Genomic DNA, 144,179 nt, shown 5'->3' with positions numbered 1-144,179 from the left:
AACAACAACAAAAGACAACTATTTTTGTCTTAACTTGGACTTCAAAATATGCAGGAAGACTTTTTAGATTTTAAAATAGACAGATTTACTCTAAACTACTGAGTCCAGAAGCTGGGAATGCTGCTCAGTTGGTGGAGGACTTGCCTCGAATGCGTGAAGCTCTGCATTCAATCTTCAGCTCTGAATGCTGTGGTGGCATAGGCATGAAACCCCTGCAGTGGGGAAGCTGAAGCAGGAGACTCTGGAATGCAGCCACCCTCAGCTACATAGCAAGCTTGAGGATATGCCTGAGCTGCATGAGACCCTGACTCAAAAAAAAAAAAAAAAAATAGAATAAAATAAAATCGAGGTTTTTGTTTTGATTTTCTTGTTGTTTTTCTGTTCTGGGTATTGAACACAAGCATTCCGCCACTGAGCTACCTGCCCAGCTTAGGTAATAACTTGTTATGGTAACAAGTTAGTTACTATTTGTTTTAAGTTCATCCTACATGAGAAAAAATACATTGTGTTGAAATAGATAAAAAGCCAAATTACTTAAAGAGAGCAGTAAAAACATACAAGGACCGAAAGTGGTGGTTTTAGGGAGAATTATCCACACATCTGCTCCTTATTCTCTCTTAACTCTTTCAAGCAGAGACCCACCCTGTTTTAAGGAGCCACTTAAAGCACAGTGCTTGTTACACATTTAGCAGGAGTCTGGGGCCATCGTGTGGTGATATCAAAGAATGCAAATGCCAGATGCTTCTACATTAGAGAAGACAGGCTGAAAGTTTGGGGCCTGTCAGGGGGTGTACTTTCCTAAAGACAGCAAAGCATGGCCAGTTGGATGGAAAGATGGGTGCTTCTCAAGTGCTACTATGCATAAGAATTGCTTGTGGAGTTGTGTTTAAAGACAGAAAGAAGAGGTTGGGGCTGGGACTTAGGTTCTACTCAGCACAAACCTAGGACTGCTGGATGCAGAATACAGAACATGATCTGGGTTGCAAAGACTTAGAAGGCATTAAAGAGAAATAAACATGAATTCAAAAGGGTGGATTTTAGTATTTTGAATTAAATCTGAACAATAATTTCATGTTACATATTGTCCATAGACACAATAAAAAACTAGTCTTGACACCTAAGAGAAGCACTGGAGACATCCAGCAGTGGAAATTTAAGGGCTCTGAAACTTCCTAGTGGTTTGCAATTCACCAGACAGATGCTACAAAAGTTAATAAAGCCCAAGTTAGTTAGGCCAGGGTTTTGTTTTCTTAATACACTGTGGAGGCCCAAATTACTCAGGTCCAAGAATCTGAGCTTGCTTTATCCAGCAAGGCTGCATAAGGGGAAGCTTTGACCATGGCCCTAGTTACCACATGTTTGGAAGGGTCTACATTTGTCTGTGCAATGTGCTTTGATCTAGCAAGGTGGAGGTCTTTTGCCCCGCCCCTTGACATTGTTATAAAAATCCCTTTTGGATAAATGGAAAAGGCTGTTGGGTATTCAGGTCCTCCCAAAGCTATTCTGTCTTTCTGTCTTTCTCCTCTTCGCTATCTTTCTATCTAATATTTTTTTATCCCTCTCTTCTCTTCATAGGAACCCTTGAAAAGGTGGGAGCTGGCCTCCCACAATACACCAAGCATGATGACACTCAGGCAAGGCACTTATTTGAAATTAGCATGCTCATGTTCTCCAAATCCCAAGTCAGCTGGCTGGGGAGTAAAGGAACGAAAACATCCCAGTAGTTTCCATAATATTCAAAAGGAAAAGGATGAGGGGATGGCTGCTGGTAAAGTGCCACACAAACACTAAGACCTGAGTTTGAGCTCCAGAACTGTCTTAACACCAAGTGCCCTGGATCCAAGCCGCAGCGTGTGGCAGTATAGGAACCAGCTTTCCCAGGTTCTGATATTGCCCACTTCCAGTTCTTGGCCAGGCATAATGGTATCCTCAGTGTCCCCTGATACAAGCATGTCTGCCTTTTGATATGAGCCAGTGCCTGAAATTGGTGTTTGATATTTTATTTGTGCTGGAAATGTGGTGATATTTGTGTGTTAATAAATAAAGCTTGCCTGGAGATCAGAGGCCATACATAGCCAGCCATAAACAGAAGTCAGGTGGTGGTAGCACACGCCCTTAATCCGATCACATGACAGGCAGAGTCTCTATGTGGTCAAGGACACAGACAAGTATGGTGACACACGCCCTTAATCCCAGTACCAACCATAGAGACCTGGAGGTCTGTATAGACAGCCAGTGACAAGGAAATGAGGTGGCTGGGCTTAAAGCCAATGAGAAGGCAGAACAACAAAGCAATAAAGGCGCAGATTAGACAGGAAGAAGCTGGTTCAGTTCCCTTGGGAAGCTACAGCAGCATGGTGAGCTAAGGTTAGTTGGTAACTCTCACTATTTCTCTGATCTCTGTGCCCCACCCCCCATATTTGGCTCTGTGTTTATTCAATAAGACTGTTTAGAAATTCATCTACAGGTGCCTATGGGACAGTATACAAGGTTCATGATCTCCACAGTGGCCAATTTGTGGCCTTCAAGAACATAAAAGTCCCTAGTGGAAGAGAAAGGGGGGCGGGGGTCTTCCCATCATCACAGTTTGTGAGGTCCCCTTACTGAGGAGACAGGAGGCTTTTGAGCATACCAACAGTTGTTGGGCTAGTGATGGATGTTTGTGCTACTTCTCAAACTGACCAAGAGATCAAGGTGACCCTATTGCCTGAGCATATAGACCAGGACCTAAAGACATATCTGGACAAGGCATTCCCCCCATGCTTTCCAGTTAAGCCCATCAGTGACATGATGCATCAGTTTCTAAGAGGCCTGGATTTGCTTCATATGAATTACATTGTTCACCAAGACCTAAAGCCAGAGAACATTCTGGTGACTAATGACAATCAGTCGGACAATCAAGCCATCTCACTTAGACCTAGCCAGAATCTATAACTTCCAGAGGGCCCACAGCATGGTACCAAGCTCCTGAAATTTTTCTGTGCAATTCTTACGGACATGTGCAGTGTTGGGCATCTCTTTGTGAAATGACCAAGGTAATACCATCCTGTCCTGACTTAATTTTGTGCCTGCATGGTCACTTCTCAGCTTTCCACCCCCAAAGTCACTTTCACATTGGTGCCACTTCTGGGACTGTCCATGACCATGACCATGGTTCAAAATCAATATGTACTATCTGGAAGATACCAAAAGAAAGCAGATATTACTAGGCAATGCTAAATCTCTCACTAATATAACCAACACATACACCTCAAGCACTAATGTAATGATGGTTTTGTCTTTAAAAAAGCTGTACTCCTGATGTTGTGCACCAAGAGACTGTCCTGAGGTGAGAGCCTGCTTTTGGTCTGTCCATTAATAAAGGAATCAACACATTTTGTTGGCTTAATCAGCACGGTTGTCAGTAACTGTGTAGCACAGATCATTTCATTTCGAGGCCCCAGCGAGATCCTCACCATGCACGGGATTCTGCCTAGCTCCTGGTATTCCTGGCCAGGGAGGCACCCCCTGGCAAATGTTCTAGGGCTCAACTCTTTTCACTGAGTCCAGAGAGGTCTGAAATGACAACCATTTTCCCAAACAAGAAAATAGAGTTCTTCTGACACTCCTAAGAACTAAGTCTAGGGCTGGAGAGATAGCTCAGAGGTTAAGAGCACTGACTATTCTTCCAGAGGTCCTGAGTTCAATTCCCAGCACCCACATGGTGGCTCACAACCATCTGTAATGAGATCTGGCGCCCTCCTCTGTGTAAATAATGAATAAAAATAAATAAATAAATAAATAAAATAAAAAACTAAGTCTATATACTGAATCCAGTTCTGATACTAGTTAAAGAGGGATAGTCTCAAGGAAGTCTCCTTGAGATTAGAGGGATTCTTTTGGCAGGGAGACCGCTTCCTGGTTTAGAAATAAAAAATTTCTCACAGAAAATACTCCACACTAAGTTGGGACACCAGTAGTGGAGGATGTGATAGCCTGATGCTGCTGCTCATGAGTGATAAGGGTCCAGCAATAGCACATGAATCAAATGCTAGACTGGAAATTGAACCCAATATCAAGCAGCTATTAAAAGCCAACATCCCTATCCCATGTCAATCATCTTGGAATCTGCCTTTCCTGCCTGTATATAAACCAGGGACCTCAGGTTATTAGTCAGTCCAGGATCTCCAGAAGGTAGATAAATGGACTCAAATCATGCATCCTACTGATCCAAATCTGTATACTTTGCTCAGTCTCCTCACACCAGACTACCAGGTCTACTCAGTCCTTGAACTGAAGGATGCTTTCTTCTCCATTCCCCTGGTGCCAGTGAGCCAGCCCATGTTTGACATTTAATGGACTGATCCAATATCCAATGAGGCTAGCCAGCTAACCTGGACATGACTATCCCAAGGTTTCAAAAATTCCCTCACACTCTCTGGAGAAGCATTACAAAAAGACTTAACAGGTCTCATTGTGTCATACCCTAATTCAACTCTGCTCCAGTATGTGGATGATCTTCTATTGGCAGCAGCCAACACTAACATCTATTTGAGAGACACAAAAGATTTACTCCAGTTGCTCCAGACATTGGGATATTGAGTCTCCATGAAAAAAATCAAAACCTCAGATCTGACAAGCAGAGGTCTCCTATCTGGGATACAAGCTTGTTCAATGTAGGAAAACTTTCAGTGCTACGGAGAGGAAGCCATCCCCTGGATCCCTGCTCCACAAACAGGCAGGAGTATTCCTAGGAGCAGCAGGATATTAGAGGTTCTGGATTCCTGGGTGCTGAAATAGCCCAGCCCTTTTCTCTGCCGTAGTGCAAGACCAGTCTTTGAAGTGGACTTTCCGAAACAAGCTTTCTGAGAACTAGAGCAGACTCTAACCCAAGCCCTAGTTTTAGCTACCAGATGTCACTAAACCATTCCACCTTTTCATCTATGGGACTGGGGACATCTATGAGACAAAGGACATTTTGACTCAGACCCTGGAAACCTAGCAGAGGCCTGTATCATGTCTGTCCAAGAGTCTGGACCTGGTGGCCATCTGTTGGCCACACTGTTTGCATGCCGTGGTCGTAAACTGCTATAGCAGTGAATAAAGCTGACAAGCTCCCCCTGGGCCAGACCCTGATTTTAACAACTCCCTGTGCTATGGGAATCCCAAGAGGGGTAGATGCCTGGTGGATGTCAAATGCCCACATCACTCAGTACCAGAGTCTGTTGCTTGATCAGGTCTGTCTCACTTTTACTGCTCTATAATGTCTCAACCCTGTGACATTGATGCCCAATGACAACCCTGAAGTCCCTCTCCATGACTGTGAGGACTCACTGAACACTTCTCAGGACAGTCACCCAACCTCTAGGACACTTCTCTTTGTGAGGCAGAGGCCAATCTGTTTACCGATGGAAATAGCCTGGTCATCAATAGAGTCAGGAGAGCCAGAGTAGCAATAGTTACCCAGTGGGCCACCATATAGACACAAGCCTTGCCACAGGGCACATTGGCCCAAAGGGCAGGGCTGATTGTTCTCACTCAAACCCTAGACTGGGGAAGGAACAAATGAGTGAACATTTACACAGAAGCAGGTATGCCTTTGCTATCCTTCATGTCCATGCCATGATTTATAAGGAGAGAGGCCTACCTATTGACTGCTGGAAAAAAAATTGTTAAAAAACAAAGAGGAAATTCTTGGTCTCCTGTAGGGGGCCTACCCATTTCTCTGTGGGAGGCCTGCTCCCACTTTTTCCCCAGGGTACTCTTGAGAAGGGAAGAGTGAGAAATATTTAGATAGAAAGATAGAGAGGAGAGAAATAGATAGAAACATAGGATAGCCTCAGGAGGACTGGATCCTTATCCACAACCCCCTCTGTCTTGTCAAAAGGGCATTTTATAGGAATGCCAAGGGGTGGAGCAAAAGACCTCCTCCGAGCACAGCCAAGTGCAGACTTCCAATCACCTGGTAACCCTGCACGTAGTCAAGCAATCCTCTAATGCAGCTCTGCTGGGCAATGCAAGCTCACATCTCACTGGGAAACCTCTGTGGGCCTCCACAGTCTCACCAAGGAGATGGCTGTTATTTGTTGCAAAGGGTATCCAACAGCCAACACACCTGAAGCCCAAGAAAATTGGAGGGCAGATCAGGCAGCCTGAGAAGCAACAACAATGCCTGTGGAGACCCTTTCTGCCTTGCCCTTTGCTTGTCCTGATCCACAGCTCCCTTCCCAACCTGCTTGCTTCCAGGAAGAAGAGGACAAGGCAAGCTCCAAGGACGCAAAACAGGATTCAGCTGGATGGTAGATCTGGCCAGACTCAAGAATTATCCTCCCTGTGGCCCTTGCATGTTTTTTTGGTACATCAGCTGCACCCAACTACCCACCTGGGTGCTACCAGGCTGACTGAGTTATCTTCCAGTCAGCTTCTCAGTGTCCCTCCTGCACACTGGTCACACCCAAGGCAAGGGGAAAGGAGTCCCCACTGGTCGTCTGAGGAGGCCTAGCTATGGTGAGAAATAGGAAGTCAACTTCACAAAAATTATGCATCCTTACACTTTGTATAAGTAGATGTTAATATTTGTGAACACTTTCTGTATTGTCTGGCTTTGTGTCAACTTTACACAAGCTAGAGTCATCAGAGAGGAAGGAGCCTCAGTTGAGGAAATGCCTCCATGAGATCCAGCTGCAAGGCATTTTCTCAAGTAGTGATCAATGGGGGAGGTTCCAGCCCATGGTGGGAGGTGCCATCCCTGGGCTGGTGGTCCTGTGTTCTATAAGAAAGCAAGCTGAATAAGCAAGCAAGCAAGCAGCACCCCTCCATGGCCTCTGTATCAGCTCCTGCCTCTAAGGTCCTACCCTGTTTGAGTTCCTGTCCTGACTTCCTTCAGTGATGAATAGCAATAAGAGTAATCCAGAAAAAAAAAAAACTCCTTTTCTCCCCAACTTGCTTTTTGGTTGTGGTGTTAGCAATAGAAATCCTAAGACACCTTCTTGGGATAGGTAGAAGCCTTTGCTACCCGAGAGAGACTGTTTTGACAGTGGTCAAGACTCTTCTACATGAAATTGTCCCTAGGTTTGGGCTGCCCTGTCAGTTGGATCAGATGTTAGATCTGCCTTTATGTTGTCCATAGCTCAAATGGTCAGTCAGGCCTTCAATGTAACCTGGAAGTTCCACTGTACCTACTAACCTCAGAGAGCTGGGCAAATCGAGCTATTAAACCCACCCTCTAAATTAATTTTGGAAACTGTTGAAAATTGGCCCAATCTTTTACTCCTGGCCCTTCTTAGGGCAAGATGGACCCCTTACAAAGCAGGATTCACCCCTATGAGATTAGGTTGAAAAGGCCAGCCCCTTTGTTGTCCCATTTGAGAGACCCTGTCATTGAGATTACTAATCATTCTCTTTTAAAGTATCTCCAGTGTGGTAGCTTGCATGTAATTGGTCCCCATAAGCTTATAGGGAGTGGCACTATTAGGAGATGTGGCTTTTTTTGGAGTAGTTACGGCCTGATTAGAAGAAGCGTGTCACTGTGGAGGCAGACTTTGAGGTCACATATATGCTCAAGCTATATCAGTGTCTCAGACCACTTTCTATTGCCTTTGACTCAAAATGTAGGGCTCTTAGATATTTTTCCAGACCCGAGGCTAAAGGTAGTGGGGATAATTTAAAGTTAAGTAAAGCTGGCTAGAAACAAGCCAGGCTAAGGTTGAGCATTTATTATTAAGAATAAGCCTCCACATGTGATTTATTTGGGAGCTGGGTGGCGGGCTCCCAAAAGAGAAAAAACAAACAACAACAAACCCTTCGACTAATAATCCTTGTTCCTCCAAGTAAACAACCCCTACATTTTGCTTGAGTTGCTGGATCTGCCTGGAGAATAAGATTATATTTAACTGGATGTGATGTGGGGATGGGGTGGTGGTGGGGGTGGGGGTGGGGGTGGGAGTGGTGTCTGTTTAGCATTCAAAGCAGACTGTATCAACCCCCTCTCCCCTATTAGTCAGATAGCCCTGTGGAATAAACAGCTGATTGCCTTCCCACCTCCTCCTCTCCCTCCAGGTAAATGGGAACCCAAAGCTCCAGAGGCTGCTGGCAGGTATCTCCCAACCCCTGGGGCTGTTTAAATTGACTCCACTCCTAAGGAGGCCCTTGCCTCACCAGACCTTTTTATTATGCTTCAGGGAAGGCACCTCCTTCTAAATGACACCTTGCCTGAGCTGGCATAAGACTGCTGGACCTGTTTAAAAGTCGGGCTTCTTTAATATGTGGGGTTAGGAGCAGAACTTCCAATAGCTGCATCCTCCTACCCGTCTGTCTATTCCCAGACAGGGAAAGTTAAGACAGGAAATGCCTCATGTCTTGTCACTGCAAATTACCCCCTTGCTGATTCCCCTTTTCTGCCTCTTGTAACACTGGTCTCATGGTTACACTCAACTCAGAAGCTTACTTCACTCCTACAGAATCTTGGTTTGCCAATACCACCAGTCTCATCTGCTATGTGACCTCAGAACATCTGTATAATAATCCAGTGTTGTGTATAGTTGTCCATATACTTCCCCAAGTGTATTTTTATTCAGAATCAAAGGGACCCAGCTCTTAGTCTCCTTCCAGCTGCTCCTCTGGTGGTACAGGAGGGCTACCCCTCTCCTCTTTCCCATGATGGTAGGAATGGGGCTGGTGGGGACTGCTGCCCTGAGTACCATAGTCCTAACCAGAGGAGGAATGGGCCTGCAACAGATAAGTCATCAGACAGATGCAGATATTAGAGACTTCAGTTCTCAAGTAGTCCTCCAAAAAACAGCGAGTCTTAGACTTAGTTTTCACATCCAAGGGAGGATGGCGTGAGATACTGGGAGAGACCTGCTGCTTTGTCTTGTTAACCCCAAAGTTGAGAGGAGAAAGATCATGGACCCAAATCATCATGGCCAAATTAATTAAAGCAAACTTTTTTAACCATGTACATGGGCTGCCTCCCCCTAAGGTGGGGTTCAAGAGGCCAGAATCAGTTGTGAGGAAGATATGAATTTTATAGAGTTCAGGGGTAAAAAGTTTCCAAATGGGGGGAAATAGGCAGAATATAATAGGTGGTCAAAACAAGGTGATCACAACAGGTACTCATAACAAGGTAGTCAGTCATAGATGGTCATATAAGATTTAGAAACAAAGGTAGGGTTATAAGATGGTTATAAACAACTTTTTGAAAGACAGACACAATTGCCATTCCTGGAACGTGCAGTACAGAACCTTTTGTAGTTAAGGTTACTGGTGGGCATAGCCAAATCCTTGAGAAACAGAGGTTTGATCATAAACAGGAATGAACTTAGTTTGTCTTTACTATAAGATGGCTTTTTTTTAAATTTTTTTTATTATCATATTTTTTATTTATTTTACAATACTATTCAGTTCTACATAATAGCCACAGATTCCCTTGTTCTCTCCCTTCCTGCCCCCCTCCCCTTCCCCCCAGCCCACTCCCCATTCCCACCTCCTCCAGATCAAGGTCCCCCCCCCACACACCCCCTACCCTCACACCCCCCACCCCCCGAGGACTGGGATCGACCTGATAGACTCAGTCCAGGCAGGTCCAGTCCCCTCCTCCCAGATTGAGCCAAGCATCCCTGCATAAGTCCCAGGTTTCAAACAGCTAACTTATGTTACGAGCCCAGGACCTGGTACCGCTGCCTAGATGCCTCCCAAACAGATCAAGCCAATCGACTGTCTCACCTATTCAGAGGGCCTGATCCAGATGGGGGCCCCTCAGCCTTTGGTTCATAGTTCATGTGTTTCCATTCATTTGGTTATTTGTCCCTGTGATGAAGAGGTGGGAAAGATGGAGGAGATTTCTTTTTTCTTTTGTGGGGGAGGCTACAAGGGTGGAGGGCAGACATGGAAGGACTGGGAAATGGGGTGCATGATGGGAAATTCCCAAACAATCAATTAAAAAATTTTTTTTAAAGATAGATTTTAAGCCTAAGATAGGGGCAGGCTGGTTCTTCAGTCTTAATCAGAATGGTTGTCGGTAACTGTATTACATGGAACATTTCATTTGCAGAGATTTTTCACTGAAAGCCTGTCTGCTGTGGAAACTCTAAAACTGACCAGTTAGGTAAAAATCTTTGATGTGATTGAACTGCCTCCGGAAGAGGACCAGCATTGAGGCACATCCCAGGAACCTCCCCAATCCCACCCCCCCAACCCCCCACCCCTCACCCGGGCAACGAGAGACTCAAGAGCACCAAAGTCAGAGGCGCCTGCAGCACAGGTGCAGCTGGAAATGCTGATGTTTAACCCAGGAAAAGGAATCTGCTTCCCAGCCGTGCAGCGTTCTGACCTACACAGGGAAGGTGAGATGGAGTGAGCAGCTGAGTCGCTACCATCCACCCTCCAGTCACTTGAGAGGAAAGAACGCCGCCGAAAAGGTGGCCTTGCTTGCTCCCAAAGCTGTGGACACTCCTCCACATTTTTACAGAGACTGTTTTACACCCTAAATAACATCTCATCCCTCCTTCTGAGACTCAACCTCTTGCCCTATTTCTCTACACTAAAGAGTGTGTAGTTGGGCGTGGTGGTGCACTCCTGTGATTCCAACACATGAGGCAGAGGCAGGCAGATCTCTGAGTTCAAGGCCAGCCTGGTCTCCAGCTCCAGGTCAGGACAGCCGGGATTACATTGAGAAACCCTGTTTCATAAAGTGGGGGGAAAATTAGAAAGTATCTTGTCTTCTTCCCTCCCCACTTTATATGAGCGTCCTTTCTTATACAGGAAGACAAAATGTGACACAGGAAAAAGGATAAAGTCGGGCACTTGTAATCTCAGTGCTGGCTCAGCAGAGAAAAGCGAATCCTCAAGGCTGATTGGCCAGGCGCCTCACTGAATTAGAAAGATGTGAGCCAGTGAGAGACACTGTCTCAAAGGGAAAGGTGCACAGCTCCAGAAGATCAAAACCGGAGGCTGGCCTCTGGCCTCTGTGTGCACAAATCTCCACACATATCTCCACATACCTGCACACACATGAACACATACACATGAATCACTAACCTGTGTGAGGCCCTGAGTTCAAACCCCAGAACTTCAATAATGATAATAATGATGTTGGTGATGATGATAATAATAAAAACATAATAATGGCAATAGAAATGAATTTGATTTGATGCACACATAAGTAAAATAAGTTTCATCTGGCAGTAGTTACTAACTGCTATATTCAGATATGTGGTGTTGTACTTCACTTTTTTACTTAAGCAAAAAGCATTGCTCATTGCTGTGAGACAGTGTGTGCACAGCCCACTAACTCGGGTGTGCTTCCAGCCAGCACTAACTCCTCCACGGCCCCATGTGGCTTCTACCTCTAGCTCATTTTTGTAAGGAAGGGAAAACAGCCTGGGCTATTTTAAGAGCCCTTCTCCCTTCCTCCCCAGCCGGTCTGCTCTTTGGAATCTGCCCAAAGCAACCCAGACAGATACTGCAGGAGGCCCAGGGTCAGGCCATCCAGCACCACCCTCGAACTCGACTTGTCTGACCATACAAGGAAGTCCAGGCCTCCCTGGGGGTGATTAAGCTACTGATCCAGGCAAAGGGAGGTCCAGCGGCAGAAACTGGCCTGTTCCTGCCAGCCATCAGACCAAGAGGGCTTTGCTGGTGTCCTGTTAAGAACCAAGGTCTCCACTAATGTCTGAACTCACTTGAAAAGACTGAAGTTAGCTGTTGAGATCGGCAGAGCAGAAATGGACATGTATGATGACAGCATCTGAAGATGGCATCTAATGGAAAAATTAGTGCAGGGGTCTGCCCTAGCCTTCCTGGGGCTGCAGCAGGCAGACTCTGATTTGACTTTACTCCTGACTTAGAGAAGCCCTGTCTCCCCAGTGCCAGAGCATTGCCATCTTTGATTTCAAACCCAAGCTTCTGTGTTGTCCCAGCAGGAAAGTCACGGGTGCTTGCTCATGGACTCTGTCAGCTTGCTGTCTGTTCTCACTCTCCCTGCTCCCTCCCCTGTTCTCTCTCCACTTGTTTCCTCCATCTGCTAAGCTAGTGCTCTCTCTCTCTCTCTCTCTCTCTCTCTCTCTCTCTCCCTCCCTCCCTCCCTCCCTCCCTCAATTCCTCCCTCTCTCCTCCGTTTTTCTCTCCTTGTTTCTCCATACCTTCCCAGTTGATTCCCGGTACAGTTGAACTGGACCTTCTTACCATACATATTCTGCTTTCTTAAAGCTTCCAAGAATAAAGCCCTCTTTTTTTGTTTTTTTGTTTGGTTTTTTGTTTTGGTTTTATGTTTTTTAAGGCAGGGTTTCTCTGTGTAGCCCTGTCTGTCCTGGAACTCACTCTGGCCTTGAACTCACAGAGATCCACTTGCCTCAGCCTCTTGAGTGTTGGGGTTAAAAGCATGCACCATCACTACCCAGCTCATTTTGAACTTTTATCCATCTTTTAGGTCACCATTTCCAAGAAATTAGTTTAGTCCCCAGGGGCTCAGTTGGATCCCCTCCAGTACACTTCCCTATACCCTCATCACCTCTGCTATCTGTCACTGCTCCTTCATGCTAGTGACATTTAGGATTGAACTGACTCTAATGACTGCTTCATATAAAGATGCTGTATCAAAGATACAAGAGGAGGAGGGCTGGAGAGATGGCTCAGAGGTTAAGAGCACTGACTGCTCTTCCAGAGGTCCTGAGTTCAATTCCCAGCAATCACTTGGTTGTTCACAACCATATCTATAATGCGATTCGGTATCCTCTTCTGACATGCAGGCGGAACATTGTATATGTACATAATAAAGTAGATAGATAGATAGATAGATAGATAGATAGATAGATAGATAGATAGATAGATAGATAGATAAAAGAGGTGATTCCAAGAGAGAAGGTCAAGACCTTGGCAACAATTTGGAATCTTAAAGTCATCTCTATTTTCTAGAAAATATGGGCTAGTGCATGGCTGGGAGACTGAAGTCACCAATGAGAAGTGCAAGCTAACAATGGCAAATAGCTCACATTCCATGTTGATGGCCCATTCTCAAAAGCAAGGGATACAAATAAGTTTGCCCAAGCTCCTAATGTGGTTTGAGCACACAAGCACACACGCACTTCCAGGTATTCATAATACCATGTGACATTTAAAGGAGGGTCCAGGGCCAGACACAGGTAATTTTAAAGAACTAAGGAGAATAGCTAGGAATAAGCAAGTGAAACCAGTAAAGGCTAATTATTTTTGATTGAGAATCTCAAAAATTCATAAACGTTCTCTGGAAGCTCCCCAGGAAGAGTTCCAGAAGCAGGTTTCATAGAAGGAGTTTTGAGGGCCTAGCACTCAGAAACTTGAAATCGTTCCCAGAATGACACCAGGATTTGGCTTCAAAGGCAGGAAAACAAGCTCTCCTGTACGTGTTACTTTTCAAACTAGAGAGTAAGGAATAGACCAGGCAGAAGAACATTTGGCTCTACAAAACGAGCAGCCTTAGCCCCGGGCGGTGGTGGTGCATGCCTTTAATCCCAGCACTCAGGGGGCAGAGGCAGGAGGATCTCTGTGAATTTGAGGCCAATCTGGTCTACAGAGCAAATTCCAGGACATCCAGGGCTACACAGCAAAACCCTGTCTCGAAAAACAAACAAAACCAGAAAACAAAACAAAACAAAAAAACCAACAACAAAAACCATGAACAGTCTGTGCTGCACAGACTTCTAAGGAATGCTTTCTGCCCTCAAGACAATCGTCCCAGGTCCTCTGACAATCCCTCCTCCATTCCCTCGGCCCTCCCCTCTCCAGTCTCCTTCTCTTCTGCCTGACCCTGTCCCTCTTTCTCTACTTTTCCCTTTCTGTCTCCATCCAACCTCCGGACACTTTGGCAGGAAAAATCTCCTATCTTCATCCAGTATCCTCTGTAGCTGAGTCCACACATCGCAGCCTGGCCCTGCCATGTGTGCACATTGGTGTTCGGTTTTCATGTTCATGTGTTAAGAGATGCTGTTTTATTCCTTCTGGAAGTTCAATCCTCAGAAGAAAAAAAAAACTATAAAATCCATTAACCAAAAAGTGAGATGCTAACAGTTTCATTATCCTATGCTTCTCTCTCCCTCCCTCCCCCTTCCCTCCCCCTCCCCTTCCTCGCTCCGTCCCTCCCTCCCTCACTTCCTTCCTTCCTTCCTTCCTTTCCTTGATGTCTGGGCTTCTGGAAGCTCAAATACACACAGGATGCCTACAGTTTTCTGTGAGCAAATGTGCATATTCCGTTTTCTCCTCTAACCTTTCCATTTGCCTCTAATTCATCCATTACATACATACATACATACATATACATCATATACATACACACACACACACACACACACACACATATATATATATATATATATATATATATATATATATATATATATATATATATATATATATATATATCCCTTACTGACTTTTTTGTGGAGGGAGGGGTGTCTGACTCCAAAAATTTTAAAAAAAGTTTAAAAGAATGTTCTCCCAATTAAGTCAAAATGTTGAAGCCACAGCAGAAGCAGCCTCAGGCAGGAAGTCAAGTCTTGGCGGCCCTAAGCCGGACACTGCAGGCTAATAGAACAAGGCCTTCTCAGAGTGGTGCTTCAGCTAGTGCACTTGAAGAATGAATGTGTCTGAGCCAGATTCAGAGGCCATGTGAGAAAATAATGCAAAAGGAGAGAGGTTCTTTCCTGGCTCAGGAACCAATGTGAGGCCCCAGGAAAGGAGTGAGGGCTTGAACCTCAGATATTCTTGTCACAGGAGATCGTGCCAGCCAGGTGACAGCCGATGGACACCATGCTAGAGCTACCCCTGTGTATCTCTCCCAAGATAAGCACCACTGTGAATGGAACCCCCTCGTTCTTGTTCTGGCTGGCTGGTGTTGGCATGTGAAAGTTATTGATTACTTTGAATATTAGCACGTACTAGATTTCATTAATTCTAATAGTGTTTCAAATTACCTTAGTGTTTCCCAGAAACTAACCAAATTGTACCTATATAAGAATTGTTATCTTATATAGGTTAATTGTTACATTTCTTCATTCTGTTTCCTGCCCATTTTATTAGGTGTAAGTGGATCTCTGTGAATGTTGAATGTGAGAAAAGATGCAAGTGGAGACGCACACACCCTCACACATTATCTCAAGCACACACATATACACAAATTCCATTATATGCACACATATGTGTGTATGCGCTCACACACATATAGATGCATACATATGTATATGCAAATACAAGCATGTACACATATGTGCATACTAGCACACATACCACAAATGAAAGCATATTTGTGCACACATGCACACACACAAATATCTATAATATACACACATGCCTATGCACACACATATGCAGATCATATACAAAGGCACACACATTTTCACAAACTCATCCAGATGAGCACATACATATACACCAACACATATATAGAGACACACACACACAAACACACACAGAGTCACAAATTCTCCCTCATGCACAGTTATACACACTGATGAACACACTCACATAAGGATGCAAACACACACAAATGTACTCATATGCACACCCAAGCTCCTTCACACTTACAAATGGGCACACATGGATTCAATCTCCTGCACAAAAACATATATACACTTGCAAGCACCCACATGTACACACGTACAAACCCATGCACATTCATGTATCCACGATCACACATATGTTCAAATACATGTGACCAAATGAGTTTGTAAACATGCACATGCAAACTTCCATATGCACACACTTGATGTACAAAACAAAGCATATGAACAGGTGCACACATGCATGTGCTCACAAGCATATTTAAATAGTCTCACACAAATACATGTACACTTAGATGCACATATGCATGTTTTAAAATTCAATTCCATGTGCAAATATACACAAAATGCACACACATGCATACACACACAATCACATAAATGCATAAATGAACTCTGAAAAGACTCACTCAGATATACATTAACACACTCAAAGGCATGTATGTGCACAGTCACATGAGAATAAATGTATACAAACACTAGTCATGCATGCAAGTCACACACAATTATGCACATGGTGTGAAAACCTATACACATAAGCACACACAATTATATGGAAACTCACATGCAACCAGTCATATATACTTGACTATTTGTACATACTCTATCTCACAAGCAAACACACATAGGCAAACATGCACACATATATACACATTCATGTGCATGCACACATTTACATAATGCACATTCACAAAGTTGAAAACATGCATGCATACCATTCTGTCCCACTTTGTCACAATCACAAACACACATGTGTACACATGTGCACACACATACACAATATACATGTACATACATGAGCACATGCACAAACATGCATCCATGAGCACACTCACATTTGCACATACTCTCACACAGTACATGAGTTCACATGCACACACACACACACACACACACACACACACACCTGTCAAATCAACAATTAACACTAACTGTCACGGCACCAAAAATAAACTACAGCATGGGGCACTGTTTGCCTTAGGCTGCAGTGAACTCAGTTTTCTCCACGTTCCCCTTTCAGCTGGAACTTTGCTGAAATCTGCCCGGGCTTTCTGGTGACTCCAGGCTCCAGTAGCCTGCTAGTACATGGAGTTTCATGTTGTCTGTGTCTCCCAGTACCTGTCCCTCCTCATCCACGGATCTACTGGAAACACTGTGAGTCATAGAGCACACACATTGAATCACTCCTGTGTAGTCAGTTGTGTGTCCCCCACCCCTAAAGTTCACGTTACAGCCCAAAACCTAGTGTGATTGTTTAGGGGCTAAGACTGTAAGGAGGGAATTAAGCTTAGACAGGTCCCAGGTGTAGTATCTTGGTCTGACTGGTGTCTTCATAAGAAGATTCTCCCTTTCTCTCTCTCTCTCTCTCTCTCTCTCTCTCTCTCTCTCTCTCTCTCTCTCTCACACACACACACACACACACACACACACACACACACACACACACTGAGGAGACAGCCACATGCAAGCTAGGAAGAGGGTGAGATCCTGAGTTCACAGGCCAGCCCTGAGGCCTGTGAGCAATCACTATCTGCTATTTAAACGCCTGTATGCAATGCAGAACTCAACAGACCTTGGGGAGCCTGACCTCTATGGATACATCTCCACCACAGCTCCCGTATCTACAGCTCAGGGGACATCAAGAAAGGGGGGAGTGCATTTTAAGAGCCAGAACACCAGGAAGTCTGTTGTGGAAAAAAATCTCTTCTACAAATAGCTGCACAAACAAGACTGGAACAATAGCAACATCAACGGACTTGTATCCTAGTGAGGGTTACTGTTGCTGTGCTGAAACACCATGACCAAAAGCAAGTTGGGGAGAAAAGGGTTTATTTGGCTTACACTTCCACATCACTGTTCATCATCAAAGGAAGTCAGGCCAGGAACTGAAACAGGGCAGGAATCTGGAGGCAGGAACTAATGCAGAGGTCAAAGAGGGGTGCCGCTTACTGGCTTGCTCCTCATGGCTTGTTCAGCCTGCTTTCTTATGGAACCCAAGACCTCCAGCCTGAAGTGACACCACCCACAGTCACTAATTAAGAAAATGCCCAACTGGCTTGCCTACAGCCCAATCTCATGGAGACACTTTCTCAATGGAGATTTCCTCCTCTCAGATAGCTACAGCTTGTGTCGTGTTGACAAAACTAGCCAGCACAACAAATATGTCAATGTGGAAGGGGGATATTTCACAGTCCCACCCCTAGACAAAGAACTAAGGCAACTAATGACAATGGGCGGTGAATTAGCCTCTCCCAGGGATGAGCCCCCTTATTAGTTGTCAAATGCAGTTGTCCAATCGGAGTGATCAACTTTGTAACTATATATACATACCACCAACAAAAATGGGCTCAGCAGGTTGTATTCATGTATATCTGTGCGTACACAAACATACATACACATGTGTACATATGTATGTAACAATAATAATCAAAGAAAAGAAGCTGTCAACTTGAGAGTTAGGGGAAACACTGGAGGGGTTTGAGAGAAGATAGCTGGGAAGGGGCTGAAGGGAGGACTAGGAACAGGGACAGTGATATAATTCTATTTCAATTAAAACCATACTTTAAATTCTTTATAAAAAAAAAAAACAATAACTATCTGTTGTTTAAGACACTCGGCCTGTGTTTTTTGGTTATAGCAACCTGAACAGACTAACATAGTCTTGCTCTCCAGAGGTAGGAAGAACGGGCTTTGACATCCCATATAAGGAAGCGCAGGAAAAGATATAAACTGACCTCTGTATCTTGATCTAAGCATCCCACAGGCAATGAGGCTGAAACCTCATCAAAATACCAAAGCCCTAGGCCTTTCCTCCTCCCTCATATTTTTTACACCATGAAAAATTACTTCAAATTGTGTGGCAGGGGAGGGGGAATGTTTACCTGTAATCTCAGCACCTGGACAGGAGGATAGTAAACTCTAGGCAAGCCCCTGGCTACACAAAATTACCCTGACTCAACAACAACAACAACAACAACAAAAACCAGAAACAAAATAGGCAGGTACAGTCATTGCATACTTGGGATTCCAGCTCTGAGGAGGCAAAGGGAATCCCTGGGGCTTGCTGGCCATCCAGCCCAGCTGAATTGGAGAACTCTAACTTCAGCGAGAGACCCTGCCTCAAAGAAGAGGGTAGAGAGTTGTGGTGGTATTGTGTTCCCCAAAATATTGTGTACCCTGATAAATTTATCTGAGGTCAGAGAACAGACAGCCACTAGATACAGAGGCTAGAAAATGGTGGCACTCACGCCTTTAAACCTAGCATTCCAGAGGCAGAAATCCATCTGGGATCTCTGTGAGTTCAAGGCCACATTGGAAATGGCCAGGCATGGTGACACAGGTCTTTAATCCCAGAAAGGGAGCCTTTAATCCCAGGGAGTAGTGGTAGAAGGCAGAAAGGTATATAAGGCGTGAGGACCAGGAACTAGAAGCATTTTGGCTGGTTAAGCTTTTAGCTGGTTAAGCATTCAGGCTTTCAAGAAGCAGTTCAACTGAGACCCATTCTGGATGAGGACTCAGAGGCCTCCAGTCTGAGGAAACAAAACCAGCTGAGGATCCAGCGAGGTGAGGTAGCTGTGCCTTGTTCTGTCTCTCTGACCATCCAGCATTTCACCCCAATAACTGGCCTCAGGTTTGTTTTTATTAATAAGACCTTCTAAGATTCCTGCTACAGAGAGTGTTAGAAAAAGACAATGCCAACCTCTGGTCTTCACACTTGTGTGTGTACACACATGCTATCAAGTATGTATACATACATGAACACACAAAAACAATAAAGAAATAAGGAAAGAGATATACAAGAACAGTACCTGGAGGGGGGAAAGCCTTGTAAACAGGTGAAACAGAATAATGAAACAACGTCAGGATTCTGCCCACTCCACACCTAGCATCATCTTCATGCCTCCACCCACCCCCTGCAGGAAGCCAGACCAACAGGCAGCTGCAAACCCCACCTCTGCAGAGCTGGCTTCCACTTGACAGTGCATCTGCCAAGAAGATGTTCAAATTCTGAGTCATGGGGAAGAGGAGCTGGCAGTGGCACGTTGTGGCTCAGATACTGGGCACGGGAGAGTACTGCATGAGGATACCATCCAGAAAACGCCCTTGACACAGGAGAAGACAGACATGGGGTTAATGGACTCTGTGTAGACAGAGGGCATATTCCACAGCAGTGAAGAGACAATATTAGAATGAGATGGTCCTGAGACACTGGAAGAGGATTTGTCCAAAACACATTTCCAAGTGTAGTTTGAATTAAAGAGCAGGGAGAACCCACCAGTAGACTCAGGAGTATCTTCCCACTGCACAGGTCAGGGCACTACTGCTGAACACTTCAACGTGGGGCTCTCCAGGTCTGTCGCTGTGTGGTCCTTTCACTAAGATGGCCCCATCATAAAAGCAGACTGGCAGAGCTGTGAGGGAGGGAATAGAGACAGCCAGAGGTGAGACACAAGGAATAGCAGTGGGAGAGACAGTGAATTAGAACAAACCATAGTGAAATAAAGCTATAGATCCGAGGTAGAAAGTTTGCCTCACATGTATGAGGCCCTAGATTCAAGGCCCAGCAAACCCCCCAACATAACATATGTATCATTAAATATTTCATACACACACACATATATGAAAATCGCATAATGAAACCCACTACTTTATATGCCATAACTAAAAAAAAAAAAAAAAAAAAAAAAAAAAAAAAAAAAAAACAGGACTAAGGATGTAGCTCAGTTGGTAGAATGTTTATCTGGTGTGCATGAAACCCTGGATTCAATCCCCGGCACTACATAAACTAGCTGTGGCAGCACAAGGCTATAATCCCTGCACCTGGGTCGGGGGATCAGAAGGACCTGGCATTCAAGATTATTTTCCACTGCTCAAAACTCTTTGTCTCAAAAAAGCATGCCTCCTCTCCGTAGCTGCATGGCAACAGGACCCTGCCCTATCTTCTGTATTACAACAAGATGGTGGTGGTGGTGATGATGATGATTTTAGCAATGGTGAAGAACCAAAAGAAAATTAATAAAACCCAAACTTTGTGGAAGAAAAGGCTCTGGATTAGCTTTGTTGTTGTTGTTGTTGTTGTTGCTAAAAGCAACTGGGCCTATCAAGCTGAAATTACTAACAAAAACTAACACAAGATAATATTAGTAACTGGGAACTCTGGTGTTCTTGCATGCAACTTAATGTGGCGGGGGCAGTATCAGGACTCAGGAAATCTTCCAATTCTGTTGCTTGGCTGCTAAAGAAGCACCCATCAGTTAGTCCTTCATGTTGACTACGTGAAGTGCGATGGGTTTACCAGAGTCTAGGACACCTGGCCTTAAGCAGCAGCTTCACCAGGGCTGTAATGACAACTGTGTTAGGGACAAACAGGAAGCAGGTGTCAGGGATTTGCAGAAGGGAGACACTACATCTCAGAAGCCTTTGGCTGCAGTGGGGAAAGTCTCATATGAGAATAGCTCAAGGTGGTTTCTGTTCAGATTCCTTTCTCTAGACACTTTTAGTGGCACTTGTAAGTAGACAGTGGTGGCTTTCTGTTTTAGCCTTCTGTGAGTAATTACAAATGATAATGAGGATCTTGTGTGATAAATCTGTTTTTGGGGGAATCATATAGAACTGAGTGACTTATTAAGGCCTGAGGGGCGGGCATGTGCAAAACAGGAGAACAAGTGTTAAGGGTCTCACACTGCAGGATGGGGAGAAATTAAGCTACAATATTCAAGCACTCTGTGTTGTTGTGTTTTGTTTTGAGATGGGATCTCATGTAGCCCAGGCTAGCTTTGAACTTGTTATGTAGCTAAGGATGACCCTAAGCTTTTGACCTTCCTGCCTTCCTCTTCTTCACCTTTGAGTGTTGGGTTACAGGTGTGCACACTACTCCCAGTTTTTATTCAGTGCTAGAGAACAAATCCAGAACTTCCTGCATGCAAGTCAAGTTCTCTGCGCCGACTAAGCTACTCCCACAGCTCTCATTCTCTTACAGCCAACCTCTTACCCATTGTGAGGCTGACCAGCTGCAACACTTCAGTGAGCATCCACATTCTGGAAGTTTTCCCAGGACCCTTACTGAGCTTTGAGCTGGACTGGGTCTCCAGTGGGTAGGCCATGGGAAAGAGCCTGCTTAGGACGCCCACTGAGCACTGAAATACAGAAGGCTGCTGCTACTGGCCCTGTGTGTTTCTCAAATGGGTTTCCTTCCAGAAAGCTCTGAAAGGTGGGAAGTGGGAATTAGTAACCCAGAGTCATAAAAAAGTAATTCAGTTTCATTTACTAGAGAGGGAAGAGAGAGAGAGAGAGAGAGAGAGAGAGAGAGAGAGAGAGAGAGAGAGAGAGAGGGAGGGAGGGAGGGAGGGAGGGAGGGAGGGAGGGAGGGAGAGAGTTTTAAGAGGAGAGCATTAAGAAAGCATCATGCAATGCTGAAAATCTGAAAAAAGAATGGAAGCAGGTAGACTGTTTTCAAGCTTTTCCATTTTTAGTTGTTTAGAAAATCAACTGATAGCCTTTCAGTGAGACATTTCAGACAAGTTGGAGTTGAGAAGGTGGATTTTGGGAGGTTTGAGTGAGACTATATGGAAGGAAGAAGAATTAATGACTTCAAAATTTTCTATTATTAGAAACACAAAAATAGAATGGGAACTTGAGTAGGGAAGCAAATTCTAGGAATTCTGAATATTTGCTTAGTCTGTCTTCCTTCCTATATTTTCCATTTTTCCCATCTTTCTACTTCTCCTTCCCTCCCGTCCTCCCTCTTCTCTCTGGCTACACTATGCACATTTCTTCTGATTTTCGAATAAGCCCAGAAACTGTCTTTCCCAGCAGCTCTTAGTGTGATAAATACACAGTGCTCTATGCAGTGCTCATCCATGGCCAGGGCAAAGGGGATTCACCTCCTAAACTGGCCAGGGTGACCAGGCCATCTCATTGTGACCCTAATCTGTGACAGAGAAGTAGTTTCCAGAAAAGTTATGGGTTCTATGGCAGGTAGACCGATGGAGGACAAATCAGAGAGATCCCAGAATACATTAAGTGACAAAAGTCATCTGCATTTGGTCCACCGTAGCAGTAGCTTAGCATTGCAGGTGCATAGTGTTGAAGGAGTGGCTCATTGTGGTAGAAAGCTTGAGGGGGGTGAGGAAGGGAAGGGTGTGTGTGTGTGTGTGTGTGTGTGTGTGTGTGTGTGTGTGTGTGTGTAGGATCAAGATAATAATCTGTTCCCAAGGAGTGTTCAAATGACAACTGATTAAGCTGAAGTGACTGCTTGTCAACTAACGCACCTCAAGGGAAGACAGAGGGATGAATCAGAGCAAGCCTCCGGGTCTATCTAGCCCCCACACTCAGAACCAAGAACCCTGGGTTCTTATCCTGTTGGACAGGCTGCTTTGTCTTTGGGCCAAAAACTCACCACCCCTTGGTTCACTGTCCACCAGCTCTGATGTTGCAAGGGCATCCTGGCCACTGAGAGAGAACTGAGATGTCCTCCCCTGATCCCTATTCTGTCCTCACCCATGGCTGAGCTTTTGCTCTGTCCAGTTCTAACTTCTCCTTTCTCATTTGACAGCCTCTGCAATAGCAGTGGAGAAGTGAATAGGAGCTTTTGGGTGGAGGGAGAGGTCTATGGCTTCTCAAAGAATCTCTGAAAGCTTAGACTCAAACATGTTAAAAACTCCAAATGGACCCAGGTATACTGGCATGTACCATTAACAGGAACATGGATCCAGGTATATGCATTCCTGTAGATTGAAAAGGTCTTTTATGCCAGGCAGTGGTGGCGCACACCTTTAATTCCAGCAGTCGGGAGGCAGAGGCAGGCGGATCTCTGTGAGTTCGAGGCCAGCCTGGGCTACAGAGTGAGTTTCAGGAAAGGCACAAAGCTACACAGAGAAATCCTGTCTCGAAAAACAAAAACAAACAAAAAAAAAAAAAAGAAAGAAAGAAAAGAAAAGATAAGAAAAAAAGAAAAAGGAAAGGTCTTTTATTACAGCTTTGGTTTATATTTGTTTTCCATGAATAATGCTAGTTTTATTAATGAAGTTAGGAATTTTAAACCTGTTTTTGACATTGCTTTCTACAACAGAAGTTTCATTAGACATTTTGCTGGTGGATATATACACAAAATACATTTGATACTAAAAGTGAGAAATTTAATATGAGGTTTCGCAGCTTCTGTTTTGGATGCCAATTCTTATAGTGTATGGGCTCATTAACTTGTATAGACTTTGGATCTGGTTAATTTTGGTGTATGGTGTATTTACTTACTAGTAAGTTTTTAATAATAAATATTATAAATAAAACAAAATAGCTACTTTTTAAAAAGAATTTGAAAAGGGAAAGAATCAACCAAAACAAACTATGTATTAAAATGTCATAAGGAAACAAGTTATTTTGTAAGCTAATTTAAAACATAGAAAGTCTTTTTACTGACAAATCAAGATGGGTTTTGTGATGTACTGTGCAAGGTTTGCAATGTAGACATTAAAAAATAACTGAAGTGATGTGCATCTCCATCATCTCCTTGAGTACTGCTCTGTGGTGAGAACAGTTAATACCTCTGCCAAGGATTTGCAGGCCCATGATACATGAATGGATTAGTTACCTTTCTGTTGCTGTGACAAAGTATCTGTCAGTTACAACTGAAATGAGGCAAGGTTTGTTTTGGTTTGGAGTTTCAGAGAGTTCAGACCATCATGGCAAGGAGGGTCTATCTGTCTGTCTGTCTGTCTGTCAGAGCAGCTTCATGGTGGCAGGTGTGCAGAGTGCAACAGAATGCAGAGAACTAGACCAGAAGATGGTTGAACCGTTCATTATCTTTAAAGGCCTCCCCTAAGGGATCTGCTTTTGCCAGCCAAACTCCATATCCTGAAAGCTCTACAACTTTCAGAATAGAACCACAGTCTGGGGGCTGGATGTTCAAAACACGAGCATGCGGAGGCATTCCAGATTCAGCCATAACAATAATCACTGCATTCTACAAGCCTTAGAGAAGTCTCTGAAACTTATTCCTGTGACTTAAATGAATCTTTTAAACCCTTGACCTGCATCTCTCCAGTCCCTTCCAGCTTCCAATACCAATACCATCATTCTATTCTCTGTTCCTATTAGTTTGGAGTGTGTTTGATTTTGTTATTGTTGCTGTTTGTTTGTTTGTACAAATGAGATCATCCAATGTTTGGTCTTGTACTGTCTTATTTCACTTAGCAGTTTCACTAAGTTGCCAAAATTGACAGAATTTTCTTCTATTTTTAGGGCTGACTAGCATTCCACTGTATGTATTTGTGTATAAGTGTGTGTCTGTGTCTGTTTTCCTGCCATTTTCTCTATCCATTCATGTAATGAGGGACACCTAGTCTGCCCTTTGTTTGGGCTATTATGACTATTGCTGCAATGAACAAGAGGTGAAGATTTCTCTTTAACATATCGATCTCATTTCCTTCTGAAGTGAACCCAGTAATGAGATTGCTGGGTCACATGGGAGTTCTATTTTATTATTCAGGTACTTCCAGACTGTTTTCCATAATGACTGTACTAATTTCCATTTCCATCAACACTGTACAACTGTTCCCTGTACAAGGAAGTTGAAAGAGCTAGTAGTTACAAGCTTACACTTGTAAGCAACAACAAATGCCACAGGTCTGTGTTTACACATACAAAAACACAAGGAACTTGCAGCATTTCACAGCTGGGGAGGGGACACATTTATTCTGACTGCAACCCTGTCAAAATCACATCTATCTTTTCTTTTTTTAAGTGTTTATTATATAAAATAATGGGTTTTGTTAGGACATTCTCATGTATACACATAATGTACTTTGGTTTTATGAATGTACTTTCTTAAACTCTCTCTCTCTCTCTCTCTCTCTCTCTCTCTCTCTCTCTGTGTGTGTGTGTGTGTGTGTGTGTGTGTGTCTACTCTCACACATATCAAGGTCAGAGCACAACTTTCAGGAGTTTATCCTCACATTTCTCTTTGTTAAAGCAGGGTTTCTCTTTTTTCTGCTACTGTGATGTGTACTCCAGGCTAGCTGATCCTCAGGCTTTAGGTGGCTTTTCCTGATTCTGTCTCCCTTCTTCCTGTATGAGTACCAGGATTAAAGATTCATGCCTCATCATCAGTTTTTTATGTGGGTCCCAGGGACCAAACTTAGCATGTCAAGTTTGAGCAGCTATCACTTTTACCCATGAATCCACTTTTCCAACTCATTCAGTCTCACTCACCTCTAGACCGGTCTCAGGAAGGCCAAACTGGCCTCAAACTCACTATGCAGCTGATGATGACCTTGAACTTGTGATGCACGCACCTTTACCTCCTGAGTTCTGGGGTTAAAGGAGTGCAACATCGTTCCCTTCTTTTCAGGCAGGGGATGGAACCCGGGGCTTGATGGACGCTAGACAAGCACTCTGATGTCTGAACTACATCCCTAGCCTCATGCGATGTTCACCTTCTCCTGTCTCATCTGCCCACCTGCTACTGGTCCTCTTCGTATTTCCAGATAGCTTCTTCTCTGTTTTCAAATCTTAAGTTAATTAAAGTCCAAAACGATCTCTTTTGCTACCAGGGAAATAAATCTAACTTACTTTTCAATAAATTATCACTCTGCACTCTCTAAGTAACACTATTAATTACCAAAATACCCAGTAGGTAGTCCTGAAAGAGCAACTCCGTTCTTTCCACTGGAACACCATGCTTATTGTTGCTTTCTTGTTTCACTGGGTGCTGGAAGCAAAGGTGGTCTCTGTTAATTGACCTAAGTACTAAGGGGAAAAAAAGCTGTTCTTAAAAAGAGCCTTTAGTGCACACCACTGATTCAATAGCCTAGGGACATTAAAATGAATAATGATTGGATGCTTTACAAAAGCAATGTGATATCTTGATTTCCTTTCTTTCCAATTTCTAGATATTGTTTCAGTGTATCATCGATCTGCTTCAAACTCTTGAGAAATATCCAAACATGTAACTTAAAGTTTAACAACTAAATAAGATACAGGGGTCTAAAAGGGAATGGGCAGGGAAGGCATGGGGTGAAGGAAAAAATTTCTAAACTAGCACATGGTTTTCTTTCTTATTAAACTTCCCCACATCTGAAGGAATAGGACAAGGACATGAGGAGGAGGGAAGGCATGATGCCAGGGAAGGCGCCTGTATGGCTTTGGCTACAGAGGAGTCAAAAGTCCACCAGATGGTTGGAAGAGGAGGAACCAGGCCAGCAGGGTGGAGGCACAGTTGGGTTCCTAGGAAGTCTGGCCCACTGGTGAGGGGGCAGAGCTGGGAGCCAAGAGGCTCTCCTTAGCAACTATAGCCTTTGAAAATGCTTGTGCTGTTTATCCATGTTTGATTTCTCTGAAATGAGGCACACAGGGCAAATCAAGTGAGGAGGATGAAGAATGGTGGCAAAAAGGAGGAGGTTTTGGAGTTCCACCCGATCCTGTTCCTGACTTCATTCTATCCTACATCGATTCTAACCTAAAATGATCCCTAAGTAAGAGAATGTGGTGGAAACAGAAGTGGAAGATTCCAAGGTTGGAAAATGATGTAAAAAGAAAGCCGGAAGTATCCCTAAATGTGGGAAGTATCTTTAATAACCCATAAAGAGCCACTGCCTGTGAAATGTAGTTGTCAGAGGCACAAGCAGAGCCACATGTTGAAAGAATACATCAGTTTCTGCCAGGTGTATACCCATCTCTTTCCTCCACCATGACCACTGTGACATTTATAAGTGGAGCACCATTTCTCCTTCTTTCTGTGAGAGATAAAAGTGCTCATTTGTTTATTCACCTATTCATTCATTCATTCAGCATGTGCTCATGGATTACCTGGACCCTGTTGGAGGGTCTAGGGCAGCAGTTATGGATAACAAAGTCCCTTTTGTTCATAGCACTTGGAGTCGAGTGGGGGGAACCTGCCAAAACCCAAGGTCAGCAAGTAACGTGAGCATGAGGTATATGTGACTCGATAACTAGTCCTTTGGAGGAAACAGAGAGACATCTATGTTGAAGTCACAGTTTCCAAAAGGTCTATCCTAGAACACCTCACAATGAAGGTGACCTTGATTAAGGCCCCAAGTTAAGGAGGCAGGGTGTGGGAGAGGAGAGCTTTTGAGGTAGGAAAGATCAGGTACAGAGGGTGGGAAGCTGTTGTCTGGATGGACCTCAGGGAAGAGCAGGGACTGGCGGTCTTAGAAGATCAATAACCAAGCCAGCCAAGGGGGCCGTGGATGGGGCAGCTGGATGCATTCCAAATGGGAGGGAAAGCGTTCACTCTGAGTGACCAGGTGTCACTGGAGCAAGGACAAGGCCCTGAACTTATATTAACAAACAAAATAAAACAAACTTTTGCATGTGCATGTGTGTGCATTTTCATATATGTGTAGGTTTGTGTGTGCGAAGGCTACCTCTATTGTGTCATTCCTTAGGATGTTCTCCACTTTGTTTTGAGACAGCCTCTCTGGCTTAAAGCTCACCCATTTGGCTAGGCCGGCTGGCCAGAAAGACCCAGGGATCTAGCTATTTCAGGCTCCCAGAGCTGGTATTACAAGCTTGTGCCATTATGCCCACCCCTTTACACGGTGCTGGGGCTAGAACTCAGGCCCTCGTGTCTGCAAAGCAAGCGCTTTACTGAGCTGTCACTTTAACCTCGAAATTATATTTCAGTCGATGCTTGTTGTTAATCTGTCTTGATGCACAGCAGGATGGTAGAGGAAGGACAGAGTACAGGGACCCAAAAGGAAGCTGTTGTTGAGATTGGGGCAGCCCGTGTGGTAGCAAGGTGCTGAATACCCCAGAACACTCTAGGAGGATGTCCTCAGAAGTCAGGAGGACCTTAGATGTCAGGACTTTACAATTATCCCCAAGGGCTTTGGCCTGTACACAGGAGACGAGGAAGCCTGAAGAAGGGTGTATGCACTGGGTATGAAGAAACATAAGCTTAGGCATGGTAGCCAATACCCAAACGTGCAGAGAGGATGGTAGCAAGAGAAAGAAGCTGTCTCCTGAGGTGCAGCCAGTTGTTGTGGGAACCTTTTGGGGGTCAAACGTCTCTCACAGGGGTCACATATCAAAGATCCTGCATATCAGATATTTACATTATGATTTATAACAGTAGCAAAATTACAGTTATGAAGTAGGACAAAAGTAGTTTTATGGTTGGGGGTCACCACAACCTGAGAAACTGTATTAAAGGGTCACAGCATCAGGAAGGTTGAGAGCCACTGTGTTAGAATGTTGTCTGCTCTAGAAAGGCATGTTTTAAAATTCCTGGAGCTTCACCTTGGGCCCTGAGCTGTTACAGAAACCTCTGTGGGCAGAGGTGCTCAGAGTCTGACATCCCTGGCCTCCAAAACAAACCCGCTGCCTCTGGAAGGTCAAAGGCATCCCACCCCATTTTCAAGGTACCCACCCAGTAGTATTCTCCTCTTCTCTTTTAGAATGATGCTCAGGAACAATCCATTACCAAGCCATTAGATTTGTTGCTGGTGAATTTAGTGCTCACCAAAATAATCTAGAGAACCTGTTAAAATATATATTTCCTGGCTGCTTCCCAGAAGTTGGAAGGTGGAGGGAGGGACCTGAAGATGGCCAAGTTCTTCTGCTGATCATGGGAGTTTAGGAATGCTCAATCAATTCTGGAAAGCAGATTTCAGAGCTTATCTATCCCTGTTTATAGCCGATTGTTTTTCCTCTAAATGTTGGATGCTTAGGGAGTGAGTTAGAAGATACAAATTTGTCTGCCTCCATCTTTTTTCTAGGGTTGTCCAAAAAGTCAAAAGACTAAGTTACATTACTTGTATTGTCTTTGATTAGTTTTGTTATTTTGTTCCTCATTTTTCTATGTATTCAACAAGTCTCATTTGCACAGGAAGGAGGCTCAGTGCTGCCACCCCTTCTGAGGGTCATCCAGTTTGTCTGCTTATATATGTGGTCTTATTCTTGGGGTGACTGCTGAAGGAACCTGCATGTCTTTGGAGATTAAGTCCCATGACAGCACAGAAATTAGCACGAAGTGGATCTCCAAAACATCTAGTAATCAACCACAGACTGGATATTCATATTTTAGCATTTGTAATTTCAAATAGAACCTTCAGGGTCCTGGCAAAGCAAGAGCAGGGCTTTCATTGGATGGGAACTGTCTGTCTAGTCACACCTGCCAAATGTTTCTTGTTGCACCTTCTCGCGTTTCTTTTGGATTATCCAGAACCCAGGCCTACCTGCTGAGGATGTGTCTAAGAATGGCCTTCGGACATTCTTCTACACCCAATCCCTTCTCTACAGTCAGTGACACAACTTAATCTATTCACACATTTTTTTTTTTTTCTTCCTAATTTCGGAATGGAGGTGAAACCTTGGGAATCCTGTGGATTCTGGACCCTGAACAAAAAGGCTGGAGAGCCCTACTCTTCCGATTGTCAGGCCAGAAAAGAATCTGGCTGAAAGCAAGGCGCGTGCCTCTGCTTCTGCACAGATCTCCGGGCTTCCTCAACCGCCACCCTAACAGCTAGAGCACGTTGGGTGATGGGGCCACCACGAGCCTCGGCGCCCACGTGGTGGGCCTGCCCGCTCGGCGCCCACTTGCAGAATCATCCGCATAGCTGCGCTGCCATCCACTTATGGCTCCATACCGGGCGATGATCCCTCCATCCCTCTTTAGAGATGGCACCACACATCCGACTCCACCTCTCAGGGCTGGTGGCGCCACATCCCTAACACTACCGCGGTTCCACCCTATCCTCCTCGCCCACCCTGCAGCTTGTTGGAGTCCAAAACCCGACAGGCCCCGCCCTTGCGAGAGCCCCGCCCCCTGCCCCTCCCATTGGTGCTCGGGCGGGGCGTGGGCGGCTCCTGCGGGTTGCAGGCGGGGCAGCGGTTCCAAGGCTGGCGCGCGTGGGCCAAGTCTTCACTGCTTGCTGAGCACCGGAGCCGGAGCTGTCCGGCATTTCTCGACCTCCTGACCATGAAAAAAACAGACGACCCCGCGATCTCCAGCACCTCCTTACCGAGGTACCTGGAGCACCTCTCTGGGGATGGCAAAGCCATCGGTGTCCTGACCAGCGGCGGGGATGCCCAAGGTGCGCTCCTACCGGCTCTCTAGCCTGCCTCCTGGTCCCGGGCTGGAGGGGAGGGCGACTGGAGAGGGCTGCAGAAGAGGATAACCGGGGTGGGATGACAGGGAGGAAGAGCTTGGGAGAAACGTTGAGTGATATGGATCTGGGAGAAAGGATGAGGAAATGACCGGTGAGCTAAGGCGAACCGGTGGCCTAGAGCAGGAAGAGCCAGCCCTAAACTAGAAAGGACTAGGGTGTCTGAAAAGCGACCTTAGAGGGTGGAGCCCCATTGCCGGGTGAGGTGTAGAGGATGAGGGGTATGGTTGTAGGATCCTTCATTGGCAAGATGAATAATTTTTCCATCTCCAGGTTTATTGATTGAGGGGTCGTCTAGTGTCTGAGTCTATAAGACAGAGCCAGGCGTTCTTTCCTGAAATTAGGAACAGGGCGACTACTCGGATGCCAAGGCACTCGCCCCACCCCAATCCCTGGGCATCGTAGAAAAAACATCGGGGTCCCCCGCAGCGCCTCCTGTCCAGTCCCGCCTCCCACGCAGCTCAGGCTGCATCCCTGCTGCTGCACTGCGGGAAGCGCGGCTGGGGGCGCGCAGGGGTCTCTCCGGGCGTGGCGTTGACGGTCAGGCAGCGCCTCGTGTTTTCACTAAGGGTATCATTGAAAGGGTTTTCTGTCGCCTTCTTGCTCGTGACAAAACTGAAAACTAAAATGGGTCACTAGGCCCTCCCCGCCAGTCTCCCCAGGACGGGAAAGACCAGGAAGCGGGGACTCCAGGACGTCACGGCACTCACTCAAGCACCGGCTGCAGTCTTCCCTTTTCTACCAATGGCGAGGTTGATTTTAGAGCTGAAGAGACCCGATTCCAGGATGTTTGGACTTGATAAACTAAGAGAATATTTAAACTGTAAAAGCGATGGGGGTGACCAATCACGCCTCCGGCCCTTCGCCCTGGGTACACGTGGGGGTACTAGGGTTCCCAGACAGGGGTGTTTCCAATGCTAATTCCTTCATTAGAATTAGAAGGTAGACAGACGTACATTTCCATAGCTTACATGCTCTCCAAGCCTTGAGGTCTGCAGACAGTTCCCGGAGCTGGGTTTTGCTTTTGCTTTTCCGTTCTTCCCTCTGACCTAGAGGAGTCCAAATGTCACGTTTTATTTTCCTTCGTTCTAACCCAGCACAAGAAGGGAGGCTTAGGGTTGAAGCCCGGTGTCCTTGCCTTCCGCCCACCCTACGGATGACCTTCACTTCGCCCTTGAGCGGGGCGGGGCCGTCGCCGGTGCCGCAGGTTGGGGCTTAGGGCAACGCCCCGCCCGGCGTGGGAGCCTACGTGATGCTGGGCCCGTCGCCTCCGGTGTGCTTTAAGTCTCCTGTACCGGCTTAAATTAGTGTACCACCGGAGGCGCGTCGGGCTCACAGACACCGGAAACTGCGTCTGCCCAGTGAGGGGTCCCCATTGCTCTCCCCTCCCATTATCTTAAAGGCGCCAATGGCAACATCAGTCACCCTAGGCACTGCAACAGGCCCTCCTTCCTCCCCTGAAAGCAGTACTAGTCTTTTAGTAAGGAGATCCTCAGTACCAACTACTTCAAGGAGGGCTAGTTTCCCAGAGAGAGAATGCAGTGATACACTGGAGGCTGTAAAAACAGCAAAGTGGAATGTGAGGTAACATCACCAGAGTTACCCAAATTTAAATGCCTGAAGATACCCATCTATGGGGCAGCCAGGAGCCTGTACTAGGACACCAAAATGGGGGGACTTTTAAAGTCTTGCATCCTTACACAGAACCGTGCTAAGATAAAGTAGGAAGTATTTTGGTTCTTATCCTGGGCTGCCAGAGAAGAAATTACCACTACAGGAAGAGGCTTACGGCCAGCGGGGCTGCAAGCTGAGGTGGTAAAAGGTTTTATTTTAGAATTAACATCCTGGATCAGTTAGAAAACCAATATTGGTGGCTTATCCTTTTGAAATCCCTTTCCAAAAATATTTCCTGAAATATTTAGCCTGGGTGCAACTATGTGCGATTTTAGGGCATTTGGTCAAAACTCCATTTTCTTTTCTGCTTATCTTGGGTCGGCCACAGGTGAGAATTGGGGAATCTGATTTTTAAATTCATCTGCTGTCTCTTCAGTGGAAAAAAGATATTTTCAGAACCAAAATTACATTTGAACATCGCTGGGTTAGATGGCTGCTCTCAGCTTCATAGGGGGCATCCACTCTGTCTTGTCATACCTGAGCTGTTGCTTGGGAAGAAAGTCAACGCCAGTTGTATGGGTACTCTGCCTAGTTTTTCTTAGAACTTGTGTAAACAGTCATGTTTTGTTGTCATGCTATTTGGACCTGTGTGAGGGGGTGCATGTATTTTTTTTTTTTCCTGGAAAATTCTCTGGAGATGCTCAGAGAACCTGGACTTAGCAGTGTTACTCCTGGGACAGAAGAAAGCGGTTATTGTACCCTATTCTTTTACTATTTTGTCTTGATTTCATCAGTACCTGATTTTTACTTGAGAGATGGGTTGGTTCATAGCCAGAGGTTCACAGCCAAATCTTACTGATGGAATAATAGTGTAGTTTTATGCTGAAATGGCCATATTTAGTACAGTACATATTCTATACATCTTATGGCAAAGTCTTGCAATTCTTATCTCTATGCCTAATGACATGACTTCAAGATACTGAGTTCTTCATTTTGGAGGTGGGGAAAAAGACTCACAAGAGATAAGTAACTTAGGCAAGGCCATGAGGCTTATACCCAGTGGTAACAGGATTTAAATGATACTTTATGAAATCTCATCCCCAAATTCTTCTTACTGAACCTTGTCTTCATGGCATCTTTCTATGTAAGACTGGTTGAGTTATTGCTCAAAACTGAATGGAGCCCAGCTCTCTCAAAAGTATATAGAGTCTCTTTGGGCAACTTTGTTGGCAGAGGAAGTAAACATCTTTTTTTTTTTTTTTTTTTTTTTTACAGTAATAGTAATAGCAAGGTTGCTTAAACCGTGTAGCATAACACTCAATACAGAGGCAGCAAGGCTTTCTTTTTCTAAAGGAATTTATATTGTATCATTATAAAATAAAATTGAAAAGTCACCATTAATTTCATTGTAGCCTAAAATGAACTCCACATTGCTAGACAGGCAAGTTTACTATGACTAAGTACCTACCTTCAAGCAGTATTGCATTCCATACAGAAATGATTAATGATTTTAGATACACTGTGGCAGGTTGCTGAGATGGCTCAGTGGGTAAACATGCTTTTTACCAGGTCCGGGGAGTTCGATACCTGAGTCCCCCATGGTAGAAGGAGAAAACTGACTCCTGCAAATTGTCCTCTGACTTCCTTGTGTGCACCATGGCCCATTCACACCCCTCCCCACATACACAAATAACTACATTAATATAATAATTAAAAAAATTAGATTGTGGCCTCTGTAGGTCTGGTGTATGGTGGCATTCAGACTAGTCAGAATCCATGGTACGTGTTTAGGATAGGCTCAGTTGTTTTATTGTCTGTGGAGACATCAACATTAATACAATATTTACAAAACATCTGCTTAGATTCTATAGGACTCTCTCCAGGCTCTGTGGAAATACTAGCCATTAAAGACTGCTTGTTATGTGGTAGGCTGAATTTACTCTGGATGTCAAGTTACTCCCATCTGATGCATGAGCTTAAGATGAACTGGTTTTCTGAAGTTCACAGAACTGAGTGTCAGGGCCAAGACTTGTGGCTGTAGATTGGATGCAGATACAATGTGCTGTTGACAGAGTTCTCATTGGAACTATGGCCACACCATCCGGCATGGCTAGCAGCAAGCATTGTGATATTTGTTGACTGTCTTCCACCTAGAATCACCAGTGAAAGTGACAGGGAGTAAATGTGACTTGTCTTGGGTGAATTAAACCCTCACTAATCAAAATTACCCCTTCAGCCTTTGAGCAATAGGTACCAACTACTAGTAATTGTAAAGAACTTTAAAATTAGAATTAGAAGCCAGAGGTGCCCACAGACCTGACCCAAGTGCTGATTTGGTTCCTCTATTTTATACATTCACTCTGCCTTTTGTATTTATGGATTTCACATTTGCAAATGCCGTCAAACATGGCTTTAACATAAATTTCTAAACATAGCTATGACTGTCTTTCATTATCATTACCCCCTAATCAATACAGCATAATAACCATTTGCTTTCTATTTGCATTGTACTAGCTGTGATAAATTAATGCAAAGATGCTTTAGGAGAATTTGCAAAGTTGTATAAAAACTTTTGTGGTTTTTATAGATGTACTTCCGAGTCCTTGGATTGATTTCTGACAGGATCCAAGAATCAATTCCCGGGGTGGGGGTGGGGGGAGCAAGTCTACATTCATTGAACACCCAGATGAGAGCCCTGGTTGGGCCCCTTCATTACCCATAGCTGTGCTTGTATGGGATGCCAGTATATGCAAAAAAGACTTTGAACAATAGACATGTGAGTTCACACAGCTCCAGGGTATGTGTGCTCGTGTGCGTGTGCGTGTGCGTGCATGCACAAGCATAGCACACAAGCACATGTTCTTAAGACTTAAGACTTAAATCCATAAATTCTGTCTTAAGACTCTGCCTATCTGCTTTTTGAGTGCATTTTTCTAGGTTAAAATAATCATTTGAGCAAAAATATAGGGCAAGTCCATCACAGAGTAGGGGATTTGTATGACAGTGTAGTATCTCTTTGTTTATTTTCTTGATGCTGGGGATCAAACCAGAGCTTTGTATATGCCGGGTAAGTGGTCTACAACTGAGTTGCTTCCCAAGCCCCAGTGCATCATTTTCTGAGGGCAGGTATTTTGTGTGACATGTATTCTTATGACCTTTGGAAGCTATTTTGTTGCCTTTCCAGAATAAGTAAGTAAATAAGATGAATACCTGAGGCATGTTTTCCTCTGGTTACAGTGAACTCAAAGCTTTTGGTTGTGAAGAAGGCTTTTATCCAGGAAATCTGAAGCTGTTTAAGATCTGATCTATTGATTTGCTGTCAAAAGCCATGAGAATTAGAAATACGAAGATAAGGTCACCACATGTTGGAGACAGATGTCAGAATACAAAACTGCATTCATTTGCTATTACAGTCACCACCCGACGTTGAGTGCTCAGGGATGAAGAGCAGGCGGCTGTACTCCGCAGAAAGCTGAGTCATTTCTTCAGTGTTGTACACTCCTCAACAAGCTTTGGCTAGTCTTGGATTTCTATTTGTTGCCAAATCCCTCTGTGGAGGCTGGATTCTTCCTCACAACCGGGCTTTGCCATTTTGTATTTTGTTTGGAATTACAGTAATGTGCCTGTCTAGATGGATGAAGCTTTAAAACTTAGCAGAACAGTCTCCCTAGCCTCAGACTTATCTATAGGCCCTGTCTTCTATCTACTAGAACGGCAACAGGGGTTTCTTCCTCGTTTGCAAAGTGAAGGAGTCAGAATGTCCCATCTCTGCCTTTCTCTTTCCTTTCCCTCCCCTCCCCTGTATCACCGCCCTACCCCCCTTATCTCCTAACATAGTCAGGCAAAAGTAGGACCCAGAACCAAAGAGGAAGGGTTGGACTGCTCTGGGCTTCTAACAGCACTGCCCCAGAGGACCCATGCACTATCTTGTCCATCCTCACTGTGCTTACAGCCACCGGAAAGATATTGCGAAGATGCCTATGCTCATAGAGTAGGTCTGCCAAAGGCTGGAAATGTGTACTTGGAGTTCCCTCATATTCCCTCCATCCCCAAGTGGGTTAGGACCACACAAGATTCAGGAATCAATGGGGCTATTGTTTGTAAATCCAGGTTCCCAAGAGGCTTCCCTAATACATCAGCCCAGTGACCTTATGTCACTGTTTTCTCTGCTTGTTCAGCATTTGGATTGAGAGGCTTCCATAACATAGGGTCCATTACCTAAAAATGTGACCCAATTACAAGTTTTCTGATTAGAAACAATTGAAAGGGGTGGGCGCATGTGGTCTCCCCAAACAGTCATTCTGTCTGGTATTTTTCAAATCTGGATAACTTTTATTCAGATTGTTTATGCTCTTTTATGACCATTTCACCCAGGAACAGGTTGTGGAATGTGTGAAGCCTTAGGTAGAACCATGGAATCCTTTATATCACTGTTGCAACATGAACCAATGGACTGTGTATCTCACAGGCTGCGGGCACCTAAGAAGGATCCTGTACAAGGGGAGGGATGGGGTGTGAGCTACTTTTCTATAGAGGCCTATAGAACCTTGAAATGCCTGGAAGGAGTCAGCAGGAAGTAGCCCAAGGCCAGGGAGCCAGAGCCCTCTTGGGGGATGGGAGGAAGTAGTCTTGGGTAGGTACTAGTCAGAACAGCCTATATGTAGACTTTGGATTTACCTTAGGTGAACTGGGAAGCCATGCTGAGGTTACAGGCTGCCTCTGATAAAGGTCGTTTTGTAGAACGAAGAGGCAGAGAACTGGAGTTTAGTGACTCAGAAGAAATAGGAGCAAGTCACAGATGGGGGCTTGAGGAGGTGGGGTAGGTCATGTGACCGACTGGATGCTGCTGTGGACACAGCCGAGGAAGGAACAGAAGGGCTTTGGAGCAGGTAGAGGCACAAGATAGACAAGAACTCATCTGCTGAAACAGTAAGGACAGTATATGAAAAAGGTAGGTGTAGGAAGGCTTGTGAGAATATATTCTTTCCAATGGTACTTATATAGCAACAAATAAATAGGAGAAAAAATAAGTTAGTGAAAAATTATCCATAGGAAGTAGGTCCTATCAGCTCCTGGTCTAGAATGTTCACCAGTGTTTAATAAGGCCCTAGTTATGTAGCAGGCTGTGTATAGTATTTCACACATTAATGAGTAGATTTTAAGAGCATCTCTTTAAGATGTCCATTAAGAATAAGGATTGCATTGGTGGCTCGCATTTTACAGGTAATTATTGATATAGTAGCCACATTAATGAAAGTAACTGAAAGAGGTGAAATAATTATATGTGTAATCAGGATTTTACAACATAACTATTATATTGGTTATACAATACATTCTTTTCTGAATTAAAACTGGAATCTGTATGTACTGCCATTATAACACACTTAAATTTGGGCAAGACACAGATGATCAGAAGCTACCCTGGTGGACAGTATGGTCAGAGAGCCACAATGGTGTGTCATTACCTTCATTTAAAAGATTCTACCTAAAATTGGGGCATCTGTTCCTCAAGGAAAAGGAGAGACTGTGAAAAATGGAGATGTGAGGGTTGCTGCAAACTACTCTGACATGACGCCATGATGTGGCTGTTGTGCACGTGCCTATGGCACCAGCGGTGACCTGAACAAGACCTGCCCAAGAGGGGGCCCACCAGGATTCCATCCTCCATGGGAGTGTGGCTCATGAGACCCCCAACTCGCAGAGGGGTTGTAGGCAATGAAAGTGTGCATGGCGGGGGCGGGGGTTGTAGGGGGGAATCGTATTCCTCAGTGATACAGCCACTTGACCTTACTCAAGCACCCATCCATCCATGTTCATGCAGAGATCTCTAATTAAATTTATCACACAATACACAAAGACATGAAAAGTAGGAAAAGGCACTTGGGAAGAAAGGATTTGGTGAGAGAGGGAAGACAAGAGTATAATGGGTGAGGAACTTTGATTTAAGGAAAACATACATACATACATACATACATACATGCACACACACATGAAACTGGAGAATTATTTTTAAGGAGAACTCTACATGCTTGTATGGAAGCTATGAGTATAAGCAGGGATCAGGTGACAGTGGTCTCAGTGTTTGCCGTGGTCACTGGGACTCCTCATACTCTCTGAACCCTCTGGCTTCAGGGCCTGTAGTATTTTCCAGCTGTCTGTTTGGCTAACTTTTTCCGCCTCAGTTTCTTCTTCCGCCTCTCACACTGCTCTTCAGCAAAGCTCTTGGTTAACCACTCTAGTGCTTCCTGAATCCTCCACATCCAGTCTCCTGTACCTCTCTGCTTGACAGTTTTCTTCTTAGTGGTAGTTCTAATGTGATCATTACTAATTTATTTATCGTGTGTGTGTGTGTGTGTGTGTTTGTGTGTTTCTTTCTTTCTTTCTTTCTTTCTTTCTTTCTTTCTTTCTTTCTTTCTTTCTTTCTTTCTTTCTTTCTTTCTTTCTTTCTTTCTTTCTTTCTTTGTGTAGGCATTCATGTGTGGGCGCTCTTGCTTGGGTGGAAACCTGTGGAGGACAAGGATGGACATCAGCGATCTTTTCCAATCAGTTCTCCACCCTATTTTCTAAGACACTCTTATTTCATATGAACTTGGAGCTCACTGTTGCAGCTAGACTGGCTAACCCACAAGTGTGTGTCCTCCCCCCCCCATGGGCCCCTTCTCCCAGCACTGGCTTTGCATAGGCATCCATCCTTTATCCACTGAGCCATCTTCTCAGCCCCTCATTCATTCATTTACTCCTGTGGCAGGCCACCTTCAGGGTCTCCCGATGGTCCTCCACTAGCTGAATTCCCAGATCCTGTCGGTGGACACCATTGGTACTTACGATACTGCTCTTTGCCCTCTCCTGGCTGCACTAAGCTTCAGAGGGCCACAGTCCCCTGCTGTTACATCAGCAAAGTCTCCCAATAGCCCCTGGCAGAGAGTAGACACTCAATCCACATATATGGGGTGTATGTGATGGCTAGGCAGATGAAGACGTACTTAGAGGTTTATCTGAACTCTTCTGATGTTGACTCTTGGACCTGGGTCCAGGGTGGCTCCCAGCTTGATAACTATGAGGGAGCCAGGCTTTGCCTGGGTTCTGTCCCTCTATCCACACCCCTTCCCTATCAACATCATTTATAGACAAAGCTTAATGAATAACTACAGTAGCAAGAATAATATAGGGCATGTTTCATCTTTTAAAAAGACCTTTTCTGTTTTCTTTCTGTATATGTGTTTCTTTACATGAATGAATGCCATGTGTGTGTCCTGCAGAGGCCAGAGGAGGGTGGAGGATTCCCGGAGCTAGAATTAGAGGTGGTTGTGAGGCACATTACATGGGTGCTGAGGACTAAACTCAGATCTTCTGGAAAAGCGATACTCGTTCTTCACCACTGTGCCGTCTCTCCAGCCACTCGCATCCATTTCTTGACAAACTAGTAGCCCCCCTTGAGCCGCTTGACTTTCTTTTTCCCAGAGGAAGTCAGCTGTGGAAACTAGTAAGAGAGTGACTGTATATACTGTGGAACAGAAATGTGCTGTCAAGAGATTGACCTAGGAGGTTGGTGCACTCTTCAGATCTCAAAAAACGGTGGAAGGATGAACCCAAGTAATAACAGGATTTTATTAGACAGAATGTTTTTCTCATTGTTAATTAATTTTATTAGTTGGTATCTAATATCTGTACTACTTTATAGTACATGGGTTTGTTGCTAGGCACCCGTAGATCATGTGCAGCGGCTGAAGGAGGGTGATTAGCTCTTTCGTCTAAGTATCTTTCCTGTGACTCACACAGTTTAAGTGTTGCCAGAGTAGAATTTCAAAGCCAGACTTTGCAACGGTGAGGTTTGCCTCACAGCAGCTGGAAAATAAAAGCTTTACCTGATGTTTCCTTGCACGGCCTTTGGATGAGAGACTCTGGCCTCAAAGCAGAGAGCTCGCTTCCCTTTCGCCTCCACTGCCCAATAGTGAGAAGCTGTCCGTGCCATGGCCGTCCTTCCCCTTGCATCTCTGGTCTGTCACACATTTCCCACCTACCAGCATCCTTGTCTCCATGTTAAATTAGTTCCAGCCCTGTGAGAAGATTGTACCTGTTACTGGAGTCGTTCGGGTCAGTGCCTGGCTCTGGCAGGCCTGACAAACCAGCCTCTGCCACCACTCCTCACTATGTCAACGAAACATGCAAAGTAATAGTGGAAAGTAGAAAAGAGGGAAATATTCAGAGTGATCACACACCCGAGAAGAGAAACGAAGAAATTCCTAGACTGCCCCACCTTACCCCAAGTCTACCTTCCAGGTCCTGAAACCTCCCAGGTTTAGGTTAATTTGAAGACAAGAGGTACGCATAACTAGCATGGTCATGCCCATCAGTGACTTTCCACTGTTTAGGCTACAGTCTGTCTGGTAAGGTGTTTATTTTATTTTATTTTACTTTAAAAGATTTTTTTGAGACAGCATTTCTCTGCTGTCCTGGAACTGGTTTTGTAGACCAGGCTAGGCCTGAACTCACAAAAATCCACCTGCCTCTGCTTCCCACTGTTGAGCCCAAGAACAAGGGTGAGACTCTGTAGGACACAGCAGTTGAGTGCCTTACCAAGTATTCTAAGGGGTGGGGTCTTACATGGTTGTTGCCTTACATGTAATTATGAGCTAAAGTCAATGATACGGGATTCTTTAGCTATTATGCCAAAGGGGACTACTCATATTAAGTCTTTAGCTTCCAAAATACTAAAGGCGTGTACCACCAAGCCCAGCTCCTTGCAAGGTGTTCTGACAATTTAGCGGAACTATGTGCACCTTCTTTTGAGAGAAAGCTCCACTCTGGCTGCTGCCAAGCTCCAACCATTTTTTTCTCCCAGCATGAGACTCCTGGGGAAATTCCAGTTCCTTGGGGTCCATTGTTTCACTAGTCTGACAGACAAAGGGAGGGACACCAATGTCTCCTTAGATTATCTTTATCCCTGTTCCAAACCTTCCGGGAGGACTGGGTTGGGATTTAGATTTCTTTCCAAACACTAAGATTATTGCTTCGTAGGAAGATGACATTTCCCCCGTGGAAACACCCAAGAAGATTGTTTTGAGTCCCAGACTATAAAACCTAAACAAACGAGTGAATGAACACTATGCTGTAACTGTTCTGGGAAAAACAGTAGGTTGCGTGTGAGTGGACACTCTTGAATCTACTCTTTGTCCCAAATGACCAGGTGGCCGAGGACAAGGACAGCTCTAAGCAAAATGACGAAACAGATGTTCACCCGGGAGACTATAAACACTGAATTGTAAGGATGCATGTCTACATATTAGCTTCTTTGTTTCCTCCTTGATCCCCGTTCACCTCTTCCAGAACCTTCCTGGGGTTCATCTCACTCTGCATTCCTTCAAAAGCATTTTGCATTCATTTCAAAAGCAGAGCCTAAAACCTGCGTAGCAGTTAGATAGGAATCTGGCCCCTGTTGGCAGTCTTTAGAAACTTGCCTTGTTAAGGCACAGGGGAGCCTTAAGTCGCAGCTTCTCATTTAATTCTGTTAGCCCTGCTGGTCAGTACCCTTCAGAGCCCCAGCTTTCTCCTGCCCCCTGAGAGGCATCCGGACTTCTGCAGACTTTCCTAGGAGATTTCAGTCCCTGCCAGAGCACTTGTACTGTTTGGGGAGTAAAGTAATGCCTTTAGAGGGTTGGATCCCTAGGGTTTAACTTCTTAAGACTGGCTTGCAAGTGGATGAAAGCCTTCAGGACTTAGGGCGGTGCCTCTTAAAGCATTCTCAGCATGGGAGAAATGCAAACTCTCTGGCTATACCTGGAAGCTCCTGAGGCAGCCTACAGCCTATATAGCCCCAGTCTTAGGAGTCCGCCCACCTTGGGCCTGGGGTCTACTGCTGGAGTGCAGTCACACCTCTTTCCTGGTGAGGTAGAGGTCATCAGCATAATCTCCGCAGTGTGAAGTGGTTTCAGGTTTCTTTCTATTTATCCCTGGAGTCTAGCCTGGTTCCTGTCACCCTCTCTACCACACTCAGCTCTCTCCTTTCTTATCACTCTCAGCTTTCAGCACCCCATTCCTTCTGCCTCTTCTTTTACACACACATTTTTGAACCCCCAAGGTTGTTCATGAGATAATGTTTCTGCCAAAAAACTTGTGGAAATGAGATCTTAGGACAGGAGAGGAGCAAAAGGGTCCAGGACATCGTTCCTTGGGGTGCTGCATCAACTCGTTTCCCAGGGTTTGTATAGTTCAGGTACCTACCTAGTGGTTGATTAAGTGATTACAGCTGGAGCACAAAGCCCCATTGGCACAGCCATTCTGCTGGAACCATGGAGTGCTGCTTCCATCCATGCAGCTAAAATGTAAGGGCCGACACACAGCTCACCCTTCCCTTGGAGAGATGCCTGCGTCATTACCACATAGCTGTGAATACAGAGGGGCAGGCAGCTCTGGCAGGGAAAGGGGGAGACTGGAGACGCAGAACTAGGAAGTTAAAGAAAGGCTGCTGGGGGAAGCGTATGAGTGGGGATGGTGTCGAAGTTCTAGCAGATGTCACAGGGATGTCTCACTGTCACCAGCTAGTAGGAGAGTCCTCAGGGTATGAAAGGTGTGCCCTCCCTCGCCCAGGACAGTTTTGTTTTCCTTCCCGTAGATCCTTTCAGAGGAGGAGCTTGGCATATGTGTTCATGCCTTAGCAAAAACAGTCCTTCTCTTGGCAGAAAACTCTTCAAACATTGTTGAGTCCAAGAACAAGGGTGAGACTCTCTGTAGGACACAGCAGTTGAGTGCCTTACCAAGTATTCTAAGGGGTGGGGTCTTACATGGTTGTTGCCTTACATGTAATTATGAGCTAAAGTCAATGATACGGGATTCTTTAGCTATTATGCCAAAGGGGACTACTCATATTAAGTCTTTAGCTTCCAAAATATGTTTTCAGTGGGAAGTACAATTGAGACTATGGGTTTATGTGATAAAGGCATGTGTATACTTCTAAGACTAAGAGATTTGCAGAAGTGAAAATGAGGAAAACGTGTGCATATTTGTGTGGGCGTGCACCTATTTCTGTGGAGGTCAGAGGTCGAGTGCCTTCCTTAATTGTTCTCCACCCCGTTTTGGAGACAGGGCCTGTTACTGAATCTGGAGCTCATTGACTTGGACAGGATGGCTAGCCCTCAAGTTACAGCAATCCTCCTGTCTGCCCCTCTTTAGGAATACAAGGACATGACCGTGGTTGGCTTTTTAGGTGGGAGGCAGGGATCAGAACTCAGGTCCCCATGCTTGTGCAGCAAGCACTTTATGGATGGAGCCATTGCCCCAGCTCCCATTTTACTTATTTAAGGATGTCACCTGTCATCCTTCTGTATTGCAGCATGCCTACTTTTGATATTTGTTTCCCCAAATTTCAAGGTACAAGATGGGAGATTCGGAGAGAATGGCAGCCCGGGAGGAACTCGGCTGAAAGCCCAGTTGCTCTTCATTCTGAGGCTGAGGACCACATCCTCTCTGTCCTTCCTCCTTGTCCTCTCCCTTCTGCTGGGCCTTAGATCCTGAGCTAAGATGGTACAAGATTCTTCAACTCTTATGCCACTGGCAGGCTAAGAAACCATGCTTTTGGGCTTCCAGAAATGTTATCTCAGTGGAATGTAAACTTGAACTTCTGGCCTTGCATTCTAAAACATTGCACACTGCTGCTCTTACTAGAAGTGTGGAAGATATCCCCGGTCTATCTTGGGGACGTATGGAGATTCCTAGCAGGCTGGCTTGTTTTACCTTCTCTCTTCTAACAAAAATGCCATGATTTGTTTAAGACCATTGCCTATTTTTTTTAATCATACTGATAGGTAGGGATGAACTAACTATTCAACTTCTCCTCAAGCCACAGACTCATTGCCCCCTTCACTATTAATTTCTTTGAATTTGGCTATCAACACCTGCCCTCTGCTTTCTTGTGTAATTGTCTGGAGTTGCCTAAACTTTTGTATTGCAGAGCACGCATCTGCCATCCCAACACTCAGGAGGCTAAGGAGCTGGAAGCTCTACTCAGCCTCAAGCTTGACTCATCAAAAGGAAAATCTACAGCAGGTTGAGCAGTGGTATTCTGAACTGAAAATAGCCTAGGCTCTTTCATAATGTGAACCCATCTTTAGATGAACCCTAGTGTGGTGGGTACCCTGACTCCCAATTGTTTTTTTATATTCACTGTACTCATCCTTGAGGTATGTGCCATAGTCATGTCTCATGAGGAAACAGACGCACAGGCAGTTATGCTGTTGACCCAGGTCTTGGTGGACGAGCGTCAAGCTCTCTATTGACAACTGCTCCTGTTCCTTCCACAGGTATGAACGCTGCGGTCCGTGCTGTGGTGCGCATGGGAATATACGTGGGGGCCAAAGTGTTCTTTATATATGAGGTCAGTGCTTGCTTCCCATTTGTGCTTTCTCTGACTCAGGAATTCGGACTGCCCACTGGCTCAGAGCCCTGAGCTCACAGGTCTCTCTCCTGCTGACTGCCCTGGCTGAGTGCCGGAAGTGAGGGAGAAAATGAGATAAGACAGCACAAAAGTCAGGCTGGTATCAACTTCCTGGTTTTGATTACTGGGTTAATGATCCTGGATGTGTTAACTGTGTGAGCTGATGTCAAAGAATAGTACGAGAAATGGACAGACAGCCACTTGGAGCTTTCTGTCCTTAAGCGGATGCTGAAGCCACTTCCTGGTGTCTGCTCATGGCTTAACTTCACAGTGAAGAATCTGTGGGTTAAATGGAATTTTATTAGTGAGTGCACAAATAAAAATGATGTCATGAGCTTGCCTGGAAATGGATGCAACTGGAAATCATCACATTAAATAAATAAACTAGATGAGAGAGAGAGAGAGAGAGAGAGAGAGAGAGAGAGAGAGAGAGAGAGAGAGAGAGAGAGAGAATGAGAACTAGAAAGGAGACTGACAGGAAGAAAACATCTAAAGGGGTAGAGGAGGGAGGCAGAGAAGGCGATAAAATGCCTGTGACTTGAGGACAGAGGGGAGATGTTGGGAGGGGGAGAGCAAGAGGGGGCAAGAGAATAGGAGGGAGAGGAGGGGAATGAATGAGGAGAAACATGGGTGAAAATGCCATAATGAAATCCACTATCTCCTGTACTAATTATACTAAAACTAGGTAACAATACCTAAGTAAACTGGAACTGCTCTTTATCTCCTGTGTTGAGGTCCTGGCAGCTTAGGAAATATGTAGTATGTGAAGAAGGAACCAGTATATACTGAGCCACTTTATTTTCAGAAGTACGAGGGAAATCATTTTGTTTTTAAATTCATAAAATGTAGCTAAAAATGGAAAAGAATTGGTTTCTAAATGATCACTTTAGGGCTGAGAAGATGGCTCTAGGGGTAAGAACTTTCTATAGAAGCATCAGGACCCAACTGTGAATCCATAGAAGCCTTGTAGAAGCCACTGTGGCCATAACCATCTGTAATTCCATTAGTCCTATGACACGGTTGGAGGCAGAGACAGGGGAATGGCCCTAGAATCTGGGGGTTCGGGGTAATGTCACATCAAACTGATGTGTAAGATTCCTATGTCACTGGCCTATTCAGGTTATTCCCCATTTCTTTTCTTTCTTTCTTTCTTCTTTTTTTTTTTTTTTTTTTCCAAGATAGGATTTCTCTGTGTAGCTTTGTACCTTTCCTGGAACTCACTCTGTAGTCCAGGCTGGCCTCGAACTCACAGAGATCCACCTGGCTCTGCCTCCCAAGTGCTGGGATTAAAGGCGTGCGCCACCACCGCCCGGCTATTCCCCATTTCTTAAAAACTACTTCCAGGTCTACATTGCTATTTAAAATGCTGTGTTTTGAGTCAATACTTTGATCTGTAGATAACGACACCAATCAGTTAAATGTCATGACCATTGTGATGGATACCTCTGGCTGAAGAAGCATTTTCTGAAAGCCCTCTGACCCTAACTCTCAACCCCAACCACCCCAGAGATGGCTACATAAGATCCTTGCAGACAGGTGTCTGAATGCTGCTAGCTGCTTGTCTTAGGGTTTCTATTGCTGTGAAGAGATACCATGATCAAGGCAACTCTTATAAAGGAAAAACATTTAATTAAGGTGGCTTAAATTTTCAGGGTTTTAGTCCATTTTCATCATGGTGGGGAGCATGGCGTTGTGCAGGCAGAAATGGTGCTGGCTATGTCTTGATATGTAGGCAACAGGAAGTAGACTGTGACACTGGGCAGTATCTTGAGTACTCAGAGCCCACCCCCACAGTGACACACTCACTTCAACAAGGCCACCCCTACTTCAACTAGGCCACACCTCCTAATAGTGCCACTCCCGATGAGATTATGAGGGCCATTTACAGTTAAAGTACCATACTGGTATTTACTAAAACATCTTTCTTTTTGTGAAATGGTTGCACCTATATTTCTTTGCTCATGTATTTATCATTTGCTTGGGAAAGGTTTCCCTGATTCTTGTGTTTTAATTTGCTTTTCGAAATCTGTGCTTGTGTGATATTTCTTTATTACATTTGGGCAGTTTGAAAAACACGGTTCTAACCTTTAGTCCGTTCAGACCATTTTAACATTTACTATTTGGAGCATGTGAAGGTCAACTTCTCCTTGTGAATTTCCATGCCTGGGCTCTGATCCTGACTGCTGCCATGCCTGGCTCTGCTCTGTGAGGTGTAAGCGCAGACTAGGATCCATGCCACACACACAGCATGGGCCCTCCTGCTCCTCTTCCTCCCTCCGTTAGAGTTTGCATTTGTGTCAGGGTCTCTGGAGGGAGGCCATCGACTTCCCCATTGGGCCACTGGGCTTCCAGTGTCACCGTAACATTTCACCTGGACTTTTGTGTTGTTCTTTTTGCTCTGTTTCAGAGCCTGCATGTGAACACAGAGGTGGGTTCTCTCCCCGTTTCCCCGACCTCTCTCTGCTCTCTCCTGCCTCAAGTCTTGGGAGAGAACTGTGCATTCTGGCCTGAGAGCAGTTCCTAATTAGCAAATGTGGTGTTCATGAGCTCTCTGGGGTTGGAGCAGTGCCAAATGTGGTTTCCTGTTAAAATTAGCAGCGGTTTCAAATTTGCTAGCGACTTAAAGTCTACAGAACATCCCCCCAGGAGCCCATGTGATTTGCACACAGGCCACAGTGCTAGTGTCCTCTGCTCTAGCTGCATGCAGCTGAGTACCTGAGAAAGTAGAAAGTTCCCCATGAGTCACTGCTTTGATCTTGCTGGTGGCTCTGGAGGGTGTATGAGGTTAGGACGGAAGTTAAGTCTGTTATTTCCTAGTCAAACTGAATCCTCCCCCGAATGGTTGGAGTTCTCTGTGCCCTTTACAGAGCTAGAGAGAGCTCAGCCCTGTGTGACCCCTAAGCCTAGTGGGGGTGACTTAGACCCAAGGACATTTGCCATTGGTTGAAGACATTTTTGATGACCTCATTGTTAGAGGGAGGATTGTTCTGGCATCCAGATGGTAACAACAGGATCCTGCCTAACACCTTTTAAACCAGACAAGGCAGCTCTCAACCTCAAAGAATCAGTGGGCCCAAAATGGCAGGTCAAACAACATTGAGAAACCCACTGTTCCATGGAGAGCCAACTCTGTTTTGAATGTTGTTAGTTGGGGAAGAGACTGGAAGTTAGTTGGGGAAGTTGTGTTGGCTGCGTGAAGCTTTAACCTTTGCTAGAAGCTGGTAAACCCTTAGTGCTTTCTCAGATGCTCCGTGTATGCAGTTGTTGAATCTTGTGTGTCTGTACTTTGTTCTTTTTCATCCGGTCTTGTGATTGCCTGTCTGGGTTCTGCTGATATTTAGCTATCTCCAGACCTGTGACTACCAGACTCTGCACATTTAAAAATTAAAGAGCTGATAGGGAGAACATCGTAGGGGCCTACAATGAAAGACTTTTGATCTTTTTTTTTTTTTTGAGGTTAACCAGATTTACTCTCTACACCATTGTTTTTAGAGTTCTCTAGAGAAACAGAACCAACAATATGTAATTATAAGACAGGCTTTATTAGATTGGCTCATACGCTCATAGGCTCTGTCTGGCTGGTGAGTTGGGGGAAATGAGTAGATGTTCAGTCTAAGGAGCTGGAAGCCTCAGTATGAGAGAGAGGCCAATGCTGCTGTAGGACTAGGCTCATGTGTAAGAGTCTTTCTTCAGAAGCAATAAGTATTACCTGAGTTGAATCAATTGAAAGTGTCATCATCTACTCTAGATGTAAAACTTTAATTTTAAAATCCCAAAAGAACCAGGAAATCTGTAAGCTTTTACCTCACTTGCTTGACAGCAAAGCCCTGATGGCCTGGAATGAGCCTGAGTATAATCCTGGCTCAGTCTACTTGGTGTGAGGTGCTGTACCTTTCTGTAAGAAACTGACACATACAGCGATGGCCTCCACTGAGCTCCAAATTACCTCAGTTTGCATTTACAGTCATATCCACACAGCCTTTGAAAATAAATGCAAAGCTATCGTAGCATATCTCTTCCTGTGGCTAGGTATGGGACTATGGATCTTTAGCAAGTGGCCAGGTGCCTGGGGATGGATGAATAACCCTTTGACCTTGTGTCCTCATTTGACCCATGGGAGTAATATTTGTGCTGGGTATGATGGAGTCAGGAAAGCATCAGGAGTTCAGAGTCATCCTTGATTACCTAGTTAGTTCCAGGCCAGCCTGGGCTACATAAGATCATGCTTCAAAACCCCTAAAAGACAAAAGAATGGGGCATGAGGGGTCAAGAGGAAAAAAATAAGAAAGGGAAGGAAAAAAAACAGAAATCTTCTGTCTCTCTCCTTCACTGGTAGAAAATGTGTGGAAGAGTTGTGAACACTAACCACAAAGGCGCTATTTGCTGGCTGGTCGCAGGACAAGAAGACACGCTCGCCTTTGACTCCATTGGTTTGTGGCCAGGCACAGAACTGAGGCATGTGACTGAACTGATGTACTCCCGGACCTTCTGGGAAGTTGTCTAATATTGAGTCTTCTTTATTAACTTCACTCAGCACTGTGGTGTTTGGAATGGGATATCAGGGGTGGGGAATGGGCATCCTGTCCATTACAGAATTTTCAGAAGCATCCTGACTCTCTACCCACTGGATACCAGAGGCAGTTCTTCCCATTATCATGGCAGTCAAGACTGTCTCCAAGTGGCACCGTTCCCTGGTGGCACAGTCCCTCTCATTATTCTCAACCTATTTGATTTAAATTTAAAAGGTACCTGGCATTATGTTTTTAAGCATCATTTAGTGATTCATGCCAACATGTTTGTTCATGTATACTTCAGTTTCTCAGTTTGCCTAGAACTTTCAATGTTACCAGCAGATTAGAACAGTTAAATGGGGATGGTATGAATTAAATAATGGGTTCTTCTCCTCCTTTACCATCTCTTCTTCTGTTCCCCCTTCCTTCTACTCCTCTATCTTCATCCTCATCTCCTTGCTCCTCTTTCCCCCTCCGCCATCTCTTCTGAAAATATGTGAGAATGTATGAACCTAAAAACTCTCATATTTCTGGCAAAAGCCTGGTGCTTGCTTGGGCTAAGCTGTTTTGTCTAGCTGCTACTTGCAAGCCTGCAGATCTGGGTCAGGCCTACGTGTGATGCATGTGGAGCCCTTGGGCTCCATTCCAGGGGAGATGGGAAGGGTTGGTGGGTTAACCCAGTTTTTTCCTGAGTAATGAGCTGATTGTTCATTACTTTCTTTTTCCCATTAGTTTTAATTGCTCTGAAGCTGGGTTCTTTCCTTAATAGCCCACAGAAGGCAAGAGCTCCTCAGTAGTGATAAGACAAGGCTAAAAATACTGTATAGGAAAGATCTACAGAGCAGGCTGCCCTGGATTAGGTGGGTCCAAGCCAGGATAGGAAAAAGTGAAATTAACCTGGGAGCATCAAGCCTGGCTTCTCATTGCTTTTAGTTTATTATGTGGGTTTAATATCCTATTGTTGAAGCTTTCCTGCAGACTTTTAAAGAATCATTCTTAGAGCTCTTTACAAAAAAGGTAACCTAAATGTCTTTTGTCTTTAGATGAAGGATTTAACAGTTTGATATTATACATGGGCAGCTGTTTATAAATGCTGCCCAAGCTCATCTCTCAGTCCATACTGTGAACAAAGGCCAGGAGAATTCTCACCTCTTGGGCAGCTAATCTTCTTGCTATTCTAAATTTTTGTTCAAAATTCTAAATGTGTTAGATGCAAAGAATAAGGTAGAGGAGAGCTGATACTGCCATGTCCTCACAGATCTACCCAAATGGTGACCTTTGTCACCTCCCCGGTGGCTCCAGAGGCCTGAGGGTCTCTGCTGTCCTTGTCACCTCCCGTTGACATGTCTATTTCTGGTTTACACCAGACTGGCTTCTCATCTGGAACTTGAGTGATTAGCCTGTCATTTTGGCTTCTCTTATTTCTGCCCTGAGCTCTAGAGCCTGACGTACTAGCCCTGTAAAGGCAAGACAGTTTGGGGTTGAGGAATGAGGCACAGGTGGAAGAGAACGTGAAGCCTTGCCTCTGGTCCCCAGCACAGCAAACTTGGAAGAAGAGTCCCTGTGATCCGGGCACTCAGGAGCTGGAGGCAGGAATGACAGGAGCGTAAGGGCATCCTCTAAGTTCCAGGCCATTCTGGGCTGCAGGAGACTGTCCCCTAAGGAAAAAGTAAAATAGATAAAAGCCAAAGAAATGAAAGGAAAGATTTTATGCTAACTAGTGGATTGTCACCATTTTTTCCTTCCTAATATATATTCCTCCCCCCTCTTCCCTTTGCTAGAAGAATAATGACTTAATGCCCGAAGGAATGCACTCCTAACTCCTGATGTTTAAAGTGAGAGATGCTAAGCGGTGACCCCATAAAACCCTTGTCTAGCCTCTGCTCTTCTTATTCTGATTGTGAGCACTTGTCTGGTGCTTTAATCCAGGTAATACTTAAGCTCTTGCAATGCATGGACAACGCCAGCTGGTGAGATTCCTGGACTTGACAACAGGTTGCGCATCAGCTCTAATGTTTTTCAACATCTCTTGGTTGTTCATTGTCATCAAATGCCAATCCTCCTGTTCTGATGCTGGATCCCCTTTCCCCTGTCAGTGTTTCAGAATTCAAGCAATGCTATCCATATTTTCTTCAAGCATGTCACTAGGATTTTTAACATAACCGTTTGTGGGCATTTGAACTTCCTTAATACCCAAACTAGTTAAGCACTAAATCTGCCTAAACCTAAGAGCAGTGGTGTTTGAGGGTGGAGCTGTATGGCATCACCACATGTTGTCTCCTGTAGGCTGTTTACCAGGCCCAGCCCTTGTACTAACAAGCATGACTCTTAATTGCACAGGTTAACTTACACTGATTTATAAAAGGCCAATTCATATGGTCAGTGCCTGCCCTTATCACTGGAACTGGCTAGGATATGTCTTGGGTATTGAAAATAACTGTAGGTGTGAGTACTGTTTTCTGTTCAATGCTAAAACTATGCTAGGTCGTACACTAAATTTATATGCCATTTTTGAGCTGGTAATCCCTACAGCCATCATTGTTATGACGGATTCAGACAGTCTAAACACACAACATTGTCAAATTACAACAGAGTGGACTCTCTGCCCACTGCTGCCATCTTCACTGTCACCATGGCAGCCACAGTGAGGCTGAGTGAGTGCCCACTGAGGACACTGGTGTCATAATCACCCATGTAGATTTGACTGTTATCCCTGGAGGAAGGCCGACCTGCCTCCTTCCTGCTGTGGCTGTTATGTTTACAGTGTTCCTGAAACTGTGCATTGTTAGCTTTGGCTTAAAGAAATTTAATAATGCCAGAGAACTAAATAAATCAAGTCAGTGTATAAGCGGTTTGCTCACGCTCCAGGTGCAAGACTATACAATGGCTTGCCATGTTCCAACCTATTTTCAAGCTGACCCAGCCTTACCAAGGACAAGTTCTGTGGCTTCTTCCTCCATAGGAATTTTCCATGAAGTAATTAAGCCACGAGAACATTTTTTATGTGATGACTGTGAAGTTCTTCACTTTAGTTCAGAGCCTTGGGAGAGAGACAATCAGAGCCCTCCAGGTCAGAGAAGGAAACACTCTACACTCTCAGGTTCTGCATGGGCCCTTTGTGTGGGCAAAATCAAGCCAAGGGCCTGACTTTGAAAAATCACTGGGGACCCTGGCATGGTGATTCATGCCTGTAATTCCATCAATCAGGAAGCTGAAACAGGATTCCATGAATCTGAGGTCAGGAAGCTGAACAGGATTCCCTTGAATCCAAGGCTAACTTGGCCTCCAGACAAGTCTGCACTGCAGAGTGAGATCTTGTCTTGGGAAAAAAGGGGGGCGGGGTTAGAGAGAAGGCCCAGTACTTGCTTGTATGTATCTGATCTAATACCACATGGTATTAGAGAACCAGTTTGGAGGTTCTTCCCTGGGGAAGACTTCTACTCTCAGAATTCCTTGGTTGCCTATAGTTCTTTGTGTAGGGTTGAGGCCCTATTATATTTCTCTCTTTTGTGTTAGCATGTCTATTGAAATCATATACACACTAGTAATGTAGAGGCTTAGCAGGTTATATTTATGTATTTAGGAATATATATATTCGTAGACATGGAAGAATGAGGAGGAAAATTATTAAATTAAAACTTAATATATATTTAAATAAAAATAACCCACATGGTGCTTGCTACTCTTACAGAGGGCTTCAATTCAGTTCCTAGCACTTATTTCAGTAGGCTTGCAACTGTTTTTAACTCCAGCTGCAGGGGATCTGATGCCCTCTTCTGCTTCTAAGAGTACCTATACACACATCACACACACACACACACACACACACACACACACACCAAAAAAAAAAAAATAGAACAAAATCTTAGAAAAATTCTGGGTGGTGGTGGCACACACTTTTAATCCCAGCACTTGGGAGGCAGAGGCAGACTGATCTCTGAGTTGGAGGCTACTCTGGTTTACAGAGCTAGTTCTGTGACAGCCAAGACTATACAAAGAAACCCTGTCTTGAAAATCGAAAAGGAAAGAAGGAAGGAAGAGAAAACCATGGACAAAGAGGACTTTTGTTGCCTCTTTTTTGTGTGAGCACCTAGTGTAGCTAGAGTTTTCCTGCCTTGCCCACAGTCAGGACAAATCTTTGTCACCTGCCAGTCCCACAGCTGCTCAGACCCAAACAAGTAAACACAGAGACTTATATTGCTTACAAACTGTATGGCTGTGGCAGGCTTCTTGCTAACTGTTCTTATAGCTTAAATTAATTCATTTCTACAAATCTATACCTTGCCACGTGGCTGGTGGCTTGTGGCTTACCAGCATCTTTACATGCTGCTTGTCCTGGCGGTGGCAGGCAGTGGTTCCTTCTACCTTCTTGTTCTTTTATTTCTCCTCTCTGTTAGTCCCGCCTATACTTCCTGCCTAGCCACGGACCAATCAGTGTTTTATTTATTGACCAATCAGAGCAACTTGTCATACAGACCATCCCACAGCACAGCCAAGTGCAGACCATCTCAGACACCTGCACTCAGGCCTGTGGTCCTAATCATCCTCTATGCGGACCTGCTGGGTAAAGCCTCGAGGAACCCGAGAACAGGCTCCCACAGGACATACAGAACATCCCACAGCAAGCTAGTTTTGATCAATGGTTTTTACTAATACAAATATATGAATACAAAACTATATAGCCATTCAAAGCCTCTCAACATGCCTGCCCTCAGGCATTTTTTTTAGCAGAGAAATTTGGGGATTCACATTGAGACAGCACCCTGCGGATGAGTAGAAACTGCCCATAGATCCATCTAACAAGATTAAGAAAGGAAAAGGCTTGGTTTAATATGAGATGGTAATTTGTTCATATGGCCCTTTAATTTTGGGGAAAAAAAAAAGAGAGAGAGAGAGATCACTTTGAAAACTACCTATGAGTGGGCTGGGTCTTACTTTGTTTATGGTGGAGTCAACACGTGACTAAACATAGTGGCCACAAGGTTCCCTAAATATAGCAATGCATTCCTTCAGAATCAGTTGATGACCAGTGTGGCGCTGTTCAGTATAAATCAGAGCCTGTGACCTGTGTTTTCATAGGAGTGAATGACATGATAAGAGAAATTCTGGTGGAGGATGGGTCTGATAGAGCCAGCCAGGGGTCTCTTAGGATTGTCCTCTGAAGGAGAGTAAACACAGCTGGTAGCATTTCTTTGGTTAAGAACTTAGTACGATTTTAAAAGGCTCAATGGTTGGTTTGCTTTTCTTAGGTGAGTCATAAAACTGGCTTTGAAGGCAGAGGACAAAATGGAATTTTAGAAAATTGTTTGGCTATATTAAAATAAGTTTCTGTTTCATTAGGGGAAAAAAAGATTTCACTTTCTACACAATAATAAATTAGAGTAAACTTAGTTCTCCTAATTTGGTAATCTCTTCTTAGTAAAAGCAGCTTAAAGCTGCAGGTGGCAGTTATTTTTCTGATAGGATGTGAGCACAGTGACTTTGCAAACGAAAGAATGAGTCATTTCCTAGCAAGTTACCACGTGTACAGTGGAGTGGAAGCTTTCAATGCGATAGTAATTGAGTCATTCTCTTCTCATTTTTTTAAACTGCTTCCTTCATCATACAGATCTAGACTATGCAAAATATTTAAATTATTATTGCCAAGCACCTTTAAATGTGTTAAGACTTGTAGAGTATTGTCCTTGTTTTCTAAGTAGCAAAATTCTTTGTAAAAAACAAACAAATTTTAAAGTAGCAACTCAGTATTTAGGGCTGGACTAGCACATAGGAAGCCCTGAATTCAGTCTCGAACTCCAAATAAAACTGGGTGTGCCAGTGCAGTGCACACTTGTAACCCCAGTGCTTGGGAGCTGGAGGCAGAACCGTCAGAAGTTCGAGGCCAGCCCCAGCTGCACAATAAATTCAAGGCCAAAATCAAACATTTAAATTAAAAGAATAAGAGGAAAGGGAACGTTTCTGTTCACTGTGTGGCATAATTAAATAGTAAAATAGCCTGTAGTTGCTGAGTGGGAAGCAGTTCTGTAATTGTGGATGCTGCAGGAATACTGTGGACAGTGATACTACAAAAGGTTAACCTGAATCCAGCTCTGAGACAATCTCAGGACACTTTTTGACCTCCAGCTATTTCAGAAGAAGCATTGCCAAATTCATCTTATGAGGTCACAATTACCCTGATACTCAAACCACACAAAGACACAACAAAAAAAGAGAATTGCAGACCAATTTCCCTATGAACATAGATGCAAAATTTCTTGCAAACCAAATCCAAGAGTGTATCAAAAAGATCATCCACCATGATCAGGTAGGCCTCATCCCATAGATGCAGGGATGGACCAACATATGAAAATCAGTCAATGTAATCCACCATATAAATAAACTGAAATTTAAAAAAAACTCACACTGATCATCTCATTAGATGCTGAAAAAGCCTTTGATAAATTCAACATCCCTTCATGATAAAACTCTTGGAGAGATCAGGGATACAAGGGGCATACCTAAACATAATAAAGGCAATATACAGCAAGCCTACAGCCAACATCAAATTAAATGGAGAAGCTGGGCGGTGGTGGTACACGCCTTTAATCCCAGTACTCGGGAGGCAGAGCCAGGTGGATTATCTGTGAGTTCAAGGCCAGCCTGGGCTACAGAGTGAGTTCTAGGAAAGGTACAAAGCTACACAGAAACCCTGTCTCCAAAAACCACAAAGAAAAAAAAAATTAAATGGAGAGACTCTAAAACAATTCCACTAAAATTGGGAACAAGACAAGGCTGTCCACTCAGGATGATTTTTGACCTCCAGCTTGTCCTCTTCCTCAGTGTGCAAGCTGTGACCATCTTCTCTCCTTGTGCCTCTTGTTTTACCCTACCATTGAATGCCAGGCCTTATTGCAATGGGCCTTTGTGTGGGAGCTTGGCCCGTCCTCATGCTACATTGTGTCAAAGTCCAGTGAGTGTGACTCTGTGTCCTGGTCTTTTGAGAGTACTCCTGAGTTATGGCTATCACTCTGGCTGCACCTTTCACTGTTTGCTTTCCGGCTCTTCAGAGCTTGTGAATTTGGATGAAGACACTGGCATTCTAGGTTGAATGCATTTCATCATAGTGGTGACTAGGATCTGACACACGGACCCCTCATGCCCCCTGGCCACTGGTCTACTTGTTCTTTTCCTTCCCTTCCAGGTTTTGTAGAAATGGATTTAGGAAGAGTTCTCCTTTGTTTTTTAATCATGGTTCACTACTCTTAGCCAACACTTGCATTGCTGTGTCTTCTAAGAGTCACTTTGGAAACTGCATTCACTGCCGCTTGTGTTTCTGGTTTGTATAAGTTGCGGGTCTATTAATGTAAAGTCCAGCATCTTTTAAAATAGATGTTTATTTTTTCTCATCCAGGGTTACCAAGGCATGGTGGATGGAGGCTCCAATATTGTGGAAGCCACGTGGGAGAGTGTCTCCAGCATTCTACAAGTGGTAGGTGCCACGTTGCTCTTCGTTTCTCTATATTCAAGTCACTGTTTTAGTTTGAAACATTTTATGCTCAAGCTTCAGAAAGTTCTAAAGTGAGTTCCCTTCCCAGCTAGCTAATTATAAACTATAACTAGTTTATTGTTTTAAACTAATTATGAGGACAGAAAACACCCATTGCTTCCTGTTTTTCTTGTCTCTGACAAATATCTGACTGACTGAAACTGAGGGAGGATTGATTTGGTTCGTGATTCAGTGGATATAGTCCTTCATGTCAAGAGAGCAAGGTGGCTGAGAAGCCCAGCAGTTCAGTCTGTGGTGGCAGGAAGCTTGTGGCTGAGCTTGTAACAGAGGGAGATTCTTCATGGCTTCTCACACCTTAGCAGATCAAAAACAGAGAGCTGGGGCCAGAAGCTGAGGTGCTTATCACCTTCAAAGATCACCCCAGCAACCCACTTGGACTTCAGCCCAGTCTCAAAGCAGCCACAATTCTTCCCAAACGTCATTACTTGAGGACCAACAGTTCAACCACAGCTGCCTGTGGGGTATACGTCACATTCAATCTACAATATGGGTCACTTAATTATTTTTTACTTGTGTGTGTGTGTGTGTGTGTGTGTGTGTGTGCCTATGTGAGTATATGTGCATATGTGTGCACCTGTGCACAGAAAAGCCAGAAAATGATGTTGGACCTCATGGAGTTGGAGTTTCACCCATTTGTGGAATACCTGGCTTGTTACATGGGGGCTGGAATCTGAACTCTGGTCCTCATGATTACACATCAAGTAGTCTTAAGCACTGAGTCATCTTCCAGGCCCTTTTATTAAGTCTTAAAAATATCAACATGACCTTAACTCAGGAAGTATCTTTCCAATACAACTTGTATGTCTCAGCCTCTGCTACTGTTCATTGTGTTACTTCTGGCAATTTTTTTTTTAAGAGCAGAGGAATGTAGAGGTTACTTCAGTTTGCCATGTGCTCATTGGCGAATCTCTGTGCCCACTGGGTTTTTACTTATCCCTTGGCACGGAGTAAAACAAAGCAGGGGAAAGATTCTGCCTGGCAGCCCCTAGGGCTGTGGATTTAACAGGGACACTTCATCCCTGCTCTAGCTTGAAGCAGACACAGCTAATTTCTGTGTTGTGCACAAGGAAGAAGTAATTGCTACTTCAGGCAAAACAGTTGCCTGCTTTGAATTTAAAAGAAATCTGTCCAGAGAACTTACGCCTCATACATTCCTGGAACATTTTGGCTTAAGAAAGGTCCAAATTAGTTGAGAAAGGAGATGATGTACAAAGAAAAGACTATAAAAAGCTCTTTATTTGTGGCTTGAGCTTCTAAAACCTAAGAATTAATCTCTGACTCATCTTGAGTCTTTTTTTTTTTTTTTTTTTTTTTTTTTGAGACAAGGTTTCTCTGTGTAGTCTTGGCTGTCCTAGAACTTGCTTTGTAGACCAGGCTGTACTGGAACTGAAAAATCCTCCTGTCTCTGCCTCCTGCGTGCTGGGATAAAAGGCATGTGCTACCACCTCCCGGCTCTAACTCTCACTCTTGAATATAGCCCTGACCCTCCAGGGGCACAGCCACTCCGGGACTATAACTTTAAGTGAAATGGTGGAAACCGCACACCTTTCATATTCCTTTGGTTTATTGATCTGACTCGTAAGAGAGCCAGGTCACCATCAGGAGACAAGACAGTTTGTTCTTCAGGTAATGACTGATGTCCAGAGGGTTGCTGACATCTTTTTCCCTCTGTGTGTACCTGGTCCAGTTCATACCATGTAGGGACAGCTTTGACCCAAACAAGCTGGGAGGCTGTGGTGACCCTGTAGACACTTGCTCTGTCCATTCAGCTGAAGGCTGACGTCCATTTGTCTATCAAGGACATCAGGCTAGTGTGTTTCTTCATGGATTTCCAGAGAGGAACTGAAGTGAGGAACTCAGACTTTGACAGTAGACTGATCGAAGAGATGAAAATGAGGAAAACATGTGGAATGTTCTACACATATAGTCACTCAATCCGTGCCTGTGCTGATCCATCTGACTTCCTAGCAGTGAGCATGGTTTATGTCCTCTCCAGGGTGGGACAATCATCGGCAGTGCCCGTTGCCAAGTCTTTCGAAACCGGGAAGGGCGTCTGAAAGCTGCCTGTAACTTGGTGCGTCTGGGCATCACTAACCTGTGCGTGATTGGTGGGGACGGAAGTCTCACGGGAGCAAACATCTTCCGGAAGGAGTGGAATGGACTTTTGGAAGAGCTGGCTAAGAATGGTACGTTTCTGTTTCTGTTTCCATTTCCGTTTCCACTCCTATTACTGCCTTTCTCTGAGTTGCCTGCTTCACGTTTGTTTCCCTGTCTGCTTTTCAGGAGCTTGCAAAGTCATACCTTGTGCCTTCTTTGAGGGGATGAAAAAGGAGCTATTTTATTTATAATTGGCATGAGCATACATACTTTTGAGCGAACTTTTAAATTTTCACTTAATTTTAGTTTTTGAAATCTTGAAATCTCAGGGACAGATGCACATGGTACCTGCCTCCTAAGTGCTGGGAGTAAAGGTGTGCATCACCACACCCAATCCCATTTCATTTTCAGCTGGAGCAAAACTGTCTGTGGTTTTATTTTAGGATTTGGTACACAGGATTTAAATCTGTACTTCAAATAGAAGCAGTAATAACAATAACCCCACTGTGTGCTAGGCCTATGGACTCTTTATAACAGTAATCATATACACCCCCATTTTCTATGCCAAGCTACTGTGACCATGGTCTGGGTACATACAGGGCCCTTGGATGCCAATGTCCACACTTCCAGCCATCATACTGTATTCCTCCTGCTATGCTGGGATGTTTCCAAACTTATGTTGTTACAAGAGTTTTATTAGAAGATGTTGATCGGCTATTACTCATTTTTTATTTGAATTTTGAATTGCTTTGGCTGCTACTTAGGAATGGATGTCTGAGAACTCTATATGAATTGCTGTCTCTGTCTCTTTAAAGCTGGTATTATATAATTCCAATTCTATATCAAGTATAACTAACAAGAGTATGTTGCTCAAACACACGTGATACAACTTGATGAAAAGTGGAAGCTTGTGATAAATCATATGTCCTCAAAACCCCAAAAAAACTTTAAAAATATGTCGCTGTGAGTCCGAGGCCAGCCTGGTCTACAGAGCTAGTTCTAGAAGAGCCAAAGCTATACAGAGAAACCCTGTCTCAAAAACAAACAAACTCTACTCAGGAACTCTATCTTTACATTCACCAGCCCATTGGTGACCACGGGTAAAAGCCTAGGAACACCCCCTCACCTCACCCCTACACTATTCTAAGTTCATCTGTGTAGAACTACCTGACAGATGTGTTTATCTTGGTGAGCTAGCTGTACACCTACTAACTAGTTCCATGGGCATCTTTAAGAAACCTATATCAAGGTGACCATAAGTTTCTAAAGTACTTAACTATGACATTATGATATGTCCTTATTGAAAGTCATTATTGTCCAAAGCCATTGCTAAGAAAAATTGAAGTTTTTATCTTAAATTGAAAGCTTTGGATTTTTTTTATTTTTTTATAATTCAGGGTTCTTGTTTAATGTCCAGTGCCAGTTTATACTTGGTGCAGTTCCTTCTGTCTTCACCTGGTATGTTGATTCAGGCTGTGTATAGTTTGGAGGAAATTCATAAAAACCGGAGCTTAGGGGATGCCATGGCCAAGGTCTTTCACATCTGGTGGGGCACAGGGAGACGTGGCAGCTCTCCCTGGATATGAAGTGTGTTTCTTGTCTCCAATGCAGGTGAGATCGATAAAGATGCAGTGCAGAAGTACTCCTACCTCAACGTTGTGGGCATGGTGGGCTCCATTGACAATGACTTCTGTGGCACAGACATGACCATCGGTACAGATTCAGCTCTGCACCGAATTATTGAAGTTGTTGACGCCATCATGACCACTGCCCAGAGGTAAAAGGACTTACAGACACTAGTTGGTTACCATGTTAGGTTTATTCTAAATGTGCTTATGGAAGAGAAACTAGAAAACAGAAAGAAACAATAATTATCTAAAGCCCTCCACTCCCAAGGGTCTTCTCATGGAATAATAAAAGAGAGAGAGAGAGAGAGAGAGAGAGAGAGATATTTAGTGAGTTTGGCACACTTTTTAGTGTAGTGAGCCATTATAGTGTCGATTTTAGGATCCTAAGGTCCAGATGAACTGTGAGTAGATCATTAGCCGTTCATCTGCAGTGATGTAGACCCACAAGGAGGCATCACCAACAACTTTCTAGAGCATCTCGGAGTTCATGGAAGCATTTTCATGAAAATCATGTGACGTTGTAAGTCAGACAAGCGCCTTCTATTTTGTGAGCAGGTTGCTTGAGCCTTGGGAGATTGGAACAAGCATTATTGAGGGAGGCTGGGACCTCGTGGATTCCTTTATGTATCTGTCTGATTCTCAGCTGCCCTCTGTCCTCTGAACTCTCTGACACTGGAAAACCACATCCTCTCTTCAGGACAGGAAGGATGGCTCAGAACAATTGGGTTTTTCCATTGAAGGAAAGATAGTCATTATGTGTTGATGGAGCTGGTTTGTAACATTCATGTTCATGTGATTACATGGATATAGCCAGCCTATGGCTTTACCAGATTGGATTTAAACTCCCAACTTCATGGCCTCTCCAGTTCCGAGATTACAGATATGAACCTGGCCAACTCATGGCTTTAACAAGTATCCAACTTAGTTCATGGTGATACTTTTTAGAAAAGGGCACAGGAGAGCACCTTAAAAGTGTAGAGAAGTCTTAGGGAACAAGTGATGGATATAAAGTATGTGACTCGAAGCAGTCCTGAGGATGTGATGTGGTTCATGTAGTGCTTGCCTAGCATGCAGGAAGCCCTAGGTTTGATTTCCAGTACCACACAAGCTGGAGGTCGTGATATATGCCTATAGTCCTAGCATCTTGGATGTGGAGACAGAAGGATCAGAAGCTTAAGGTTACCCACCCTTGGCTTTACAGAGAGTTCAAGGTCACTGTGAAGAGCATGTTTCAAAAAACAAAGTCCTCCCCAAAATGCAGTTATAGCAGCCTCATTACTCTTTGCAGTAGAACTTGTTTTTTTTTTTTCCCCCAGACCTGAGGACTGAACCCAGGGCCTTGCACTTGCTAGGCAAGCGCTCTTCCACTGAGCTAAATCCCCAACCCCGAGCTTACTTTTTGTAGAAAATGACTCAGCTTTTGGAAGCTTGGTGCCAGCCATAGTTGAGAAGCAGGTTCTCTCTCTCTTTCTCTCTCTCTCTCTGCTGTATACTTTTCTTGCTTTGAGTGGTAACACGTACCCTTTACCTCTTTTCCAGCCACCAGAGGACCTTCGTCCTGGAGGTGATGGGGAGACACTGTGGGTAGGTATCTGCAGACACCATCCTGGTAGGTACAAACCCTGGCGGCATCTGTGTGAGTGCTCCTCACCATGCATTGAAACAGAGGGCAGTCACAGCGGGGAAAACTCCTGCAGGATACCAAGGGCTAGAGCGGCCCAAGGTTGTCTCCAAGTGTGGGTGGCACACTAGCTTTGCAAGCAGGCTCTTTCCTCCCAGTGTATTAATTATTCTTTTCCCCACATAGTTACTTGGCCTTGGTGAGCGCCTTGGCTTGTGGTGCGGACTGGGTGTTCCTTCCGGAGTCTCCACCCGAGGAAGGTTGGGAGGAAAACATGTGCTTGAAACTCTCAGAGGTAATTGGGAGTCTGGATGGGTTGCTTCGAGTAAGGATCCACAAGGCCTTGTGGGGTGGCCAATTTGGATGACTTCTTTAAACACTTGACAACTTGCTGCTCGTAAAACGAGGTCAAGCCCGTTGCCAAGGCTCTGCCTGCGTAGGCTGTGGCCTGTGCAGTTCTCTTTCCGACGTTGCCATGGAGAAACAGCTGGAACCGTTGATTGTCTCTCATCCAAAGCAGTAGTTGTGTTTCTAGGTGGCTCTCGCACCATGAGATGAAATCATGGTGGTAAAATGAAGTCAGAGTTACAGAGAAAACTCCTGTTTGCTGTTCAAGATTTCCTCATCGTTGACCTCAGACATGTGTTAGACTCTTTAGTTTTAAATCCTGCCCTCCTCATGTCCCCCCCCCCCCAATATGGGGTGAAGTGTCCTGGCTTTTCTTTCCTCGGTGTGTGAGGATTTTTAGATTTTTAGGTTCTTCTAGTTCGTAACTATTTTGATCCATGTTCCTCTCTCCCCCTGTCAAGAGTTTGTTGTACATTGTCCTTCGAAGTACAGTTGCTTATTAGGGGAGGGCGGATATCCCTGTATGAAGGTCCAATATAAACGGTGTGGGAGGCCTCTTTATTGTCATACATAGCTTTCAGGGCAGAGATATTAACAAGTACGTAACTTTTCTGTCCCTTACTTTTGAAGCAATGTTATCACTGTTGTACAAGAAAATTATGTAAGCATTATATCACAGACCAGTTTTATTTATAGTCAGCAAGCACATAAGTACTGCTTGGAAAATGCCGTGCATGTGTGGGCAATAAAATGTTGCTTTCGAGTATCGATCTCAAGGGAGGATAATAATTCAAGTCATGAACCAAATAGGTTTTGCTGAAATAAAAACTTATGTGGAAAGCTACTGATTAAAGTTATACCATGGTAGGAAAAAACAAGCATCCATAACTTGAAATAAGCCACCTATAGTGGATGGCCAAGTGCAGCCATTGCCACTGGGAAGGAATGTTCCTTTGCTTTGGTCTTGCCTGTCTGGGGGACATTAGCAGTATCCTTAGATGCCTAATTAAGACAGGTTATCCATACCTGTCCCTATGAGATGAGAGGTATGCCCACTTATCAGCACTTTTGTGTGACCCAAAGACGGGATTGCCACCTCACAAGACATCACCTCAGTGGTCTCTACCTCCTTAGAAGGCATATCTGGTCTCCTCATGTCTTCTTCCTGACTTGCCTGAAGCCTGATTGCACAGTGAATTGTCACAGGCCACAGATCCATGGGCAATGATTCCGATATAGGGAAGGCTGTTGGGGCCTGGCTGATAGGAAGTATGCCGTCAGTCTATGTGGTCGGAGTGGACATTCAGTTTCTAGATATTCACTTTAGATTTAAAGAAAATTTCTTTATGGAATCCTGTCTAAAAACCTGCTTGGATTCTAGACTGCATACACTGTGCTTTCAAATATGATAAGACCAGGATACATCACCTTTCATCCCCCAAGTTTTGGTTGAGTTAGAGTGGAAACATTTGATATCTTTGTATCTGTCATTTGTTTCTATGGGTCACCAATATAATACTTCAAGAAGTTTACCCAATATTTTAGAAGATTACCTAGCCTGAGAAATAGTCTCCACAACTTGTATTTAAGTGTAAAATGTAAAAGAGGTTTTCAGGGTTCAGAATCCCTTGGCCTGGCTATTGGCTGTACCGCTATTAGGATGGTTTTGATCAAATAAACTCACCTTTCTATGTCCAAAGGTGCTCCTCTCTTATGTGGAAAATTACATTCCTTAATTAATTCCTAGTGATTTTGTGAAAGTGGATCAATAAATTCAGTCTAGATACCAAACATGGAGGCACTCATTAAGTTGTAGTGGCATGATGCCTATTTTCTTACTTGAATATACTGAGGATTCCATTGTTTGTATGTGCATTCCCCACACATATATGTTCATGTGTGTGCAGGTACACATGTGTATGAAGATACTGTAGTTTGTTTCTCTGTTGTTGTGATAAAACACTGGACCAAAATGAACTTGGAGAAAGAAGGGTTTACTTTAGTTTACAGTCCATCATCTAGACAAGTTAGGGCAGAAGCTCAAGGCAGGAACCTGGAGGCAGGAACGGAAGCAGAGACTGCAGAGGTCTCTGGCTTACTGGCTTGCTTCCTCTGGATCATATTCAGCTATGTTTCTTATGTAGGCCAGCCCCACCTGCTCAAGGATGTAAGGGATGTCACGGCCCACAGCAGGCATAGACCTCCTACCTCAAATAGCAATCAAGAAAATGCCTTTTGGATCTTGTTCTTCAGACACTGTCTTCCTGTTTTCTCTTTTGGAGACAATCTCTAATTGGTGAATCCCAGGGATCTACCTTCTGTCTCCACTTCCCCAGCTCTAGAGTTACAAGTTTGTCCAATTATTTCTCCAGCGTTTTTTTTTTTTTTTTTTTTTTAACATGCAAACATGCTCTGGGAATCAAATTTATGTCCTTGTGCTTTTAAGGGAAGTATTTTACCAAAAGAGCTATTTGTACAGGCCACAGATTTCATTGTCTTTTAGCCACTTCAGAATATTGTGTTTTGTAGCTGAAGCACACCAATTTAGCTATCCCATATTTATGGGAATTGTCCTTCCAATACTCTTTCAGGCAATGTTAAGGTAATTACCCTGTACTCCTGCCTTTATACTTTAAAGAAGGTGTTTCTTATCAGCACATTGTTCAAAGCATGCCACATTTCATAGCAGTCATGACCGAGAACAAAATCTTTGATGCCACATCCCTCTGATCCACATAGGTTTATTAATTGATTCCCTACCTTCAGGCATGGCCGGGGCCCCACACATTATCACTGACCTTTTATAAGGAAGCATATTTTGTTTGGCACTTTATAGAAAGCAACTACATTGAGAATGAGCTAACCCACACCATGATATAGTTTTCGTGCACACTTAGGTTTATTTTAGCCTTACGTGACCTTGTGAGCTAATTAAGACAAGTTCCCAGAGTGTGAGTACATAAAACAGCATACCAGAGTGTAAGTACATAAGACAGGGTCCCAGAATGTGAATATATAAGACAGGATCCCAGAGTGTGAATATATACGAGAGTGTACCAGAGTGTGAGTACATAAGACAGAGTCCTAGAGTGTGAAGATATAAGAGAGTATACCAGAGTATAAGTACATAAGACAGGGTCCCAGAGTGTGAGTACATAAGACAGGATACCAGAGTGTGCATATATGAGACAGGGTCCCAGACTGTGAATATATAAGACAGGGTCCCAGAGTATATGAAATGGCAAATAAGGGTAACTGTTTGTCTCAGTATCTGTTAGATTTCTGTTACTGTGGTAAACATCTGAGCTAAATCAACTGTAAAGGGAAACATTTATTTTGGCTCATGGTCTTGGAGGCATTGGCCCGTGTTTGGTTGATGCCACATCAACTATGTGATCATATCATGAATCATGACAGGGTTGCAGTACAGAAGAGGTCTGTTTACATCATAGTGGCCAAAAGAAAAGAAAGAGGAAAAGGAGTAATATTGTCTTAGTTAGGGTTCTGTTCCTGTGAAGAGATACCATGACCAAGGCAACTCTTATAAAGGAAAACACTTAATTAGGGTGGCTTACAGTTCAGAGGTTCAGTCCATTATCATCATGGTAGGACATGCATCATGGAGGCAGACATGGTGCTGGAGAAGGAGCTGAGAGTCCTACATCTAGATCTGCAGGCAAAGGAAGTGAACTGAACTAAATGAATCTTGAACATAGACCTCAATCCCTGCCCCAACAGTGACATACTTCTTCCAACAAGGCTACACTGACTTCAACAAGGCCACACCTCCTAATAGTACTCCTCCTTACAAGCTTATGGGGCCTAATTACATTCAAACTACCACAAGTGGGGATGGGGTCATAATCCACCCCCACATACACACATACAAACACATCTCTACCAATTACCTAGCCTTCTTACCCTAGGCTCTATCTCTTATATTCTCATCTAATAGTTCCATGGGCTAGGGACAAGCACTCAATGCATGGGCCTTGTGATATTCCAGTATCCTTTTCTGATTTCTTATCTGTGACCCACCTGTCAGCTCCCCATGTCTGTGTGCAGTATTATCTAACATGATGGAGGAGAATTGTTGTCTTCACAAGAGTAAGTTTAGGACAGTCCACCGGGAGATGGGGAAAGGCTCAAGCATAGAGGGGATGGGAAACATGATTTGGGACAGGGAAAACTGAGGGATCCCAGCCTGTGTTTGCTTACTGTTGTGGGGATCACGATCAATCAACATGTCCATACCTCCCACCTTAACCCAGGGCTAATTGGGGTCAAGTTCTCATGTGTATTTGTAATGTCACCTAGACTACTAACTCCCTCAGCCCTCACAAAGGCACCTTTCACCTACTCTGGGGGTTACTGAGAAATCCTCAAGTTAGGCAATGGTTTCTACCTGGAAAAAAGCCATTTCCATTTGGGACACATTTCTCTGGGTTTGCTACCATGAAAAACAGATTATAAATTTTAGAAGTTCGAATTTTCTGTTTCCTTAGAACCGTGCTCGGAAAAAGAGGCTGAATATTATCATTGTGGCTGAAGGAGCAATCGATACCCAAAATAAACCAATCACCTCTGAGAAAATCAGGGAGGTAAGCTTGTGTGATGCCTCACCTTTGCGCTGCTGCCAGGCTGGACATAAGCATGTCAGCATGATTGACAGGACTTAGATTTAGAATATTAACTCAACTTTCGTAGCATGGGGAGCATGAAGCTTAAGAGCTCTGGCCAGCCAGCATTTCTTATCTCATGACTCCGTAGTCCTAATGGCTCCATAAATAACTTCTCTAACAATAGAGGAGAGACAGTTGAGTGGATAAGCATGTTGTTGGGTGACTAAGGACCAGCTGCTAAGCAGATGTTGCACTGAAGGTGAGGAGCCTTGACTACTTGGCAGCCGGTACAGTCCAGGGGCTTCTCTATTTGGAACAATAGACAACAAGGTGTCTGATTTCCTCACCAATCAAACTGCCTAGTTGGCTATGAGTCACTGATTCCTCATGGCCCTGAGGAAGGGCAGGGTCTGGCTGGCTGCTGCTTCTTCACACTGGTGCTCACTCATCTCTACAAGACTTTGACTCTTTCACTAGCATCTCAGAGTCAACGAGGAACCACAAGCTAGGCTGTTGTTCCAGCCCTGAGTCAGGGCCCACAGGCATTACTAATCTGGTTTTACAAGTTTTTTTTTTTCTTCTTTTTCTTTTCTTTTTTAAAAATTCTTGCCAAGTAGCCATGCTAGACTCAAACTGACCATCCTCCTGCATCCTCTTCCCAAATGTTAGAATTACAGGTGTGACCACCATATTATGCCTCACTTACTGCCTTTTGTGTCTTTTGTGAGGACTGGAACCCAGGAGCTCATGTGCCTGGCAAGTGCTTTACCATTGAACCACACCCCTAACCCTGCAAGCAGTTTTTATCATTCTTAAGTTATGATTATTCAGTGAGCCGAGCTCATTTCTCGTTGACTCCAGTAGCAGATCTGCACCTCAGCACTAAATCATCAGCAGGTGCCAGGGAAAGATCTTCAATAGTATTTACTGATGGCTCTCTGTCAAAGCAGGGCAGGGGGTTCGTTCCCACTGAAATGAAATTAAGATGAACTTCAGCAATACTGGACCAAGAAGTGTGAATAGATGGGTGTCGGTGGCTCTTTTTTGTGCACAGGGGTCACAGGCCAGTACTGCTGTTAGCATGGGGCTGAAATGCCTGGGTTACTCTCTTCACAGAAGAGCTTACACTATCCAGGGAAATGCTTGTAATATAAATAATGCTTTAAATACAGCTACTTGAAACAGCGTTTTCGTAGAGAAGTCGATGTTACTTATTTTATCTGCTTGCTAGGAGATAAAGATTTTAATTTTAGTAGTCTGACTGTGGCGAGTCTTGTCCGTAACCCTCAAACTCAGGATGCTGAGGCAGGAGGATTGTTAAGTTCAAGGCCAACCTGGCCTATGTACAGTTTCCAGTAACCGAAACCAAATCAAAACAAACAAACAAATGTCAGCAACATCAAAAAGATTTTCTTTACAGTGAAAGCATTATTTGGAAAAACAAATTTTAGAATTGTGTATAGCGGTTCCTGCAAGGAGAAGTGAAATAATAATCAGTTTTAACATTCATGTCTGAAGACCAAGTCAAGCACCCTTGTCTCGGTGCCAGCACCCTGTGCCCTCACTTTGCTTGATACAGTCACAGTGAGGTCTGTTTTGCTCTCTGTTTTCTGATGGCCATCCTTCTCCACAGCTTGTGGTGAAGCAGCTGGGCTTTGACACCCGGGTGACCATTCTTGGACATGTGCAACGAGGAGGGACCCCTTCGGCATTTGACAGGATTTTGGTAAGTGGGGATGGAAAGTACTGGACATTTTCATGAGGCCTCCTTGAAAGAAATTTAGAAGTGCTAGTCTATTATTGTGGAGGCTGACCAGCAGCCTCATCCCTTGAGACGATAGTGGCCCATGTCCTTATTTCAAGGTCCTTTGAGACTTATTGACGTGGGATAATTTCCTGGGCTGAGGTCACAGCTGACGTGGGAAGTCAGTATGCCTACTGAGGGAAGGCATGGGTGCCAGGAGAACAAAACCCAGAATGTAGGAATTCGGTATCCCAAGTGTAAGCTTCCAGAAACTAACCCAAGAGGACAGCAGGCATCCTGAGTCCAAACCCTAAATTCTTAGTATTACCTGGTAGTTCTTACTGGAATTATAATCTTGTTGTTACAGAGATGAATAGAGATAAGCAAGACAGAAGCAGGGTAAAGCCCTGACTGAGTCATTGTTTCACAGCATAGAAAGCAGGCAGAAAGTGAACCCTGGCGTGGTCTCTAACTGTGCACGCACACAGTGCCTCCTGAGCATAGGATGAAGGACTCACTAACTTTAGCGATTGTGATTATCATTTGCAGGCCAGCCGCATGGGGGTGGAGGCTGTCTTAGCCTTGCTGGAGGCTACTCCTGAGACCCCGGCCTGTGTGGTGTCACTGAGGGGAAACCATGCTGTGCGCCTGCCTCTGATGGAGTGTGTGCAAATGGTGAGCTCAGCTACTGGGTGGGCATGGACATGGGATGGGCCACCTACAGGAACAGTGGGTGCTTCAAGCTGGTCTGCTTCAGATTCAGTTGAGCGCTGGGTCAAGTGGCCTTTGGAGGGCAGAATGATCTGCCCAGTGGATGATGGTGGCAGGCTTCCTCCGTCACTGTGTAGTGTGTAAAAGCTTCTCCATCTCTTGCTCCTTTACGGTCGCCACCCATGAGGCACTTCTAGTGGTCATCTCTCCTAAGGATGAGTCCTCTCCACCGAGAACTGGTAAAGAGTTGGTGACTGGTGCCACCTATAGTCACAAATGGTCCACATAGCTCCTGTGTGTGAGCAGCAGGATGAGTGTGGGAAAGTGGTCCTGCCAGGAGTCAGTGCTGTAGGTGTGATGTGCCTAAGTTCCTCCAGTTTTGTTTTCTGTCCTTTTGTTCCTGAGGCCATTCTGATCAGTGATATGACCTTGGGACAGATTCCAGGAAAGGTGAGATAGGGCCACTCTTTCAGGTGTGTCTACTGATACAAGAAGGAAAAATGGATTGTGCTTTTCAAATCAGTTGTTGAGTAGATGCTATTACTTTTCATTTTTCCAAATTTTTTTCATGAAATGTTACAATATTTAGGCTTTTGAATGACCCTGACATATATGCCTTTTATAATACAGAAACACAGACACACAGACACACAGACACAGACACACACACACACACACACAGAGAGAGAGAGAGAGAGAGAGAGAGAGAGAGAAGGAACTTGTTGAAATTAACCCTTAACTTAATTCCCAGAAGCCAATAGGGATGAAGAAAGACAGTATATATACATAAGAGTGGTGATGTGTGTCTGTGTGTGCATGTTTGCATATACAAAGATAGATGTGTGTGTGTGTGTGTGTGTGTGTGTTCCTATGTGTCCTTGGGGATGGAAGGACAAAAGAAGTTTTGGAAACTGTATGAACCATGTGCGTTACGTTGTTACATTTCTTTGGTGTTTATTACTCACCCGGTGTCTGTATTTACTTTGGACATTGAATTACTTGTAACTGTCCTGATATTCAAATAATCACATGGAAGTTTCATTCATAAACAGCCAGAGAGAGCCACTTGTTGAGAGCCGCCAGTTAACTGAGGCAGGCCGGATGCTCAGCCCTGAGCTCTCTGTCCTGAGGCTGCCTTCGGCCCTCTGTCCTTTTCAGCCACCTGGGAACCGTCCTGGAGACCTGCAGTCCTCAGTGGGGCCATGAGCAAGCAGTGTTTTCTTTTTCCTTAACTGAGCTGAACTGAGGATTAATCAGGTCCTCTCCTAAAAGACCTATTCCCATGAACTTTGCCTGTGTGGAACTCAGTCTTTCTGACTCTGTGGCCATGAGCAGCAAGAGTCATTTCCTTTTCTTTGGGGCTCTAACCTCACGGATGGGCACTGCCATGTTATCTGTCAGTTTGGGGACCATTAACAAGCCAATGGGGTTAGACTGTGAAGGTTCAGCCATAGAGCATCAAAGGCCTGATTAATTCTTTATTACCTTTTTTTAAAGACCCAGGATGTACAAAAGGCAATGGATGAGAGGAGATTTAAAGAAGCCGTACAGCTCCGAGGGAGGTGAGTTTTTGTGAATAAAACTCTACTAGAAATTTAGGTCCTTGTTTGGTCATTGAGACTGTTCTTAGTTTCAATATAAAAATTTTGAAAGAGTTTGGGCTGAAGAGATGGGTCAGCAGTTTAGGGAACAACCTAAGATCACTCCAGCTCCAGGAGAATCGGATGCACTCTTCTGATCTCCATGGGCATTCATGTGCACAAACCCATATTAAATTAAAACTAAACTATCATTTTTCTTTAGGAGTTTTGAAGGAAACCTGAAGATCTACAAGCGTCTTGCCATTAAGTTGCCTGATGACAAGATCACCAAGGTAGGTAGTTAGCTTCCAGCAACGACCCCAGTCTTCTGAGTGGCCTAGGAACCTTTTTACCCCATAGCCCTCTTAATGGGGATCCCCGGAAACCTGTCTTCACCTCTCCATTGTGACCCTTAATTGTAACATGGCCACCTCCTGCCAAATGTGGCACAGTATGGCCCCGTATAAGTGTGCAGCAAATGGGAGCTGGCACTCACCTGGTAACTCAACAGTTTCCTGTTCTGTGTTTCAGAGCAATTGCAATGTGGCTGTCATCAATGTAGGGGCGCCCGCAGCTGGGATGAACGCAGCCGTGCGCTCAGCTGTCCGAGTCGGGATTGCAGATGGCCACAGGATGTTTGCAGTCTATGACGGCTTTGATGGCTTCGCCAAAGGCAATGTGAGTCTCCCAGGAGTCCCTGTGGAAGTGAGAATATTATCACACGTGGGGAGCCCAGACTTCCGACAGCACCTGCTACTTCAGGATTCTGTGGTGGTGTGACCATACCAGTAACTGAGCTGAGGGTCAAGTTCTGCTTAGGAATCCTGCCCTAAGTTAGGTCGTAAGCCTTTACATAAGCTCAGGGTGTCATGTGTTTTTAGAATTTCTCAAAACACACCAAGGCATGGCGATATCATGACGCTCACCTCACAGGCTGGATGGCATGGGTAAAGTGCATGGTTTATAGCACATACTAGAATTTGTGATACAAAACCTTCATAAAAACACTTCTAGGCTGGGATGTAGCTGAGTAGTGGAACACTCGCCTAGCACCTGTAAGGCTCTGGGTTCAATCCCCAGCATGGGGAGAACAACAACCATCAGCAAACAAAGGTCTGGAGCAGTCACTGTTTTCCTCTTGTTGCATGTGATTTGCATACATTAATCCTTCTGACCTTACAATATGTCTAAGGTCTTCATATCATTTTATTTATGAGAGAAGCAAGGAAGAGAAATATTGACAAACTTTTGTCTGTTTCTCATGATGTAGGATTTGAAACAGGATGGTGAGGCATGCCTCTACTCTGAACCCAGAGCCACTGTAATTGGTACTGCTGTGTCAGTAGGTTAAAGAGCTGCTGTAATTGGTACTATATCAGTAGGCTGGAGATGCCAAGTTGGGAGATGTCTTTAACTTACCTAAAGACCACCAGAATACATGAAGAGTAAGAGGTTCACCAAAAATCACATGACTGGAAGCTGGCAGACCTGGAGTTCTGGCTGACTGTGTTCTGCTCTGTGACTAACTCATGCCTCACCTAACATGGGTTCCAGTTGGTTGAACTTTATCTGCTTAGCCAAACTGTGTTTGTGTTTCTCTCTTTATTTTCTTCCTTGCCTTCGGTGCTAAATTATTTTAACCTTTACCAATTTAAAAACCATGGTATTCATTTTCTTTCAGTGACAGAGTCTGGTCACATAAGGTGTCCACCTAGGACCCATGCTTAGGGTTAGGGGGTGGATGTCCCCCACCGGCATGGAAGGAAGAGGTTTACTGAGGCTCGGCCTTTTGTTTAACCTTGGAAGGACACGTCATGTCTTGGCTGAGTCTGCAGTGCCGTGGGGAAACAGGCCTTCCCCGTCTCTATGGGAACTCAGCCTGTGAGAGAGTTCAGAACCTTGAGCTGTCTTCAGAGCCTTCCATTCCTGCCCTTTCTTCCTCACTTGAGCTGTTTCACTCTGTGTTGGAAATTTAGGTAAAAGAGATCGGCTGGGGAGATGTCGGCGGTTGGACTGGACAAGGAGGGTCCATTCTTGGGACAAAACGGTAATTTCTAAATTTTAACTCTTGGACAAGTTCTGTTTATTTTATTTTCATCTCATGTGTATGAGTGTTTTGTGTGTGGATGTCTGTGCACCATGTGAGAGGACATGGGCTCACTTGGAACTGGAATTAAGGATGGCTGTGAGCTGCCATGTGGATTCTAGGAACCAAAACCCAGTCCTCTGCAAGAGCAGCAAGTGTTCTTAACTGTTGAGCCATCCAGTAATTCTTAACAAAGAAGGAAGAAGCACCTCCCAGAGAGAATGGCTAGAGGTAGCGTCGAGAGTGTAGATGCCTCTTGTATTTTCCCTGTAATGAATACCCTGTAATCAATTTCCCTGTAATGAAGCAGAGACATCTGTCTGCCATTGCCCCAGGAACTCAATCATGTTTTAGGGATCTCGGTGCTAGGAAAGGGAGGGCAGATTAGGATGGATATGTACCACATAGCGTGGTGCTACTTACCATCCATGAGGCCTTAGGTTCAATCCCCAGTACTCTAAAATGAGAAGTCAAGTACCTGGCAGACCTTCCCATTAATTCCATACTTCCATTTATTTGAAGAGCAAAACAATATGTGAAAAGCTTCTGTCCCTCTCTGGTCAAGAGAATAAGTGATGATTTGCAAAGCTGGCATTAACTGTGCTATTATGTGAACAAGCATTTATTTCAGCATTGTGGGAGAAGTGTGGCGTGTCTGTGTATAACAGAGCTGAGCCACACAGTGACTGCGGGCCAAGATGCACAGCTGAAGAAATTACCAGAGTATTGCTAAATTAAAATCATGTTTTTCTGACTTGCAAAGTCCTTCAGTTATCTATATAGCTGGGACTAAGGCATTTTGGCAAAGTGTATTATGTTGGTTCCAACCCTGTTTTATCTTTGATTAGTTCCAGGATGCAAGTATTAATATCAGCCATTATTGTAACTTACTTTTTTTTGTATGGAAGGAGAGTATTTTTTTTTTGGTATTGGGCTCTATGTCGTTGTGGCTTATTATAATCTGAGAAGAATCAAGCCAACTTTTTTTTTTTTTTGCTCTCTTCAAAATCAGGGCTTTTGGTGCCAGCTAGACAAGTGGGGATCCCACAGGGTGGCTTCCCCAGCCATCTGGGTCCTTTCCTTGGTGCCATGGCATTGGTGCTTTGGATGGCAAAGCCCCAATAGACTGGTGGTTACACAAATCAACTCCCTAGGCCTCTGAGGAGAGGCTGATCCCTGCAAACCCAGGTGTGCTTCATGTAAAGCAACCTGGGCATCGCTCTTGAGCAGTGTGGGAGCGAGCTGACAGCCTGAGACACTTGCTGCAGATGCCGGGTTTGCCCAGTGGGCACACTCACTTGTTTGGTACCGTTTTCCATATTCCATTTCCAATATCTCTGTCCATATTCCAATAGTTTCACCTTAAGCTTACATGTGTCTACCAACAGTAGAAATACTTCATTTTATCCTCTAAGCGTGAAGGAAAGATTAAGGGTGGTTGTTAGATGAAATATTAGAATGGGGCATAAATCAGTTTCCTTTGCTTAGTAGTGTTCCTACTGACTGTGTCATTTGAAGTAGGTGACAGTATAGAAGAGGATGTATGTAGTTTTGGAGGAAATTAAGTTGATATATATGGATATATTTCATATATATATAAAGGAAATGTATATATATGTTAACATTATATATAAATATACACACGTATAAACATGTGTATATTATTTTATTATTGTATTATTTACATACACATAAATATACTAAGATGTATTAAACTACAGACATACACATATCTGTACACATTTATGCACATGTACACAATTTAGAAAATGGGAATTTCTACGTAAGCAATTACTTACTATTAATAATTGTAAGCTAATGTATATTTTCTTTTTCCTCATGAGTTGGTGTAATTCCTTTTGGCTTTTTTGAGCCAGGGTCTTATGTAGCTTAGTCTGTTCTGGAATTCACTATGTCACATGCAGCCCAGGCTGGTCTTGAGCTCGGCAATCCTCCTGCCTCCACCCTGAGTGTTGAGATTACAAGTGTGTACTGCCACAACTTGCTGAGGCAGCACAGGTCTTCTGGGGTAGTATTGTTTCTACCTGTCTGTCTGCCTATTTATTTTTGGTGATACGGCTTGAACTTAGCGCTTTATGCATGTTACACATACTAGGAAAATACTGCTGAGCTAAGTCCCTTCCGCATTTCGAAAAAAAAGCTCTTCTGGGACCTAATACCATGCTGCTCCTGCCTTGAGTGATCATTCTCCAGTACTCCTGTCCCACGTGCCCGTCATCTGGAGGGGGGGGGGGCATCAGAAAGTAGCCCCACTGCCCACTCTATCTTTCATGCCGCAGAGTTCAGACGTAGGTGGGAGGTGGGAGAAGAGACCCCGATGAGTGGGTAGATGATTTCCAAGAAGTCTCTCAGCTTGTGGGTGTATTCTCACCCCTTGGTCTGTCTGTCTTCAGCACCCTACCTGGGAAGAACTTGGAGAAGATTGCCGAACAGATACGTTCCCACAGTATCAACGCGCTTCTGATCATTGGAGGATTTGAGGTATGTTACTGTCTCTCTGTCTCCTCGCCTGTGGGTTTTGGAGGTGCGAATGGTAGCCCCATGCTTGCTTCACATATACCTGGTCTTATTGGCTGTTCCTCAGGAACTAGGATTTTAATACCCAACCCAGTTGCCCTGGAATGCAGAATAGCAGGGTAGTGTGATGTAGCACAAGACTGGCCCAATTCGGTTAAAGTAAATTAACCAGGCCAGCACAAGTTTGACCATTCTGCTGGGACTCATTTTGAAGTTTTCTGATTTGTTATCAATCAATAAAAATTCCATACTTGGTGTTTGAAATACACTGATGATTTAGAAAGGAAGGTGGTTATATGGCTAGTTTTTCTCTCTAGATTTCTAAGAAATATATTGGACTGTAGTCCTTAATTACATCCCGTTCAGTGGGGATGAGTCTCACAGAAAGTTGACTTACTTAAAGAAATGTAAGAACTTCACATAATCAAACTCAAATTTGTAAGAGTTAGTCTTACTACTACATGCTAAGACCTCATCTCCCATTTGTGCCTGGGAAGCTGTCCTTGTCTGTGCTCTTAACTCGCCTGTGTTGATTTTCTAGTGGTGCCCGGTCTCACTGTACCCTGTGCACTGTAGTGACAGTGGCTCCCTGGGACTCTCCCATGCTTGCTCACTCCTGGTCACACACTGCCCATGCCCCCCTCTCCCTCCCTGGCCCCACAATCACACACACTTATCTGACAGGCCTACCTGGGACTCCTAGAGTTGGCAGCTGCCCGGGAGAAACACGAGGCGTTCTGTATCCCTATGGTTATGGTTCCTGCTACTGTCTCCAACAACGTGCCGGGTTCCGATTTCAGCATCGGGGCAGACACAGCTCTGAACACTATCACAGACGTAAGTGCGAGTGTGCCAGCAAAGCAGGTGCAGCTGATGCTAACCCGAGGCCCGGACCCTTTTATCTACCATGCACTAGAAGTAGCCTTTTGCCAGCCACCAATTGGATTCCTACGTATTTTTGTTTGTTTCAGGAAAGCACATTTTAGAAGTTCCTTGGAAATTCCTTGATCTAATCCCACCCCAATTTTTCCCAAGAGTCCTCCCAAGCCGCTGCCAGCCTGATGTCGCTCCATTACTAAGACCTGGGGAGTAACATCCCGTCCCAGTTCAAGCAGTGCTAGCTAGATCACAGTGTCTTTAGCGTTTTTTAAAGTGTTGGCTGAATATAATTTCCTTTTAGCCTGTAGCCTCTTATTGCACTTGAATCCCGTGTCCAACATTCTCTGCTTGTTGTCCAAGGGTAGAAATTGAACTAAATATTTCATAATGTTATTTTCTGAACCAACTGTTGGCACTTCACTGGATTTTTTGGCTATGGTTGTTATTGTTATTTTTTTCCCCCTTTTATAATTTGGCAGTCTTAAGTCAAAAATATTGATGCCTTATTATTTTTCTTTTTGCAAAAAATAAGTAACAAAATGTACAATACATTTTAGTGTCACATTTGTAAATTATACTTATTGATTCTTGTGGGAGTTTAAGATTGCTAAGTTAGAATTTCAAAATTTTTCATTAACTCAAGCTATTTTTTTCCTGGGAGACTTAATTCTTATACATATTTTTGTAGGGTTTTTGGTTTTTTTAAGCTCCTGACGCCAAATTCATTTCTAGTACTGGTAAATAAAAGCTCCAAAGCTTTTACAATAAATCGCAGGGTGGTAAGTAACGCTTAGCGCTGATTTCTTGCTTTTCTCCATGTCAAAAACGTTTCCTTCAGTCTGCTTACTGAAGCCACATGCCTGGTGTCTCTCCTATAAGCAATGACTGTTTTATTTAGTTTCGATCACTAACTTCTCCCTTCTCTGTTGCGTGTGCTGTCTGGGGACTGTTGCTATGGCTTTTGCTGTTGCTGTTGATAGATTCGGGCTCTTGATGGATCTTCCTTTGTGAGTGGAAAGAAGGGTGTCTGTCACAAAATGGATTGGGACCCAGGGCTTTGTGCATCCCAGACACCGAATTACGGTCTACACTTTACACAGGAGGAATTTGCAGGGGAAGCATTTAAAGTTTCTTTTTCCACAAGCTCTTCGTCATCTAACTAAAAGTCCGCTTGCAGGTGCATCTGACCAGTAGCCTGTGGCTAGCGTGCACCCTAGAGCAGCTCTGAGTGTGACCTAGCCAAAAAGGATCATGAAGTCAATGAGAATTATTTTTGCCAATGATTTTTTGGAAACTATATCTTGAGTGTGAACTTTGTCGATGGCAGTATCCTGTCAAAACATTGAAGGCTGGACACTCCTGCATACTGTCATTTGCAGTGAGTGGGAGCCTCTGCAGATGCCATCCAAGGTGGGTATTTATCTCCTTGTGGCTATTCAGTGTGCAGCATCAGGCATGAAGGAAAGAGTCTCTCTTTTTATTATAATGTCCCCACAATTATAATTTATGATTCTTAGCTCCCATGCTAGTAATTTTTTGTCCCAGACTTGAACATATAATATTTACATATTGTTGAAAATTTGAAACTCAAAATAGAGAGGAGGGAAAAAAGTTATCTACTCCCTTTTCCTTTTACTTCCCTTAAAGGGATTTTGTGATGGTTGTTCTTTAATTTCTTTTCTTATTTATTTGAGTTTCTCAAAGCCGGTGGTAGCATGTGAGAACAAAAACAGAATGGTAGGTAGGTAGGTAGCCATTCCTGAGGGCTTCAGGCTTGGTAACGTGTGGTAAGTCGATGTGTATGTGTGGTCTTTGTTGCTCATTGCTTCTGAGGTTCCAGGGAGCTGGGTCATCTGGGCTCTGTGATCTCAAGGTGGCTGGCTGAAGCTGGGCCAGTAAAGGTAACCTTAGTGAATGCTGCCATTGCTCTGGAGCTGATAGCTGAGTGAGGAGGAGAAAACAGCCCAGAGTCCCTTTGTGCTTCCTGAAGGTAGAAGGCCTAGAATGTGAAAAGGCGTGAAAGCAAAATGAAAGTTAATTCTAGCAGTTGAAAGGTGGAGCTGAATTAGGTGAGGCTGGCCGCAAACATGACAGGAGGTTGACCCTGTGTCTCGGAAAGAAGGGCATGAGGAGACTCTACACCGTGCTCCCATTGCCTCCAATTGTGAACACTAAGGGCCTTATAACTGTGTCCCATCTCTTTCTGCAATGTGTACAGTCAAAATGTCTAATGCAGCTTTATTGGTGTTTTAAAAATTGCTGTTGCTCCCTGCTGCAGGATCTAGAAGCAAGCTTTTTGGGATAGTTTCTTCAGTTTGTTTTTCTTGGGTAGGGCTGACCTGGCGTTTCCCTTTCAGTTCATGAGAGAGGAGCAGAACCAAAAGAGCAATGTTGGGAAGAAAGCTCTTGCAGCCATGTAACCATCACTATGAATGTCAGAATGGAGTTAAGGCACTAACCCTCTCCCTTGGCACCTGCCCGCCTCACACACCCCTGACCCTACCCCACCCACAGGGAAGACTCTGGTCTGCCAGGCATGTTGTCTACACCCCTTTGACTTGTGGTGGGAGGTGTCTCAATGACTCAGCTTCTTTCTGTATAATTTGTTCCTAATACATACCTAGCTAAAATGGTCCTCAGCAAATGAAAGCTCTTTCTTAGAAAGTTCCGAGGAGCCAAGCAAATGTGTGGGGTATTGACCAGTGGGTGTACCCAGATGGCTTTGACACAGGGTGCCATTTTGAGTGCAGTCAACTGTAACACTCACAACCTTCGCAAGAAACAGCTGAGCACCTGGAGAGCAGTGAAAAGACTCAGAGCCACCTGGGGGTGGAGGTGGAGGGTTGGTCGTGTTGCAAATGAGGGAAACCCTGTCACTGGCCAATGCTGGTGACCCTGTCTGACCTTTAGACTGATCACTCTAAGGACTAACTTACCACAGGTCCATGACCCACTGTCCAAAAATCCTTGGAGTGTACAGGTTTTAAATCTCAGGATGATTTGGTTGCAGAAAGATGGTCTAGAACATGCAACATTTATTACAGCTGCCTTGTGGGGAGGCAGAGTCCCATGCTGCATTCTAGCAATAATTCCGTAGCAACTTGTATCTATAATTATACTAAGAAGGATAAATAAGATTTATGGTTCAGACTTGCCACCCACAATGGTCTAAAAATACCCTGCCTTACTCTGTGAGCTGCCTGGATTTAGGAACTGTGGGTGAGTAGACCTGTATGATACTACTAACCTGGCTTTAATACCTGAGACAGGCATTTGAAACCTCTGTAACCAGTGAGTTATCCTTCTGAAGCAGTGACTGAGGTTCCAAATGATTTATCATGCTTCATGTCAGCACTCCCAAAGGCCCAGAAAGGCTGTTCCCTCCGGGAGGGAGATAGATATTGTTAATGGGGAGCAGAGGGACACACAGAAGCCACTGTGGGTTCTGGGATGGACCTGAAGGTAATGTAAAGTGCATGCCTCTTTTCCTGTCAGCATTTGGCGGTGGTGCAGGGACCCCAGTCTGCATTGGTGATGCCAGTCATTTGATGTTATCCTTGCAGCCATATGCTCCTCCGCACACTCCACCCCTACCTAGAGAAGGGTTGGCATTGGCTTTGTGCTTAAACACCCCAACTTCATTTTCCTTCCCCACCTCCGCCGTAATGCCGAAAAAGGAGCAGCTGTTCCATCTAATGACTAACCCACGATGCACCTCTGTCCCCTCGGCCTGGTGCCTGCTTTGCTGCCTGCTTTGCACCGCTTTGACCCTGCTGCTTGTGTCTTCTTCCCGCGGGACAAGAAGGACAAGGCTGAGGGATGCACCTAGCAGCCTGTGAATAGTTGCAGCATGCCTTGCGCCTGCTCAGATGTCAATCCAGGCCTCTTATGGGCTCTGCTGACCCATGTGGACCAACTTCCTGCTGGTTACTTGGTTCCCTCCCTGTCACATCCCTGGAGTTTACTGCCTGTGCTCAGTGACTTGGCAAGTGATGTACTGGCACCTCTCTAACTGCCATGGCCCTGCTGCTTCAGGCTTTCCATGCTGCAGCCATGATGGGTGAGGCTCGAAACAGCCATGATGGGTGAGGCTTGAAGCAGCCATGATGGGTGAGGCTCGAAACAGCTATGAGGAGTTTTGCATCCCAGTATGCGTTTTGCCTGCTACTATTAGTAACGGTGTCCCCGGCACAGATCTATCTATCGGTTCTGATACTAGCTTGAATGTGATTGTCCAGGTAAGAGATCTTCTGCTTCTACTCCCCTTTTGCTTGCTTTGCTTAATGATGTTTTTCTTCAGTCCTAAACCTGCTTGTCAGCTCCAACTCGCAACTTGTGGTCTTTAACCTACGCCTGTCTGACCTTAATTAGAATTTGAAAAAGAAACGCTTTTGAGATTTTTTTTTCGGGAAGGAATAAGTCAAAATGTATGTTTACTTTTTGGCCACACTTGATAATAGGATAGTGTTTCCTCATTTCTCACGGTGAGCTCCTTTTCTTTATGAACTCAAGATAAAATGCTCCATGCAGGCCTCTCCACAGGGTTTCTGTACCATCTGAACAGGAGAGCTGTGGACATCACTTCCGGTAAGGTCAGTTGCTTGTAGCTGGAGAGTTTCTCTCCAGCTCCTGGCAGTCCCGCAGCCTACTTATAAAATAAACACACAGATGCTTATATTACTTAAACTGTTTGGCCTAATGGCTCAGACTTCTTGCTGTCTAGTTCTCATATCTTAAATTAACCCATTTCTATAAATCTATACCTTGCCGTGTGGCTCGTGGCTTACCAGTACTTTACATCCTGCTTCTCATGGCGGTGGCTGACAGTGTCTCCCTGCCTCAGCCTTCCACCTCCCAGAATTTTTCTCCTCCTTGTCCTGCCTACCCTATCCTTCCTGTCTGGCTATTGGCCAATCAATGTTTTATTTATCGATCAATCATAGCAATACATTTTTACAGCATACAGGACATCCCACAGCAGTTGCTTCTGTCCAAAGTCCCATTGTTAGAGTTGTGATGTCAAGGAGGGTTAGAGAACAACTCTCAGGAGTGAGCACAAAGGATTGGATCTTAGATCCCAAGTGTTCTTCTAAGTTAAATTACATTGCAGGAAAAGGGAAGGTGCCCAGTTGGGTTAAGCATCTGAATTCTCCACTAATATCTTAGCATGGGACTCAAACAGATGGCCATACCCTAGGGATCTCCCTCTTAACTTGTCTGTTGGTGTAGCTCATGAGCAATGTGGAATTTTGCCTGGCCCATACTCAGCCTCCCTGGAGTTTAATTTGTGTGTGTGTGTGTGTGTGTGTGTGTGTGTGTGTGTGTGTGTGTGTGTTAAATAGAATCACAAACAAGCCTGTAAATTGAATCCTAGTCACTGAATGCCTTAGGGCCCAAGCACATTCCTGAGCTTTCCCTTCTAAACATCTCCCTGGACAGGTGATACCACAGGCAGAAGCCCTAGATGATCCAGCGTGCATTAGCCTTCTGCCTTGGACACTGGATTCACAGACAGGAAAATGAGGATCAGTCATTTCTCTTCCAGCACATAGTAGGACAGGAATCTCCCTGCCCATTGTCTAGCTCCTTCCCTCTCTGGCTACCCAAGTTCTTCAGTGAGTATTCTGAAGAAATACTAGTTATTGCAGTCAGGGGCAAGGTGGCAAGGAAACCTCTTAATATGTAAGACATGATTGCTCCCACATTAAATCCAATAAAGTCGATTGATTAAAAAAAAAATTAGCTCTGTGATGAACTAGGCCTTATTGTCTTACCTTTCATTTCCATTCTGAAAAGACAGTATGTGTAACAGAGTGGCCATAATGTTTGAACTGTAGCTTGACATTCTTCCTCCAGCAGGATCCCTTCCAGAGGCCTCCCCCAGAGGAATCACCACTCTGTGCCCTTGGTGCTCCATGAACTTGGCTAGGAGGCATTTGTTCTAGTATAAGTGGTTCCCGCTCTCAGCCAGAAGTCAGGGAGGCCCCTCAGCACATGGCAGATGGCATTGGTAGGCTGGTCCTTTCCATGTCAGTACTACTTTGAGTAATTGAGTGAGACATGGCTAGGATGGGTTACTGTTTTTAAAAGAACCCAGCTGAAGTCTTCAGATGCAATCTGGGTAATGAGAGAGTATTTAGGATGAGTGTATGTAAACTCCAGGCAGAGGCTGACCATTCCAAACCCCTGCCCTTGCTTTTCCAGCCAGTGGCACACAGAAAGCCTGGGCTTTTTCTCCATGTCAGGAATAGTCTAATCAGTTTCTTTTTGTTTAATCAATAATCCATTTGGATCAGAGCTTAGACAGCTGTATGAATGGGCCTTGGGTCCAAAGGCTTCTTTCTTAGTAATATTCTTGTATCATCAGGTGACTACAGCATAGTTCTTTGGATTAGTGGGCAATAAAATGGGCATATGGGGAAAGATACAATTAGAAAAATAACCCATGTGGTTTTGCTCCCCTCAGGGGACTGGCCACCTGCCTCAGCACAGCCATGCTGATCTGCAGCTTCCCTTCACCTTGAAGGGTGGCTCTGTAACAAAGACCACCCTTTCAGTATTTGAAAGTCCTAGAAAGAAGTTCCTCTCTTCCTTAGTTACATCTCTGTTGCCTGAGAATTCAGGCCTTCCCACCCACCAAAGCAGGGGGATCTACAAGAGAAACTGCAGATCAGAATGCTTCTTATCAAACCTGTGTTTGTTCTTAAGCAAAGACTAAGATCTGTGACTGTTACATTCCCTGAGTCCCTTCTCCCAACATGATGGCACTGTCCTCTTAGGTTTAGACTGTTGACGGGTAGGGCAAGTAGCTCATGCACTTTTATTCAGTATTAAGCATCTACTGTGTTGCAGGCACAGCTGGCTGTGGAGGGTAGTGGAGTGGCATTAGCCCAGCCCAGGGTTCCTGTCCAGAGAGGAGGAAATACCCAAATCTAATAAGCACGCATTGCAGGAAGATATACTGGGTGAAGAGAGGACACAGAGTCATGAGACTCGCTACCAGAGGGACTCTCCAGTCCTAGAGTTCAAACAGTGTCTTCCTGAGGAAATGACTTTTTAACTGGGTCACAGGTCGCAGATAAGACAGCAGAAAAGAGCCTGAGTGAGTTTCCTATGGTTGTTGTCATAAATGGCTGCAAATTTGTGTTAATATAGTACCCATTTGCTCACAGCTGTCAGGGGCAGAAGTCAGAGAACTAAAGTCAAGGGTCAAGCTCCAGGAGAGAGAGGCAATCCCTGTGTCTTCTACTTTTCTGACCTGCATCCCTGACAGGCCATGACCCCTGACCTCTCTTGCATCCTCTCAGCCAGCATGAAGTTTCTCTCTCCTTTGTATAATAGCCTGTTTCTGTGTCCTGGCCCCTCTTCCCCCCTTTACAATGACACACGATGGCATCCAAGGTTCTCTTAGATAATCCAGAATAATCCCGACTCAGGATTTTTTACTTATTTCTATAAGAAAATGCTCACGCCATTCCAGGGAGTATGCATGGAATACCTTTGGGGGCTTCTATGTACAGTTCTCCACTGAGTCTGGAGTCCACATGTGTGGGAAGTTCCCATGGAGGCTCAAAGAGCAGCATAACTCTGAGCTAGGACAGCAGCTGGAGGTAGGAGCTGGACAGGGTGCTGGGGATTGGCCGGACTGTGTGTTCCACAGGAAGTCTTGGATGCATACTTACAAGTTAAGTGCCGAAGGGTTTTGGAGAGGACAAGAAGACAGTCCGGTTGGACTGCATATATGGAGCTCAGTTTCTTGGGTACAGAACGGATGTGGAGAATGAAGTGAGAGGCTGTCACTGGTTTTTGAGAAAATGAATGGCATCCACACGTGTGCCGTGGGTGTGAGGCAGTGGGTAGTTTTTCAGTGTGAGACCTGGTGCCAGTGCCCAGAAGATGTCTCTGGATGCTGTTGTCCAAGAAGCTCTTCTCTGTGGACAGAGGTACCCTTATGAAATGCTCAAGGACATACCTAAGATAAACAAAACCTGTCATGTCACAAAGAGCTTTTCATAACAAAACATCAGGAAAGTAAAGATAGCATCTAGGAAGCCAGGTAACCAACATTCCCATGGGAATATAAATTTATACCAGCTAAATATTGGCTTGCAAAAATCCTTCCAGCGAGGACATATTCAGACAGCAAAGCAAGTGAGCTGACTTGGAGGACTACTCTCCAGGGTAATGGCCCAGCCAGGCCCCCACCGCAGGTGATCACAGATTCTGACTCACAGGCTGCCTCTAAGCACTTGTATCTACTGCCCCTCTCTGTACCCAATGCTTGCTGCTGCACGCTCAGGTTTGGTGGAGGGACATGCAGCTTGTGGGGAGAGCAGGCCCTGGGTTAGTGCACATGTGGCACTAGCCAAGGTCCTGGATTCAAATGACGGATCTCCTTGTCTCTGACCAGACCTGTGACCGAATCAAACAGTCGGCCAGTGGGACCAAGCGCCGGGTGTTCATCATTGAAACCATGGGCGGATACTGTGGCTATCTGGCCAACATGGGGGGACTTGCAGCAGGAGCTGATGCTGCCTACATCTTTGAAGAGCCATTTGACATCAGAGATTTACAGGTATGTCAATGAATGCATGACTCCGAGAGCACTTCGTTTAACCGCGTGATGAGTAAAGAAACCTTATTTGCTAACTGCCCATTGGTTTTGTGAAGGCTGGCGATGGTGTTGTAAAACACTGCAAGCTGTTTGCTTTTCAGCTGTCATCTCCAAGTCCAGATGCTTGTACTTGAGTCTTAGAAGCTCTTTGGATGGGTGACTATGACTAGGGAGGGTTGAGGCTTCTTCATGTGTGTGAAGATATTTTATACATAAGAGTATTTTGACAGTATGTGTGTATGTGCACACCTCATAGGCCAGAAAAAAGGTGCTAGATTCCCCTGGAACTGGAGTTAAAGATGGTTGTGAACTACCATATGGGTGCTGAGAACAGAAGCTGGGTCTTCTACAAAAACTAAAAGTGCTCTTAACGGTTAAGACCCCCTTTCTCTCTCTGTTTATGAATGTATATGTATCTTTAAATCATTATTCTTTTAGGAAATATGAAATACTTTCCCAATGTTTGGTATAAGTCACTTAAAAATACTTATTTAATGGGACCTGGTGTTTTAAATAACATCCCTCAGACCCTTTGAAACATTGTCATGGTCCTAGTTTTGTTTCCCATTGATACGATAAAATACTCAGGCAAAAGCAACTTAGGGGAGAAAGGGTTTATTTTGTTCATAGTTCCAGGGTATGGTCTGTTGTTACAGGGAAGTCAAAGCAGCTGGAACTTGAAGCTGCTAGTCACATGCACAGTCAAAAGCACAGAGAACCAATGCATGTGTGCTAGCCATTAGCTTACTTTCTCTTGTATATAGTTCAGAAGCCCTTCCTAGGGAATGGTGCCACCCATAATGAGTGTGCGTCTTCCCTCCTCAATTAACATAATCAAGATAATCCCTCATAGACCTGCCTATAGACCCAGCCTGATAGAAAGTACAGAGACTTTTAGGTGGTTGTAGATTGTGTCAGGTTGACAGTGAAAACTAACCATCACATTCATGAACATTTCAAAAAATGTATGTGTTAGGCAAATGTATAGAGTAAGTATTTTAGGAAGGAAACCTATTTGGGGATGGGGCAGTATTCATTTACTAATAACTATATTCAGTAGCATAGTGCCTTCTCTTAAACATTCTATGTTTATCTGATTTACTATCAATACCATCATGTTTCCCATTACCCACTATATTCCTGTGTACTGTAATATCCCCCTCCCCAAAAAACATTTAAGCTATAAAAGCTGCTGACTATGTTTATACATGGTGTTACATTGTAGCATAAATGGTATTATAGTAGGTGCCCAATAAGTGTACTGCCTAATTGATTAATAAAACATTCTTTTCTAGTCCAATGTAGAGCATTTGACAGAGAAAATGAAGACCACCATCCAGAGGGGCCTTATACTCAGGTAATGGAAAGTGTTTGCATACTTCCATTTTAGATGTGAGTTCTTGGGCAGAAGCTGCCATGTGATCTAAACCCCAGAAGTATCTTTCATTTTCCACTGATTCTATGAATGCTGAAGAAATACAGGTACAGAACTGAGTTGTTAAAAAAACAGGTTTTCCTTTAAGTAAAGGGCAATCTTTTATAGTTTATTTCTGCTCTATAGTCTATAAGTTATTTTCAAGACATCTGCAAAGAGGAAGAAAGGGAAATATACAGAGAGTCAGGATAGGGACAGAGGTGAAGGAGGCTGATGTGGCAAGTGACTGGGCACCCTGAGCCTTGAGCAGTCCGGCTGGAAAGACCTCAGCCCCTCTCTATAGCCCTGAGTAAACTTGACTCCTTCACATTCATTTCAGAAATGAAAGCTGCAATGTAAATTATACCACTGACTTCATTTACCAGCTCTACTCAGAGGAAGGCAAAGGAGTGTTTGACTGCAGGAAAAACGTGTTGGGCCACATGCAACAGGTAGGCTGAGGTCTTCTGTGACCCCTGAGCCTCCAGGGCTCCCCTTTATAATGGTGCCATTCTGTGGGAAGTGAGCATAAGTAAATTCTGAGGTTATTGTAAGTATCCAGAATTATAAGTCATACCAAACACCGTCATCTTTAGGGTTCCCTGTCTTCTGTAATATCTGGGTTTTATGGGAAATGCTTAGTTGCTTTGCTCATGGCTGTGATTGAATAGCTGGCAAAAAGCACCGTCAGGAGGAAGGATTTATGTTGGCTGATAATTTAAGGGGATAGAGCCATCGTGGTGGGAATAGAGCCAACCATAGTGGGAATAGCATGGGGACAGGAGTGCGAGGCAGCCGGTCACTTTGAATCCACAGTCTGGAGGCAGAGGGCAGTCAGGAAGTGGGGCTGCGCTAAGGGACATCAACTCTGCCTCAGGGATCTACTTCCTCCACTTAGGCTATCTCAAGCTCCACCCCCAGTAGGGGACCAAATGTTCTAAGGCATGAATCTATGGGGAGATTCCGCACTCAAACCACAGCAGGATTTTTATAGGAAAAACTACCAGCTCCATGTAGACGAGAACACTGGTGACTGGAAATACTCTGATTACTTCTTTATTGAATTAAATACTAGCATTTAATAAGATTTAAGGTGGAATATGAGACCAGTAGTATTTACTTGACACTTTCACCAAATCAAGATCATTTGGAAATATAGAAGTACTTCTCCACCTCCAGAATAATGGCAATTTCTTTTCATTTTTTTAATACTCTCCATTTATGACAAATGAGTGCACCTAGGTGACAAGGCTAGCGGTCAGCGTGGGAATCAGTGGCCCCATTTTTCCTTATTTGCTGACCTATGTGCATTGCTGGGAACTTTTTATCTTCATCCATCCGTGTGTGTGTGTGTGTGTGTGTGTGTGTGTGTGTGTGTGTGTGTGTGTGTGTGTGTATGTTGCACATGTATGTATATGCACTGCGGTGGTTTGAATAGATATGTCCCCCATAGGCTTGTGTGTTTGAATGCTTGGCCTATAGAGAGAGTGACACTATTAGGAGGTGTGGCCTTGTTGGAGGACATGTGTCACTGTGGAGGTGGGCTTTGAGGTCTCATAAATGCTTAAGCTACACCCAGTGAGACACTTCACTTCCTGTTGCCTATGGATTTAAAATATAGAACTCTCAGCTCCTTCTCCAGCACTCTGTCTGCCTGAGTGCTCCTCTCCATGATGGTAATGGACTAAACCTCTGAACTGTAAGCTAGCCCCCAGTTAAATGTTTTTGTTTATAAGAGTTGCTGTGTAGCCGGGCGTTGGTGGCGCACGCCTTTAATCCCAGCACTCGGGAGGCAGAGGCAGGCGGATCTCTGTGAGTTCGAGGCCAGCCTGGGCTACCAAGTGAGCTCCAGGAAAGGCACAAAGCTACACAGAGAAACCCTGTCTTGAGAAAAAAAAAAAAAAAAGAGTTGCTGTGGTCATGGTTTCTCTTCACGGCAATAGAACACTGAGTAAGACATGCACCCTTTTCCTTCCTTTGGTGTGTATGTACATGTGTGTTCATTGTATGTGGAGGCCTGAGGTTGACAGCAGGAATCAGACATGATTGCTCTCCCACATTATTCACAGAGGAAGAGTCTCAATCAAATTCAGAGATCACTGATATTGCTATTTGGCTGGTCCATGAAGATGCCCACTTGAGGGAACTTTTAAACTAGGAGCCACGAACTTATTTCAAAAGAGTTCACGAATTCCTGAAGTTAGGATGAGTAGGAATATGTATGCTCTCATTTTTTGAGTCCACAGATTTTTATCAGTAAAGGAAGCTGTGATTCATCCCGGATATTAGAAATGGCCTGGGAAGATGACTCAACGAATAATAGCTCTTGCTCTGTAAGAATGAGCACCAGGATTTGAATCTCCAGCACCTGCATAATAAGCCTGGCACAGCTCCAGGTGCCTCTGGCCCCAACATTGGGATGTGAGATAGAGAAGACTAGCTGGCCAGGCAGCCTTGCCTAAATGGGGAGCTTCCAGTTGTATGAGAGATCCTGTCTCAAGGCAATTGTTGGAAAGCTACAGAGGTAGACACCTGATCTCTTGCTCTGCCCACTGCATGTGCACACATAGATGAGCACATCTGCATTCTCACATGCCTGTACCACACAGACAGACAGGAAGAATGATAGCTTACTTGTTTCGTGGAGAACACTACAAAGTTGTGTAGCAGGCCGAGGTGAGGCTCCAAGACATGTAGGCCTGCTTCCTTTTTGTCCTGTATATGCAAAACCAAACCATGTTTGCCGATTTGCAGTTCTAAACACCACACGGATCTTGTTAAGTGATGGTATTTTTTTATTGGTTTCTTTTTTTTTTTTTTTTTTTAATCTGGAGAAATTGCTTACATGTCATATACCTTGCCCACCACAGGGGGGAGCACCTTCTCCATTTGATCGGAACTTTGGAACAAAAATCTCTGCCAGAGCTATGACGTGGATCAGCGACAAACTGAAGGGGTCCCTGGGCGCAGGTAGGTGGGGAGAATGGATGCACAGTGTGAGATGCCTCAGCTCTCTCACTGGGAACCGTGTGTTATAAAGCTATGATGTTTTTCCTTGTCCTTTAAATCCGCCATTGAGATGCCTGGCATACTATCTTACCCTTCCTTGCTTGTGAGTACTGAATACCATTTATGACTTCCCAAGGTTATAATTAAACATATTAACAAAAATAAATGTTTTATTTCTGCTGTTAGCAATGGGTGGCAAGTAGTTGCCAGGCACACATTGCTTGCCATTAGCAAGACTGTAAAATGTAGCTTTTACTTATTTCTGTGATGTCATGAAACACATTCAAGGTCCTTTTATTTAAGCTCTCTAACCGTGGTTCATTGATTTGATTCACAGGCAACTTTAACATAGGGTGGGAAATATGCACAACTAACTGGGAGTTCTCTGTCTTATTTCCTATTTCCCTTCATCAAACCCTTAATAGTGTTTTTGTTCGTTTGTTTGTTTGTTTGTTTTAATTCTCTCATACAGTACTTCCTGATGACAGTTTCCCCTCCCTCCACTCCTCCTTTTCCCCTCTTCCTTCTCCCCCAGACCCACTTCTCTTCCATTTCCCTTCAGAAAAGGGCAGACCTTTCAGGGATATCAACTGAACATGGCACAACAAGGTACAGTAAACTAGGCATAAAGCCTCGTATGAAGGCTGGGTGAGGCAACCCAGTGAGAGGAAGAGTTCAAAGAGCAGGAAGAGAGTCAGACACCCCCACTTCCACTGTTAGGAGTCCCACAAAAACACCAAGCTAACAACCATCACATATATGCAGAGGACTCAGTGCAGACTCAGGCAGGCTCAGTGATTGTTGCTACAGTCTCTGTGAGCCCACAGGAGCCCTGCTTAGTTGATTCTGTGGGCCAGGTTCTCCTGGTGTCCTCAATCCCTCTGGCTCCTGCATTTCCTCCTCCCCCTCTTCTGCAGGATTCCCAAGCTCTAAGGGGAGGGACCCGATGGGGATTTCCATTTGGGCTCTCTCCACCTAATGTTTGGCTGTGAGTCTTAAATACTATCTTTCTGCAATGTTTTATTATCTCCTCCACAGATAACCTTGGGATTCTATGATAACCAATGTCACTGTGAAGTTTATACATCTTCAAGGTGTAATTTAGCTCAGCATTCTAGCTTGTATGAATTAGTTGGATGGTTTCTCCGGTCCTGCCAGGCCCCCCCCTGTAGTCCCATGGCCTGCTTATAAAATAATGACTCTGAAGCTTATATTAATTATAACGGCTCTGCCATTAGCTCAGGCTTATTATTGACTAGCTCTCACACTTAAATTAACCCATAATTCTTATCTAGGTTTAGCCAAGTGGCTTCGTACCTTTTCTCAGTTCTGCCTTGTCATCTTGCTTCCTCTGTCTGCCTGGTGACCCCTGACTCAGCCCGTCTTCTTCCCAGAATTCTCCTCATCTGCTCGCCTGCCTATACTTTCTGCCTGACTACTGGCCAATCAGCATTTTATTAAACCAGTGTACAAAAGCATTATCCCACAGCATATGAAGGAAGGGTATGCTTCTGTACTTTTCTGATGGTCTTGTTCACACATTGATGAAGATACATAATGGAACTGCTAACTGCTAAGGCCAACTAACCCTTCAGGTGTCTCTAAGTTTCTTGACTCAATATGCTGTAGTGTCTGGGCTCTCTCCCTCCACCACACCGACCCAGATGGATGCTCAGCACAGGCTCTAAGCCAGACCCAGCAGTCTTTTGCTCACTCACAGGCACACTGGTTTGCTTTATGTCCACCTGGCCCATGACTGACACCCAGACTGCTTAGATGTTGCAGTTCTTTGGGGTAGGACGCTTGTTTTGGTGATGGAAAACATCTGCCAGCTGTTTCCCTACTGTTGTTTCCATAGGGTCAAGTTGGAAAATGGAGGGTGGAGGGGCTTTCCTCCATACTCTGTGTACCATGGGAGTTTAACTTTCAGGATGTTTGGTAGACCCTTCCTGTGAAACCATCTGTCAAAACCTCCAGTTTCCTTTGTGGAAAGATTTGAGTGCTAAATGTATTTCATTCATGCTTAATGAAACTGCACACTTTTTTTTTTTCTTGGATAACTTTTCTAACATGTTTTCTAGGATAGTTTACAATCATTTACATTATCAAACATTTGCATGAGACTTTTCATACTGTTCCCTTTTGAGGCCTGCAGTTCTAGATCCCATTCCCTTTTCATAGTATTTATACCAGGGTTTTTGGCACCCTCTCCCCACCTCAGGCTTCTTTATCAGTCATACTAGGTATGTTTTCATCAGAAGAGATCTACACAATGACCAACATGTGGCTTACAAATGTGGCGCTCTACAAAAACAGATATAAAAAGTTCCAGCTAACTTTTAGTATTTTCAAAGTCCTGTGATTTTTTCTTCTCTTGATAATTTTTCAACATCACTTCATACTCTTGTATTCTTTCTGACTAGATTTCCTTTCCCAGTTTGTCTTTGAGCACTAATTATTAAAGTGAACTCTTCTTGCAATTTGAGCAGATATTCTTATTACACTATTTAGTGAAACACTTGGCCAGCACTCTAGAAAGTGCTCTCTTACTTTAGGTGGAAGGCAGGTAAAGGGCTCCTCTTTGGGTGTGTGACATAAAGAAGGCCCCAGCAGAATCTAGGCCTCTTTGTATCCATCCTGGAGGAGCCTTGATGGTACCTAAGGAAACAAGCCATGTTGGCCGTCTGGGAAGGACCCTAGTCTCAGAGGTCCCCTCAAGAGACTGCACAGCTGATGCTCAGGAGTACTCCACACTCCCATTGGGCTTTGCACTGAGCTGACACTCTTCAGAAGGCCTCCAAAGAGGGGCAGTTCTTTCCTCAATACACAGATGTACTCTCTGATGGTTTCTCTCACTTCACTGTCTTGTTTTTTACTGCGCTGGTAAATGTGCTCACTCAATATGCTGAGTAATTCTTAGATTTCTTATTCTAACTTTTACAGGGAAAAAATTTGTTAGCGATGATTCCATTTGTGTCCTGGGAATAAGCAAAAGAGACCTCCTGTTTCAACCAGTGGCAGAACTGAGGGAAAAAACTGATTTCGAGTAAGTCAATGAAATGAAATGTTCCTTATCTGAATCTCATCATGAGATGGTATGAGAATAGGAACTGTGAGGACAGATCACCAGTGCTACCCTGGCTACTGTATGGGACTCACTTATTGACCTCTTTTAGGTAATATATGAGCTTTTCTGAAGCTAGTTAAGTGCGTGCGTGCGCGTGTGTGTGTGTGTGTGTGTGTGTGTGTGTGTGTGTGTGTGTGTGTGAAACTAGGGCAGATGTTTTAGGAAGAAACAGAAGGAATGGTTTCAACTCACCTGTGTAGTGGGGTGTGGTGGAATAGGTCTGTAATCCCAGCACGGAAGCTGATTTAGGGGAGGCCTGAATTCAAGGTCAGATTGGACAACATGGTGAGACCTTGCTCCAAAACACTAAATATATAAAGGGCTGAGGACATAGCTTTGTAGTAGAGCACTTACCTAGCTGTATGGGGTAATCTCCAGTGACATATATGCATATACACATATATACATATGTACATACACATACAGACACATATGCACACACACACACACACACACACACACGCACACACACACACACACACACACACACACACGGCATTGTGGTAATACTTGTAATCCTAGCATTCATTTGATAAGCTGAAGGATTACAAGTTCAAGGCCACTCTGGGCTACATAGTAAAACCTTATCTTGAAATTAAAAAACAGTTGTGGTGTCTCCCCAGAGCCATATCAGGTGACTGCACCACAAAGCCCATCTTTTCTGGGAAGGCTATTCAAACAGCCCTCAGCAGCCTGTAGCAGTCAGAAGTTGTTTTCCAGTACAAATGTAATACTTGATGGCTGACTTGTCTTCCTGCCAGGCACCGGATCCCCAAGGAGCAGTGGTGGCTGAAACTGCGGCCTCTCATGAAGATCTTGGCCAAGTACGAGGCGAGCTATGACGTGTCCGATGCAGGCAAGCTGGAATCCTTGCGGCAACAGCAGGGCACCTCCCATGGAGAACCGGCAGCCATCTGATCAAGCATGCTATCGCCTGACCTACACACTTGTCTAGGGAAGCCTGTAACGTTCCCCGGGGACCATGCTTTTTGTAACATAGTTATTTATCAGCACTTTATGCAAGTATTGTTGACCAAGCATTGTCAGCAGTAATAATCAGAGAGCGCCACTTGCCATGACCACTGACCCATCAGACCCTGAGAAATGAAACCCAGCCTCGTGTGCTTGATCCGGTGTCAGTTTTCTACTCTATGGGGTACTTACTGTCTTGTGCTTTACCATGTGTATATCTTGTGGAAGTAAACATTTGGTTACAACTCCCATGGTCCCCAGCTCATTGTTTTAAGTAAGATGCTCTTTACTTGCCACCAAGGGTTTCCTCAGCAGTTTTATGGATGGAAGTTAGCCAAGTCTCCTTAGATACTCCAGGGGCAGGTATAGATGGGGACCCTGCAAATACAGTGTCATGAAAGGAGGGGAAAGGGAGCGCTATGATAGACGCCAGCTGTGTGCCACTAAGCGTGCCACATGGCACTCCTCTGTGTCCATACTGAAAGGGATGGGTTAGAGGACCTGAGTTTGGATCCCCACAACCCATTAAAAAGCTGGGTGTAGTGGCATGTACTAGCCGAGACAGGCAGAACTCCCTGGTGTGCTGGCCAGTGCCAGCCTGCTTAATGGGCTCCAGGCCAGGGAGAGACCTTGTGTCAAAATACAGAACAGAACAAATCAAAACCTGGTGGGTGATGCTCCATGCAGGACACCACGGGAAGTCTTCTGACCTCCAGCTGCATATGATGCAGAAAATCTGTCACATGCTCTCTCTCTCACCAACCCCCTACCCTCCTACCCCCCCCACCCTCCTACCCTCCCCACACGCATGCAGTGCTGGTTTGGGACCTGAGCTTATCTGGCTTTGACACTGATGATTGTATACGTGGAGAACATTATTAACTCCAGGTTTGTGATTTAGCTATTTAGAGGTACATCACTATGCTTAGCTAGATCTTCTTTGAAAATGAGATCAAGTGTAGAATTTTTAAATGACAAGTATTAAACCTGTGGTTAAGAGTAAGATCTCTCGTATTCTCAGTTTCAGCCCTAGTTGTACACTAAAGCCACCAAGGGGGTTTGAAGAACAATCTACCAACTTCTTCAAAAGCAGTGGTGCTGAGTGGAACTCGGGCTTTCACCCTCGGAAGGATCCTAACTCACTATTAAGGGTTAATGATGGGGTCCTAGGCAATAGACCGTCCACTCCACCCCACCCCATCGTAAATTGATGAGTCCTCTGCAGGGCAAAGCACCCTTGCCTCTTGTCGCTATCTAGATGTTCTCACTTCTAAAGGCATCCTCTAGACATCTACACAGCAGTAAGGAGGAAACTACAGAGGAAAGGGGTAATTAAAAGTCAATTGTGTTTGAGGATAAAATATAAAAGGCACAGACACTCAGTCTTCTTCCTGTCTCAGTAATGACAGAGGGCAAAAGCTTGAGTTAACATGAACACGGTTAGTTCTTAAGTGGATGCTCACTGGACAGCCCTGTGGGACTCAAATCTGCACTTCCCTTCAGGCTTATGGTGTGATCACACACACTCCATGCAGATCTCTCCATTTGTTCTGGTAGTCTTCTAAAAAAAATGATTTATCCTATGTGTGAATATTTGCCTGCATGTATGACTGCACCAAATGCATGCAGTGCCCTTAGGAACCAGAAGAGGAAATCAGATCCCCAGAAACAAGTTACAGATGGTTGGGAGATGCTATATGGGTTCTGGGAACCTATCTCTGGTCTGCAAGAGCAGCAAGTGCTCTTAGCTGCTGAGCTATTTCTCCAAATGAATATTCATTCCTTAAACAAACAAAAACAAACAAACAACCCCCCCCCAAAAAAAAACCCCCAAATTTACTAATTTTAAAGTAGTAAAATGTTGTTTAAAATAATGACTAAACCCAGGTAGGTTAGAGATGACTTTTATTTTTAAAATAAATGTTCTAGGCTTAGTAATGTTTCAGAATTTTAATTCGTCCACCTCTATCATTTAATGCATGATAACTTTATGTCTTCATGGTCACAGTATTTCCTTAAGTGTCTTTGCCTACCTTGTGAGTCAATAAACATCTTTGGTCAGACTTTTAATATAACTATGATTTTTTGGAACAACAACAAAGCAGCAACACTTGTGATCATTCCAATTTTAGTTCAGGGGCTTAGTTATTAAGAGCCTCTGGTTTCTTACATATACTCAGAAATATGAGAGATTCATTATCATCTTATGATCCATGATGGGTCTTTGGCAATTTTTGAGTTCTCTGGCCCGAGTATAGCCAGGCCGTGTGTGCTCTTCCCGATGCCAAGGTACCTGCAAGGGAGATGGCACATTGGACCATTTTCTATTTGTAGCATTTTTAGTGGTCAACAGTGGTCAAAGCCTTTACCTTTCTGAGTTTCCCTCCCCACAGCTAGCCCAGGCAGCCAGGGGACACATACTACTCACTTATGGCTCACAGAGGTCAGTTTGTCATGGCTGACGGCAAAGAGCTGTTCCCGGTACGCCTGCTTCATTTCATCAGAGAGGCCATACAGGAAGTGGTCCATTCCTAAAAGTGAAACCACAGGTCTGGCTGGGGAGATAGGTGGCTTGCACAGGGGCCTCTGTGCTCAAAGTATAGTGGGAACACTCATGTCACTTTATGGTATGCTCTTCAATCAAAAAGGTTATGTGGGCAAGAGATCAAACTTGACATCCACCTCTACAAAACGGTACCAATCCCAGTATAGACTCCCTTTCCAGAGTAAGGATGCAGAGTCAGTATAGGCCTCATGGGTAGGAATACCGTAAATAAAAGCAGCATTCAGTAATGATGTGGCCAGTCTGGTGCTAGGTCAAAATGTCTTCCTTCACCCAAACTAGCTATCAGATCCCCTGGGAATGAAGTTACAAGTGGGTGTGAACTGCCAGAGTCAGATGCTAAGGCCCAAACCCAGATCCTCACTCTTAATTGCTGAACCGTCTGCCCAGCTCCACCCTCCTTGCTTTTTGAGACAGGACTTCCCTCACGGGCTTGGAGCTTACCAAGCAGGGTATGTTGGCTGGCTGACTGGTGATCCTCAAGGATCTACCTGTCCTCAACTTCCCAGTGTTGGGATTAAGAAGTACCTACCACCGTGCCTGGCTTTTTACATGGAGTCAACTCAGGTCTTTACTGATGAAGCTGTTTTTAAGGTCAATGTTCAGGTGTTCAAGTGTTAAAATCTTAACACACAGGATAGAGAGATGGAGAAACTGCAAAAACATAGTTGCTACTGTGTGGTGGTATTGTGTTCCCCAAAATATTGTGCACCCTAATAAACTTATCTGGGGTCAGAGACAGAACAGACACTAGATACAAAGTCTAGAAAATGGTGGCACTCACACCTTTAATCCTAGCATTTCAGAGGTAGAAATCCCTCTGGATCTCTGTGAGTTCAAGGCCACATTGGAAATGGGCAGGCATGGTGACACAGGTCTTTAATCCCAGGGAGTGATGGTAGAAAGGAAAGATATATAAGGCGTGAAGACCAGAAACAAGCATTTTGGCCTGGTTAAGCATTTGGGCTGGTTAAGCATTCAGGTCTTTGAGCAGCAGTTCAGCTGAGACCCATTCAGATATGAGAACACAGAGGCTTCCAGTCTGAGGAAACAAGACCAGCTGAGAAGCTGGCCAGGTGAGGTTAGCTGTGGCTTGTTCTGTCTCTCTGACCATCCAGCATTTCACCCCAATAACTGGCCCCGGGTTTGATTTTATTAATAAGACTCTCTAAGATTCCTGCTACACTACTGGGTTTCATTCAGGTGAGTCAAGAGACACATGACTATGAAAACTGTCTGGAATTCTGCCCCCGGAAACCCAGGTTACCCAGGTTACCAAGACTTAAAATACCTTTATCCGAAGGAGCAACAGGAGAATCCACAGCAGAGAAAACAGAAAGCTTGGCTTCATCGATGTCCTGCTGTGTGAACTTCCCAGATTTAGCCCAGTCTACAGCCTTCCCAAAAGATTGGAGTGTTTCTATGGAGTTTGGATCCCTGGGAACCCAAAAGAGCCAAAACTGAAGCATTATATCAGAGGGGGGAAAATGGATGATAATCATGTGGATTTAACATTTTTAATTTTTTTCTTTCTGAGAGTCTACATTCTACACAGCCCACTGACAGAGCAATGTCCCTGGAGATATTTACATCTGACCCAGGCAGCCTCACAACACACTCCCTCTATATTGAATACCACAGTTCACCTGCTTACCTCGCTGCTCGACTGTGACTTCATCTAGAGAGGAAGTCACATGGATGGTGGGGTGTCAGGAATAGCAAGACATTATAGAAGAGCCAGAGAAGATACACATTAAACCTGCCCTGACTTCCCCAAGACAGACCTAGAATAATCCAGAAATGAGCTAGAGCGGGGTGGGGGTGGTAGGGGGTGGGGTGGTGGGGTGGTGGTGGTGGTGGTGGTGGTGGTGTATATATTTCTGGAATACTTTCTTGTGTCCAATGCTCCTCTTAGCTCTTTAAGCTCACCATCAAGGACCTGCAGATTTGTCAGTGGGACTCTCCCTGTCTAAAGTGCAGTTCTAACGCACAATCAGGACATGGAGAATGGCATCAGTGGCAAGGCCTTGCTCTTAGCAGGCTGGCATCCAAGACTTCAGGGAACAGTGCCTGAGAGACTAAACATTCACAGAAATGGCAATAGTCCCACACCTGTGAAAACCCAAGAGAACCATATCTTGCTTAGGTTCCCACAACAGAAGTAAGTTCAGAAAGCACTCTGATTGCATTCTACGGAAACATGCTGATTATGAAGCTAGAATTTTGTCTAAGGTAAACAATTCAACAACACAACCCTTACACTACTGTGTCTGTTCCTTGGCATAAGAAAGATACAGTCTGGTGGTTAGTTGCTCAAGATGGGGACCAAATAAACAGATGTAACCTTCATTGTACTAACATTCACATAGAATGGCGACATTCTGAGTGAATGGAGCCAGTGGCTGGAATGTGGGTGCTCTCACATGGGAAACATGACAACTCAGAAACTCACCTGTAAGAGTAAAGCGTGAAAATCCCACTGTGGCTGAGTTTAGCACCTCCACCATAAGCACCTCCTTTTTCTCGAATTTCTGTATGCAAGAATTTAGCCGTCATTAGACGGGCAAGGATCTTAAGACTGAAATAGAGGGAGCAAAAAACAAGTTAGAGCATGACTCATAGAAAGTGTAACATAAAAACCAATGTCAAGAAATGGGGTGGATGAGAAAAGGAAAATACAGTCTGGTTAGATTGTAAGGTCATAGACAGTAGGCCGGCTTCCAAGGCACTCTGACTTTTCTATCAGCGAGGGCCTTTCTAAGCTTCTGAGGTAGGGCAGAGCCTGGAGTCTAACCATTCCTCAGAGGAATCTGGAACTGTCCCGCATTCTCGATGGCCTTGCTTTCTGAGATGCATCAGTCTGGGTTGCTACCACTTCAGGGCTTCAGGGCAGACTGTCTTTCTCCTTGTGTGGATCTGTCCCTCTGCAGGACAGGTAGGTACCCTATCCATGTACCTCTATCTGCCACTTTCAAAATTTCCCTGCAACTCTCACATGCTGCATCTAGATGGCTAATATCAACTGTCAGCTTGAGGGGACACATATGTGTAGGAGTTTCTAGACTGAGTTTCTTGAAGTGGGAAGACTGAACCCAAACGTGAGTAGCACCGTCCCATGGGCTGGGGTCCCAGACTGTATAAAAAGGAGAGGGGAACTGAGCACCAGCATCCACTGCTCTCTGCTTCCTGGCTGTGGACACAAGATGAGATGTTTCAGGGTCCTGCTGCCATGGCTTCCTCATCCTGATAGAATGTAGCTTCTAGCCGTGAACCATAATAAACTCCCTTCTGTAGTTACTAATACACTGTCTTGTTTTTCTTCCTGGTGGCTTTATGCCCTTGTTAACATCCTTGCTGATAGTCTTCAGGGTGATTAGTGGATGTGTGTGTGTGTGTGTGTGTAGGTCAGAAGTCAGTGGTGAGTATCTTCCTCACTCAGTCTCTGTATTATAAATCACATCAGTTAACTGTCATGTGCTGCTTGTGTTTGCTGAGAGCTGACTCTGGGTACAGGGTAGGTTCCCTTGTCTCAGACTCAAGAGTGCTTATCTCAAGTGTCCTCTAAGACCTAGTGTCCTGGGGCAAGCCGGCCACCCTGGCCCTATGACAAGGACAATAGAGAACAGTCAAAAGGGCATTAAAAACATTGTGCCCCGAGAACAGCTGGAAGTCTCACAAGGGGAAATCACTGGCAAGACTTTGAATCTGGACACTAGCTGACAGCTTTGGCAATGCTTATCCAGTCACTTCTAGATATTTTAAGTGCAGGGTTTGATATTCTGCTGTCAACTGCTTGCTATTTGTTCTTTTATTTCTAATTGTTATATGCTATTTAGTAAACTAATTCATTTGTAACTGAAAGTTCAGCTATCATGGCCATTCTTCTGATAGAATACTCTTTATTATTGGAGGCAGGATTTCTCACCGAGCCTGGAGTACACTGATTTGGCTAGACTGATTGGTCAATGAGTTCCAGAAGTCTGCCTGTCTCTGCCTCTGTGGCACTGGGGTTACAGATGCCACCACATCTGGCTTTTCTGTGGGTACTGGGAATATCAACTCAGGTTTTCGCACTCTACCAACAAAGCCATCTCTCCAGCCAGTCCCCTTTCTACCTTCTATCATGCTGGATAAACAATTTTATTGTAGTCCAGATGTGAGAGAGGGGATGCACCTCTACCCCTCCTCCTACCTGGCATGATCCGGATCAGCATAGGGGACAGTTCTGACACACTCGCCAACATAATTCACAGGGAAGGGCAGCACAAAATGTGTCTTCATCTGGCAGGGTTTGAAGGTGGGGTCCTGATGGGCAGAGAGGCCTATGGGTCAGATTAGACTGCACAACAAAATGTGGTCCACAGTAAACCCAGTCTCCACCTCCCCAGCATCTCCTTCTCCATGGGAGTCACTAGCAAGGCTCTGCTAAGGCCGGCACAATAGAAATTCACATAATAGTATACTTATGGACTAACAAGAAACACTCCACATTTGGTAAGATGCATTAAAATGCAATTACTATTAAATTAAAAGCATTCCCGAGTGAGGCTGATTTTCCAGGAACACATTAAACTGCCATATTCTACAAAGAAACAGACCAAGAAGCATCATTGTGGAAACCAGAGAGTACAAGGGGATTGATGCCACTGCCTGACTGGAGGCCGCTGCTGTGATTTAAGCACCATAAACTACATTAAAATGAGGGTAAATTGAGAAGTGATGAGACCATTTGGCAGACTAAGTAGAGGCTTATTAAGAACTATGATACCCATTCTGGGCTGTCTCAAAAGAAAAGGCAAGAGACAGTGAATCCCCAAGTGTGAGGTTGCACAGTCCGGTCCTGGAAAGGACCCACTAGAAGAATGCTGATAATCTGAGGTTGCTCGAGCACACAGTAAGAAGCCTGACAGTCTGTGGTCACTCACTGTTATCAGCTTTCTGACGATCTGGGAGCCGTTAACGTGTGCACTGCCACTGGGGCCACTTTGTGTAGGTTTCTGAAAATAAAAAGTGTCCAAGAATGAAGAAAAACTTACTTGAAATAGTTAAGGAGGTATAGGCACTATAAAGTTCACAGAGTTCCTTACATGGATTAGCTAAGGCACACAGGCTTCATGTTGTAAAGCAGTGAAATTTTAAGCACATTTTTCAAATAGTCAATGAAGAAAACTATTTCTAGTCATAAAACTGTGTCTTTCAGAGCCAATGAGATGACTCAACAGGTCTGGGCCTGCAAGGTGGAAAGAGACAACTGATTCCTACAAGTTGTCTATGACCTTCACATGCACTGTGGCACACTCATGCTCACACACATACATTCATTCACACGTGGAAATAAAAGTAACAGCAGCAACAACAAAAACAATGACCAAAGAATCCCTGTATCTTCCAAAGCATGAGGTTATGGCGAACAGGCTATAGACAGACGCCCAAAGGAACAGTGGGTTACTTCTGTGTGGTTTCCCTTCCCAGGGGAATGAAGAGGACAAAGAGACAGAGACACCAAATGACAAAAGGAAGAAGGGACATGTAACCACAGCAGAGAAGACACTAAAATAATTCCTGCATGATCTGCACTGATAAAGCTTTTTACCAATTTGTGTCTGATTCCAAGCCTAACAAAATGCAGGGAGCAATTTAATTGGATCATGGTTTTTGTCTCTTTATTTATTACTACACTCCACGACAAAGTGTGCTCTTCTCTATGAGGAGAAAGCTCACCTCAAAGCATGAACAAAACTACATGATGTAGGGTTGAAGACCAAATCAAGGGTCTGAATTCACTTAACTAGGTTGACTAAGTCACTTAATCCTCCCATACACCTACATCTCCAAATATAACCATAAGGATATTAATTCCTATATATCTCATGCACTGAGACTAGGTGACATGGTTTCTGTTACCTCGACAATATGTGGACGGACGGGTTTCCGTTCCTTTTTGCTGCGGCCAATATTTCTAAGAAAGTTTTCCACCTCTTTCTCTGCCTGAGGCATCTGCTGAGATGTGGCATTGACTGAGCATCTGCAGAAAAGAATTGTGTACATGTAAAATCACCTAACCATTATTTTACTAACATCATATTCTTGTACAAATGACACAGAAATGTGAAGTGATTAACATTGTTTTTGTTATAAAACACTAAAAAAATCTTTAAAAGAAACAGTATCCAGATGTAGAAATCATGCAGCTGTCTCATTCTCTAGAGTAGCTTTAACATCAGTGTGGTCCATGTGACATCCATGTCACTCCCTCACAGCTGTGAACACAAAGGTTCTCTGAAGAGCAAAATCAAGAACATGAACACTAGCAGCTTCCATCAATGCCTCAGATTTATAACAAAAAAGCAGAAAACTTAAAATCATGACTATCCACAAAAGAATTCTGAAACTACAAACTTGTTCTAAAATAGAGAATTAAAAATAGAAACCATGTACACATCTTACTCTATGTATAGGCACATGTGTGCAGGTGCCCATGGAGGCCAGGAGAAGACACTGGATTTTCTGGAGCTGGACTTACAGGCAATTGTGAGCTGCTCAATGTGGGTGCTGGGAACTGAATTCCAGTCCTCGGTAAGAGCAGCAAATGCTCTGAAAGCTGAGCCCTCTCTCCAGCTCCATAAACCAGAAATTAAAGATGCCAAAAACATTTTAAAACATCCTTTTACAAAACTCCTCCCCACTTGAGAGAATCACGAAGATTATGCATGTTTCCCCCTTTTGGAGTTAACTCACAGCAGACACTATTTAATTAATACTGCGGATGGGCTCTATACTCACTTCATGTATAGATTACTGATTATTGCATGTAAGAAACTTGCAGAGACAGTTTGATGGAGAAGGAAGTAGACAATCTAAGTTCCCTAGGCTGGTCTTGGGTATTATGGTGAACACAGGAGGAAGCCATCCTAGGGTATAGGTGAGTGCTAGGGTGTAAAATGAATCCTGGGGAAAGTTAGCCTGGGATGTAAGAGTAATTGCTGGGCCAGGCTGGCCTGGGGCACCATGGTGAATGCTGGACTAAATAAAGCCTGGGGTGTAAGGGCAAGCACTGAATTCAGCTGGCCTGGGGTGAAAGGGAAGGAAGTGCAAACCAGGCCCACAAGATACTGAAGGCTGGAGCACTGAGGATGACCAGGCCCCACTCTTGCGGCTAGTCTGCCCTGTGGCATCTGTTAGTGGTTCTCGAGAACTGACTGGAGGAAGAGACAGGAGTCTATGCAAAACAGTAGCTTTAATTATGCATTTTCTCATTAATCATCAGTGAATATGATAGCAAGTGGTAGCAAGACACTGCACGTAAACTACTGATACTTCATTTTTATTCACCTCAAGCCTGAATGCATAAAGCGAATTTAGTGTGTACAAACTGCTACAAGACACTGGTTGTCCTGGCTAAAATGTCAACTTGACACAAGCTAGCATCAACTGAAATGAGAAAACCTCAATTGAGAAAATGCCTCCATGAGATCCAGCTGTAAGGCATTTTCTTAATTAGTGAGTGATGGGGGAGGGCTCAGTCCATTGTGGATGGGGCTACCCCTGGGCTGGCGTTCCTGAGTTTTATTCAAGAAGGCTGAGCAAGTCCTGACGAACGAGCCAGTAAGAAGCACCCCTCCATGGACTTATCAGTCCTTCCCTCCAGGTTCCTGCCCTGCTTGAGTTCCTGTCTTGACTTCCTTCAGTGGACTGTGACGCTGGATAGATATGTAAGCCAAATAAAGCCGTTCCTCCCCAAATGCTTTTGGTTGTGGTGTTTCATTACAGCAACGGAAACCCTAATAGGCTACCAGTCTTGAGTAAGATAACCTTCACTAGGTCTCACGGATTCCTTGTTTATGAAATACTTACTTTTAAAAGCAAATAACTTTTTAGTTGGTACCATAAGCCTACTTTGTAGTTCAAGACTTAAATTAGTCGCTTTCTTCTCCACTACACCCATTATTAAATTAAAATGCTATTCTTTTCATTTCCACAAAACATTATTTTGAAGTCTAGGTGCAGTCCTGTAACTTAACACCTACACCAACACACTTTCTGTTTTGAAGATAAATTTAGGTAATTATATCTTCAAAAAAGAATATTGAAAAAATGATATTTTATGAAATGGTGTGAATCATAAGATCTGTTTGGAAGCAATCGGGGCACCCACCTCATATTATCACAGTTTAGTAGGTACTTCTTGATCCGGGGCAGTTTTCTCAGGATGGGCTTGATGTCTGTCATTTCTGCAATTCTTTTCATCAACCTGACCTAGACAATAGGAGGCAGATACTGAGTCAGACCACACCCACAGTCAATACACTGCACAATTCAAACAAATTTTAGGTGACAGCCGTGGTGGTTGGGATAAGAAAAGTCCTCTGTAGACTCATGTATCTGAATACTTGGTCCACTGATGGTGATGCTGTTTGGGGAGATTTATAGGACCCCTTGGATGTGCTGCTTTGCTGGAGGGGGTAAGTTGGTGGGGGTGGGATTTGAGGGTTTATAGCCTCACCCACTTCCTGTTTTCTCTGCTTCCCGGGTATGGAGGAAAATGTGGCCTCTGCTTCTGCCTCCTATTGCCATGCCTTTCCCATCATCATGGACTCTATCCCTCTGAAACCACAAGCTAACATAGATCTCTTCTTCCTTAAATTGCCTTTGGTTATGGTATTTTATCACAGTGGCAGGAAAATAATACAAGAGTATTTGTGATGCTCTAGAATTTGGCAGTTATAGAAAATATGTTTGCAGAGCACAGCAATTTTTTTTTGGCACCTTGCAATTTCTACATTAGTAGTAATTTTTCAGTTTCAAGTTGTTTATTTCTTCTCTGGACAGGTCTGAAATGCAAACATCCCTGATCCAGGTCCTGACTGATCACTAGATGTGCCCTGGTATGGGGTGCACATGCGTGTCTACTGCCAGCATCACTTGGGTGCTGCTGAGGGAGCATATGGCACCAAGAGGAAAGTGAGTTCAAACCAACACTTTCTGCCATCAAGTCTGGGAATTGGAAATCAGAATTTAGCCAGGCAGTGGTGGCAGACGTCTTTAATCCCAGCACTCAGGAGGCAGAGGCAGGTAAATGAGTTCGAGGCCAGCTTGGTCTACAGAAGTGAATTCCAGGACAGCCAGGGATACACAGAGAAACCGTCTGTGTATCCGAAACCAGAAACTAAAAACAAAACAAAACAAAAAAATCAGAATTAAGTTAAAAAGTTAGCCTTCTGGTTTCAGTCTCTGTGTGTATGTAAATGTATTTTCACAGCCATATGTGCAAACATGTATATGTGGAGGCCAGAGGACAACTTCAGCTCATTCCTCAGGATCCACCCACCTTTTTAATGAGACACTGTCTCTCACTGGCCTGGAACTCCTTACATAGGCTAGGCTGGCTGGCCAGCAATCCTCAGGAATCTGTCTGCCTTGACTTCTTAGCACTGGTATTATAAGCATAAGCTACCAAATCCAGCTTTTAGAAGGTTAGCTTTCTGAGATAAAATCACTTATTACCAGAGAACATTACCAATTCCAGGAAGCCTTGCTCATCCTGAACAAGCACCTGTCCTTGCCAGTGCCCACCTGATCCATCCCACCGAAGGTCTCCTGCAAGTCTCCTGCAGGTGTGAGCGTCTTGCTCGCTCTGAGGGATGCATAGAGATGCCCCGAGTCTGGAATGCCATTGGAGAGCTCCTGAGCAGCCATCTTCACCAACACTTTGAAGTGCTCTTCTTCTTCAAAGCATGGGCTACAAAAACACAGTGAAGTCTTGGAGACCGACCCAGCTCCAGTTTGACACAGCAGCAAAGTTATTACAGAGTAATCCGGTACCTTTCAAAATTTTCTATGTCCTTAGGAATTACAAGTAAAATCAGACTAGAATCTGACAAGTGAAGAAAATCCTTGGGGAAGCATTTCAGAATTGGATATGTTAAACTCCCACTTATTTTAATACACAGTGCAAGTAAAGTTACTTGTTAAATATTTCACTCCACAGATGCATCATGTCTGGCAGGTTCCGTTCCAGGCAGAGGGATGAAAACAGTACACCCTACATCACCAAGGAAAAATATAAAAGACGAAATTAATTATGGTACCATTAAAACTAAGGACACTGTAGAGACAAGCCTTTGACTATAGCCGTGATGGAGAGTGAAAGGCTACCTGCTCATAGGTATCCAGCTGTGAGTCATCAGGGAGCACATGGGGTGAAACGGTCATGCCTCCTGTCTTTAGCTCAATCTGTTGAGCTTGCTCTCTGTAGTCAAGGATGCCACAACCCAGCCTGATGAGCAAAAAAGCACCTGAGTTATGAGAGTTGCCTGTGCCTATCATTTTCAAAAACTGCACAGGGTATGTATGCTAATTCATAACCGCAATTGTACACTCTCCTATCTCCTGTACACGTCACTGTTCCTGAATGCATGCTAGCATAAACCACTCAGTGTGCTTACTCACTGAGGTACAAATCCACTTCTCCATTTGGAACTCATATCCAGCATCCAGGACGCTAGACTTTAGCAGTTAGTGTCCGGCTAAAGATAACAGGATGCATGTGCTTTTACAGTCTTCAGCTTGTACAGTTGTCATGAGTGCTCTCTTCCCCCTAAATATTTTCGCACATACTTTATTTGCTCAAATATCTGGTGATGGAGTGGAGGAATCTGAGAAATATGTGTAGAATATGTATACTGATGTATCTAGAAGAAATATTATCCATCTGAGCCCAGAGCACTACTGTGAAGTGCTCCTGAAAACTGGGTTAAAAGGACAGACACTAGGAGCTATTAAAATGGTTGAGAATTGGCACAAAACTTCCTAAAAGTCAAAGATGCATTTTCCATGCAATCCAATCCTCAGCCAGCATATAGGCTCCAGAGCCAGGCAGCATTTGGAACATGCAGGCAACTTGAACTCCATGAAGGGCACATCAGACCGAGGGGCAGCACCCAGCCACCGCGCACGGTGGTTTAGGTTTCCTCGACTTTTTCTTTTATTCTATTATTTCATATGTTTAAGTATTTGCCTGCATGGATGTCTGTGTACCACGTGTGTCCTGGTGCCTGTAGAGACCACAGGAAGACATCAGAATGCCTGGAACTGGATTTACAGTCAGTTGTGAGCTACCATGAGGGTGTTGGGGATAGAACCTGGGGCCTCTGGAAGAGCAGCAAGCGCTGCTGGGCCATCTCTCCAGCCTCAGTTTCCCTTTACTGTCCTATAGCAGGAGAGGAAGCCTGCAGTTGTCAAGACAAACTCACATACAATTTCTAATCTATCCACAGGCTGGCCTGTGGGGGAAAACAGCCATTGCCAAGTTAGGTCAGGAGAAAAGCAGAGACAGGAGGAGGCTGTCCACCTGGACAGACAGCAGAGACAGGAGGAGGCTGTCCACCTGGACAGACAGCAGAGACAGGAGGAGGCTGTCCACTTGGACAGACAGCCCTCAAGCTACAGCTGTTCCTTACACTGAATTGTTCTTATTTCCTGATTAAGTGTATTCCCCTTGTTCAAGATCTTCGGTGATTCATCTGAACAGATGCCTTCATAAGTATTACCCACTTCTCTAGATTCATATGTTAATGTAACGTATTTAAAATGAGAAAACATGTCCATAAGAAAGCAAATACCATTGTATAGGCAGTGACAACACTAAGTTTTAAAAACCAAATAACCCCCCTGGGAGGTTTTAAAAACAAAATAATTCCCTGGGAGGTGACACCCATCAGGGCATGAAAATAACACAAATACTCAAAGGAGACACACACACACACACACACACACACTAATAAACATCATAAAAATATGCTGAACAGCATGGATGTGCATCTACTATGCTCTACAACTCACTTGGTCAGCACATTGCAGAAGAGAGGCACATAGGGTCTCAACTCCTCTGGAAGGGTGTTTAAGCTGGAAAAGGCTCGGAAATATACCACACCATTGGTGGGCTGGGGGCAATACTGCACAGGGATATCTCCAGCTGGAAAACAAAAGCAATCCTTTTGGTTTAATTAATAAAATTTGAATGGGTTTGTTGTTGTTTTTGAAGCAGGGTCTCATGTAGGTAGGGCTACCCTCAAACTAGATGTTTATCGTAGGATGGCCCTGAGCTCTTGATTTCTCCTGCTGGGATTACAGTAGGGTTTAAGTGATACTCAACATGCTGGGCAAGCTCTCTACCAACTGAGCTACGTCCCCAGCCCCTAATCATTCTTTAAGAAATCATGCTACTACTTTTCAAGGATGGAGGTTTAGAACTTGTAAGAGCATAGAAACATACTGATCATTTCCCATGGCTGATACATGTTTCCTTACTGCACTTTCCTTACGGTATGAAGTGGAAACACTACAGTGTAAGGCAGCCCCTGCTTGCTAAAGCACTGGGATGGAACAACCATCATGTTTTTCTGGGTGCACAGCTAATTTCAGCCCCATCTCGGTGTCAGTTTCACCTGTATCTGAGCTGTACCCTGAGAGCTTTCCTTCATCACTATGGTTAAGTCCATGTTGATGGTCATTCCCACAACATCTGACTTCATTGTCCCATCTCCATATGCTGCTGGTCTCCCCCCAGTGAGTACTCCCACCCTTCAGGAGCACTGTCCTCCACAACCCTCATGATATCTTAGGACACCATGACCTTAGGGCATCTCCTCATCTCTGGGGGTAGGTTTTCTGGATTCTGTTTTATATATCCCCACCTAGCAGAGTGCCCTATACTGAAAGTGGAATGAAAATGTTCGGTGATGAGTGATTTATTGTCTCTATTTCTTGAAATTCCCTTATAAATAAAAATATAAGAGGGGTCATGGTGATCACTCAGTAGTCAAAGTGCTTGCCTCACAAGCAAGAGGACCAGAATTGGGATCTCCAGACATCCATGTAAAATGTCACATAGGCATAGCAGCCCACTTTTAATTTTAGCCTTGAAGGTTGGAGATGGGATTTCCTGGAAGAAGTTGTCTAGCAAGATTAGCCATATTGGTCAACTCTGAGTTTGATTGAGAGACCCCGCCTCAATAAATAAGTTATAAGATCAGTGGAGAATGATTCTCAATATCAACCTCCACATGCACATGCTCCCCACATGTTCACTCAACCACATACAGGTGCATCTGGAATCTCACACACGCATATCACACATGAAAATGATTTCTGGGAGTTTTCATTCCCTCCCTGCGTCCCCTCTCAGCTAAACACATAAACCTATACAAATAAATCAGACATGGCAAGTGAGATAATCACTGTTAAAATATGCAAGGCAGGGTAAAGATGACTCACAGGAAACTGTTTCTACCCTGGGGTTGTCATCCAAACAGCAAACAGAAGGCTCTCAGTTCCAAAATCAAATCAAATCAAATCCATCCATCATCCACAGTGCACATTAAAGCTCAACCTCTGGCTGGATCAATAGAAAACTACCCATGGCCACTCACAAGTTCATGTGGCAACATCTTCCAGGAAAATGCTCTTCCAGAGACAACTGTCTCTCATGCCACCAACCACAAGCAAAGGGAAAACAAGCAACTCTGAGATCTCACAGCAGTGATACAGGAGGCCCACAGCATCCCCAGGCCCTGTCCTTTCTCTGGAACTCCTCAGGACCTAACTTTGCCAATGTTTATTTATCCCCTCACTTCCTCTCCAGGATGACAGTCAAGCAAAAGAGCTAGAGTGAGGCACGCGCTCAGAAGATTCCTACAGTCTTCCAAAGACATCCTGAATTCGACCACAGGGAAACACCTATCCTCACCTGATTCCAGCAGCAGTGAATTCCCTTGACACCATCAAATCTATACTTACAGGAAGAAACAAAGCTTCTTACCGAATAAAGAAGTCTATGGTCATTGAGGTCAAAATAATTTGCAAGGACTGGGAAAAGCTCAGTTGGTGAAATCAGGGGCCTGAGTTTGATCCTCACAATCCACAGAAAAAAAGAAAAGAAAGAAAGAAAGAAAGCCAGGAGTGGAGGTGTACCCTGGTAATCCCCAAACTGGGAGATGGAGACATGTCACCAGCTCACCAGCCTAGCTGAACTGCAAAGCCCCAAGTCCCAGTGAGTGACATTGTGGTGACAGTGTCTTGAAAAACATACCTGACCAGATAGACACAAGATTGGCCTTTGGCCTACACACACACACACACACACATATACATGTGTGTGTATAGATATAGACATACATACACACACATACACACATGTACACACATGCATGCACATGCACATATATATGTGTGTATAGAGACATATATACACACACACACATATGCACATATAAACCAACAATAATTTGCAAGGCATATAAACAGCAGAACTATATGAACAGGTTGCTCACTCAGATGTTTTCTGGAAAACATCTAAAACATGACTCTGCCTGTTTGCAAACTGCTTCTTCATGCAGTCAAAGCACCCAGGTACCCATGAGAAGGACTTGATGGTGACCTGCGAGCGCGATGTCAAACTTGGTGACAGGCATGGTGGGCTCAATGTCAGAGACTTTTAGTGCTGGGAGACAGGAGGCATCTTGAGGTTTACTTTGCTGAGTTCGTAATTCTAAACCTAAAGTGGAAAAAAAAAAAAAAAGGTGAAAATGAAAACCAAACAACCCCGACTGAAAGTTTTAAGGTTCTATGCTCTTCTTGGTCTGCTAGTCTTCATTATATAAGATCCAAGGTGAGCCACTGAGGCCACAGGTAGAGGAGACACAATCATCAAAGCACAGAAGTGCTTGCCACACCGTGTCTAGGCAAACCTGATGTCACTGCATCATTCTGCAACTACCCCAGCACCCCCACTGCCCCTTGTGTGTATATATTCATAGTCAACATTTGAATCACTCAGCTATTTTTCTTTTTTCTTTCCTCTAATCAAAAGGTCCCTCATGCTAAGGACTTCAGTCTTCTGTGGCAGTCAGACACCAAAAACACTGATGTAAACTTAATAAACGTTTTCCCATTGCCAGGCATCTTCTGACTGGCCTTTAATCCAGAGGTTCCAAGCACTGTGCCTAGTTTAAGTGAGCTCTGCAGAGAATCTGCACAGAAAAAAAAACTTTTGTAGCCTGAGCATCATCATTAATGTCTTGTGCTACTGCTCTACTTCAACTTTCAACTTGACACAATCTAGAATCACCTAGAAAGAGTCTCGATGAGGAATTATCTAGACAGGGTGGATTTGGTTATGTCTGTGGGGATTGTCTTAAAAGAGTTAACTGAGGTAGGAAGACCTGCCCTGAATGTAGGTGGCGCCACTTCATGAGCTGGGCTCTGAATTACCTAAGAATAAAGAAAGCTAGTTGCACACAAGTAGGGAAATGGGCATGAATGTATTCTCTGCACTCTGATCTCCACTCTGGATGTGTTGTGATAGCTGTTTCACATTCCTGCCACCTTAACTTCCCTATGATGGGTGGCCCATAACCTGGACCTGTGAGTTGATATAAATAAACAAACTATAGTGTGAATTTTCTGAAATGGTTAAATGTCATGGGTGGAACCCATCATGACATATATGAAGTCCGTAGGTGTCTAAAGAATATCTTGCCTCTAACTATGAGGGGTAAAAAGTTCACTAGGCTGTACAGAGGGTAGAGAGCGTGCAAGCATTAAGACAGATGCATGGCCTTTAAAACAAGCAAAACTTTTCTACTGCCAAGTGTTGGATTCTTTGGTGAGGCGTTGCAGGGCATGGAGGGGAAAGACAGGAACAATGGCCTTCAGTTGAGAACTACTGATGTAATTAACTGTGTTTCCAGGCCTGGAGGCACAAGCCTGTATCCCAGCTAAAGGCAGTGGGAAAGTTCAAGGTCAGTGTTGAGCCCTTATCTCAAAATAAACAGTGAAGAGGCTAGAGACAGAGCCTCGTAGGAGTGCACTTGCCTAGCTCTGACAACGCCCTGAGTTCAGGCCCGAGGAACATCAGGCCAATCATAGGAATCAGATGCATCCCATCAAATCAAGTAAGCCACCTCACCCCAATCCCTCTGACCTTTCTGATAGATCTGCTGCTTGTCCGCCTGGGAGAGAGAATTCACCTTTTGCTCTAGCTTTTCAGTTTCCATTTGCGTTTGTTTCTCATAATATTTGTCATCTGGCTTCATGGATAAAGTCAGCTTGTGCTGGTTGTTCTGTCGAAACCATGGCAACAAGAACGCATATTAAAACACGATTAGGTGAAATTAAATCCAACAAATTAAAACATGAGAGCAGTGCGCACCTGGGCTTACAGTTCTGTTGACCCGACTCTCAGATAATGAGAACTTTGTTCAGGCTGTTTGGCAGCTCTGAGCACACGGGCCATATGAAACACTCGCGACCATACCTGCTCTATGGTCAGTACGTGAGCCATAGGGGCTGTTACTTCAATCAGGCCAACTGTAACCACTGTCTTTCCCAAAATGTACATTTTGGCTGTAAAGAAAACCTGCACTTTCTGATATTATGAATTATTTTAAAGATAAGAGAACTCAAAATTAATTCTTATCTAGTACTATGAATTTCTGAAAGGCTAGAACTATAATTTTTTTTTTTTTGGTTTTTCAAGACAGCGTTTCTCTGTGTAGTTTTGGTGCCTGTCCTGGATCTTGCTCTGTAGACCAGGCTGGCCTCGAACTCACAGAGATCTACCTGGCTGTGCCTCCTGAGTGCTGGGATTAAAGGCATTTGCCACAACCGTCGCAGCTAGAAGTATAATTTTTTGTTTGTTTGTTTGTTTTGAGACAAGGTCTCAGGCAGCCCATGCTGGCCTTAAACTTATGATGTAGCTAGGGATGACCCTGGGCTCCTGATCCTCCTGCCTCTGCTTCACCAGTGCTGGGATGACAGGCATGTGCCACCATGTTTGCCTCTTGAACAATAGTTTATCAGTTTATAATTTAAGTGTACAAGACAGATGTTGACCAAATATACAAAAAAAAAAAAAAATGGCAGGTGTTCTTAGCCTACTTCTGTTATTTACTTCAACAATTAAGCATGTGCACATGATATTCAATAAAGAGTGGCATGTAGATCTGATTACAATAAGAACTTCCCAACAGCTGGATGTGGTGGGGGTTGCCTGTTATCCCAACACTCAGGAGGCAGAGGCAGGAAGGCTGAGAAGCAAGCTTGGTGTATGCCAGGACTCAAATCAATCAAAGTATGTATGGGAGGCGGCACGTATAGGACACAGAGAAATCATAGGTCAAATGATCACATTCCTTTTTCCAAACAATGCCAATTCGCATGAGAAAGCTATCCTTCAAAACAGGTAACAGTGTGACCCTCAGTAATTAAGTAGAGTACAACAGAAAATAAGCAACCAAGTACAGCTTGCTAGAAAGTGGGGGAAACAGAAATTAATAATTCATTCTATATACACATATTACTATAATAAACTAAGTACTAAACTTGCATTATAATCTCAAAAACAGAATTTAAGGCATGTAAGCACATGTATTTCTTATTACATATACACACACATACATACATACATACATACATAATCTATTAACAGAAACTGACTTACATAGATTGTGATCTTAACTTTGCAATTTTCAAAAACTTGACATTTTTCAATATTTTGAAATCTAAGTAATAACTACCAAGTTATAGATTCTCCAATTTTCTTACCTTAAAATACTGTTCTACTTTTTCTTGTAAAAATTTTGGATTTTCCTTAAGGCACTGCCTAAATTTAGTCAACTGATTTCCCATCTGCAGGAGTTCCACAGGGTCCCCATCATGATTCCAGCAAGAAGCTATATACTACAACAAAGAAATATAAACATAAAGTGCAGTGTTATAACCTCAGAACTAGGCTACCCCAGTAAACATCAAAGGCATGACAGTCTATTATGATACCAGGGTCTACTTAAAAACACCATGGATGAGGGGTGGGGATATAGTTCAGTTTGTACAGCACTTGTCTAGTATGTCCAAGGCCCTGTGTTCAATCCCTAATATGTGATGGTATTGTGTTCCCCAAAATATTGTGCACCCTAATAAACTTATCTGGGGTCAAAGACAGAACAGCCACTAGATACAAAGGCTAGAAAATGGGGGCACTCACACCTTTAATCCTAGCACTCCAGAGGTAGAAATCCCTCTGGATCTCTGTGTGTTCAAGGCCACATTGGAAATAGCCAGGCCTGGTGACTCACGCCTTTAATCCCAAGAAGTAAGCCTTTAACCCAGGGAGTGATGGCAGAAAGAAAAGATATATAAGGTGCAAAGCAGGAACTAGCAGCATTTGGCTGGTTAAGCTTTCAGGCTTCTAGCAGCACAGTTCAGCTGAAAGCCATTCAGATATGAGGACACAGAGGCTTCCAGTCTGAGGAAACAAGACCAAGCTGAGAAGTTGGATAGATGAGGTTAGCTGTGGCTTGTTCTGTCTCTCTGACATTCCAGCATTTCACCCCAATAACTGGCCCCGGGTTTCATTTTATTAATAAGACCTTCTAAGATTCATGCTACACAAATATCCTCCATCCCCAAGACATAACTGTTTATAACGAAGTTTAAAGTCTATTAATTCTATTTTGCTTATGATATATAATATATTAGCTATATAAATAAATCCATTTCATATAAAAAAGTAATATTCTCAAGCAGTCAGTTAAGAGGCTGGGGAGACAGCTTAGTTGGTAAAGTACTTACTTTGCAAGCACATGTGATTGATCTCCAGAACCCCCATTAACAAGAAAGAAGCCAAGCACAGTGGTACATGTTTGGTAGGCAGAGACAGGTGGGTCCCTGTTGCTCACTGTCTAGCCAGCCTCACCTACTTGGTAAGAGGCCAGTGAGAGGCCCTGACTTAAAGAAATGGTGGACAGTAGTTGAGGAGCAACATCTGATATTGCCCCCCTGGTTTGCACATAGACATCCAGATACACATACACCTTCATACACACATAGACGTGCATACTTAATACTCACAGGTAAATAAAAGAGAACAAAACTAACAGCCAATTAAGCAAGCTAATCAAAAACTAATAAAAAGATCTGGTAAGATGGCTCAGTGGTAAAGAGAGCTACTGCTCTTGCAGAGGACCCATGTTCAGTTCCCAGGGGATCCAATACTGTCTTCTGCTCTCCAATGGCTCCTACATGCACACAGTGCACATAAATTTTCATAGGCATTCACTCACACACATACATTTAAAAAAAAACTTTAAAAAGAGAGAAAAACTAAATCATAAGTGTATTCATAAATGATTTGAAATTAAATCATAAGTATATCTGTATTTGATTCAGTATGGTAGAAGTTTCTCAGCTCAAATGAAAATCAATTGTCAATGTTAATCAATATATTCATTGCTGTCAAGAACCACAGTTCTGGTGAGCATCATGGTGCATGCCTAGAACCCTGGCATTCAGGATGCTGAGAGAACCGGGCTTGGGGCTGCATGGCAGGACCTTGTTTCAAATACAAATAAAAATTATAAAAACAAGTTTAAAAAAAGAATAAAACAACATACCAATAAAAAATAAACTCAGAAAGACTTACTAGTTATAAAATCAAAATCAAAACGAAAGGGAAAGCAGCTGTAGCAATGATCACATACCGACGTCAGGGCCAGGCCAAAGCTGGTAGACTGATGCTTCATCTGGATTTCGATTTTGTGAAGCAAAGCTTCAATCCGATCATCTTCAAATCCTTTCCTAAAAAACAAGTGAGATGCTGTGAAAAGAGAGAGGTCACATGGTGGCAAAGGGAATACAGAAACAATTAAATAAGTGACATATAAGGAGGGACTATATGGGGGAGGAAGGAGCAAGGGGTGGGACATAAAGATGGGAAAGACAAATAAGAACAAATCATACACCACACACACACAAATACACACATGAAAATGTCATACCACCTGTTAGTTTGTATGAAAAAAAATCCAGAATAAAAATCAAATATATAAACAACTAAATTGAACCAACACATGTCACACATTACATGGAGAGGAGGTTGTCAATGGTGGCAGTGGAGATGGCTCCGTCTCCTTCCCACAGAACACTCATGAAGGAAGGACAGAAGCAGCTCATCATGACCCTCGCACGTACTCAATAACTTCTTCAATTGTCCTGTCTACGAGCTCTCGGACTGTCTTGACATCGTTCTCTCCGATCCCTTGGAGGCCAACACTGAAGTAAGCCTCCCTCGTGTAGCCATTATATCTAGAATACAAGAGCAAACAATGCCTCAGCAGCCAAGCCCTTTCCTTTGTGATGTACTTTACTGACGTATCAGGACTAAAGACTCTAACTCATGACCCCACTGAAAAATGCATTAAAGCAATGGACTAAAGTAATGGTCTCAGACACTTGCTTCTAGTGGCTAGTCAAATGTACAATCATAACCTTTTAAATATTTCTAAAAGTCAGTACTACTTAAGCTTCTGCATTATGGTAAAACAATCCTAGAAAGAGTGAACTGCTGAGCTTTACAACACCGTAGTGTTTTAAGGAATACTTAATGACAGGAATTTTAAAGCTCAATGTAAGTGGTATTGATGTAGAACACCAATAAATCCAGGCCTTGGAACACAGACAGGTCTGGAGTGCCAGTTACCCCAGAGGCTGAGGCAGGAAGACTGAAAATGCAAGGCTATCTGGGCAAATCAGTCAATCAATCAAACAGGCCAATCAAATCAACTAAATTAGTCACATCAATTTCCATCAAACAAATCAATTCAGCCACCTGCCAACTATATCAAACCCTATCCATATCAATAAGTCAAACCCATGAACCAATCAAGTCAATCAAATCCAACCAAAGAAATACAACTTACCCAACATCAGGAGAAAAGTCTGTGCCAAGTCCAGATTCAATCAGCGCTTTGTAAAAGGGTGAATTGGGCCCAGCAATCAGGAGAGAAGACAGAAGGTTCAGCGTGAAGGCTTCAAAAGTGTCAGTGATACTTCATGGGGGGAGGGAGAATAAGTGAGGGTCAGTAAGAAGAGAACACAAAGGAACATTACTGGTGGTTATACATATATTCTGTTTTAAAATGTGTGTATAAACATGTTTATATGTGTTTGTAGTTGCACACATACACACGACAGTCAACTTCATTCATCAATCCTCGGGTGCCACCCAGCTTTTGGAGACAGCCTCTCTTATTTTTACTAGAAGTTCCTGATTCTGCTATGCTGGCTGGACAGTGAGCCCTGAGGATCTGTCTATCTTCACTCACTGCCAAAAGCACTGAGATTACAAGTTTGTGTCACCACGCCCAGCTTTAAAGTTCTGGGATTGAACTCAGGTCCTCATGGCTATGTAATAAGCACTTTCCTGGCAGAGCCCTCTCTATAGCCCTAAGAGCTTTTAAAGTCATTCAAAACCACTCTTAAATTAGCATCTGCATCTCCAATCAAGCCTAATTTCGACTAGAAATTCTTGAATTTTTACTTTATTTTAATAATTATATGGGATAGGGGGGGGACCTCAGAACCAGAAAATTAATTTAGTTACACATCAGATGCTACCAAAAGATGGTCTACCCTGTCTTTTGACATACTGTAGGTTCAGCAACGGGACTGTATCAGCACCATAAGAGATGGTGAAGTTATGAGCAGCAGCCAGAGCTTGGGTGGGGTAGAAGAGCCCTGTTCTTCCTTTCTGAAATGCTCTTCAGGGCATGAATTTGATGCTGCTCTTCAGTAAATCTCTAGAGTTACAAAGTTTTGTTTATGGCATATTTTCCTGAGGACAACGTTCACAGGATACTTATACTTGGAGTGGACCAAGAACCCCCCAAAAGCTAAACTATTAAAAGCAGTCCCTTTTTTGGGAAGTGTTTAACATTAATGAATCAATTAACATTAATATATACTAAGTAGGGAAGGGAATGTGGGTCAATTGGTAGAGTACTTTCCTAGCATGCATAAAACCCTGGGTTCATGTCCCAGCATTGCATTAAAAACCAGGCATGGCAGCACATACTTATCACAGCATTTGAGGCAGAAGTAGGAAAAGCTGAAGTTCAAGGTCATTCTTGGCTATATAGCCAGTACCAAACCAGATTGAAGTGCAGAGACCTTGTGTGAATATGTGTGCATATACAATAAGAACATTATTTTTCCCTGATTGGATGGTAGAATTGATTTTTCCAACCCCACATCTGATATTACTAAAAACTTGACATTTGTTCTCTAGTCTTACAACTTGCTGGCTTCCTGAACCCTCATACATGTCGATTAAATTAACTCCTGAGAAGTAAATTATCTACCCTTCTAATCTGCCTATTTTCTTACTGTCTGCCAGCATCAATTTTACAACACATACTTACTCTGGTAAGAGGAAGCTAACGCTGACAGTAGTTTGTTTAGAGGCATCCGTAGCTAACGAGTCTGGGCCACATGTTATATGGAATTCTCTCTGCAAAATGAGATGATACTTTAAGCAGGCACTGAGCATGAACCAACCAGAGAGGATCTGGACATGTCAAATCCTTTGCAGTAACCATTCTCTCAGTCTTGAAAAGCTCGGAAACACTGCACACCCCAGGACAGTGTTATTATTAGTACTACATTATCCAAGTTTGTGTTTCATTACATTTAACCCACAGGATAAAAACGCTGACAATAACTGGATAGGGCACTCACAGGCTTGTCCCAGTGCTGCTGGGCTGGCACCGCTGTACTCTGCTCCATTTTCTGAAATTTACTCAGGGCTTCTTCTTGAATTTGTTTCAGGTGCTGTTCCAGCTGAAAACTGCCATAAGTGAAGAACCTAAGAGTTCCAGGGAACATAGCAGCTTATTTGCTTGAAATGGGAAGGAATCCACATGGAAGGATTTTGCATGAGACAGAGGGTACAAGGTATAGAACAGCTAATCTCCGCATGATCGTTAACTGCATTTAAGGATGTTTTTTGTTTTGAGGCAGTCTAACTACACATAGCAAACAGGAGAACTTGGTTAAATGCAACAAAAACTATTTAATTTTATTTTGAACCTGCTATAAAGGCATTGCAAAAACCAAATGAGTTCCAATGGCATACAATGTGTACCACAATGTATCTAAGATTGGCAGCCCCAAATAAGGAACTTCATAAAATTCAACTTTAGGCTACAATTACCAGACTGCATGTTTTTAATATAATGTTATGTAATCATCAGGGGAAAAGGCTACAAATGCCAGAGACAATCTTTCTTTTCCATTAAAAGCTATCACTTAAAGTTCAATTATTAGCCTGGTACATGCCTTTAATCCCAGCACTTAGTAGGCAGAAGCATGTGGATCTCTGTGAGTTTGAGGCCACCTGATCTACATAGTGAATTTCAGGCCAGCCAAAGCTACTCAGTGCGACACTGTCTCAAAAAACAAAACAAACCAACCAAACAAACACTATACACAAAAGTACACACAACAACTAACCAAGCAAAAAAAAAAAAAAAACTAACAGCAATGAAAAATAAAGTTCAATTATTACCATTCACCATTTACCGAACACTTCAGTCTGCCATGGTGAACATTATTCCTAGAGTGGACATCACCATTCACAAACTGTATGTAATAAGGGTGTTAACACAGACCAGGATGGGGAATTGGGACTCCAGCAGAGGTGACTCTAATGATAGTTTGTAACCACTAAACACTGCCAACTGAGTATTATGGGTATAGATATTTACAGTGATGCCCCAGTAGGATCCAGAGGTGAACTAAAGTAACATGATTTTTACCCACAGTTATGAATCTGTTCAGTAAACACTTCTTCCTTCAATGAGAAGCCACATCACTTAATGTAAGAACTGTAAGAATGTAAGCAAGTCAACTATTGGTCCACCATCAAATCTCTACACCAACACTACCTGGCATTGCTTGGGTGATAGTGAGTAGCATGGAACTGTTTCAGTTGCTCCCACGTGAGCTCTGGGATGCACAGTGGGTCCCCACCGGAGACCACAGAGTACGTGTGGTCAGGAAGAAGTTTGTTCTGAAGGTGCTGGGAGAATATCCTCTCATTGTCTGTCTTGAAATTGAAAAGAAGTAAGTTAATGAAAATACTTGTAAATCAAAGGCCACCCAAGAGCCACAGGGGTTCAGTTTAACTTGGTGTTCAAGTTATTCATAATCTGTGAACCCTAAGACTGGCTCTCTCAGAAGCACAGTTTGAAGTCAGAGAGAAGGGCATGGTGAGGTAAGGAAGAAGGAAAGAACTGCTTGGTCCACAAACTATATAAACACAAGGATGTTACTATCATGGAGTGTTATGAACAAGATGATACCAACTAGAGTATAACGGATTCGCTATTAAAAGAGGCCACAGAATCAGAGATTGTCCTGGTATATTCTGTGTGTTTCTGAATGAGTGGGCCAAACTAGGGCAGGCCTTCACATTCTAGGTCCTATATAATGAAACCTGCCCTCTCACCATCGAAGGGTTCTGCTCTCAGTACTGACAATTTAAGGAGTTAGGTGAGAATATTCAATAACCACAGGTCTCCTACATTCCATGTGCATACACATTTCAAAATTTTACAGAGGTGGGTGGGTAGAGGGGGAGAGGTGGTGGCTCAGCGGTTAACAAATTTGGCGGTAGCACACGCCTTTAATCCCAGCACTGGGGAGGCAGAGGCGGCCGGATCTCAGCCTGGGCTACAGAGTGAGATCCAGGAAAGGTGCAAAGCTACACAGAGAAACCCTGTCTGGTGCAAACGTCTGATGACACAAGTTCAAATCCCCAGAACACACATACAGCTGGACACGTTAGCGACCCTATGTAAACACAGCACTCCCACAGCAAGATGGGAGACGGACAAAAGGACAATGTGCAGAAGTTCATGGGCCAGACTGCCTGGTGTGAAAAACGAGAGAACCCTCCTCAAACACAGTAGAAGGCAAGCACCGACACCTAATGCTGTCCTCTGCTCTCCACAGGCACCGTGGCATGCCAGAGTCTGCACTCACAGATGAACAGGCTCCATTTAGACACATACGGTTTTTTACAACGATAATTTTAATACAGTAGAAGTGAGGAAGAGCACTTACAAACGCCCCTTTCATCTCATTAAAGACGACTCCTTTAAAGATCAAGGGGGTCTGAGGGTCACTTGGATTCTCATGTTCTAGTCGCCATCCTTCCTGCCTAAATAAACAGGAAATGGATAAATAAAAGATGGTAGTGAGCAGACTACTAACACCCGCATCAAATAACTGATCATTACACACCAGAAGTCCAGTTCCCTCAAGCACGGGAAGAAAGTTGCATCCAAATACACTGAGAGGAGGTTCTGAAAATCTTTGGGATTTTGTGTGGAGAATGGATACATCGTATAATCACTGGCTGGGGAGAAAAGAAGAGTGAGATTTAAAAATATACGAAATGCTTTGAGAAACTCATGACTTTGAAGTCTCACTTCTTGACATCCTTCAGTATTTAACTCCCATGGTAACAGAAGGGGTAGCCCTGCACTTGGCATTTCTACTCAGCTCATCACACTGAGCCTTAACCTTTCCAGAGCCCAGTGTCTTCTCTGAACACTCACACCAGCTCTCCAGTGACCTTCCCTGTGCTCTGATTTGATTGACTGCTTGACTTGGTTGCTCCACTGGCTTAATTGATAAGACCGATTGATTTAATTAAAGCAATACAGACATTAATCAAACACTGTACATGCTATAGGGATATCCCCAAATTTGTTCTGAACTTTATCAGAAAAACTCCCATACCATTGTCCTAAAAGTCCAGTTTTCACTTACTTACTTGCTAATGGTGTGTGTTCATACATGTGTGTGTGTATATGTTTGTGTGCTTGGGTGCATGTACACATGTGCTTGTGTGACCATGGAGGCCAGAGGTTGATGTTGATGCTTCTATCAATCACCCTCGGCCTTCTATTTTGACACAGGGTCTTACATTGAACCCAGAGCTCACCAATTCAGCTAGATTGACTGGATAAAAAGACAAAAGATCCTCCTGCCTCCACTCTCCTGCATTAGGATTGTGGGTAAACACCACTATGCCTGGCAATAAGTGCTAGAGTCCTGAACTTGGGCCCTCGTCCTCATGCTTTGCGGCAAGCACTTTATCAACCGAGCCATCTCCCCAGCCCCTAGTACTCCCATTTTTATTATCGAACCAAGATGTAGCTTTCCTAAAATAATTGAGTTTCTAACACCTTTCACCTAGTCCAGGGATTGATAAAAATTATTCTACTACATTAAGTCCTCTTCTGCTCTTGGAAAATAACTTCAATTCACTCACTTATATCTGAGAGACCAAACATGGTTTTGATTCAGGATGTCAGTCTTACCTGTGAAGGCATTCATAAACGTGGACAGTGACCTGTTGAGCATTTTGAAGAAAGGATCTCTGCATGGGTACTTCTGAGAACCGCAGAGGACAGTATGCTCAAGAACATGGGGGACCCCAGTGCTGTCCATCGGGGTCGTGCGGAACTGTACACTGAGGGAAACGACAGAGGACAAACAGGTGACAAGGGTTAGTCTAACATTCTGTAGCAGAATTCCTGAGCCTGTGGCCACCCTGCATCATTAAAAACTATCACTCTCATATCTCAGTCTTCCAATAAAATGCTTTCTGACTATAATGTCTGAATCACTGAGTCATGCTGTAAAATTTCAATGTATCTAGATGATAGCATCTTTAGATGAATTCATATAATCTTCCTTTATGGGAGGAGGGGGAGAGGTGTGCTGTGGGATGGTCTGTATGTCAAATTGCTCTCATTGGTCAATAAATAAAACACTGGTTGGCCAGTGGCCAGGCAGGAAGTAGGTGGGACAAGGAGAGAGGAGAATTCTGGGAAGCAGAAGGCTGAGGCGGAGAGACACTGCAGCCGCCGCCATGACCAGCAGCATGTGAAGACGCCGGTAAGCCACCAGCCACGTGGCAAGGTATAGGTTTATGGAAATGGATTAATTTAAGCTATAAGCACAGTTAGCAAGAAGCCTGCCACAGCCATACAGTTTGTAAGCAATATAAGTCTCTGTGTTTACTTGGTTGGGTCTGAGCAGCTGTGGGACTGGCGGGTGACAAAGATTTGTCCTGACTGTGGGCAAGGCAGGAAAACTCTAGCTACAAATGGTGCCCAACGAGAGGGCAAGAGTTTCCACCTAAAACCTGAGAAAAGATTCTAAAACGGAGCTAAAAACAGCTTCCTAATTGTCTCTCTCAAATGAGCGGCAGCTGCCGGTTTGAGCTACTGGCAGGTTCCTGGCGTGTGCGCTCAACCTGCAGTATGGCGGGAATGAGGCCTCTACAAGTGGCACATTAAGCTGTGTGGTGGATTTAGCCTTTGCTAGTACAAAACAAAAAGAGGTTTCTGGGCTACACGCTGCTTGGATAAAAGCACAGACCCACGATGGCTCCCAGAGCTGGCAAAAAACGTAACACCGCCATGTTGGGAAGCTGAAGTGGGCGGAGCCAGCAGCCACAGCGCTGTTTCAGGTTTAAAAGGCTGCAGCTTAAAGCAATAGGCTCAAGGTAATATAAAAAATAAGCCACATGAAGATGGCTACCACACAGAGAATCTGGATTATGTTCTCTTTGATATTCATAACTGAAGAGAAACATTTGATTGCAAAAGCTGTTGAGTTATGCCAAAATGTGTGTTTTAAAGGTACCTTAACTTCAAAATTTGGATGTAAGGATTTGTTGCTTTGGAAAGGAGGCTCTGCTTTTGTTTCCACAGAAAGCCAAAGGCTATGGATTTGTTCCAGATTAAGATACATCAGGTTTGACCAGCCAAGACCACCTGAAAGGTCTCCAATGACACCATGGCCCAGATGATCCAACATCCAAAATCGTTTCAAGGCAACTGGCTCAGACGATACGGTCTCACGGACTACTCCATGATCCTAAAATTTTCTTTGTGTCCCCATAAGATACAGCGCCCCCCTCCAGCAGGAAGTAGTAAGAGAAGCTACGCCCAAATTCCCAAATATACCAAGCTGACTTTGGAGATGTGTAAAAGTTAAAACCTTCCTTTTAAAAAAAAAGAAAGGGGAAGTGCTGTGGGATGGTCTGTATGTCAAATTGCTCTCATTGGTCAATAAATAAAACACTGGTTGGCCAGTGGCCAGGCAGGAAGTAGGTGGGACAAGGAGAGAGGAGAATTCTGGGAAGCAGAAGGCTGAGGCGGAGAGACACTGCAGCCGCCGCCATGACCAGCAGCATGTGAAGACGCCGGTAAGCCACCAGCCACGTGGCAAGGTATAGGTTTATGGAAATGGATTAATTTAAGCTATAAGCACAGTTAGCAAGAAGCCTGCCACAGCCATACAGTTTGTAAGCAATATAAGTCTCTGTGTTTACTTGGTTGGGTCTGAGCGGCTGTGGGACTGGCGGGTGACAAAGATTTGTCCTGACTGTGGGCAAGGCAGGAAAACTCTAGCTACAGAGGTGGAAATAGTTTCTCGCTCTATAGCCCAGTCTGGCCTAGAACTCACTACGTAGCCTAGTGAGTTAACAGCAATCCTCCTGCTTCTGCCTCCCTAGTACTAGGTTTACTGGTGAGCCACCATGCCCAGGAAGGCACACTTTCTCCTCTCATTTCAGGATGTATGGTAGATGTGTTGGACAGAGACATTCAAGGACATGGTCTCAAAAGGACCCCACACCTGAATAAGTTATTTTTGTCTTCCCTCGCGAGGTGCAGGTATCTGGCTCCCGTGTTGTCATGGCTGAGCTTTACTGCTGTCAGGAACAGTTCAGGGACAGGAGTGACCTGGGGAGAGAAGGACAGTGTGAGCACACTCACGAAGCATGGCTGCCTTCAACACACCAGGAGAGCCAGCATCTTTTCTCGTGTGTGTGTGTGTGTGTGTGTGTGTGTGTGTGTGTGTGTGCATGCGTGTGTGCATGCACGCATGAGTGTGTGGAGGTCAGAGGACAACCTCTGGTGGCATTCCTTAGGAGCAGTCCATCCTGTTTTTTGATACAAATTCTCACTAGCCTGGAACTTGCTGAGTAAGCTAGACTTAGTGGCCAGTGAACATCAGGCATCCACCTGTCTCTACCTCTTCTGTTAGGGGACTACAGGTGCATGGCACCATCCCTGGTTTTCTGTTTTAACATGGATTCTAGGGATTCAATTTAGGTCCTCTTGTAAGTATTTCACCAACTAAGTTATTTCTGCTGGCCAAGACTTAAACTAGAGGCTAGGAAGCTAGCATTTCAGACCTGGTGTAGACAGACCATCTTATTCAAATCCCTGATCTCACAACCAAGGAAATTAAGACTCAATTAAAGGCCAATGAGAAGGCATGCTGCTTCTGGTCCTAATTACTTATTCTTTACCAATCACTTTCCAAGCATGTTACATACGAACTGCACATTGCCATCCATCCCCTCATTTACTCGTTTACAGAGAAACACAGCTGAGGCTCAGTTAATAACCACTGAGCCAAGGTCCACCTGCTGTCCATGTCCTTCCTACTGAACTATGTCATGAATGCCTGCCATACAAATGAATGACTCGGCACTCCACAGGAAGGGAGCAGCAGCAGAGAGATGGAGGAATGACCTCTTCCTCAAGTGAGTCTCTAGAGTCCTCGATATAAACTACAGGATTCCGGGGGCTGGAGAGACACGTAAGTCAATAAAGTACTTGCTGAGAGAACATGTGGACCTAAGTTCAATCCCCAGCATCCACAAAAAGCCAGATCCACAAAACAATATGTCTGTAATTCCAGTACCAAGGAGGCAGAGACAGGAAGACTCCTGAAGTTCACTGGCCAGCCAGTCAGTCTAACACAATCAGCAAACTCCACGTTCAGTGAGAGAGCTTGTCTCAAGGCTGTGATGTAATGCAGTTGGCAGGGGATCTGCCATGGATGGAGCCCTGAGTTCTATCCCCAGCACCCTAGGAAACAGAGCATGGGAGCATACACATGCAATCCCAGCCCCTGGGAGATAGAGGCAGGAGGGTCAGAGAAGCTGAAGGCTGTCTTGGCTACACTGCACATTTGAGGCCAGCCAGGAAGACGTGAAAACCTGCCTAAAAAAAGTAAGTAAGGTTGAGGAAGATACCCCTGAGGAACCCATAGGGACCAGTGTGTGTGTGTGTGTGTGTGTGTGTGTGTGTGTGTGTGTGTGACATGCATGCATACACACATGCACATGCCCCCCCCCCCACACACACACACAGTGTGTCCTGTCACACATTCATATCAGCTGGTCCTCTTCCTTTCAATCATAAGCCATACATACTATGATAACTATACCATTGTCATTCTCTTTTCTCAGACGATAACCTGTCCACTTCTCTACAGGAAGTTCCCATCAAAACCACAATTAGAACCAAGTCTCCTGAGTCTAACTTAGGGGCCCTGATAAAGCAGGCTCTTGATACTTGTGTAATTGTAGCTGGTTTTGTGTTCCTGAATTCATTCAAAGAGATGATCAATGTACTTAAAACCAAGAGATAATGTTGTGCCTGCTTAACAACAGCTTTCAGGGAAGTTGTTTTCAAACAAGAATTGCCATTTCCTTCACACTTCTCTTTGAACGCATCATTCTGAACAAGGTCTTCACTGCCAGCAACTTGTAAATTCCTCTGCATGACCTTTCAGGGAACTCACAATGCTCTCACCCCATTTTTGTGACTCATCACTCCAAGATCTATCCTGGAATGAATGCTCCAGTTTCACTGGCCTTGCTTATTTCTACCACTTATCAAATTCTGCCCTTTGTTGCAGCCGCATGAGGCTTTCTAGCTTACAGGTTCTGCCTTATTATATTTGTTAAATACAAGCACAGTACAAAGTCTGTGACCAAAAACTTGATCGGTGAGATTTTCTTTCATATATGTATCTATGTATTTAATATATATATATTACATAATACATGTATATATATATATATATATATATATGGGAGACAGAGTATTCCAGGCTGTACATGAACTTGCTAAATATCCAAAAAACGACCCTGAACTCCTGATCCTCTTGTGTCCACCTTTCATTTATAGGCATATACCACCAAACAAGGTTTCATATGGTGCTACGGATGAAACCTAGGGCTTCCTGGGCCCTAGACAGGCATTCTACCAACTGAGATACATCCCCAGCTCAAATGTCTCAATAATTACATTTAAATAAAAAAGTAATATGAAGGTTTTAACCTAAACGTACAAAATAAAGACAAGAAAAGAACCAACAAAACCCATTTTTAATGTAAGTCAAGTAAATACTGGTATACTATCTCTTCTTTGTAATTCCAAGACAAACTAGCTAAAAAGGGTTGTATGTAAGTTTAGAGGCAACTATACTTGATGACAGAATGTAAATGAGGGGACATAGGGTACAGCAAACATCATCTGTACTGATCACAGTGAATGATCAGGCTTGGGTGCAGAAATTTCAGTGGATTTGACTACAAAAGCCCTACTTTGGCGTGTGTGTGGGGTCATATTCTAATGATTGAGGCTTTGAAGGGTACAATTAAGGCCTGGCCATCATTTCATGTGTAAGCCATCTGGAGCACCTGCTGTGAGTCAGGAAGCTTGCCAGGTCCTGGAAAGGTAAGGATAAAAATTGCAGTCTCTACTCTCAAGAGATCTCATCTGCCAGCAGAAGCTGAATGTGTACCAACCGTGCTTCATAAAGAACATGGCAAGACAGATGGGTGAGTACCTGGTTTACGGTGAATCCATGGATCTTTTCGCCCACTTTATACTGAAGGGCTCGCTGGCAGGCTTGATCACTCTTCTCCCTCCATACTTTGTGATGTACCCTGCTGAGTTTAAAGAAAGTTCTCAAAGTTAGTGAATTTCCTGATAAGCTGTTTGGTTAAATACCTTAGTGACATATGTAAATAACCCCATAGGATAAAGTAAACTAATTAAAGAGAACTTGTATCTTGCATCTTCCAAGAACTTGGACATTTCAAAAGACTAGTTTCTAGTTATGCTCTTTCTGTTTTGACCTTGAATAAAACAAAAGCACAAAGACTTTAAAAAAGACAGTACACGGGCATCATGTGAGCTGATAAACTTATTAGAGGAATGTACATAGATAATAAAAAGAAAAAAGCAAATAAACTCTTAAGACTGGGGGGCATAACTACCTAAAACAGAGAGTTACAATCTTGTCAGGGCAATCTTGCCAAGTAATGATGACATCATTTAGAACGGTTATTTTCTCAAACTGTATGTTTATGAAGTTTTCTGTGTTAAGATCTCAGAAGTATTCCTTATAAAGGTTATATGGACAGAAGGAAAAGTAAACAACAACACAAACCAACCCCAAACCCCATCAATTCAGTCCTTGGCAGTACCAGGGAGAGATGTTAAATTCAACTGGTCTTCCTCTCCGACAGAAAGTTCTAGATTATGGGTAGAAATTTTAAGCAACTGTTGATCATCAGAACAGGATCTGCATGACAACACTGACAGACAAAAGGCTAGGATAGTTTACTCATTTCTATTTTGGTAGCTGCATACACTAATAAAATCGCTGCTATCAAGTTCAAACACTCTTAAAGCCTACACCCCCACAGAAACCCACACCCCCATGTTTCCTCACCTGGACTAAGAGGAGTTTGGCAGCACTATAAAATAAGGGTTTGGATTAGCATGAAAGTCCAACACTTTTAAAAAGCATCTTTACTTTTCCATAAATCGAGTCGCTACAAAATGTTCGACTCCAGGAGGCACAACTTTACAAAAACAGTAGCTTGTCATGGAGCCCTAAAGGACTCTGCCTCGTAACAAAAATGAGATGGGCACAAATCTATTAATGAGAGCCATAAACTGCCTCTTTTATTACACAGTTAAAATCCACATCAAAGTCCATCTTTACTTCAAACAGCCTTGGTAACCCACACTCAGGACCACCCACTCGCTCTGGGACCACAAAAAGTCCAAGAAGGGAAAGTGGGTCAGGACAGTGCCCTGGACCTGGCTCCCCTTTGGAGCACCGGTGTCACCCCAACTCTGGTAGCTGGGGCAGCAGCTTCTTGGGGAGAGCGTGCTGTGCCACGCGCCGGAGAAAAAAGGACTACTTTACAGGCCCCGATGGAAGTAGGAAGTAAGGATACTTGGTTTGGGGAGCCCAGGAAAGGGTTTGGGGGTACGTGAGGCACCCGCAAGAAATTTTGGGAAGCCAGAGCCCCAGAGAGGGCTGTCACCCGTGCCCAGGGATGGCAGAGACCCCGAAGTCTCTCGTACCGGTCCCGCCCCTGCCCGTCCGCTCTTGCCACCCGCGGTGTCTCACCCGCAGCTCAGTCGCTGTACAGCGCACAGTCCTGGACGTCCGCTTAAGCGCCACATGGCAAGTGACCAACATGGGGCCAGTGTGGGGACTGCCTTTAACCTGACGCACGGCGCGGGGCGGGGAGCGACCTCGAGACTCTCATTGGACAGGCGGAGTGGAGACGTCGTCTGCAATAGGCTGGAGGGGAGGAAGGCGGTTCCATGGGGCGGAGTCAGGTGCGGGGCGGGTGATGGGTGGGTGATAGTGATGGGCAGGCCTCGGAGAAGGACCTGTGGGAGGAGGGCGGGAAGGAAGCAGAGCTGGGGACGGACGTAGAGGGGCAAGTGATAGGAGCTTTGCTGCAAGGGACCAGCCTGGAGCAATAAGAAGCGGGACATTTGCTAATGAAGGGCGTGATGTGGGTATGGAACATAGCGTAGGCAAGAGGGGAGGAGCATGTGCTGGCGAGGGGTATTTGGGCAAGTGAGCACCTGGCTAAGGAGGTGTTGGGGAGCGGGGAGTGGTAGTGGTGGTACTTGTGCAGATGAGGGGATGGATCTTTGCTAATGAGGAAACGGTCCTAGGCAGATAAAGGGCGGGTCAGATGCAGGTGCAAATGAAGGACCTAGCTTTTGCAGTTTATGAACCAAGTAGGTGTAGATAAGGGGTGGGGCATATGCTGGTGAGCAGTCCAGACAAAACGCTGGCCATTAGCACATGAGGGGGCGGAGCATGGTGCCTGACTGTCTGGAGCGAGGTGGTGTGAACCCTGAAATGAAACTGTGATCCTGGCCCTCTCAAATGAAACTGTGATCTTGCTTCGTCCACCGTTAGTACTAGGATGACAGGTGAAAAAAGTCCAGATGGGTACCCATCCGGTGTCTGAACCTCTTGGGGTGGTGGCTTCAAAGATGTTACACTGGATGGTAGCCAGGTCCCTAACACTACGATGATGTTACCATTAGGAATGGTCTCACAGATATCTCGTGGCACACCCTGGACAGCTCAGAGCTCCAGCAGGGGCACGTGGTCCACTGTGTCTGCTCTTCTCGTTTGTTGGCTCATTTTGAGTTTAGAAAGAAGACAGTGGTGTGTCTTAGGGTTTGCAAAGTCCCCACAGGCTCTTCTCAGAACCAGGAGACCTAAAGAAATCAGTGGGCCAGGTCCACTCTTGTGAATTGGAAGGGACATTTGGGATTCCTTACACCTAGGAAGTGTTTGGATGGGACTAGGAAAATGTCAGGACACTTCAGACCTCAGGTTCTTAAGCCTTGTTTCTTGCTTTCACTCCTTCTTGCCCATTGGCCCATACATGCAAAGCTTTCCTTAAGCTACTCTTGTAAAGACGGAATGCTAATAGATAGGTAGAACCTGTTTAAACATGTAGAGGCTCCAGCTTAAACATGGAAGGTGATACACTGGGTTCAAAAGCCACAGACCACCTGTTCAAACTCCTCATAGTGCAGCCCAGACTGCAGCTAAAGTCCCTTCTTGTTGATGAACCCAAATGAACCTCGACACAGGTGAGAATAGGAAGCTGTAGGTGCCTACAAACACACTGTATTCCTTTCTTCTAAGGAGGATTGGAGTGATGCATCTTAATGAGGCTTCACATTGACTCTATGATCTTGAGGGAGACAGCTGGGTATTATTAACCCTGTTGTGAATGCTCAGGAATCAGAGGCTCTGGGGTATTATAGTGTCTCCCCCTCTCTAAGGAGTAGATACTATATAAATCCAGTAATTACCACTTACTAATATGTTCCCACAGGACACAACCTCACTGAGGATAACCTAGATACACACACAGTCAGGATTTATAAATAAATACTTACCCCGAGTAGCATTTGACCTAATATTAAGACTTGAGTGTAAGCTAGACTATTATTAATCAAACAATTGCAGTGTAGAAATGAAAACCATGAACTACAATTTTCTATATTATAAAATGCAGGTTCCACATCATAGTGAAAATTATTTTAGCAAGGTTAGCAAGTAAGTTATTTTTAGCAATATAGGTTGTAAGCTAGGGGAATCATCAAGTGAGTTTTGGAGGTTCTAGAGGTTTGTTTGTGCTACCACCAGAAGGTATGGGAATCCTGGTCACAAATATATCACTGGGAGAAAAGGCTTTTGACAGGTAGTCAATCCCCAAAAGAAGGCATTAGGAGTAGGCTCTACTCCTCTATGGTGTGTCTGTGTGTTATACACACACACACACACACACACACACACACACACACACACACACACACAGACACTCACAAGAAAACAATGTGAAAATAAAGACAACAATTAGAGTGATGCTTCTGTAAGCCAGGGAATGTCAAGAATTTCCAGCAAGCCACCAGAAGCTAGGACAGACACAAGGATTCCGACATAGCCCCAAAAGTAACCCACTGCAGACACTTTGGCTTGAGATGCACCCTTTGTGGGGCATTTGGTGGTTAGAGGTCATCATCTGGGGTATCCATAGCCTCTCTGCAAGAGGATGGGTGGCTTACTGGAGATGCAGGGCCATTGTAGAGGGTTCTCATTACACCTTGGGTCTGGCCTAAACTTGGAGAGGAAATGCCAAAATATTGACTATCCTATTAGCTTGCTCATCGCTTTTGGATTGGTCTTGTAAGCTTTTGTTGGTGAAAACACAGAGGTTTTATCAGTTTACAAAAGGAGTAATGGATTTTTAGTTTAACTTTTGGAGGTAACATTTAAGTAGAGTTTAAATAAAAGACAACAGAGTTTTGAATAAATCCCAATTTTAGTAAGACTCAGTTTCTTGTTTTGTTGTTTTTTGTTTTTGTTTTTTTGAGACGGAATTTCTCTGTGTAGTCTTAACTGCCCTGGAATTCCTTCTAGACCAGGCTGGCTTCAAACTTGGAGACCTGCCTCTGCCTCGTGAAGCCTGGGATTAAAGGCATGGGCCACTGCCACCTGGCTAAGACTTTTAAGTAGATAAAATTTTAACAAATCTAGGAGAAAACATACATACTTACCTTGAAAAAATACCTGAAATCTTTGTTCTTTAGGTCTGTTCTTGGAAATATTACCATGAGCAGATAAATACCTTCAGCAAACTTTATTGTTTTTCACAAAAGGCAGATTTTAGTTTTATGTCAGTGACCTGGATTTTGACCTGAAGCATTTTAATAATGTTTACTCCCAACACATGGAACATCTTTGAGTTTTATCTTTTGCAAACCTTTTGTGACCTTTTGTAATGTGCTTAAGCTCTCTGGTTTTGCACTCCTCTTTTTCATCTTGAAAAATCCAGCAATTTCATCTCAGGCCAAAACTTATTTTATTATATAAAATTGTTTCTTACCTGAAATGCACTTTCTTTCCTTTTAAACCTTCCTTACCAAAACTGTGTCCTCATATTTATATGTTTTTGACACACACCCTGTGCTCACTGGTTTCCTTGGGTTTTGTAATTTCATGAGACTGAATGACATAACAAAGAAACTTGCAGTGTTGGTGACAACACTGAGTTCACCTTCCACTTTTGTTTTCTGTCCATTAAATATTGTCCACGAAGAAATCTAAATTAGGAGCAGCACAGCATGGCAGCACACCCCTATTGTCTCCGAACTTGAGAGGTGGAGGCAGGAAGATCAAGATTTAAGGACAGCCTCAACTACATGGTGAGTTTGAGGCCATCCTGGGCTACATGAGACCCAGTTGCTAAACCTGCTCCAAATAAAGTTAATATGAACTAGAGCCAGTAATACATACACACCCATATTAGCCCAGCACTCAAAAGGCAGAATATTGTGAGTTTGAAGTCATCCTGAGACACTGAATGAGACCGTCTAAATAAAGGGAAGAAAATGAAAATAAATTCAAATAAGTTTGCTTGATTAGATTTTCTTCCTGCTTCTAAATATGTTCATGATATCTACTCTTTATGTATAGTGTCTGTATATCCATATTGGTGTGTGTGTGTGTGTGTGTGTGTGCGTGTGTGTGTGTGTGTGTGTGTGTGTGTGTGTGTGTGTGTGTGCGAGAGAGAGAGAGAGAGAGAGAGAGAGAGAGAGAGAGAGAGAGAGAGAGAGAGAGAGAGGGAGGGAGGGAGGGAGGGAGGGAGGGAGGGAGGGAGGGAGGGAGGGAGGGAGGGAGGGAGAGAGAGAGAGAGAGAGAGAGAGAGAGATGATTTGTGTACTTTGTGGAGACTAGAGGTTGATGCTGTCTTCCTCACTTGTTACCTACTTTATGTGTTGAGACAGAGTCTTTCACTGAGCCTGGAGCTCACTGATTTAGCTAGACTAGAATACCAGCAGTCCCTAGGCATCCTCCTGGCTTTGCCTCCACAGATGACTGTGCCTTATTCTAGTTAAGGACCCAACACATCAAGGCTTGTTTTAAGAATCTCAGACCATCAACCTTAATTCTATCTAAAACATCCCCATCCTCTCCCTTCTCACTTCCTATCCTCCTCTTCCTCCTCCTTCCCCTTCTCCACCTACTCTTCATCCTCCTCCTCCTCCTCTCTCCAGTACTGGAAATGAAACCCAGGACCTAGGAAATGTAACTGAACTGTTTCTAGCCCCACTATTACAATCTAGCTTGCCCTTGCTATATAATCATAGGTTCTTGGGATCAGGATGCAGACCTACTTGGGTACTATTCTGTCCACTACAGTGCTTCAAGACTAAAATAAAATCTCGTTCTTATGAAATACAAGAAAATGCTTTAATAATAAAATATTAGAATCTAGGCATGGGGTAGCATGTTTGTAACTGCAGCTCTCAGGAGGTGAAGGCTAGAGGTGTGTTAGTGCAGCAAAAGTAATGTCTTGTTGGTTTGTTGCTTTTAAAAATGAAATAGTCACCGGGCAGTGGTGGCGCACACCTTTAATCCCAGCACGCAGGACAATCTCTGTGAGTTTGAGGCCAGCCTGGTCTACAGACTGAGGTCCAGGACAGGCTCCAAAGCTACACAGAGAAACCCTGCCTCGAAAAACCAAAAAAAAAAAAAAAAAAAAAAAAAAAAAATAGAAAGTAATAGTCAGGTTAATAGTCCAAAATAGGTAGGTAGGGAGACTTTGGGAGTTAGGGCAATGGCTCAGCTGAGTTTGATCCCCATGACATAAAAAGCCCAATAGATGGTGAGTATCTATAATCCCATAACTCTTATGCTGAGGTGGTTCATGAAAACAAGAGAATACCCAGGAATCCGGTTAGCCAGCTATTCTGGAGCATGCAGCATGGCAGAAACAAGAGAGACCCTGCCTCAACAAGGTAGAAGGAGAAAACTCCAAAAGAGTTGTCCTGTGCCCTCCACTATCATACCATTGAACACACCTCTCTCTCTCTCTCTCTCTCTCTCTCTCTCTCTCTCTCTCTCTCTCTCTCTCTCTCTCTCTCTCTCACACACACACACACACACACACACACACACAGAGAGAGAGAGAGAGAAACCAGAAGCACACGCACATTTTTTAAGAGGTAGTTCTTTGTTACCAATTGATACTTTTTTTGCAGGTTTCCTTCCAAACTTCTTTGTTCAGTTTTATTTAATGTACAGGGCAAATGCGCCAGTTGTTGGTATTTTCAGAAAAAAAAAATCTGTAGTATTCTAGCTTATTCATATAAAGGAGAAATTTTGATGTGCTAGACACAAAGAGAAAAGTGAATATAATGATAATTTAATTCTTAGACACTAAACTTTTGAGCTTTGAAACCCAAAATCTGTCTGTAATAAAGAGAAAAATTGTATGCATGCAAGAGGGTGGAGGAAGAAAAGGAGTACCTCTGATGGCACTTATGCATTGTTTCATGCACTATTGTTTGTGGAGTGAGACAAAGAGTAATTAGTGCAGAGTCCTTTTAGTGCAAACTCGTCCCAGGCAACATCATCTTTACAGAACATAAAGGCCAATGGGAGAAAAGCTGTTTTTGTTACTTCTCAGAAGAGTCTTTTATTGACTTAGAAAACACATCATTAAAATAGATTCATACCAACACCAAGACTTTTTGTTTAAATCATTGCTTTCTTGATAATATTGAAATAATTTGTTGAGGAAACACTAAGAATATTTTGAGTTTGAGCCCCATAATTTTGTCCAAGAATAAGGCCAAGGACACAAACTTCTTATCCCTCTACATCTAGTGTGAAGTAATAAGAGGAAGAATAATCCTATGTTAGAACCAGGGTCTTCAAGGAGATGTGAGTGTGGTGATGGCTGATTTGGAAGTGAGAAGGCCTAAAGTCAAAGATGAAATCCCAAGTTCAAAGAGGAGAGAGAAACAAGTCAAGCACTAACTTAGAAGTAACTCCTGGGTGATTTCTACAAACCACTTTTGACTATTCATTCATCAACCCCCACTTCCATTCCAAAAGCAAGCATGTGGTACCCAGGTAGAGGACTAGATGTTTAAACAGATGCCTGAAGTTCAAGACATTTTTACTCATGAATGAAATTCTAAAGTTAGATCTTTTCAAATGTATTTTTAGAGAAATGAATACTTATCCTTGTTTCGAGGGACACTTTTAATCCTGAGTTCTTAGGAAGTTGTAAGGAGGTACATGTAAGCCCAATATTTCAAGGAAATAAATATGTCATGAATGAATATGGATTTATTTTCTTGGTTATAATTGTAATTGATTTGGATCAACTAATTGGTAAACTAATTAATTGCTTCATAAGGGCAATGTTCTTCTAAATTCATTCCAACAGAGTTCATTTACTGTATGGTAGACATTGAGCTGCTCAATAGTTATGCACTGGGCTTAGAGATAAATACACGTAATTTGAACACCAAATTCAATTGCTTGTTAATAATCCATCATTCTGTGAGTTGAAACTGGATTTCAAAAATTTTGATTGCTTTTCTTTCAATAGACCTGGCCTCTAATGATATGCAACATAAATATGCAAACTTCATGAAAGGAACACTCCAAACTATCCAGGAAGCCTCACATGGATGAGACTATATTTGTGTCACTGTGCAGAGGTGGCCTGGATCTGTGTTATGTAAGATCTACAATAAAGAAATCTGAAGAAGAAATTAGAGTGCTGAAGGTAAGACTGTATAAATTGGGAAACTGAGTAAACTGCACAGAAGTAAAATCTGCAAAATGTAAAAACATATTACATTTTAACAAAACCCCATTTTCTTTTCCTTTCCTTCTTTTTGATGTGTATGAGTGTTTGCCTGCACATATGCATGTGTGCCATGTGCATGTAGTTTCCATAGAGACCAGAAGAGGATGTCATAATACCTGGAACTAGAGTTACAGGCAGTTGTGGACTGCCATGTAGGTGCTGGGAACTGAACCTGGGTCCTCTGCAAGAACAGAAAGCGCTCTTAATCATTGAGCCATCTCTCCGGCTCCTATCATTTTCTTTAAATCTAAGATAAAAATGAAGGTTTTTTTGTTTTGCTTTGTTTTTTCCATTTTACATACCAACCACAGTTCCCTATCCCTCCCCTCCTTCTGCTCATCCCCTGCTTTCCCCCCCACCACACTCCCCCATCCATTCCTCAGAGAAGGTAAGGCCTCCCATGTGAAGTCAACAAAGTCTGGTGTATCAAATTGAGGCAGGACCAAGTCCCTCTCGTCTATATCCCTCCATAGGGAATGGGCTCCAAAAAACCAGCTCATGCATTGGGATAAATCTTGGTTCCACCGCCAGTGGCCCCACAAACTGCCCAAGCCACACAACTGTCACCCACTTTCAGAGGGCCTAGTTCAGTCCTATGCAAGATACCCAGCTGTCAGTTCAGAGTCAGTGAGCTCCAACTAGCTCAGGTCAGCTGTCTCTGTGGGTTTCCCCATCATGATCTTGACCCTTTTGCTCATGTAATCCGTCCTCTCTCTCTTCAACTGTACTCTGGAAGCTCAGCACATGCTTAGCTGTGGATCTCTGCATCTACTTCCATCAGTTACTGGATGAAGGTTCTATGATGACAATTAGGGTAGTCATTGATCTGATCACAGGGGAAGGTCAGTTCAGGGCCCCTTTCCACTATTGCTTGGAGTCTTAGCTAGGGTCATCCTTGTGGATTCCTGGGAGTTTCCCTGGCACCAGGTTTCTCCCTAACTCTATAATGGCCCCCTCTAATCAAGATACCTTTTCCATTGCTCTCCCTCTCTGTCCCTCCCCCAACTTGACCATCCCTGTCCCTCATGTTCTCTTGCCATCTCCCTTTACCTCCTCCTGCCTCCATGCTCCCAATTTACTCATGAGATCTTATCTATTTCCCCTTTCTAGGGGGATCCATGCATGTCTCTCTTAGGGTCCTCCTTGTTATCTAGCCTCTCTGGGGTTGGTTTTGGCTTATAGCCTGGTTATCCTTTGCTTTTCATCTAACATCCATTTATGAGTAAGTACATACCTTTTTTGTCTTTCTGGGTCTAAAAGTTAAGGTTTTTATACTGGAAATTATTTTTTCCTTTGTTTTTATAAATTTGAATTTATTTTATTTTCCTAGTAATTGCTATATTTTGAAAAAGCACCATCCCACTAGGATTAGAAATTAAAACAAGCAAAGAACAAAACCACTTTGGCATATTCATTCACCAGCTCTCCATCCACTTCCCACAGCAGGCACATGAGTCTCAGGCAGAGGACTGGATTTCATACCCAAGCCTGAAACAGATGCCCGAGTTCAGGTCATTTTGACTCATAAGCTATACATTGTGTCTTTTCAAATGTATTTCTAGAGAAATGAAATACTGTTAGGTATGTTTTCAAGGTCAAACAAATATATTTTAGATAGACAGGTCATCTTCAACCATTTACAGAAATCTACAGAATATGACATTTAAGATCTTTTAATAACATAGATTCATATATATATATATATATATATATATATATATATATATAAAACAATGAGATATGTCTGCTTCTGGCAGCACTAATCTACTTCAGAGAAGATGATAGGCATTGAAGAAAACCCCATATTGAGCTTACTTTCTTTGTGGCAAAAGTTAGCCGCTGAGCAAGAAAGTGCCCTTGCCTCAACTGCTGACAGTATGCTGCCCAAATGGGCAAGCAGGACACAAAGGAAAGGACTGATGAACCTTGCCAAGACAAGGTGGGGAGGCCCTTTAGAAAATCCTGCTCCATAGAAAAGTCTGTTAAATATGCAAGGCCTGTAGGCCAAATATTGATGCCCCAACATTGCAAAAGAACCTTGGGTGACTGTCCAGGCAGCCAGATGTTTCTGTCATTTCTCACATTTTTTGAAGTTGCTTGCCTGCACTTCCTGTTTACTTAGGTAATATTATTTCCTTCTCAGGTGTCTGAGGGAGTTGAAGACTAGATGGTTATATTTAGTTTTCCTTGTTAACAAATTCAGAAAAGAAACTCACTAAAGAGGTATAAAGTGTTTAAGTTTGAAAGACATCAAAAGATAGTTTTGTGTTGGTAATACAAGTTAGGATAGAAAGTGAATTAGGCACAACACTTTGGACTCACTAAAATATGATAAATAATGGAGTATTTTCTCTGAATTTGTCAATTGTTAATGGACTGTACATTATTAATGTAATTCTTGACTGTATATTGTATATAGTTATTGTACTTATTGTATATAGTTTTTCTTATATTAGTTATAACTTTCTTTTATTATTTTAGGCAAAAAGGGGGAAATGTGTTGATATATTTATAATCTAATAAATAAAGCTTGCCTGAAGATTCAGAGGACAGAGCAGCCACAGAGTTAGTCACAGAGGTCAGGCAGTGGTGGCACACAACTTTAATCCTAGCACTCGGGAGGCAGAGGGAGAGATCCATCTGGATTTCTGTGAATTCAAGGCCACATTGGGCTACATGAGATTTATACAGTCTAAAAGATAAACAGAGCCAGGCAGTGGTGGCACACACCTTTAATTCCAGCCCTTGGGATCACACACCTTTAATTACAGCATGAGGAAGGTTGAAACAGGAAGTGATATGACAGGGCAGAGAGAGGAATATAAGGTGGAAGGAGACAGGAATTCTTTCTCTTGCAGAGGCTCTGTCAGGTCTGCCAGGCTGAGGAGTTAGTGAGGTAAGAAGTGGTGGCTGTGGCTTGCTCTGCTTCTTTGATCTCTCAGCTTTTACTCTGATATCTGGCTCTGGGTTTTTATTATAAGACCATTTAGGATTCATGCAACCAAATACTTATCCTGGTTTTGAGGAGGTGTTTTAAATACTTGAGTAGTTAGGAAGTACTCACAGATGTATTGGAAGTGTGCATTTATAAACAGACTTCCTGTGCAATGAGAAAAACATTTTCAAGTGGTTTCTCAGCCATTAGAGAGGGACTCTCACCCAGTGAGTTCTTTTGATTCTACTGAAAGACAAAGACTACACATTCTTCCACAAAGTGTGAGCTGATGCGTGTAATGGGGATGATAAAAATACAGAGATCCAAGGAGGTGCCAAAATGAATCTTAGACTAGGTGGACATTTGAGCTTAATGCTCACACTTGAGACCAAACTCAGCAAACAGATATGGAAATAGAATTATTATTAAGTATGAATACAGAGTGGCTGAATGTTTCATGGTTGGCTCTGGGATAAGCAATTGGAAGCCCTGAAATGCAGCATTTACAATTTGATGTAAGAGGTCCCACTGTGAATGACATCAATGGCCAATTCAAAGTCAGAGAAGGCAGTTAATATTAAGTTGCTTTCAAGCCAGCATCAGCACAGCTCCAATAGTCATAACACACACACACACACACACACACACACACACACACACACACACACACGACAGCATCACAACACAGTGATGACTTCCATACAGAATCATGTGATGCAGAAAAGGACTTACAAGGAAGTTGATGGGAGTAGGCAGAATGCACTCCCAGCCTTTCCCCAAAGGCTGCTGAAATGTTGACTAGTTCCTCAATGATGTAAACTGGAAGTTAATTCCAGAAATGTGCTTTGGTAGCTTTTTGAATACACAAAACCAAGTTGTTTAGCTAATGTTTGAAATTATTCCTAGAATTGTGGTGATATACTGTGTATCAAATAAAATTTGCTTGAAGATCAGAGAACAGAACAAGCCATTAGATTAAACATAGATGCCAGGGAGTGGTGGCACACGCCTTTAATCCTAACTCTCAGGAGGCAGAGATCTGTCTGGATCTCTGTGAGTTCAAAGCCACCCTGGATTACATGAGATTGACTCAGTCTAGGTAAGAAATAGAGCCAGGCAAAGGTGGCACACAATTTAATCCCAGTACTTGGGAAGCACACACACCTTTAATCCCAACACTAAGAAGGAAATGATATGGCTGGGTGGAGAAAAGTATATAAGGCATGAGGAGACAGGAGCTGAAGCTTTTCAGGCTGAGGAGTCCTAGAAGTATAAGGTGGCTGTGGCTTCTTCCTTTGTCTCCCTAATCTTTCACCATTTACCCCAATATCAGGCTTCTGGGTTTTTTTTAATTACAAGACCATTTAGGAATTAATGCAACACAGCATAATTTTCAAAGGATAAAATGTTCATCAAGGTGACAACACTTTGTTGAGTTTGCAAATCCCTAAGGGCATCTCATGTTTGATTATTCACTGGAAGGCCTCACAGAAGTCACTGAAAATGACTGTTGCATAGTTACAGATTATTGCAGATGAAGGGTAGATATTAAACCAGCCATAGGAAGAGGCAGAGAGAGTAGAGGGTGGAGAATCCCATGGACAGAGCTTCTGATTACCCTCTCTCATTAGAGTCAAGGACAATCCTAACTTTTCCCAGAGATGGTTTATGATAATATGCATGGAGTCTTGCCAGACAGAAATGCTTCTAGATCATTGTGTCCAGCGATTTGTATTGGAATCTGGTCACTTACATATGGTTGACTCCCTACTTGGCTGTCCTTCATCTCCAGATATCTAAGTCCCTTTGTATTGAAGAAGGCTATAAATTGATCTCTTATTAAGATTGTGATATCTATGATCAAGGCATCATAAGGTTCAGCATCAGAAAGAGCTGGTTTCTGCTTCCACGATGGCACTTTGTTGCTCCATTCATTGGAGGGAAGAATGTTCTTTCCTTGTAAGTCAGAGGGATGGAAGAGTAAGAACCAACTCCCTTAAACTTCAGATCCATTTGTGAGGGTTATAATCTCCTCCCCCTAATCACACCTTTTTATCCTATTGCCTGAAGGGCTGTGATTCAACATGAGTTTAGTAGAAGACCATTACCCGCTTGACACCAAGCCCTGTGACATATTATAAAACTAGACTATGCTATCTAAGACACTCATGCCACATAGGACTTTCAAAGATCTGAAAGGAGATCTTCCAGCATCCAAGAGCAGAAGCAAGACTTCTCTTTGGGCAAGGTGAATTATTTACTTAACATACTTTAAAGTTTTATTGTATTTTTTTTAATTTTGAAAATTTTTTTTTATTTTATTACTTTGTGTGTATGGGGATTTTGCCTGATTGTATGTCTGTACTCCGTGTATATGATGGGTGACTTGCAGAGGTCTAAAGAAGGCATTGGATCCCATGGAACTAGAGTTATAGAGTTGTGAGACACAATATGTAGGTTCTGGGAATTATATGCAGGTCCTCTGAAAGAGCAGCCAGTGCTCTTAACCACTGAGCCATCCCCTTCCCCCTTTATATAACTATTTTTAAATGTCAAAGACATTTTGATTGAATAATACAATTGCTCTACAGTTGTTCAGAGTGAAAGACTAAATAAGCAACACTCTTGTGGTTAGTTAATGTTAATTGTCAACCTGATGGAATCTGGAACTATTATGGAAATAGACTTCTGTAGCTGGAGATTTCACCAGTCACGCCAGGGACTGCAGCCACTCAGACCCAAGTAAACACACAGAGACTTATATCACTTATAAACTATATGGCCGTGGCAGGCTTCTTGCTATCTAGTTCTTATATCTTAAATTAACCCATTTCTATTAATCTATAAGTTTCCATGTGGCTTGTGGCTTACCAGTACTTTACATCTTACTTCTCATGGAGGTAGCGGCTGGCAGCATCTCCTGACTCAGCCTTCCACTTCCCAGAATTCTCCTCTCTGCTTATCCCACCTATACTATACTTCCTGTCTGGCTACTGGCCAGTCAGCATTTTATTTATCAATCAATCAGAGCAACTCATTCACAGTATAGAGAAAGACATCCCCAGCAGACTTCTGGTCACGTGTGTAATTATGTTAATTAAGGTAAGAAAACCCACCCACGATGGGTGGCACTATTCCTTGACAGTGTTGTATAAGCTGAGCACTAGAAATGTATGCATTCATTGCTTTCTTCTTCTGACTGTGGACATAATATGGCCAGCTGCTTCTCGCTGTTGCTGCCCTGGTTTCCCTGCCGTGATAGATTGTACCTCAAACTGTGAGCTAAAATAAATGCTTCCTTCATTAAGTGGATTTTGTCAGTGTATTTTTCTATTTGACAAAGCTTAATTTTGCATTTCTATTTTATAACGTGTCTCAAAATATATTTCTTTAAATTATTGCAGATGTCAGACAATTAGTCACTGACTCTGCTATATCCACAGCCCCTCCCCAGAATATTGCCACCATTCATTCAGTCTCTGCTGGGGACGCCAGACTTAGTCAACAACAATGTGTGAAACCCTGGGCCACTTTAGAGTCTGTTCCTAGGCTTGAATCTGCGAGTTGATCTGATGCCATAGGCTCTGCAGAAGTACTTCTGCAGCTGGAGTTTTCTCCAGTCCTGCCCAGACCCACGGACCCCACAACCACTTATAAAATAGTCACTCAGAAGCTCATATTAATTAAACTGCTCGGCCATTAGCTCAGGCCTACCACAGTCTAGCTCTTACACTTAAACTCAGTCCATTTCTATTAATCTATACCTTGCCATGTGGCTCATGGCTTACCAGTAACTTTATCTTGCTACTCATTGCGGTGGCTGGCAGCATCTCCTTACTCAGCCTTCTCACCCAGCATTCTCCTCTCTCCTTGTCCCACCTACACTATCCTTGCTGCCTGACTACTGGCCAATCAGCATTTTATTTATCAATCAATCATAGCAGCATATATTCACAGCATACTGGACATCCCATAGCATACTTCAAACAAACAGTTATTGGCTGAGCTAATCATAAGCCCACTCCAATTATTTACAGTGGAAATCAAAGAAAGAACAACTAAATGAAATGAACAAATGTGTGTCAGACTACAGAGTGGGTGAGTTCCCTTCATAGCAAGGCTACAGGGTCTCTCTTTATGGCCCCTTACAGCTGTCATTGATACTGAATACAGCTGACGTCCATAAAAGCTCAGCCTCCTATGATTTTTAATGTTCTGAGGTTCATTGCCTCACATACATGCTCACAATGACCCCTTCCTGCTTGACCTTGTTGAGTGATGAGTGACCCTCCACTCACTGCAGTCTACTCTGGAGATTGAACTAACCCTCAGGGTCAGTCCTGAATCATGGCTGACACACAAGACTTACATCATCCTCATTCTGAATGAAAAACATTGAAAGATTTCCCAAATAAAAATAGTTAATTCATCATTCCCTCTCTGAAACCTTAGCAATTTAAAAATAACAATATAGTTAGCTTAATGCTTTTTAAAGATATAAATGGTAGGCCTACCTTAATGTTAATCATATGGTATACAATTCTTATATTTGAGATGATTATTATTTTATTTCCCAGTGATCCTAAATATGATAGGCTATTTTTACCTCTTTTTGAAGAGACTTTTCTCATAGCTCAATAATTAATATTTCTGCTTATTAAGATGTTGACAATTAGCAGATTGCATACAAATCAAGTACATGAGACTAGCACTAATAAA

The 144,179-nt window shown here is 43.8% G+C and overlaps 2 protein-coding genes and 1 pseudogene across 5 annotated transcripts; 2 read left to right on the top strand and 1 right to left on the bottom strand.

Moving 5' to 3' along the window:
- The first annotated feature begins 1,950 nt into the window (after positions 1-1,950).
- Positions 1,951-10,336, top strand: LOC102920256 (cyclin-dependent kinase 4 pseudogene; annotated as a pseudogene).
- A 19,651-nt stretch (positions 10,337-29,987) lies between these two features.
- On the top strand, positions 29,988-93,974 carry Pfkp (phosphofructokinase, platelet). Of its 3 annotated transcripts, XM_076572874.1 has the most exons (23): positions 29,994-30,562; positions 44,545-44,618; positions 56,580-56,657; positions 58,732-58,921; positions 60,444-60,609; positions 62,000-62,044; positions 62,268-62,376; positions 66,935-67,030; positions 68,685-68,777; positions 69,345-69,470; positions 71,004-71,068; positions 71,310-71,379; positions 71,618-71,764; positions 73,063-73,133; positions 75,587-75,674; positions 76,395-76,557; positions 80,691-80,827; positions 85,000-85,164; positions 86,499-86,560; positions 86,958-87,069; positions 89,488-89,587; positions 92,570-92,672; positions 93,515-93,974. In XM_076572874.1, exons 1-23 carry the CDS (start codon positions 30,448-30,450, stop codon positions 93,669-93,671), a joined length of 2,532 nt encoding a protein of 843 aa, XP_076428989.1. In that variant the 5' UTR covers positions 29,994-30,447; the 3' UTR covers positions 93,672-93,974. The 3 variants fall into 3 exon arrangements, with proteins under 3 accessions (XP_015861851.1, XP_076428989.1, XP_006987906.1); XM_006987844.4 differs by lacking the exon at positions 80,691-80,827 and having other exon boundaries at positions 76,395-76,547; XM_016006365.3 differs by lacking the exons at positions 76,395-76,557; positions 80,691-80,827 and having other exon boundaries at positions 29,988-30,562.
- Positions 93,975-95,613: 1,639 nt separating this feature from the next.
- On the bottom strand, positions 95,614-129,562 carry Pitrm1 (pitrilysin metallopeptidase 1). 2 transcript variants are annotated; one of them, XM_006987842.4, is made up of 27 exons: positions 129,439-129,562; positions 127,858-127,960; positions 124,843-124,949; positions 122,514-122,665; positions 121,429-121,543; positions 121,249-121,345; positions 120,069-120,229; positions 118,861-118,987; positions 118,545-118,633; positions 117,045-117,173; positions 116,317-116,430; positions 115,827-115,923; positions 113,893-114,027; positions 112,271-112,409; positions 110,726-110,842; positions 108,130-108,262; positions 106,444-106,564; positions 106,254-106,330; positions 105,862-106,027; positions 104,444-104,544; positions 102,193-102,313; positions 101,214-101,285; positions 100,481-100,593; positions 98,741-98,866; positions 97,580-97,725; positions 96,154-96,256; positions 95,614-96,018 (listed from the first exon to the last, which is right to left on the bottom strand). In XM_006987842.4, exons 1-27 carry the CDS (start codon positions 129,492-129,494, stop codon positions 95,925-95,927), a joined length of 3,111 nt encoding a protein of 1,036 aa, XP_006987904.1. In that variant the 5' UTR covers positions 129,495-129,562; the 3' UTR covers positions 95,614-95,924. The 2 variants fall into 2 exon arrangements, with proteins under 2 accessions (XP_006987904.1, XP_006987905.1); XM_006987843.4 differs by having other exon boundaries at positions 127,858-127,957; positions 129,439-129,550.
- Positions 129,563-144,179: the final 14,617 nt, after the last annotated feature.

Source organism: Peromyscus maniculatus, chromosome 5 (genome assembly GCF_049852395.1).
Source record: "Peromyscus maniculatus bairdii isolate BWxNUB_F1_BW_parent chromosome 5, HU_Pman_BW_mat_3.1, whole genome shotgun sequence".
Classification (NCBI taxonomy): Eukaryota; Metazoa; Chordata; class Mammalia; order Rodentia; family Cricetidae; genus Peromyscus; species Peromyscus maniculatus.
This window is presented reverse-complemented; position numbering and strand designations above follow the sequence as displayed.

What these genes read in the sequence shown, in the direction of transcription:
- Pfkp (XM_076572874.1), top strand. Translation starts at nt 30,448, where the DNA reads ATGAAAAAAACAGACGACCCCGCGATCTCCAGCACCTCCTTACCGAGG. An exon ending in CAGCGGCGGGGATGCCCAAG is followed by an intron (nt 30,563 to 44,544) that starts GTGCGCTCCTAC and finishes TTCCTTCCACAG; the next exon opens with GTATGAACGCTGCGGTCCGT. An exon ending in AGGGAAAAAACTGATTTCGA is followed by an intron (nt 92,673 to 93,514) that starts GTAAGTCAATGA and finishes TCTTCCTGCCAG; the next exon opens with GCACCGGATCCCCAAGGAGC.
- Pitrm1 (XM_006987842.4), bottom strand. Translation starts at nt 129,494, where the DNA reads ATGTGGCGCTTAAGCGGACGTCCAGGACTGTGCGCTGTACAGCGACTG. An exon ending in AGCAGCACTGGGACAAGCCT is followed by an intron (nt 118,634 to 118,860) that starts GTGAGTGCCCTA and finishes CTCATTTTGCAG; the next exon opens with AGAGAATTCCATATAACATG. An exon ending in AGCTGGATACCTATGAGCAG is followed by an intron (nt 106,331 to 106,443) that starts GTAGCCTTTCAC and finishes TTGGTGATGTAG; the next exon opens with GGTGTACTGTTTTCATCCCT.